A 144179-nucleotide genomic window follows, 5' to 3' on the forward strand; every position below is an offset into this window, starting at 1 on the left:
GTTAACCACTTGGACTTCTCTCAATTTCACTGGATTCATTTTTTCCTTCTGTTTGATAGGAGGAATGAATTCCAGCAAAAGATTATATTCCTGGCCCTAATGAGGATCAAAATGACCCTGTAGAATTATTATGTACTGACAGAGCTGTTCTATACTAGCACCCACAGTTCCTTGTATAATTTGGAGGTTAAGCTATAGATGTCATCGCCCAAGGCTATCTTGTATAAACAAGATGGCCATGACCACCAGTTGATTTGCTGTCGAACACAATTAGCATAGTAAGTATTTCTTGTTTAGGGTCCTTTTCCATAAAGGTCCCACTTTCCCCCTTTGTTAACTGCAAGCTCATTAGGAATTTTGCCAGCTTGCTAAGCGACATAATAAAGCTTTCCCTCTTGCTCTGGAGATGGTTTCAGTCTGTGAATTCATTCTGAATGACCTTCTATTTTTGTGACTTCATGTTTATTTATATTTTCAGCCTCATTTCTTGGTTTGGGATTTCACACTTCAAGTGTGTCCTCTTAGATGGTTGGGTGGGCTTTATTTGATTCTGTCTCCTCTGCAGTCTGGATACCTCTGCTCTAATTGATAAAGATAGGGGGACTGATATTAGACCCCATCTTTTGTCTTAATCCCTGGCTTCTGTCCCAGTCTTGTAGTGGTCCACAGTGGGTTTTGGCCCTGGCTGGAATCTGTCATTTTCTCCGTGAATGATTCCTAATTAGGAGATGGTTCTACCCAGCATTTTGGCCCTGATAGGCCCCATTGGCTTGCTGAAGATATCATTGGCCACTGGCCTCTAGTGATAGTCCCCTAACACTGAAGCCTAAGTTTCCTATTTTGTTCCCACTGCTCTCAGTTATTCCCCATCTTCTTGCATAGTAATCCATTGTGGATGGTTCTGTTCTCATTTCTATTCTTATAAGACAAAGTTAGGATCTGGATTTAGAATTCCATTAATAGACTTCATAATTTTTAGTACCCTTACTCAATTTATGTGCTTCTTTGACTTTTCATGCTGGAAATCAGTTCTTTAGTTTTCTGTTTGGCTTTAACCCAATATAGCTTGCTGCACTCAGTGATTTCTAGAGTAAAGTTATCCAAGCACAGTTTTATAGCAAGAACGTATAGCCATTTAAAATCCTGCTTATCCATTGCCTATAACTTATTTAGGCTTTGACCTGAACTAATGTGGTAACAGTAGGGAAAAAAGTCAAAGGAATGAATGTGAAAAGTATTGTGAAAGAGAATTGGCAGGAATCAGTGATTAATTGGATATAGAGAATGAAGAAGAGAGATGAGTTCAAGATGATTTCAATAAGGTGACTTAATCTGGTGATAAAAAGGGTCATACCATTAGGAAAAAACAAGGAAATCAGATGGAAGAGACAATTTGAAAGAAATGATTAGTTTTCTTTTAAATAAGCTGATTAGATAACCTCTTAGAGGACCTATAAGTCTCTTTAATAAGGCTATAGAGGGATATCTAGGAGGTAGGATTTCAAGGAAGGAGTTGGGAGTGTGAAATGATATAGGTTTTCAAATCATCTGCACAGAAGTCACTGCTGAAACCAAATGTGAAAGAAATCAATGAGGAAGGAAATTTGAAGGCATAAGGTACCATGAAAGTATGCAAAAAGGTATGATGAGAACCAAGATAATATTTCATCATAGTAGTCAGGGGAGGAGTGATTTATTTTTTTGATTTTTTTCCCTGAGGCAAGTGGAGTTAAGTGACTTGCCCAGGGTCACACAGCTAGGAAGTATTAAGTGTCTGAGATCAGATTTGAACTCCTAACTTCAGGGCTGATGCTCTGTCTATCCACTGTGCCACCTAGCTGCCCCCTTTTCATTTTTAAAAAAATTTAAAAATAGTATTTCATTTTTCCAAAGACATGTAAAGACAGTTTTTAATATTCTTTTTTAAATAAAGTTTTGATTTACAAATTCTTCCTTCCTCCCTATGCTTCCCACTCCCTAAGAAAAGTAAGCAATTTAATATAGGTCATATATTAGCAATTATGTAAAACCAATTTCTATATTAGTCATTGTAAAAGAAGAAACAGTTTGCACAAGGAAAAAACACACACACACATAAAGTGAAAATAGTACACTTCAATTTGTATTCAGATTCAGTTCTTTCTCTAGATGTGAATAGCAGTTCCCATCATGAGTCTTTTAGAACTGTCTTGAATCATATTACTGAGAAAAGCTAAGTCTATCACAGTTGATGGTTTGTACAATACTGCTATTACTATATACAGTGTTTTCCTGGTTCTGCTCATTTTACTTTGCATCAATTCATGTAAGTTTTACAGGTTTTTCTGAAATCTGCCTGGTTATTATTTCTTATAATACGATATTCCATTACATTTATATACCACAGCTTGTTCAGCTATCCCCTACTTGATGAGCATCCCCTCAATTTACAATTCTTTGCCACCATAAAAGGGCTATTATAGATATATTTTTTGTGCACAAAGGTCCTTTTCCTTTTTTATTATCTCTTTGGGATGCAGACATAGTAATGATATTGCTGGATCAAAGGGTGTGCATAATTTTATCATTCTATGAGTATATCAGAGAAGTTTTTTTTTTCCCAAGAAACCTTCATGAGTGTCAAATGAAAGAGAAAAGGGAAGAATAAGTTCTTACATTATACCTACTAAGTATTAGGAATGATGCTAAGCACTTTGCAAATATTATCTCATTTGGTCCTCACCACAAGACCATCATATGGGTCATTTTTTCTTTTAAAAAAATAGCTTTTTATTTTTCAAAACACAAAGTTTTTAATATTCATCCTTGTAAAATCTTAAATTCTAAATTTTTCTCCCTTTCTCCCCCTTTTCTTTCTCCCCTAGAGAAAAAAATAATACAATATAGGTTAAAAGTGCAATTTTTCTAAACATATTTCCTATCCTATTGCACAAGAAAAATTAATTCAAAAGGGAAAAAATCAGAAAGAAAGAAAACAATAACAACAAAAAAGGTGAAAATACTGTTATAATCCACATTCCCCTTAGTCCACTCTCTGTATGGCTCTCTCCATTACAAGACTATTGGAATTGCTCTAAATCTATAGATTCCCCATCTTATACTTGAGGAAACTGAGGCAAATATAAGTTATAAGTTAATATAAATATACGTTAAATGAGTTGTCCACGGGTCATATAACTAGTAAATGTCTGAAATTAGATTTGATCTCAGATCTTCTTGACTCTAAACCCAGCATTCTCTGCATTGAGCAAAGAGATCAAGGAGAATAAGGCAATTGTGAAATAACTCTGTGAAAGTACTTTATCAACTTCAGAATTCCATATAAATATTAGTTATTAGAAACTAGTAATAGTGCTAAAGTTCCGTGGGTATTGTTATTAGTATCTTGGTTTTTCCTAGAGAACTCTGGAATTCCAAAAGTCCTCAAAGAGGGGCAGCTAGTTGGCACAGTAGATGGAGTCAGGAGGACCTGAGTTCAAATCTAATCTCAGACACTTAAGCAAGTCACTTAATCCCAATTGCCTCTCAAAAATAAATAAATGAAAACAAAGTTCTCAAAGGCCTTCTAGACTAGGGCCATTTGCCCAAGAGAATTCTGATATGCCCACCAAAGGGATCAAAATTTTACATCAGGTTAGAACTGCAAATAAAGTGAAAACAAAATTTTGGAGGAGGGAGGTTGAGGGTGGATAAAAGAATACTTGGCAAAAACAAACTAATTAATGAATAAATAAAATAGATAAATAAAAGAAGAACCAATGAATCCTTGGCAGTTAAGCTGACTCTTAAAGTATGGCTATGGTTTCAGCAAGTGAAAGTGAGGGAAGAGTACAAATTCCAGAAACCTCATTAGTAAAAAAGATTTGGAGGTGGAAAAACATTCACAGGCTTCAATGTGGGTGGGGAATTGTTAATGATTTAATGATCTCTCTTCTAATGGCATTGGAAAGTCTCAGCCAATTTCTTTTTATCTCCACCCTCTGTTCCCTCACTCCTCCTTTTTCATTCTGAAAATATAAGATGCCAAATAACAATGATGGACATCACTCAGGCTTTCAGTAAAGGCTGATATAGGCCTGAAACAGACATTTTAGGTATGCAAGAAAATTCTTGTGTCCTTGATCTTAATCTAGCCTTTCTCATCTCAATTCACTTCTGCTTTGGAGCAAATAGCTCAGACTCAATGGTAGACCCACATAGAAAGCAGGCACCAGAAAAAATCCAGACAGGACAACACAATCAGATCCTATTTCATCAGCTCGTGCCAAATATTATTTAAATGTGATTTTTTCAGACAGACACAAATTGCTTATCTGATAAACCCAGATGATCTAACAGAAGAGTATTTATCAAGCTGGAGAAAGACATGAAAAAAGGACTTTCACAAAAGCCTATTCATAGCAAACCTGCATTCTCCTCCTGTGAGACCTATGAAGCTACTCCAACTACTCCAACTTCTTTTTCATAAATGGCTCAGAAATCCTTGGATTCTTTAAAATAAAAAATAAAATTATTATCAAGCATTAGATACATATATAGCACAAAATCATGTTATAAAAGCAATCCAATTCATTTTCCACACATTTGCCAAATTGATATTTCTAAAGCATATGCTTGACACTTCATTTCCTTGTACAAGAAACTTCAGTAAATTCCTACTACCTTTTAGATAAAATGCAAATTATATAATATTTAAAGCCCTTCAACAATCTGGCTCCAGGATTATTTCATATCACTTCATGTCAAGAATTCTATATTCCAGCCCAACTTGTCTAGTTATTATTCCATAAACAAGACGTCCCAGATTCCATGTTTTTGTTTGGACAGTTTTCTCATGCCGAGAAAAAATGCTTCACTCCCATCTCTTTGAACCCTTAGTTTTCTACAAAGCTCAGCTCTGGTGCACCTCCTTTTTTGATTAATTCACTTTCCTTAATTTTTTTTTGGTTTGTACATATCCTGCATTTGCTTATTATGTTTACATGTTATATCTCACTTCTACTCTCCAGCCCCATTGCAAGTTCCTTGAAGACATATTTCTGACACATAACCGATATTTAATAAATGCTTGTTTGATTAGAAAATAATCTGAGGAAACCATCCTTGATAGGACAAAGAAGCTATCTCTTTAAATAGATTTTCAAATGTACACAGCCTTTTTTTTTTTTTTTTTGCATTTGTTGGCAAACTGTCAAGCAGATGTTCTCCAAAGACATTATACATAAAAGAAATTACTTAAAGAAAAGTCATACTCTAAATCAGTGGTTCTCAAACTTTTATTTTCAGTATTTTTATCCTATTAAAAATTATTGAGGATCTTTCCAAAGCATTTTTGTTTATCTGGATTATACTTATAGACATTTACCATATTGGAAATAAAAACTATTTTTGAATTTGTAGACCCTCTAAAAGGGTTTCAGAGATCCCCAGGATTCTCTAGACCATACTTTGAGAACCACTGCTCTAAATAATAAAGTATATTCATATAAAGGCAAGTAGGTGGTATAGTTGATAGAGTGCTGGTTCTAAGTCAGGAAGACTATCTGCCTGAGTTCAAACCTTTGGGATCCTGGACAAGTTGATTAACCCTGTTTGCCTCAGTTTTCTCATCTGTAAAATGAGCTGGAGAAGGAAATGACAAACCACTCCAGTATCTTTGTCTAGAAAACCCCAAATGGGGTCATGAAGTGATGGACAGGACTGAACCAACAACTGAACAAAGAATGAGACAAGCATTGTGGTAAGTGCTGGATCAAGTTTAGGGAAATGCAGTGGTGGGAGAAAACTCAGAGGATCCCAGGCTCAGTTGGCAGTAAGCAGGCAACCCCCATGCTCTAAGAAGAGAATTATAGGACTTTTGAAAACCTACATTCCCTCACTGGTGTCTGGAGGAACACCATTCAGATTCTGTCTCTTTCAAATGGGGCCCCAGAGAGCTACAGCTCTGTAAGAATTAAAACAGGCTGTGCAGCTGTCTTGCTTCTTGGGTCATGATGACCCAGCAAACCTATATTTCTGGAGATCTCCATTAAGAGTGGGCTGAGCGGAGCCTTTGGCAGACACAAAGTTTGGTCAGAGTAAGTGACTTAGATTTTAGGAGCTGCAAATTCCCCTCCCTCCCCCTCCCCTGCCTCCCCGTGAGTGGGGGCTTTTGAAAGCAGTTGCTTATCAGTTAGGTGGCTACTGAACAATTGGCTCAGAGTCATACAATCACCTTTTGTCTAGAGTTGAGGATTATAAATTGATCCCACCTGGGATCTTCTAAAATGGGTAGGACATTAGAGGTTTTAATTGCTAGATGGAAACAATACATTCAAAATCAAGTGTAGGTTCCTCTGCTAATAGTATTTTTCTTAAACAGATGGGCAGCTGTGCTAGAGAGTGAGATCTCTAGCCCAGGACTTGGAAACCTTGCTCCCCTGTTAGTCCAAAGGGCCCATGTCTATAAGAATCTAGCTCCTGAGGAAGTCATTTTGCTTCCAGAGAGGAACATGCAGCTAGTCTTCAGTGGCTATAATCTGGGGAATAGAGAAATGAGGATTCTGGCAAATCCAGAATGCAGTTCAATGGCTGAGCTTTCGGACCCGTGTATAAAAAAAAAAGTATTGAGGAGGGATATAGTATTATTTTCTAAAACTTTTTCCAGGACACTTTGGTGCCTCTGAGGAAGAATATATTATGTCATGTACAGTGTGTCTTTAATTATAAGGAAACTTAAATTCAGAAAGTCAATCCCTAAGAGAGAGAGAGAGAGAGAGAGAGAGAGAGAGAGAGAGAGAGAGAGAGATGGCCAGAAGTTAGAGAAGGAAGTGGAGGTTTAAGTAAGAGAGAGCACCCCATTTACCCTTTGTTGATTGCTCCCATAGCCTTTCTGTTTTTGAAATTCTACCAGTGAGCTAGGGGAAGGGCGACTAGGAACAGGAAACCTCATTAGAAAAACTCCAGAGTTCCAAACAAGAAGAAAAGGTGGGTTTAAGAGGAGTACTTTTGGGGGCAAATGTGGTAGGAAGACTTCTATCTGACTCTGTGGCTTTAGTCTTTTGTCTCTCTAGAACTAAAGGAAGTGTCTTGTACAAAACTTGTGCATAGTTAGGTCTTTATTCCAGAGAATAGAGAATACTCACCTTAGAACAAATTGTGAAAACTGGCTGATTTGGCCTTGCCAGATGGTTCTAAAACCAGAATGATGGGTCTCAGAAGTAGATCCTAGTAGAGTAGATACATAAAAAATGTTGTCGAATCTAATCCAATGACTGATGCTGAGTGAACTGAGCAGAACCAAGAGAACACTGTACATACTAACAACAAAATTACGTGATGATCAACCTTGATGTCCAATAGACTTGGGATGGAAAATGTCATACAAATGCAGAGAGAGAATTATAGAGACTGAATATTTTCACTTTTTGTTTGTTTTCTTTCTCATGGCTTTTTCCCTTTTGCTCTGATTTTTCTCGAACAACATGACAAATATGGAAATATGTTTAAAAGGATTGAGCTACACACAAGTTACTTCATCTACATCAATTTCTCCATGAAGTCTGAGAGAGATCATTTTTCCATTCTCAGATTCCTCATTGCATTTAGGATTCTAGATTTCTTCTATCACTTAGGATTATACATTTAGAATTTGAAGAAATCTAACCCAGCCCTTTCATTTTACAGATGTAGACTTTAGGTAAGATGATATTTTATATGCATGTCACATATGTCAATTTTTTAAGTGGTGGGAATAAAAATAGAATGAAAGAAAAAAGTGGGTAAGTGACTTACTTAATTTCAATTGGTCCTCTGACTCTAGAGCCAGTGTTCCTTCCTTTTTATTTCATTGTTTCTTCCTTTGCATTTATCTCATGTTTTTCAAAATGATTTATTTTATATTTCTCTTTCTCTTTCTCTGTCTCTGTCTCTGTCACACACACACACACACACACACACACACACACACACAAAGTCTTTCCTAATCCCTCTTCATTCTAGTGCTCTCTATGTTAATTAACACAGTGCTTAATAAGAAACAAATGCTTAATAAATATTTGTTGATTAAAGTCACTTTATCTATCAGTGCTTTAGGCCACTCTACTACTACTATAAAATTCAGTGAAAATGCCAATCTACACAGGAAATTTGCTTCCCTGAGAGCTCCCTAAATCAAAGAAAGCACAAGTCTGATTTCCATCCCTATTCTATTCAGTCTTTATCACTTCTTCTAATTGGAAGCTGACTTAAGTCTCTTCCCACTCCATGCATTCTCCATATATTATTTCAAAGTGATTTGCTCGAAATACAGATTTGACCTTGTCACTTCTCTACTCAATAAAGTTTAATAACTTCCTACTACCTCTAAAATCAAAACAGATCCTAAATCTATTAGCTTTTTAAAGTCTTTTACAATCTAGCCCCAACCAAGCTTCTACAATAGAGCTTCTTCAACTTTTTTCATGACCTTTCTGACTCATGACCTTTTTTTTTTTTTTTTTGCCTGATAAATTTTTATGCAATGCTGGGTACATAAATCAAACATTTACAGAAAACAAATCATAATTTTGTGGCCCACAGTTTAAGAAAAGTTGTTCTACATTACTTTTCTTTTCCTTCATATTATGAGCTAGCCAAACCATCCTTCTTGCTATTACTAAAACATGATACTTCATCTTTTGTGCTTTTTCTCTGGCTATTCCCCATTACCCTCCCCTTTGCCTCTTAAGATCCCTTGTTTTCTTCAAAATCATATCCAAATGCTATTTTTAATATAAAGTCTTTTCTGATTCCCTCTAGCAGTTGGTAACACTGTTCCTCAACTTATCTTACATTTTTTATGTGTGTGTACATACATACATATGTGTTCCTATATGTAAGCTGGGAATACTGTTTATCAGAAAGAATTTAATAAAAGCTTGTGAATTGATACTGCTAAGCCATCTTTGATGTTTAATGTTTGTTCATCAAAAATTCAAATGAAATACTTCTTGAAATCAGTCAATAAATATTTGTTAAGTATTTATAATGTACCAGGTATTATGCTATGAGCTGAAGATACATGGAAAAGCAAAAGACAATCAGTCCTTGACCTTAAGGAACTCACAACTATATACAGGATAATTAGAAATAATCAACTTAGGAAAAGTATTAGAATTAAGAGAAAATGGGAAAGTCTTTTTATAGAAGATAGGATTTTAGATGGGAATTGAGAATAGCCAGGAAAGCCAGAAAGCAAAACCGAGGAAGAAAACCAGGCATAGGGGAACAGTTAATGAAAATATCAGGAGTTGAGAGATGGAGTGCTATGCTTTAGGAACAAAGAATATGCTCAGTTTAAACTTAAAGCATGTTCTTTAAACATGCTGAGTTTAAACTCAGGTTTCTAGACTAAGGGCATCAGGAAGATAGTGCCCAGGAGAGTAGTAGGGAATTAGGAAGGGAGGAGGGTTTGAGAGGAAAAATTATGAGTTCACTTTTGAACATGCTGAGTTTGAACTGTCTACATCAGTAGGTCTCAAACTTTTGTTCTCAGTATCTTCATATTATTAAAAATTAGTGAGGATTTATCCAAAGAGTTTATTATATTATCATTATATAATACATATGATGCAAGTATAGCATATCATATAAATATTATAAATGTTTTCAGATATTTACAATATTAGAAATAAAAACTAATTAGAACTTGTTTAATTTGTTAAAAGGCTTTCAGAAACGCCTAGGACCTGGACTCTGGACCATACTTTGAGAATCACTGATCTCCAGGACACCTAGTTCTAAATGCATAATAATCAGTTTGGAGATGTGAGACTGGGAGGCCAGCAGAGAGGTTACGGTTGGATAAGTAGTTGTGAGAATGAGCATAGAGATGATAATGGAGTCCACTGGAGCAAATAATATCACCAAGAGATTTAGCATGAAGGGAGAATAGAAAAAAAGCCCAGGACAGAGTCCTGTGGGATACTATAGTTAGTAAGCTAGAGATTTAGATAAGATCCAACAAAGGAGATTGAGAGAGAGTGGTCAGATAGATAGAAAAAGAACCAGGAAAGAATGGTTTCCTGAAAATTCAGAGAGGAGATGGTATCATGAGAAAGAGTGTGATTGATAGGCTCCAACAAGGACAAAAAGGGTGAGAATTGAAAAAAGATTATTGGGTTTGGCAATTAAGAGATTACTGATAACTTTGAAATGTGTAGCTTTTGCTTAATAAGGTTGGAAGCCCAACTGAATAGTGTGAGAGGAGAGAAAGGGGAAATACCCATGGTAGTCTCAAAAAGCTTAGCCATAGAAGGCAGGAAAGATAGGGACAGATTTAGCAGGGCTAGATGGGTCAAATGAGGGTCTTTTAAAGACAGGGGACACATGGGCAATAGAGAAGTAGCCAGTGGAGAGGGAAAGATTGAAGAATAAGATGGCTCAGTTTTAAAGTAAAACATGAGGCAAGATTTTTAATTGGTTGAGGTTAGGGGGAACAATGGGGACTTTGAGGGAGATGAAAAGTTTTGGAAGAGCTGCCTTAAGGGGAGTGGGATTGTGAGTTAACTAGGGAGATGCAAATGGGTTGCCTAACACCAGGGAGGACCCAAATGATGTTCTATAACTTAAATTTCTGTTGGACCCAGTCAGGATGGTTGCATGATTTTCTCCACCTATATTTAGAAGCATGAATGTAGGAACAAAGATAGTAATTGACGGTATAATCCAAGACTGAGATTTGGAAGGGTATAATCAGTGACATATTATGAGGGAGACAAACGACTCAAGAGAAGAGGATATCCTAGAATGGAATATGTATGTTCCTGGTTCACCAAGGAGTCAAGAAAAAGGAGGAGAGTATAGTTGGTTTAGGAATAATGGCCTGGCTGACAATTGAGGGGGCAAGGGATTTGAGGTGATGCAATAGTTGAAAAGCAGAGTTTTTGATTTAGTAAAACAGAGAGAAATGCTAATAGATTGTGATCAGATAAGGGAATTTCAGAGATCAAGAAGACGAAGCAGGTGGTACATTTGTGAATGATGGCAATTTCAAGGATCACATACCTTTGAGTGTGGCTGATATGGAGTGGAAGAGTTTTTATGAAAAGCTCATGGAAAAATGTAAGCCGAGTAAGTTAAGTAAATTGAGCAACTGGGAACCTCCTTCAGGAAGCTTTCCCCGTGTTTTCTTCTTTCCTTTCACCTTTTCTTCTTTTAGTCTTTTGATATTTTGCTTGCACCATCGGTATGATATCCTTATTTATTGATGTATTCTAGAGCAGTATATAGTTGTCATTTTTCTCTACTAGACTATATGCTCCAAAAGAGCAGGAAAACGTTTTTTATCTAAGGTTTACAAACTTATTATTGTCTAGTATGGGTTTTGTGTTTGTGTGTATGTGTATGTATAGTAATAGTAGTAGTAATAGTAATTTAATCAATCAATATTTGAGCTGAATTATAACTACAAATTGAATCAATTTTTAAAAATAAGTAAAAAACCCCAAGACAAAACAAAGGCACAGCGAGGTGTCATAATGAATAGCGTAATCCACTCTGAAATCAGGAGTGACTTGAGTTCAAAACCTGACTCAGACAGTTACTGGCTGTGTGAACTTGGGCAAGTTAGTCAATCCCCATTGCCTCAAAAAATAAAACACTTAAACACAAAAGGCTGCAATAATAAGACATCCACCAGGTGGTGCTAATTATCATGCAAGAGAAACAATCCCTAGCCTTATTTGGCTTTGTGTCTACTCATTAGCAACAGGATTAGGGATCTTTATTAATGCAGTTGGCACTTGTGTGTGTGGCCTTCCATGTGCTTACTCAGGAGTACTTTGAGGGTCTGAGCCCAAAGCTCTTGTAGTGGAAATAATGAGAGAAATTAAAGTAATAACACACAAAGCAATAAAGGTCGTTTCCAAAGGCTCTTCTCATTTCCTCAACCTTTTCCAAAACCTGAAGAGTATTAGGGAAAAAAAATTCATAAGAAAGGCTTACAGAGAACAAGGAAGCAATAAAAATTTGGAAGAAATGGGTTTTTAGAGAAAGTTCTGAATCTCTAACCTGTATAGTTTAGAGAAATAATTATGGAAGAGATTATTGAGAAGTTGCACAACTAAGAAATCAACGATATTATAATGATCTGAATTTAAACTGACAAGCAATTTTAGCTCCTTTCTTCTTTCAATAATTTCTTTGTATCCTGAGCACTTAGCACAGTGCCCAGCCCATTTGTTGTTATTCAGTCATGGTCTACTCTTCCTGACCATATTTGGGGTTATTGGGGTTTTGTTGGCAAAAATGCTGGAGTGGTTTGCCATTTCCTTCTCTAGCACACTTTAGAGATGAGGAAACTGAGGCAAACAAAACTGAGTTATTTGCCTGAGTCCACATAATTAGGCTGGATTTGAATTCAGGAAGATGAGTCTTCCTGACTAGATTGGGTACTCAATCCATATCAACACCTAGCTGTCTCTGACAGGCACATACACAGTAAGAAACAGTTAACAAATGCTCATAGATTGAATCTAAGAACAATACAGGTAAATGGTTGGAAAGAACTGGACTTGTCTGGATAGAAGAAAACTACTTTGAGAGAGTGGATAGAAGGATTTGGAAAAGAAATGGTTCAGTAGCATAGTCCTTTTTATTGTCAACTGTCAATTGAAAGATAAATTTAATAAAACAAAAACAGTCATCCATAACAAGAAGTAATGGTTCAAGCAAATTAAATTCACAGAGCACCTCTCCCTTTCCTGGTAGTGAGGAGGCCCCAGAGAGATAATTAAGTCAGGGTTTAAGCTATTTACAATCCTAGAAGAGGGAAGGATTAAGTTCTTTATGCTACAGTCATCAATATTAAAACTTCCAAGGTAAAGTGAATTTTTTTTAATAAGGATTTTCTGTAAGCTGGCTCAACATAACTAAGAATTTTGGCTTTGGACCATCTCTATGCATACATACACACATGAATCCAAACATGCACTTAAACATACTTACAAAAATAGACATTTTACACACATACACACACAAAGTGTCCAAAGTCTTAAGGTACAGTATTCAGTTTTAACTGCACTAAGACTTTTGGGACATGTATATGGAAGACAATGGAGTAGAATAGTTTAGGATGGAGAAAATTATTTGCTTTCTTTTCTTTTTCCATAATTTTGACAACAAACTCATTTTTTAAAAAGTCACATCAGGAACTCTCTATCCTTTGTGAAGATACCTAAAAGTTTCTTGAACCTCAGCATTTTCAGATCCAACATCTTCAATTGGAGGTCAACAGCTAAAAGTTTTAAGGAAAGATCTGTTGAGTACTTTTTGCTCTGGACATCTTATCATACTCAGACCAGGTTTCTCTCCCTTCCCCCATAAGGACACATCTTAGGGTCTAGTTGGTTTCTAAGGCAACCTTTCTTTTTCAGTCCAAAGTGGAGAGCTTTTTGCATAGTAGCTGGGACTGTGACAGAAAACAACTAACCCCAGAGACTGGAACTATCTGTTATTCTTCTGAATCAGAGCTGTTCCCCACCTTGGGTGGGAGGAGAAGGGAAGAGACAGGGACTGGCGTTTGCCTCCAAGAAACTTAAACAAAAGGAATTTAGAGGACTCATTCTGCTTTCTTTCCCAGCCCTTCCTCGACTTTTAAAAAAGCACATCAAAACTCTAGAGATTCCTTTGAAAAGTTTTATAGGGAACATGTAGGCCCTGAGATCATCTAGCTGTAGGACCAACTATCCACAGGGAAGCCTGAAAAGGAAAAAAGACCAAATGGGGTGGGGGCATTTCCCCAATTCTCTGCAAAGACTTATAAGCGTTCTTCTTCCTGTCTGAACATCCGATGGGTAGAGAGGAAGTCAGATTCAGGTTCATTTCTGCCCACGTCATGAGAATGTGATCAGACAGGTTTGTAAACCTTAAAGTAGTATATAAATGCTACATAATAGTAACAACAACAACACTTCTCTTTCCCTCTCTCACTTTTGAGAGTTTCCCCAGGGTTAATGATCCACATTGACCAGCGGAACTCGAACTTACTGGCTAGGAGAGGGGATTATCTTCCAGCCGGTGGTGGAGTTTCCTAAGGGATTCCCAGGCCCGGCCTAAGTTTAGTTTGGTTTTTCTCTTTAGGACCCAAACATGACAAAGTACTAGGCAGGAATTAGGGGCCGGCCTGTTTGAGTGGCCTTGATGACCACTCTTGCCCGGCTGAAACAGGACGGCCTCACTCCTGCTTTGCAAGCTTCCTGGCTGCCTAGCAAGGGGCCCCTCCTTCTGCTTTCCCCCAGTGCAGCCCGGCCCAAACTCTCTCCCCTCCGGTTAGTACCTCCTTCCTCTCTCCGCCCAGGCTAGAGAGGAAGGAAACTAATCGAGCTCAAGCTGTTGTTTTTTTTTTTTTTTTAACTTTAGGGAAGGCACGCTGCCTCCGAAGAGACTGCTATAGGCAGGCGGGAGGATGGACAGGGGCCAGTGAAGAGAAGGAAGGGGGGGAGCAAAGGAGTCCTAAAAAGCAGTTGCCAAGGTTCAAGCCCGAGCCCGCCCGGAGCGCCGGGCCCCTGAAGTTGCACCTGGGCTCCCCGAGCACCATCAAGCGAGGACGACGTAGCGAAGGCTGCAATTGTGCGGAGGAGACAATAAGAAAGCAAAAGCGGGACGGGCGAGGGGAAAAGAGGCCGAGCCGGGAGGCAGGGACAGCAGAGTTGTACCAGTTCTAACGGGACGAGAGGAGTGACCCGCGGGGCACGTACGCATACACACCCCGCCCATAACTTGAGAGCAGTGCCCAGCCAAGCATATCCACTGGCACACGCAACTTCCCCTTCTCTCTGAGCATTCGTACACTCTCTGGCAAGGTTCTCTTCATCTCACACCTAGATTAACTCAAATGTTGGTTGGTTTGTATGCCTCAAGTGTCTCCTTACTCCCAAGTCCTTAAGGTGATTTTCCTAAAGCGCCGGACCACGTGCGACCACGTCAACGTCCCCCTCCCCAACTCAAAACACTCCAGCGCCTCTCTATTACCCCGAGGATCAAATCTAAAATCTTCTGTAGATATTCAAGTTCTTCACAACCAGTATTCTCCCTCGAATCTCCCCTTCCCCCTTCTCCCAATACTCTTATCTCCTCTCTTCTGTTGGGTCCCAGATAAAAAATCCGGTATTCTACTGGAAGCCTTTCCGGATGCCCATTAATGCCCAGTGCCTTCCTCCTGTCGATTATAGCCAATTTATCCTGCATCTTTCTTGTTTGTGTGCGTGTCTCTTCGTTAGAATGTGAGTTCCTTGAAATCTGGGATCGTCCTTTGCTTTTGTCAGCAAACGTGTCAAGTACAGTACTAAACACTGGGGATACAGACTTGAAAAAGACAGTCCCTGCTCTGAAGAAACTCAAGTTTAATAGGGGAGACACCACGTAAACGACCCGGTACAAACTAGCTATATACAGGATAAAACTATAAACAATCAACTGGGCAAAAGCCGTCGCATCCCGATTATATTTAGCACCTAGTCAGGCAAATAGCAGGTGTTTAATAAATGTTTATTGACTCGCGGACTAAGCGCACGCAGCCAAGGCATCCACCCACGCCTCCAGGAGCACTTGGAGCTGCCGCGACAGAGCCCCGCTCAATTGTAGGTTTTACTTGGGAAGAGGTGGGGAAAGAAGGCCTCCCGAAACGTCCCCTCCCCTGCTCCGCCCCTCTATCTGGGCCCCGCCCTCCCCACAAGCTCTAGTTCCTCGCCGCCTCTTCTCTGCCCCCTCCTCCAGAGGAAGCGCCCGGCTCCGGAGTAGTCTCGCCCCTCCCCCGCGGCTCCCTCCTCCTCCCTCCTCTCGGGTACTCGCGGGGCCCCGGCGGCAGAGAGCGGGAACCTCCTCCCGAGCGAGCCTGGCGGCCGCGGCGCTCCCACCCCTCCTGGCCAACCCTCGCCGGCGGCTCCAAGCTGCCCACCCCGTTTTTAAGAAGGGGGGAGGGGAGGGGGTCGCGTCAGGATGAAGGAGCAGCTGCTCGGGAGCATGGCCATGCCGGGCAAGTCCCTGCAGAAGGCTTGCCGGTTGCTTGTGGTTTTCTGCGCCCTGCATCTTCTTGTCACGCTCTTCTACTACTTGTCGGGCCGGGATTTCGACGTCCTGCAGCTCTTCTCCAAGCACCAGCAGAGCCAGGAGGGGCGCAGCTCGGTGCCCATGACCATGACTGAGGTCGCCAGAGAGGCGCTGGCAACCTCAGCGGCGGCAGTTTTGGAGAAGCCGGCCGGAGACCAAGCGCCGCTGCCCGAGGAGGCCACGGAGACTACGGAGACTGGGCCGCCCAGCAAAGTCGAGTTGCTGCCCAGCTGCCCGGACCCCTCGCCGCTGCTGGGTAAGCGCCTCCTCCCCCCACCCTTCCTCCATCGTTCTCCTCAGGACTCGCAGCCTCTCTCTTCTTTCCTCACTGTTAAGACCAGCGGCGAGCCCAAAAAGCTGCAGCCCCAGCTAGAAGGGGCCGTCGGGGGAAAGTCCCGGCGAGGGGCGTGGAGACCGGCGTGGTGGGGAGAGAGGAGGGAGGCTGTTAGTCCGGAGCCCGGGTTCCGCCTGATCTGACCGGCGAGCTCGGCTCGGCGGGGCTGAGACTAGAAGCAAAGGAAGCTCTGCCCCGTTGTCTGGGGGCGGGCGGGGCATGTATATGGAGTGTGTGTGTATGTGCGCGTGATCGGGGCAATGTGCAGATCGCACTGCATTCCGGCTGCGAAGCTCGCCTCTAACCTTGTTTTCTGCCGATCCCTTTTCTTTTCCGTTGGTTCTCCGGTTTTTCTCGCGTGTGTGTGAGAGAAAGAGTGTGCGTGTGTGTGAAAGAGAGAGTGTGGGTGTGTGGGTACGTGTGAGAGAGAGAGACAGACAGAGACAGAGACAGAGAGAGAGACACAGAGAGACAGAGACAGACAGAGACAGAGAGACAGAGAGAGAGAATTTTCCCCACAGAACTCTAATCCTGGCTGCGAAACTCCATTCTATAGTCTGACTGCCCATCCCAGCCCTTTCCTTCCTCCGTTGTCGAGTTTCTCGTGTGTGTGTGTGTGTGTGTGTGTGTGTGTGTGTGTGTGTGTGACAGACAGACATTCAATGAATGTAATAGGGGTACAACTTAAAAACTGGCTGCAAGGCTTCCCTCCAAAGTCCTGTTATGTGCCATCCTTTTCCCTCTTGGTAGGAGTGTGACACAGTGAGAGACAGACAGTGTGCGTGTGTGTGCGGGCGCGTGTGTGCATGTGTGTATGTGTTGGAGGCGAGATTCAGACATAACTGAAATCCTAGCTGCAAGGCTTTCCTCTTAATTCTTGTTTCGACCATCCTCCGTTTTCAAGTTTCGTGTGTATACGTGTGATTATGTGTAGTGGAGGTTGACATTGTGTAGATAGACATCTCCTTCGACTCTGGCTACAAGGTTCCGCGATATAACCCTGTTTTCTTCTCATCAAGTTTCTTTTCCGTCGATTTCTTGAGTTCCTTCTGCTAAGTGTGACATCCCAAGGCTGCTGGTTCAGGGTTTTTTAATTTTTTTCAGTTGATTTTTGGTGTTTTTTTGTTTTTGTTATTGTTTTGCCTACTCTCGAAAATACCAGGGCCCTTCCCCAAGGATAGTAAATCAAGCTATGGGATTGTATTAGTAAAGCACTACCAGTGTAGTAGTAATAGGGACATCTCTCTCTGTCTCTCTCGGTCTCTCTCCCCTCTCCTTTCTGTTTCTTTCCGTCTTCCTCCTCTCTTCTCCCTCTCAGTCTCTGTCTTCTTCTCTCCCTCTCCCTCCCATCTCCTCCTCCTCCTCCTCCTCCTCCTCCTCTTCTTCTTCTTCTTCTTCTTTTTCTTCTTCTTCTTCTTCTTCTTCTTCCTCTTCCTCTTCCTCTTCCTCTTCCTCTTCCTCTTCCTCTTCCTCTCTCTCTCTCTCTCTCTCTCTCTCTCTCTCTCTCTCTCTCTCTCTCTCTCTCTCTTCTCTCATATCTCATATTTCTATTCTAGTGTGTCTTTCTCATCCCCTTCTCCTAGACCTTAAATCTTTTAAGGAGGAAGGGAAAATATCTCAGAGATCTTCAGCTGATTTTTTTTTTTTAAGGGAAATCCAGTAGTCTATGATAGATTGAAGTCTGGATCATCTGGACATTAATGTTTGTGCAGAAATTACTGATAAAGTAGTTGAAATTATTTTGACTTACCTAGACTTTTCATTGATCACCCCTAAGAAAAAGAGTGGTTCAGTAAAGGGGCTTAGCTTGGCTGTGTTTTCTTGCAGTTTTCAGTTTCTCTATCCAAATTTAAAAAAAAAAAAAAAAAGGTTTTTTTTTAATTTTATTTTTTATTTTTTTTAGTGTTTCAGGGGCATCTTATGAGCCACATTCCAAAAGATCTTCCGGAAACTTGTTACTTCATAATCAGGCTTCCAGAAAGCTGTTGCTCAACTTTTTTTTTTTTTTTTTCCTGTAATCACTGTGATACTTTTCTGTGTGTCTAGGGAAGGTCCTGGCCTGATTATTTTACATAGGCAAGTGGTGTATACAAAGTGCTCTAGCCTACTTTGCTTAACGTTCTTGCTTGTGAGTTTGGGCCAGTCACCCTATGGATCTCAATTTCTCTATCATTAGGTTTAGAAATAAAAATATCTCACTGGGATGTTGACAATCTATGGAGAATGTTTCCGTCTACCCTATGGAAATGTCTGCTGTTGTTATGGTAAAGAAAGGTTGTCTTCAGACTTAATTGAAAACTTTAGAACTTAATTATTAGATCTGTCTAAAGCAGATCAAAAAAGCTTAAAGCAGACAAACAAACAAATCCATACAATCAGATACTTCCTTACAATCAGGTACTTCTCTTGAGCCACTGAATTCCAGTTCTCAGGATTTTTGGCAAGTAAAAGAATCTTGAGAATTGAGCAACTTTTATAGGAGGATTGGATGGGGAGGAGAAAAACAGAAGGAAGCCAGGATTTTTGAATGAATAGTATATAACTTTTTTAAAATTCAATTTTGAGTGTTGTATAGAACTACATTGGAAATATTGCCAAAATAATTATTTGGGAACAAGGGAACAGATTGCTGTATAATTTTGATTGAAATTGGAACACTATTGTTAAAATGCTATTTCAGGTAGATTGGTATAGTTAAAAATTTTTTTTTCCTAATAATTTTTTTCTATTACTACATTTCTTGTGATCATTTTTTACTTATTTTATAACTCAAGAGAATTTGGAAACTTAATCACTCTCTGGAAAGATTGTATGCACTACAATGAGTTGTCTTTGTGTGACAGACAAGAACTTGCTCAAAATTTATGCAATTAAATTGTTTCATTTAGGCTCACTCTAAGCATTCTTGAATAAGGGGATGGAAGTATTATATTTCTTTGAGAAGTTTCTAAATTTTATTCATTTGAAGGATTTAATCAAGTTTCATGTGGTTTTAGATGTTTGCCTTTTTGTGTTGTAGGCTAATAAAAATTCTTGTCTTTGTACTAAATGTCATGGATTCATATAGTTGTGAAGTAAGGCAGATGTTGGTTGATACCTTGTGGGGTGGTTTTGAGGTTGGTGGGAGAAACCATCCGTGGGGTTTGTTGTGGCTTTTTTCACTTCTTATAATTCCTTTCCCTGACAAGATAGCCAGTACAATCTTTCTATCATGTCCTGTCTCCCAAAGCCTCAGTCTACTAGTTAATGTCACATTGCTACCCCATTATGTGAGAAACTTGGCCTTTTCTTATTTTTCCCTTTTAAAAAAATTACTGAATCTTTTAAAAATATATTATTGCCATTTTATTTTTAGAACCATCATTTCTCATTTCCCCTCCTCGTGTTCCCTGTCTCCAGTTAAACCCTTCCTTGGAACAAGTTATTTGAGCAAAGACAATTGACTCAGTAACTAAGTCTTACTGAGCATACCAAATTCTATATTACTCAAGATTTATTTAGAACCCTCCTATTCAGAGCATTATACTAGGCTGTAGGGATACAAAAATAGAAATATGGAAGGCTTTCTCTTTGGAGAGTTGACATTCTATCAGGGGAGATAATATTATGCAGGAATAATTGTACACAATTTATACAAGGTAAAAATTGGGTAGTTTGGAGAGCTAAGGAACTAGCAGCATGAGGGAAATTGAAAAAAGTTTCATAGATAAAAGAGGGGAGTATTTGAGCTGAATCTTGAAGGGAGTAAAGGCTTTTCTGAAAGGTAGAGGAAAAGCAATAGAATATTCTAGTTATAGGGGATCACGTGAAGACATGGAGAAGAGATGAGAGTCTGTGCAAGGAACAGCAAGAAGGTCACTTTGCCTATAATTTAAAAAATAGTAAATCTAGAAAAGTAGATTGGGACTGGATTATGAAGGGTCCTAAAAGCTAAAATATATTTTTCCCCTAGGGACAATTGGGCAGAACTGGACTTTTTTGAGTAGGATAGTGACACAGTTAAGATCTGTGATTTAGGAAAACAATTTTGACAGCTGATGGTAAAGACTTTGAGATGGAGAGATTAATTAGAAGACTATTAAAGTAGTGAGAGGATGTGAATAGGGTCAGTCAAACACTGGAGTTTTGTGTAGATAGCAATAAGATCAAGTCAATCAGCAAACATTTATTAAGCACCAACTATTTGACATTTCAAAGTCTTTTCTAATCTAGCCACCTCTTATTTTTTTTTCCTTTTTACTTTACAACAATACCCCCCTTCTCCCCTCACCCAGCTCTTTGATCCAGTAATTTGGAGCTCCTTGCTGTTTGTTTCCTTAACATTTCTATTTTCTGGGCATTTTCTCTGATTGATCCCCTGGCCTGGAATACACTACCTCTTCATAATCCTAATTCCCGGACTTCTTTCTGAGCTCAGTAAAATCTACCTTCTAAAAGAAGCCTTTTGCAATGTCTCTTAATTCTAGTGCCTTCCCTCTGCCTAAATATATCCTGTATATAGTTTATTTGTACATATTTATTTGCATGTTGTCTCCCCACTTCCCTTGTGAACTCTCCTCTAGGGCAGATATTGTCTTTTGCTTTTTTTTGTATCAGTCCCTGGCCCATGTTATTTTCATCATCGTCCAGTCATGACTTATTTGGAATTTTCTTAGTATAGTTACAAGAGTGGTTTGCCATTTCCTTTTTTACAGATGTGGAAACTGAGGCAAAAAGAGATAAGTGAATTGCCCCCAAGGTTACACAGCTACTATCTGAGATCAGATTTGAACTCAGGAAAATGAGTCCATCAGATTCCAGGCCTTCTTCAACACTTGGCTTCTCTAGCACAGAATAGATATTTAATAAATGATTATAAACCTCTGACAAAATTAGAAAGGTGCAATAAAGATAATGAGTTCTGTTTTGGATGTTTTGAGTTTGAATTGCTTATAGAACATCCTGGCCAGAGTTTAGGAGGAAGCTTGGGGCTGGATTTATATTTCTGGGAGTCATCTTTTTTTTTTTAATTAAACTTATTTATTTTATTTATTGAAGCTTTTTATTTTCAAAACATATATAAGGATAAGTTTTCACAATTTCCCTTGCAAAACCTTGTGTTTTAATTTCCCCCACTTTTCTCCACCCCTTCCCCTAGATGGTAAGTAATCCAACATATGTTAAACGTGGTAAAAATATATGCAAATCCAATATAGGCAGCCATATTTATAAAATTTTCTTGCTGCACAAGAAAAATCAGATCAAAAAAAGAAAAAATGAAAAAGAAAATAAAATTCAAGCAAACAACAACAAAAGAAATGAAAATGTTATGTTGTGATCTATCCTCAGTCCCCACAGTCCTCTCTCTGGGTGTAGATGACTCTCTTCATTATGAGATCATTAGAACTGGCCTGAATCTTTTCATTCTTAAAGAGAGCCACGTCTATCAGAATTGGTCATTGTATAATCTTGTTGTTGCTGTGTATAATGATCTCCTGATCCTGCTCATTTCACTTAGTATGAGTTCATGGAAGTCTCTCCAGGCATCTCTGAAATCATCCTGCTGATCATTTCTTATAGAATAATAATATCCCATAACATCCATATCCCATAATTTATTCAGCTATTCTCCAACTGGTGAGCATTCATTCAGTTTCCAGTTTCTTGCCACTACAAAAAGGACTGCCACAAACATTTTTGCACATGTGGGTCCCTTTCTCTCCTTTAAGATCTCTTTGGGATATAAGCCCAATAGAAACATTGTTGGGTCAAAGGGGATGCACAGTTTGATAACTTTTTGAGCATAGTTCCAAATTGCTCTGGGAGTCATCTTTGGAGAAATGTTTACAGCTATTGAGGTCTTAAAAACACTTGGCTTCCCTAGCACACAATAGACATTTAATAAATTATTATAAACCTCTGACTAAATTGGAAGGGTACAGTGAAAATAATGGGTTTTGTTTTTGACATTTTGAGTTTGAATTGCTTATAGGACACTCTGGCCAGAGCCTGGGAGGCAGTCTGGGACTGGATTTATATATCTGGGCATCATCCTTGGAGAGATGTTTACAGCCATGGGGTTGACAAAGTTTTGATGAGAGAGAACAGAGAAAAGAAAACCAGAAGAAATCCCTTGTAGAGGTCTACTCCAGCAAAAGAAACTGAGAAAACAGAAAAAAATCCGCTAAAACAGGTGCCTGGTGGAGAACTGAGAGAGAACAATAATGTTAAAATTTAGAAAGAAGAGAATGGTCTTTTTTGCTGCAAAGAGGTCAAGGATGAAGATTGAGGAAAAACCTTTGGATTTGTCAATTTAGTTTGGGTGAAAGTAGCTTCATTTGAGTGATTAGTCAGAAATCAGATGGCAAAAAGTTGAGAGGGAAATGATGGAGGGCTTTGAGTTTAGATGAAGGGATGTTAGAGTACCAGCAAATTAAGTTGAAACAGACAATTCTGATATGGCTTCATTTTGTTGTAGTAATTCAAGTCTGTGGGCTTCTACCAATGCTCGGTGGAATATTTCTGACCTTGATCAGATGCAAAAGATTAAACTGGTTTTACCACCTTTGATAATCCGTCAACTGAGTGCTAGATTTTCTACCGTGTGTGTGCCATCTTTAGATTGTTTTTAACTCTGGTTTTTAAGAATTGTTGCTAGCTACTTCAACAAAACAGGTAAAAACTTGTAGCTCTTAAAAGTATACTTCAGGAGACGGTGCTTACAAAAATGAATGTTGAAACCTATATTTCCGGGTATTTAGAAAAATAAAATGCTTTTTAAAAAAAGTATACTGTGAGATATATTAGGGCAGCTGCTGGCTTGCAGAAGATTGAAAGGATCGTTCAAGCTTACAATGAAACAAAATCATTTCTCTGAAGCACAGAGGAACGTTCTTATCAAAAAGGAAAAACAATTCTAAGAACTGACAAACTATTTCTGTGAAACAGCCTAATTAATTCTCAGGAAATAAGCAGAGACTATTCGAGGGACCTGGCAGCAGAAGGAATTATTGGCTCCTCTAATATGTTTCTTTAAGTTGGAGAAGTTGTTTTAAAAAAACAGCTATGATCATTGTTTTGAAGAAAAACAACAGACTTTATTATGGACAAGTCCTATTAAAATTGGAATACTGAAGATTGGGGAGAGAGGGGATAGTATTTTTTACAAAAGAAACTTTTATTCAAGATTATCCTAAAGGCATTGTGAGTTCATTTGACCCTTTAAAATTTAGGCATTGCCCAGGGTCACACAGCTAGAGTCTGAGATCAAATTTGAACTCAGGTCCTCCTGACTTCAGGATTGGGGCTCTATCCACTGCAACACCATTATACTTTTAAAGAAAATTATTCCTCCTACAAATGTTTGTGGGGATGATGAATTCTGGTAAATTTTATTGGTTAGTCATATCTGACCCTTTTTGACCTCTTTTGGGGTTTTGTTGGCAAAGATACTAGAGTGCCTTACCATGCCCTTCTGCAGTGGATCCATTTTGTCAAGCACTGTCAAAAGTTAAATGACTTGTCTAGAGTCACTAGGAAGTATCTGAGGCTGAATTGAATCTCAGCTGCAGTGTTCTATCCATGGAGCTACCAGCTGTTTCTTGATAAATAATATTGATATTTTGAGAAGCATAATCTGGTGTTACCAAAATCCTGAAATGGAGATGCAATACTATGACATATGCCACAAAAGATTAAGAAATTTAGATAAATCTGCTTTATTGGATTGGGAGGAAGCTGTTATTAAGGTTAAAATTTGAGAAATGACTAAAGGTATGCTTAATATTCCATGTAATAACTATGGGTTTCATGATGAAGAATGTGAATTTAAGTGTAAAATTGCATAACAGTTGTGATTGTAGCAAAAGGATATAATATTACATGATACATAGTGCATCGATAAATTCAGTTCTTTTCCTTTGTCATTCACATCACTGTCTTTAATGAAATTATAGCTGTCGATCTATATCCCTGGATTGAAATTGTGTGGATATCTGGCCCTCGCTCTCTTAAACACACAAAAAGCCCAAATTAATAGAACAAACTTGATGGTACTATTTAATCATTACCTCACTGCTGCTAAAATTATTTGTGGGTGGATTTATTTTAATTGTTTAGTCTGAACCTGTGGTTTTGTGGGGGTAGGGACTCTCCCATTGAGAACTCTCTTAACTAATGCATGTCATAGTCTTCAGTATTTCAGAGACTTTTATATTTAGTTGAAGCACTGAGATTCACTTAGGTCACGCTGATAGTAGTATGTCTTAAATAAAATTGGATCCCCAGGTCTTGCTGATTCAAAGACCATCACTCTATCTATTAGGACAGTTTATTTTTTCAATTTCTATGTACTTATATAATTAAAAAAACCAACTGATTAGTAGGAATAAGTGAGTTTCTCAAAACATGTTAAATAAAACAAGTATAGTGTGACAACTAAATTGCAAAACTAAATATTTAACACCAATTAAGTGAGAATCATCCACATTAATGTAACACTACTTTAAGTGGGATTGGTCTGCTATGGTAGATTTTGGGTGTGTGTGTGTGTGTGTGTGTGTGTGTGTGTGTGTGTGTGTGTATCCTTTCTAAGGGAAACTCAATGTATACAGCTAAGAAACTAGACATTCTTGAAAGTTATTTATTTTGAACAATATACCCTTCTTTGGGTGAAAAGGTGCCCTTGAACCAAGAGTCAGCAAACTAAGCCCTTCAGCCTGTTCTTTTTATTTTTTTTTCTTTCTATGCCAGCAAGATAAGAATGACTTATACATTTTTAAATAGTTATCACTGTTCTTAGTTGCTGACCAAAAAATGTGTGATATAATTTGCCTCAGGATACTAGTAACATAATTGTAATTCTGCTAAAGAATTGACTTCACTTTTTTTTGTTTTTGTTTTTTTAATCTGATGTGATACTATGTGGATTAAATAGCCAGGCTATAGGCATTCTTTATTTTTAAGTATCTGAACCCAGAGTATTCAAAAATGCATAAGATCTGGCAGGTCTGTGGGACAAAACCTTTTTTCAAAGGTCCCCTGTGCAAGACTTGGTTTCAGATGATGGAAAAGCATTCATTTCTTTGTGGAGTCTTGCACTCACTGGTGGCAGATGGAACACAAATTGCAAGAATCTTCTTTCAGACCTTATCCTCCCCTTCCTTATCATTCCATCACCAGTTTATAATCTGAACAATGAGTAGACACCGATCTTCTTTCAGGACTTTTTGTCCTTACTAATGGTAGGCACAAAGAGTCAGCCATATGATACAAATTTATGGAGGCCAACAAGCTCTATAGGCAGATGGTTTCAATACTGAAGATTTGTATATTTGAATGTTTCCTTTGCTCAAAGCTGTGTGGTTGATAGAAAGATGTATAAGCTAAAATCCCTGGAGCTCAAAGGAGTTTTTATGCATTTACAGAGCATTTAATTTTTTAAAAAGTAAGTTCTATTCATACTTTTTATTTAAATCCAAAAGTAATTTTGGACATGCTCCATCCTTCATTCCCTTCAAGTTTTCTATAAAGTGAGATGATTGGATTAGATCATCTTTAAAGTTCCTTTCTCCCACTCTAAATCTGTAATCCTGTGAGCCTCTCAGCATTGGAGGAAGGACAGCAAATGATGTCTGATATAACCCCTCTATTTTGTTTTATGGATGAAGTGGTCCAGAGAGTTTTAAATGATAAGGTAATTGCTAAGCTATATTCCTCATTTCATAGGTTGAAGAAACTCAGGTTAAGAGATTAAATGGTTTGCTCAAGGTCTTTGTTCTTATCCCATGCTGCTAATAGATGTCAGAAGCAACATTTGAGAGCCGGTCTTTCAAACTCCAAGGTGTGACCTTGTGTCCACCAAGCTGCATACCAGACTGCAAAGCCTCCATGCTTCCTTCATTGTTGTTATGTTGTATGTGTTTGAAATTAATCATTTCCACTTGAATTGTCTCAAGCAGATTCTGAAGGTTACCTGGCAAGATAAGGTACTAGAGATACATCCTCTCCAGAGCTGAACTGGCCAGAGCATTCAACCCTTATTTGTAGAACAGAGCCACAGTGGGCTAGCCACATAGTTTGAATGCCAAATGTACTCATACCTAAAAGACTAGTTTATGAAGAATTCACACATGATAACCTCTCCCATGGAGATCAGAAAAAGCAGTATAAAAGATACTCTGAAGGTATCTCTGAAGAACTTTAATAATGATTGAGACATAGGAAACATTGGCACAGGACTGTCTAGTGTGGTGTTCCCTGTGTCAAAAAAGATGTTGTATTCCATGAGCAGAGCAGAATTGTAGAAACATAAAGAACAGGTGAGTTAGGAAAATCCAGAGCTATTTCCGTTCTAAATAGTCTAATGGGCCACTTGTGCCTGACCTTGGTTGTATCTTTTGAACTTGTATTGGACTGATCAACCACAACCAAACACCCATATATACCCTAATTCTAACATCTAACATCCAAATGAACAACAGACCATAAACAATTAGATTACATATGAAATCAATATAATCAAGGCAGTCTATTCAAATCACTATAAGAGCAGTTGTTCCCTTTTCAAAGATAGCCAGTGATATCATCTTGATATATGTGTGAATTGAATTTAGAAAGTAGACAACGTTGACAGTTTCACACTTTTCCTGTGCCATTGAAGTCCAGACCAAACTCAAGTCTAGGAGACCTCAATGGATGATCTTGGCTTCTTGGATGTTTGACCAAGCTCTAAGCGCTGCTTATATTGTTCTTAAACACCTATTCCACCAGGAGAATTCCTTACAAGCTTGGGCGGACACCCCCCTAATTCACTGATGGGTTTGAGACTGTCGGTTACCCTCAACCTGGTTTAGCCCGTCTGCTGAGATAGTTTTACTGGGGTGTGGCCATCATACATGCCATAGTTTCTTGGAGACACAGGTAAGAATTGGGGGACAGGTAGACACCAAAAGTGTTTAAGGTTTTTGAGTTTTCTTCTTCCTGAAATCTTTGGTAATTTTAGTCTTCTCCCTTCCCTTCCTTATTTTCCCCTTTTGCTTACTTTCTGACTCCTATCTCTCTCTGCAAGGATTTAATTTAGGGCTTGATCTCAGCCTCCTCTCATTAGTCCACCCACTTAAGACTTTGAAGAGATCAGAATTGCTATTCTGGAAGCAATGCTCTTTCCCTCAAGCATAGGTGGGGTATCCCATAGCTGTCAAATACACAGTGACCTGTCCAGGTGCCTTGACTTGTTCCCTCTTCTTAGGCCCCACCCTAATAGTTCAGACAGAGCTATAGGTATGGGACCCTTCTGGGGCTCCTGAAGGACCGAGGTCTCCACAGCCCTGAAAAGAGGTGGGTCAGTCTTGATGCTAGTGGGAGGGTGGAAAGGGGGGGTCATGGGGGAGGGTGCTGAATGAGTTCAGAACCAGTGAGAGTTAGTTCAGGACCAGTGAGAGTTATTTCTTGGATTTTATTTGGTTTTGTTTTTTACTTTTTTTTGGGCGCCCTAGGCCATGGAAACAGCTGAAGTTGCTTTATCTTGAAGTGCATAATTTCTGATTTAGAGAGGTATAAGAGGTCATGAGGTTCAGAGAAATTACAGTCCTTAATCTTGTTGCTTACACTACCATGACAAGTTATTTCCTGTCTGTTGACAAAAGTATTAATTTTGTTGTGATGTCATTTGATACTTGCATGTTTTGTGATAATCTATAGGCTGTTAGCCTTTAATTTCTTAAATTTCTAATTTCAGACACTTAGTAGCTATGTGACCCTGGTCAAGTCATTTCACTTTGCTCAGTTTGCTAATTGTCACTAATGTGGACTGGGGAAGGAAATGGCAAATCACTCCAGTATCTTTGCTGAGAAAGTCATCAAAACTGAAGTGAACACACACACACACACACACACACACACACTCACACACACACACACACGCTCTAATTTCTTAGATTTGATTTAAGTTTCCCAGCCTTTTTTTTGCTAATTATTTAGTGTCTATCTTCATTGATCATTGAATATTGAGGCATAAGAAAACTTTGTGTCTTGGATTTTATAAGAAATTGTTATTAATTGCCGTTTGCTATCCTTTGAAATAAATGTTAGTACATAAGCTGAAATTGTATTTCTAGTGGTCTTTCTGCTTTTGTTAATTATGAGTACTGTTAGGCAAGGTGACCTGTGATATGCTGTTTTACATTGCCTTTGGGTACATGATGAAACCATCTCATTACTCACCTCTCTGGAGATAATCTATGAGCTGTCCTTTGTTTAACTACAATTTCCTTATGTCTTCTGATTTTATTTATAGCAGGAATGTTAATGTAGCTGTGGCTCAGTTCCTATAAGTAACATACTTACTCTTGGTTGGTAAAAGGGCTCACATTTAAAGTAGAAAAAAGTGAAATCTGTTTAAAGAGCCATGAACATCCACTGTCTCACTACCTTCTCTGCACAAAAAAAGGGGGGCTCTATAAGTTTGAAGTCTTTTTATTATGTTATTATTTTGATTTTTAATATTTAAAAATTTTTTGAATTTCAAATTCTTTCCTACTCATTAAGAAGGCAAGCAATCTGATATCAATTATACATGTGAGGTCATGCAAAACATCTCCATATTAGTCATGTTACCAAAAAAAAGCAAGAAACATAAAGTTAAAAAAGATATGCTTCATCTACACTCAAGGTCCATCAGTTCTTTCTTGGAGGTGGATAGCTTTTTTCAGTATGAATCCTTTGCAATTGTCTTAGATCGTTGTATTGATTAGAATGTCTTTTAACAATTGTTCATTGTTACAGTATTGCTCTTTGTATAGTGTTCTGGTTCTGCTCACTTCACTTTGCATCAGTTCATATAAGTTTTCCCAGGTTTTTCCTGAAAGCTTTTTCATCATTTCTTAAAGAACAATAATATTACATTACATTCATATAACACGACTTGTTCAACTGTTTCCTCAATCCCTCAATTGATGGGCATCCCCTCAATTTCCAATTTTTTGCCACTACAAGAAGAGCTGTTATAAATATTTTTGCATATATAGATCCTTTTCCCTTTTTTATTATCTCTTTGGGATTGCTGGGTCAAATGGTACATATAATTTTATGTTCCTTTGGGCATAGTTCCAAATCATTGTCCAGAAGGGCTGGACCAGTTCATAACTCTACCAATACTGCATCAGTGTCCCTATATTTCCACATCAGTGGAGGATTTTGTTTTGTTTTGTTTTCATGTTTGACAGATCACTGTGACCAACCTGCCCAGGCTAGATAACTCTCTCTGTACTTGAGCTTATTCTTTGACCTGCAGTTTCATTACATTGATAAGACCACTTCTAAAACCTTTCTAGCTTAGTGAAACAAGAAAAAGCTTGTGTCTCCTCAAGCATGTAGTCCTTTCAGACATCTGGATCATCTTGTTTACCATGATAAGACATCCATGAAGGATTAAATTAGGCTTATTACTGTTGCTCTCAAATGTGTGCATGCCTCTGGACCTAAAATTGTTTGGAACTGTCACAAGTCAGTTTGAAATTTTCCCCTGACAGATTTGGGGGTATAGAAGATCCACAGTCTCTGCTACTTGTGGAAATTTTCCTTGTTAATTTAGGTGAGAACTTGCCTTATTTTGGGAATTGAAAATTAAGTGGAAAAAGCAACAGATTGAGAAACTTGAGAAACATGGATGGACTTCTCAATAGGCATATGATGTTATGCTAGGCATCTAACCCTCATGATCTTTAGTTTTCTCATGTGTAAGATAAATTTGATAATCTCTGCCTTGCCATTACCTCAGAGAGTTTTTGTGGTAGTCATATGAAAAGGTATATAGTGGTTTATAAATGCTAAAAACATGCTTTGCAAATGCCATTAGACAGAGTTAAAGTGAAGCCTTTTTTCTCCTTGTAATTTTTATAATGTTCATTGGTTTATTGGTTTCTAAATATTTGCCCCATTAAAATATGAGGTCTTTGAAAACAAAGATTGCTCTGCATTTGGATTCTAGCTCTGCCACTAATTAACTATGTGACTTTGGGCAAGTCCTTCTCCTTTTCTGTGAAGTGAGGAGATTGGCCTAGATGGTCTCTTATGTCTATTTCTGCTTTAAATCTTTGATTCTCTGAACTTCATAAACCTGAGATTATCAGTCAATATGCTGAATTCTTATGTAGGGAAAGAGGGGAAAGGGAAAAAGCATGTATGGTGCCATCACTGTGTTAAAGCCCTTTACAAATATTATCTCATTTAATTCTCTCAACAAGCCTGTAAAGTGGGTACTGTTATATTTATTCCCCCTTTTACTGGTAAAGAAACTGAAATTAATTTAAATGACTTGCACTCCAGATCACCCAGTATCTGAGATTATATTTGAACTCGGGTCTTTCTTACTCCAGGCCTAGTGCTCTATCCATAGCATCATCTAGTCTTAGGTAGGTCCTGTTAAGTTTATTCTGCAGGGATAAAGAGAACATTCCTAGAATGCTCTTCCTCCTCATTTGTAAGTCCCATTTAAATCTTATAATCCACAAGAAGCCTTTTACAATCCCCCTTGATACTAGTTCCTTTAATTGTGAATGTTTTTGTTGTTCTGTCATGTCTAACTCTTTGATTTGGGGTTTTCTTGGCAAAGATGCTGAAGTAATTTGCCATTTCCTTTTCCAGCTCATTTTGCAGATGAGGAAACTGAGGTACACAGGGTCCAAGTGACTTGACTAGGGACATACAGCTAGTAGTCAGATCAGACTTGAACTCAGGAAGATGAGTCTTCTGACTCAATGCCTGGCCTCTATTCACTACAGCTCCTTAACTGTGATCACATATGTAGTTGTCACACATTGTCATCTCCTACATTACATTCTGTGGTACTTGAGGCCCTGAATTATTTTTGCCTTTCTTTGTATCCCTAGCACTTAACATAGCTTCTGGCACACGATAGGCACAAATGCCTGTTGACTTGCTTTGCCTGTCATAAGTAGGTGACCAGTTGATATTAAAGCATATAATAAAAATCTAAAGTACATATACAGAAGGATTGATCTAGTCTCAAAGCTATTCTGCCTTTATCCAAACTCAAAGTTGTCTAAGTAGGGTATTTATTTGTATTCAAATATATTTTGATTTATTCACAGACTGACTGGTCTTCTATCTGGGATTTTTGATGGCATTTTTTTTTTAGCTTGAAAAAAATTTAGGTAAAGAAATAACGTTTGGTAGTTTTGTTTGAACCCATCATTTTATTCATGTAAGTTATCTCATCTCCTTCACCATGTAGACATTTCTTCCAGTGATTCAGTTTTGAAATTGATATCCTTAGGAATTTGACTGTAGCTGAGGTGTCAAACTTACAGACCACAACATTCCTGAGTATAGCAGGAAGCAAATTAAAATGTAATTGGGAAACATTTAACAAAATAAATAAAAATCCAGTAAAACATGGAAGATGATAATACATTTTAAAATGCTTAATATGTGGACCACAGAATCCTTATGGATGATTTAGTAGTCCCTGCTTCTGTTGGAATTTTACACCACTGGGCTAAAATATTGAGATTAAATGGCATGCTTATGGTCATAATGCTAGCTGAGTGACAGGAGCTAAATCTGGCTCTTCCTAACTGTAGATGGAAATGGCTAATTTTTTTAAAATAACTTTTTATTGACAGAACCCATGCCAGGGTAATTTTTTACAACATTATCCCTTGCACTCACTTCTGTTCCGATTTTTCCCCTCCCTCCCTCCACCCCCTCCCCCAGATGGCAAGCAGTCCTATACATGCTAAATAGGTTATAGTATATCCTAGATACAATATATGTGTGCAGAACCGAACAGTTCTCTTGTTGCACAGGGAGAATTGGATTCAGAAGGTATAAATAACCCGGGAAAAAAAACAAAAATGCAAGCAGTTTATATTCATTTCCCAGTGATCTTTCTTTGGGTGTAGCTGCTTCTGTCAATCCTTAATCAATTGAAACTGAGTTAGATCTCTTTGTCGAAGAGATCCACTTCCATCAGAATACATCCTCATATAGTATCATTGTTGAGGTATATAATGATCTCCTGGTTCTGCTCAGGAAATGGCTAGTTTTTGACAGGTTGATGGAGGAGACAATCAGGGATAAGTGACTTGTCCAAGGTCTTACAACTAGTAAGTGTCTGAGGCTGGATTTGAACTCACTCCTCCTGATTGAAGGGCAAATGTTCTATCCATTGAGCTACCCACAATTGGCTCTCTATCCAGTATAGTTCATTGTCTCATGAGGAAATAGTACTTTCAATTTTTGTGATCCTTCTTCAAAAGATTATCATTTTGTTTAGTTGAATATCATTCTAGAACATGCTCAGTTTTATACTCTGATGTTCCACAGGTGCTTAATCGGTTTTCTTTTAATATGATGTCTTGCAGAATGTTGTTTTCTTTTATCATAAAATTGTGAGGTCATTGAAGAACTGATATACTACCTATTTGAAGAAGAGGGGAAGATACCAAAGATGTGGATTTTATTAATTCCTTTAAAAGGTGACATAGCTATATGCTCTCCTAAATCTACAAAATCTTTATGAGAGTTTTCTATCAATGAATTACAGGCATCCTTGGGGAAGATATTACTAGAAGATCAGCAGGCTTTTATAAGTAATATTCAGCAATAAATGAACCTTATCTTTACTATCTCACAAATTTATTAGAATGTATAGAAAATATCTTATTGTGCTTATTGGCGTTAGCAAAAAGCATGATTCAGTCCAAGGTGTCTCTCATCTATACATCCAAACTCATTTAGGATTCCTTGAAAAACTTTTAATATTTACAAATCTAATGGAAATCCACTATAGAGTTTAGATTAAGAAGGAATTTCCTGTGAATGGTGAAGTTCTTCTGTTATAGATGATATACTGATTGCATCAAAACCCAAGATGGTGTAGGGCCTCCTGGATGAGATCAGGAATGATTCAAAGGAGTTTGGCCTGACCACATAAGAAAAACCAAATGGATGAACTATGTCTGCTCATCTTTCAATATGCACTTATTAAGGACTCCTTGTCTAACTTGTCCAACAGTAAATATGTATCTAGAACAGACAGTGTATGTAGACAATGAATTGGACTTGTAGTAAAATAGACGCAAGAGAGTGAACTGAATTGTTTTTAGGAAATCAGATGCAAACTCTTTTACTGACCCCCCAAGTTTCCCATGAAAGCAGAGAGCTATCTTTATAATATCAACATCTTACTCATATGTCTGCATGGCAGTAAAATATGAAATATTGCTGTCTCCAAAGAATAAAGATAGAAGTATCATGGAGGATGAAGGAGAGCTGCATAGTTGGTCATAGGTAAAATTGGTGTCCAACAAGGAACTCTGAAGAAAAGCAGTAAAGGTTCTGTTTGACAGGAAGAGAAGATGGCCTGATCTGACAGATCCATCCTGACAAGTCAAAGTCAGTTGTCCAAAGTAAAATGATGTAGGACCCCTGACCATTGCATAGATTTCCCTGGTGAACTCTTTGGAGACAGCGATGGCTTATAGTCCATTTGCTTCTGAACTGCCAAGATCACAGATCCATTTGCATAATTGAGAATCTTGCACAGAGCTCTCTGTAAATGGACATTTCATCTCTTGTCTTTACCCTTAATGGACCCCTTCATTATTTAGGATTTCTTAGTGGCCTTAACTTCCCTTTCAAGTTCCACCTTTTACTAGAAGTCTTTTTAGATCTCTTCATCTCCCACCCCTTAGTTATTACTTTGTCATAGTTGTTCTCCCCAGAGTTTTCTTTCTTTCTTTTTTTATAATAGCTTTTCATTTTTCAAAATACATGCAAAGATAGTTATCAACATTCACCTTTACAAAACCTTCAGCCAGATCTGAATTCCTGACTCCAGCCTGTTGTGCCATCCACCATGTCACCTACCTGTCTCAGTTGTCCCTCTTTTCTTTTTGGATGATAGTGGTGGTGATGGTGGTACTATCGTATTTCAGATCCCTCCCCTCTTTCCTACCTGTAAGAAAAAAAAGAAAGAAAGAAAAATCTCCTAACAAATAATGCACAATCAAGCAAAACCCCTGTCAGAAAAAAGAAAAATCTCCTAACAAATATGCATAATAAAGCAAAAAACCTGTTAGAAAAAAAAGAAAGAAAAATCTCCTAACAAATATGTATAATCAAGTAAAACAAATTCCCCATCAATTAGCATCTTGAATTGTAGTGGTTGCCTTCAAATATTGCTGGTATTAGGGCTTATTGATCTTAACTGTTATAATGAAGAATGCAGTATCACCTGGACATATACATGTAGTTTTAAATAATCATCTTCAAAATTCTGAAGAAATTAATTTTACATTGAATTTTTAATCATCTCAAGGTAGACAAATTAAAATCAAGCTTATCCTACAAAATTTGTAGCCATGTATTGTTTCTCTAACTTGATTAACCTAAAATGGTGACTGATTTAAAAGAGAAGGGTGGTACTTAAAGAAGTTTCAAAATAGGCTCTTTGATAGTTTATGTGAAAAAGGTTCTGGTCTACTTAAATGCCAGAAGTTCAGGGTCTTCCAATGAATCATTTATTGCTTTGGATGAATGAATTAACCCCAGATCCCTGTGATTCAGGGCTGCTCTTGCATCATTTGATAAACTTTTACAAAGAATCTATATAAAGGAAGGGTGTGGATCCTTTCCTTATTATCTTTACCCACTGGCATCTAGCCAGAGGAGGGGTTCATCTGAGAAACGAAACTGACCTGGCTTCGGTTGTGCTCTCTGTGTGACTGAGTAAGTCACTTAACCTTTTCTCAGTTTTCTCATCTTTAGAATGATCTGGGCAAGGAAATGGCAAACCACTTCACTATCTTTGCCAAGAAAACCCCAAAATGAGTCATGAAGATTTGGACACGACTGAACAACAATACTATATGAAGTATTGGGGGCGGGGGGGGGGATTTGGGAAAATAATAGTTTCTAGCAGCCAGTTACTCACCTTTATAATCTTAGCCAAGTCATTTAAATTCCTCTTCCTCCTCCTCCTCATCTCCACACACACTTCTTTAAGAGATTGGAATTGTAAAGAAGGGTCCAATGTTTCTAGCTCCTAAATATCTTTTACTTTAGGCAGGAGAAAATTCCTTTCCAGTTTGGGGCTTCTAAAGAAAAACTCATAGATAGGATAACCAGATAAGATTTTTTATATGTCAGTGAACTTAACCCTATTTGCAAGCTTAGACCTGGAGAAAAATATCTGAGCTTACAAAAATTTCTATACACCTACAGAAATTTCAGTTTCTACCAACACATTTGTGATTTTTTTTTTCTCCCTCTCTCTTTCCTCTTCTGTCAACACAGATTGTAAGTTTCTTGAGAGCGAAGACTCTTTCAATCTCTTATAGTTCCCAGCACAATGCTTTGCATTATATTATGGAGTGTTCGGTGAATTTATAGCATGAATATTATTAACCCCAAGACTCAGAAGTTCTAGATACCAGATTGCTATACTGCCTAGTATTTTAGGCATTAATAATTTGATAGTAAAACATGATTTAAAAAGTAAAACATGAAACCACATGGATTCACTTCCCCATACCTTCTGAAAGTTTTCACCAATCAGTTTTAGAGATTTATTTTATGAAATAGGAAAATCCAGGGAGACTTATACAAATGTGATGACTATAGAAGCATAAACGGAAAGAACAGTCACCATAAAACAATTAAGAATGAATGTTGTAAAATTACAAAGAACCAACTTTACTCCAAAGAGGAAAAGATGAAAAGATTCCTACCCTCATTCTTTTGCAAAGATTAGAGTGGATAGCAGTTGTGTTTGTGGTCATGTAATATTGGAAATAATGTCAATTAAAAAAAATTTGATTGATTCATTTTACTTAGTTTTGTTTTTTGTTTTTAAATACTTTGATGTAGGGGATAGCTGAGAGGGAGGAGGAATACTGGAAGAATTTAAAAGATGAAAAAAGCCAAAATATATAAATAAAAGACATTAAAAGTAGGTTTAGAGCAGGGATCTTTATTGTTTGTATGTCATAGATGTCTTTATCACTGTAGTGAAGTCTGTGGATTCCTTCTAGGAATAACATTGTTAAATGCATAGAATAAAATACATAGGATTACAAAGGGAACCAATTATGTTGAATGGGACTATTAGTGTATGTGTGTGTGTATGTATATATATATATATATATATTCATATATAAGCATTTTAAAATTTTTATGGTCAAAACCCCCTACTTTAGAGCTTTAGAAGTAATTTAATCAGTTCTCTCCACCAAAAATACAATGGTCTTTTTGACAATAAGAAACCATGAGGTAATCGTAATTTATTTCCTTAAAACCCCTAAGTTTCCAGCAAAAATGGGGATCCATGAAACAGAAAATTTGAGAAATGTATAAAATTGATCATTGATCATTTTCATGGCATTCCCATTACCAATGACCTGTATTTCATTGTTCCGAATCTTTTTCTTTCTCTATCCTCCAATAAAGTCCATATCTTTCCTAGGTTATTATGGGTAATGTGAATTAAGGATTTGTAGTTTCCTCAGTAGAATACTCCTCACAAGAGAAACCCCACGTGTAAAAGTGTTTGTGGCAGCTCTTTTTGTACTAGCAAGAAACTGGAACCTGAGTGGATACCCATCAATTGGAGAATGGCTAAATAAGTTATGGTATATGAATGTTATGGAATATTATTGTTCTGTAAGAAACAACCAGCAGGATGATGTCAGAGAGGCCTGGAGAGACTTACATGAACTGATGCTGAGTGAAATGATCAGGACCAGGAGATCATTGTACACAGCAACAGCAAGATTATATGATGATCAATCTTGATGGATGTAACTCTCCAACAATGAGACGATTCAGACCAGTTCCAATGATCTTGTGATGAAAAGAGTCATCTACTCCCAGAGAGAGGACTGTGGGAACTGAGTATGGACCACAACATAGTATTTTCTCCTCTTTTGTTGTTCTTTGCTTGAATTTTATTTCTCATTTTTGATCTGATCTGATTTTCTTATGCAGCAAAATAATTGTATAAATGTGTATGCCTATATTCTATTTACATATTTTTTTTTTTACCATTTTACCCCCCCCCCCCAAAAGGCAGGAAGGTTCATCTACCTGGTTCAAATCTGTCTGAAACACTTTTACCATCTGTGTGGTCCTGGACAAGTAACTTAACCTTGTGTTGTGGGTTTTTTCCCCAGTTTTCTCATTTGTAAAATGAGCTGGAGAAGTTGATGGCAAACTATCAGTATCTTTGTCACAAAAACTCCAGATTGAGTCACAAGTGTGACTGAAAAAGTGACCGAACAACAGAAAGGCTATGACAGAATAGGCCATTTCATGGAAAAGGTAATATTTAGGTTGGATAGTTAGAATTGTACAGAGAAGAATAATAAGGATCAAGGCATGAAAATAGGAATAGCATGGGGTATTATGTAGACACTGAGGAATCTGGTTTAACTTGAGTCTTTTGAAGACTACTGAGAATTTTGTAAGACCTCATGATGAAATAAGCTATCCATTCCCAGGGAGAGAACTCATAAACTCTGAGGGCAGATGGAAACATACTTGTAAAAACTGTTTTTTATTCTTGCCTTTGGGGAAAAGGGGCAACATGGCTAATATGTTTTGTGTGATTTCACATGTATAATTGATAGCATATTGTTTGCCATTTCATGGGGGGGGCAGAGAGAGGGAGAGAATTTGGAACTCAATTTTTACAAAAAAATTAATACTGAAAATAGATATTGGGGGTTTGAGAGAGATTAGAAATTATTATAGCACACCTTTGACTATATGGAGACTAAAATTCTGGAAGGCTCTGATCTAGTAGGAGTTAGGAGGACATAGGGGGAGGGAGCCATAACTTTTTGCAGCTCTTAAGCACATCTAGTAACAATTGAAAGCAGGAAAGAGGAGTCAAAGATCTACTAGGTTGAAATTAATCATTTGTGTGGCTAAGGAGTTTTAGAAAAGAGAGTTAACAAGAGATAAGAGAAAAGTAGGGCAGAGGGAATAAAGAAGTGGAATAATAGGAGCAGCCAGGTGGTGAAATGGATGGAGCTCTGGGCTTGGAGTCAGAATGACCAGAAGTCAAATCTAATTTTGGACACTTTCTAGGTGAATGACCCTGGACAAGCAACTTAACTCTAGAATTCCAACATCTTTGCTAAGAAAACTCCTCAATCAGTCGGTCTTCAGGGTCACAAAGAGTTGGGCACAACTGATAAACAATAAATGGAATGATGGGGAACCAAAAGTGTACAAAGAGAAGGTGATAAAGTTCAAGAACTGCATTGGAAGGGAGATAGCTAGCATAGCTTTAGATACAGCCCCTTGTAAAGTTTCCTAACCCTGATGTCCTTGGAGGCTTTGCAGTACCAGTGTCTATTTTATGTGACTTGGGCTGGTTTTTCTTTAAGAGTGTTTGGTGAAACCTTTCTTGAGATAGTCCTTATCACATGAGACATAAAGGCCCAACTCATGACTCCTGCCCTAGAGGGAAAACCTTCCCCACTTTATGTAGAAGATTATATTTGGAAATAGCAGGCTTATCTAAAGAATTCCCACTCCCTTTTTTTTTTTTTTTTCTTTAGCTCAGAGCTGCCCTTTATGGTTCATTTTATTTTAATCTTTGCCTAAATTATAGGATTGGAGCTATTAGGGACAAATCTGAGTCCAGTCTGGCCCAGAATACAAGTGGAAGACAGCTGTCTCTGACAGAAATTCATAGTATTCATGCTTCTTCTGCCTTACTTGTAGAAGTTGATTAATGAGTGCATAATAAAAATAATAATTAAAAAAAAAACACTTTTAGGCCCTTAGTAGGTGCTAAGCATTATGCTTTAGTATGAAAAACAGAAGGAAAAAAACTACACTAAATTGGAAGAGACATCACATTTGAGGAAGTTCATCAAGGATGAGAAAGGTCAGGAAGTCCTCAGAGATTCAATGATCTGGCAAATGACTAGGTTAAGGTAGGTTAAGTGAGTAAAATCAAATGATAAAACCAGTGTGCAGTCAATTAATAAAGGCCAGAATAGTATAAGATCTAGAGGACATTAGGGGACAGGAAGAAATAGAATTGTTAACTCCTATCTCTAAGTCACAATAGCAATCAAGCAGCCCAGATGGGTTTTATTACATGATGCTCTTATTGCCAGATTCAAGTTTCAGTGATGTTTAGAATGACTGGAAAAAAAACTCATTTATTCAGCACTTTTGGGGTCCAGATCTCCAGCATCAGATTTTCTTTATGCATCTGCCACTATAGTTTGTATGCAACAAGGCACTTCCCTGCCTTTTCATGTTGCCATTTTTGTGCCTTCTCTTGGAATGGAACTTCTTATTTGTAATGGGCAGTTGGGTGGTACAATAGATAGAATACTAGGCCTGAGTTCAAATCCTGTCCCTGACATTCTTTAGTTTGTATGATTTTGGGCAAGTCATTTAATTACCTGTCTGTGCCTCAGTTTCCCTATCTGAAAATAGAGATAATAATAGCACCAACCTTCCAGGGTTGTTGTGAAGATTAATTAAATGTTTTGCAAAACTAATGGCTACTAGCTAGCTCTATTCATGAGAATGGATGGCACTGTATTAAGTGCAGGGGATAGAAGGTAAAGGCCTGAAAACCCTACACATAGAGAGAATATTTTTTTTATAATAGTCTCTAGACTGTAGAGCAGCCAATTTACAATTGTTAATTTAATTCCTGCTTCAAGATCTACAGGTGGAAAGTTGAGTGTAGAAGAAAAGAAAGAAATAACTGGGATAACCTGGATGAATAAATTGGAAGGGAGTTAGAGTGATGACTTCTGGCTATGATTCCTGGAGGTCTAATTTACAAGAACCAACAAAAACTAACATTTATATAATGCTTATTACTGTGTGCTGAACACTTTAGAAATATTATCTTATTTGATCCTTACAACAACCCTGGGAGGTAGGTATTATTATTACTATCTCCGTTTTTGCAGAAGAGAAAACTGAGGCAGAAGTAAAATGTCTTATCAGGGTCAACATGGCTAGAAAGTGTCTGAAGCCAGATGTATTAACTGGAGTTCAGGATAGAGACTAGGGCCAGAGAGATCCAGGGGTTCATCTTCAGAGCAAAATTTGAATTACAACAAGGACCATTTCTGTTGTGCAGAAAAAGTACTGTGACTTATCCATGGTAATGGATAAACCAATCTCTTTGACTTTAAGGCCAGTATTCTATTAATTATATAGTTCTATGGTTGATATTTATGGAGTTTTAAGAAATGTGTTAAGAACTAGATATATAACTTATACATAAGACCTTACTGTTTTCCTTGGATGTTATAACTTTAAATAGAAAATCAAAATTTAAATTTAAGACTAGGAATAAAAACAAAAAAAGAAAAAATTTGAGTGAGAATGAGGGGAAATGGGTTATATAAGGTATGGAGAAGAATGCATTTCTAAAAATTCATTCCAGAAATGCATCTAAGAAATATATACAAACATCGATCAGGAGATTCCTTCATACTCTTTAGATCCTTTCATTCCTTATGGCTACTCAGACTCCAGGCATACTTTGTCAATATTGCAGGTTCCATTCCAGAGTACTGCAATAAAGCCGTATAGCAATAAAGCAAGTCACATCAATTTTTTGATTTCCTAATGCATATAAAATTATGTTTACACTATACTATTAAGTATGCCTTTGTATTATATCTAGAAAAACAATGTACATACTTTAATTTTAAAATATTTTATTGCTAAAAAAAATGCTGTCATCTAAGTCTTCAATGATCCATAATTTTTTTATTGGTGGAGGGTCTTGCCTAAATGTTGATGGCTGCTGACTGATCAGGGTGGTAGTTTCTGAAGTTTGGTGTGGTTGGAGTAATTTCTTAAAATTAAATCCAAGTTTGCAACATTGATTGACTCTTCTTTTGAACACTTAAGAGTCCATTGTGGGGTTATAAATTGAATTAATTTCAATATTTTTCTCAGGGCAGATGGAGGCCTAAGGAGTCAAAACAAACATAACATTTATTGATTGTTCAGTTTTATATTTGTGCAGTTTGTGGTTCCCCAAAACAGATGTGATAGTAATACCACTGATTACAGATCACCATAAAAGGTATAATAATCGTGAAAAAGTTTGGAATATTTTGAGCATTACAAAAATGTGACACAGAGATATGATATTGGCACATGCTGTTGGGGAAATGGTGCCAATATTTGCTTAACACAAGCTTGCCACAAACTTTCAATATTTGCAAAGTGCAGTAGAGCAAAGCATCATAAAACGCAATACACTTGTGTTTCTAAAGTAGTACTTCTCAAACTTCTTGGTCTCAGGATGCCTTTACATTCTTTTAAAATTATTGAAAACCACCAGTTTGTGTTATGGATAGTTGCCATATTAAAAGTTAAAGCATTTTGATATTATTGTGAAAATAGTATTGATCCCATGGGGACTCCCCTAAATGGCCTTGGAGGCTTCAGAGGTCCTTAGACCAATACATAATTCTAGGACAGCTGCTTTAGATCAGAGTTGGAAGGAAACTTAGAAGTCATCAGATCTAAAAACATGAGGAAACTGAGGGCCAGTGTAGTTAAGTGACTTGACCAGAATCACATAGTTAATACATGTCTGCAGTGACATTTGAACCCAGATCTTCCAGATTCTAAATCCAATACCCTATCTTAGTGCAATCAGTATACTCTATCCCATAACTATAAAATAAATTCCACATATTAAGCTCCTTCCCCCCTATTCCATTATGGGCCCTTATTACAAAATAGGAGTTCCATTCCAAGTAGAGAAAGGAGGTGAAGAAAAAGATGGAAACCTGGAACGAGTGTTTTGTGATGTACAAGCTGAAGTTGCAGCTATTATTGAGAAGTTTTGGTGACTGGGATATGATGATTTTTCCTGAATGGAATCCTGTTGCCCATTCTCTTCTCCCTCACCCCCAATGTGATTTATACTTTGACTGGTCATCTGTAACACATAATTTCTTTTGTCTGTATTCGCTGCCCGTCCTCTCAGAACCCAGCCATTATCAGCCCCTGAGCATGGCTTTGCTTCAAGAATTTCAGAATGGTTGTCGCAGGCCGAGCAGTGTAGCCTTCAGTGTTGGATGGGCTGCAGATGGGATTCTGTCAAAGAAATCTTTGCCCCGTTGAACTCTGGACTTTTCAGAAGCATCAGCAGAGAACATAGCCTTCTGCTTGTCTTTGTAACATTGGCAAGAGCACTACAGACTGATAAGTAGGAGAAACAGATGTATGTGAAAACAGATTAGATAATGAAGTCTCTGGATCAGTCCTTGTCTAAAAATTGAGGTAGGAGGGCACAAGAAACACACACACATACTGTTTTATAGCATGGGACTGATAGTCAGAAGACCTGGCTCTCCTACGGGAATAGTTGGATCATTTAGGCCAATAACTTCCACTTCCTGGTACTCTGTAGCCTAATCTTTAAAATAAGGGCCCTGGGACTGAATAATCTCTTAATGCCTTGGATGAAATATGCTATATGAAAAATACAATATGCTCTTTGCAGCTGAACAAAGTTAGCACAGCTAGCAATGGGAGCTTACGGAGCCAAATCATGGGCTCAGATCTTTCTATCAAATGTTTGATGGCTGCTGAAAGACTAACACCCATAACCTCAGTCTGAATCTCCCAAATTGGCTGGCATTTATTTAGAATTTTAAAGTTTGCTAAGCCCTTCATGTAGGTTGTCTCATTTCTTCCTCCCCACCCCCCCGAAGTAATCGGGGTAAGTGACTTGCCCAGGGTCACACAGCTAGGAAGTGTTAAGTATCTGAGGTCAGATTTGAACTCAGGTCCTCCTGACTTCAGAACTAGTGCTCTATCCACTGCCCCACCTAGCCGCCCTCTCATTTCATTCTTGCAACAACCTTTTGAAGTATATTTTATTATTATCCCCATTTTAGAGATGAGAAAGCAGAGACTGTACAGACTTCCTCCCCTGACTCCCTTGTGTTATTGTGAATTCTTTCCTGGACTCTTCATTTAAAGAGAGCCCAAGCCAGTGGAGCTTTACTCTCTGGACTTTGTTGCCAATCCCCAGTGCAAGGTACCCTTCTCCCACCTCCACCCCATTCAGCCCTTCTTGATATTTTGTCTCTCCCATTAGAATGTGAAGTCCTTGAGAGCAGGGACTGGCCTCTCCCTTATTAAAAAAGGTTTGCATATGTATCCCCAACATTTAGATACTGCCTGCACATAATAAGAACTTAACAAATACTTGGTAACTTGACTCAGTGGGGATGAACTCAGATCTTTCTGACTCTCAAGCCCAATATGCAATCCACTGTGCCACCCATTTATCTGTTTAGTAAATTTTAAGAGTTGGAAGAATCTGCTGCCCATTGGTGTTGAGCCATTCCTTTTGGGGAACTCTGTAATTATTAGGAATTTTTTCCCCTAGATTGATCTTGAATCTATTTTTCTCCAACATCTAATTCACTTTGTTTTTAGTTCTCTGTCTTTTAGGGCTAAGAAGTAGTTTAAACCAAAGCTTTTTAATCAAATTCTGGGTTACAACCCCCATATGGGGTTATGTAACTAAATGTGAGGTGGCCATGAAATTATGATTTGTTATCAGTAACTTATATAAGTATCACATGTTTATATACTTGGGATCACGTAAAAAATTTCTTGAGTTAAAAGGGGTTACGAGTAGAAAAAAGGACAAAAGTAGATAGGACAGATTGGTAACCCTAGTAAATGTTCTCTTTTCCAGAATAATACTCCTTACAGCATCCCAACTTTCCTCTTATTGATGCTCTCCAAATTATCATTGTTCTTTCTAAAATGTAATAGCCAAAATGGAATATACTATTCTCTACGGGGTCTGATTTAAGCTGGCATACATTGCTGCCTTTCCCCTGTACATTGTACTTCTCTTAATACAACCTAATCTTGTCTCTTGACAATATCTTGAAATGATGTATTCATTTTCCTGGCCACCATATACTTGAGTTCCTCATTGACTTCCTCTTCCTGCCGAGGTGGTCTATGCTGTACTATATATTTCACTGAAAATATTGCTTTTTTGTGTGCCTTCATTGTCCTTTACCCAGTCACTCCCCATCAAGTTCTCATCTTTAAATTGTGTACTTTGTTTACTTGGGTATACATTTTTAATTTACATTATTTTTTACATTTAATTTACATTACTAATTTTAATTTTTAATTGATATTATTATTCCTGATCCCATACGGAATTGGGGATTAAAATTGTACAACCTACAGTAAAAGAGACTGAAGGAGAGTTCTGAGCCAATGGCACTTAATTAAAGAGTCTGTGGTTCCCTCTAATGAAGTGGACTTCTGATCCTCCTCACCATCTGAGATACTCCCTTGGTTTTATAGGATCTTTAAATATGCAAAAGAGGCATGGTGAAATACAACATCTCATTGATGTTAGACTTGCTCTTGAGGGTCAAAAATGACATGATTATCAGAGAGGGACAGCTGGGGAGAGGGAAGGGTCATAGGGTGAGTGAAACATGGGGAATCTCCACTGGCTAAGTGGTCAAAAGATGGTCACTTGCTCATGTTGGACAAGAGGGGGGTTCAGAATTAAATGGAGGATTTTCCAGAACATCTGGGTTTGGACGTGAAATTTGAACAAAAAATGGGTTTCAGCATTTTTTGTGGTTGTGCAAATAAACCTCATAACTTGGTAATGAAGTAATAAACATTACATTAAAGTTGGAGGCTCATTATACATTTATACATATCTATACATATATGATTTCTGTAATAGAAATAGAGTAAGGGTTCAAATGAATTTATTTCTTAACCTGACACATTGGATTTGCTGTCCACTATTACCCTTGGATCTTTTTCCCTTTCTTTTCCTTTTTTCTTCCCCTTCACAATGTCCCTATCAGCTCTTACATTTGAGAAGGTGTTGTTTTTTAAAACCAAGCATAAGGTTTTATTTATCTGTCATATTTTACATTTTTAGATTCAGTCCAATTTTTAACCTGTCAGGATCTTTTTGGATCTAGACTGAAATTCATTATCGTTAGCTGTCTCTTTTCCAGATTCATTTCATCTCTGTCACCCAAGCTCAAAATGTGAGTCATCCCTGAATCCTCTTCTCATATCCACACATTTCTCAATTTTAATTCTTTCATGTTGTTTTTTTTGGGGGGGTGTCTGTGTGTAATTCATTCAAATATTATTTATTGGATCTTAAAATTTTTTAAACTTTTGCTATTTTATTTTTTCTCAATTACATATCAAAAACAATTTTTACCATTTTGGGGGGGGGGAGTGGGGGGTAAGGCACTTGAGGTTAAGTGACTAGCCCAGGGTCACATAGTTAGTGTCATGTATCGAAGCCAGATACTGACTCCAGAGCTGGTACTTTATTCACTGTTCCACTTAGCTGTCCTAGAATACATTTTTTTTTTTACAAGATTTTGAGTTCCGAATTTTTCTCCCCCCTAGTTGTCTTGGTTTTGTCTTGACTTTCTCAGGTTAATAATAAGCAGATAATGTAAAAACCCCATGATTGGTCTCTCTGATCAATCCTCTGTCCCAAATCCACACAACTTCCAGAATTATTTTCCTTAGCCCAACCTTGTGCTCTAACCTTCAGTAGCTCCCCATTACCTATAAGAACTGAGTCTTAGCATCTTAACCTGGATTTAAGACTGTCCACAGGCTGGTTTCTGTTTACTTCTCCAACTTTTTCTCTCATTACTCCAAGAATCTATCTTCTTCCAAATCTCAGGTCTGTTCATTGCTATTTAAACATACCATTCACATTCTCAACTCTCCCTTTTCATAGACTATTCTATCTTGAATATTCTTGCTCTTTTTTTATAGCTTATCCTGTGCTGCTTTCAAGGCTTTATTCAAAAGGTACATGTATGGAGCCTTGCCTGGGTGAGCACTCCCTTTTCTGAACTCCTGTTTCATTACTCCCCTCCCTTTTCTTTCTCCCCCTCTTTGAAGCTGGGGGCAGCTAGATGGCCCACTGGATAAACTTGGTGTCAGAAAGACCTGAGTTCAAATTTAGCCTCAGACATTTTCTAGCTATGTGATTCTGGGCAAGTCATTTAACTCTGTTTGCCCCAGTTTCCTCACCTGTAAAAAAAGATCTGGAAAAGGAAAAGGAAACTTTTTCTTCAGTTTGTTTACGAAGAAAATCCCAAGTAGGCTCATGAATGTTTGGATACAATTGAAAAGACTGAACAACATCTGTGAAGCTCACTTGGCACTTAGCATTTTGTCTCCTCATCTAGAAGTGTGAACAGAAAGAAAAAGTCAGGCTAGTTGGCTTTGGGAAGTAAGTTACAGTACAAGACTATAAGCATCTGCCCAAAGTACTGCCCCATCTAATTAATGCCAGTTTTATTCCCATGCTGCTACATAGTTTTGAGTTTGGGGTCACTATAGTCAAGTTGCTCTAATTTAGATATTCAGTGAAGTCATGACATCTATATGAATCATCAGTCCTATTCAATGTCTGGCCACTTAGCTCCTCACAAAAGCGTTAAGGTTTTTGTTTTTTTTTTTTTTTTTTGGGGGGGGGGGACAGGGATTGGAGTTGTAACTTGCCCAGAGTCACACAACAGTATATAAAGCTGGATTTTAACTCTTGTTGTACTGATTCCAGGGCCACTGCTCTGTCCACTGCAAGGAGGTCAACAAAGGTGCTCTTGATATCTTGTCAGTTAAATTGCCATTTTAATCTCATTCTCAGGATAGTCTAGGGATCTGACCCCTATTATTAAAATTTAGAAAGGAGAGGCAAGATGGTATAACTAGGGAACAAGACTTGGGGTGTAGTTGAGGGGCAGCTAGGTGGTACAATGGATAGAGCTCTGGTTCTAGGTCCATAGGACCTGATGTCTTCAGACACATCCTAGCGATGTGAATCTGAGCAAGTCAGTTTACCTTGGTTCCTCATCTGTAAAATGGGCTGAAGAAGGAACTGGTAAGCTACTCCAGTATCTCTTCCAAGAAAACTCTAAATGGGATTGTGAGGAGTCAGACATACTGGAGTAAGTGGAAAACTTGGAGTAAGGAAGATTTGAATTCAAATGCCATGTCATATAATTACCAAATATGTGACCTAGGCAAATCACTTAACTAACTCTGTGTCTTAATTTCTCCAGAGGGAATCAAATTCACTGGTCTCTAATTACCCTTCTGGTCCTAAAATCTCACTTAGATTATAATCAGGCAGGGGACTCATTTAAAGCATATTTGGAGCAAATCAGTCCCTCATACTTGGCAGAGTGTGGACAATGTAAGCCTACCCTGAAATTACAAAGCTGACAGGAGAATATCACATCCTGTCGCCTAATGATTCACTTAAGGCAAAAAAAGTACAGTCCATTCAAGTGTGAAATCCATGTGAAAATAACTTTAAATCTCAAAAAGAATTTAATTCTAGGAATTTTTCTGTCTTTGTAGTTGGATAGTTGTTGAGACTTCATAAAAAGGCATTTTCATGGCAATTTTTTTTTAACAAGCATTTGTTAAACACCTATATTGCTGCAAGGGATTATTCTTGGGGCTAGGAGTTCAAAGATAAAAACCTCATTCTCTGTCCTCAAAGACATCAGAAAGAAACTCTATAGAAAACCTCAGGGCTAAGATTTGAAGAAAGGCTACCATTTTGGTTGGCAGAATTGAGGAGGGTCCATATTCCTGGGCAGAGGGAAAAACAAAATAGGACAGTTTGGATAGAATGTAGAGTCTATGAGAGAAAGCGGAATTGTGGAAAATAAATTTAGAAAGGTAGGTTGGAGACGCACACAAGGAAGGGCTGTATTTTGTCCTCGAGGCAGCCCTTGAAGTCTTCTGAGTCAGGCTTTTGCCTGAAGATTATTTTGGCAGCCCATCAGAGAGGGGATAGATTGGAGAAACATATTGTAGTAATTCCAATGAGAAGAGGTTAAGGGATCGAAATAAAGTGTTGTTTTAGGGAGGACAGAAAGGGAAAGAGAGAGAGAGAGAGAGAGAGAGAGAGAGAGAGAGAGAGAGAGTCCTAGGGAGGACAGAGAAAGACAGTAACAGAGAGACAGAGTGGGGTTAGGAGATAGGGGATGGGTCTCTTATGGAGAGAGAATTAGCAGAGATCTGCAGTTGATTAAATAGGAAAGATAAGGAAGAGTGAAGAAGATGACTCTTAGATTGGGAACCTGGCTGAAAGGATGGCAGTTGGGAATATTAAAGAGGTAGGGTTAAGGGTCAGATGAAAAACACCACGTGGTAGTCTGGAAAAGAGAAGAGATACTAAAGGATACTCAAATTAATGAATTTGAGAGAAAAGGGTGTCAACTAAGCTTAAGCAAGTAAAATAAAAATAAATTTGAGCAGTTTTATAAGGCAAGTGTAAAGTCAAATAACACACTTGTGTGTAGTGTTTCAATCTGTTTCAATTTCTGATTCATAGAATTATAAGTTTAGAATTAGAAGTCAGAGAACAAAAAAACTTATGAGGAAGCAAAGAAACCTAGGTAGCAGTGAAAATAACGTATTTATTATAGAAGTTTTCTTGAAATGGAAATTTATTGTTTTATATTATATCCTTTATGTTCTATTGTGTACATGGATTTTATATTTTCTTCTTGTTTTGTATTGAAGTTTAAAATGAATAAAAAATTTACCAAAAGAATTAGAAGTAAAAATCATGTATTTAACCCTCACTCCCTTCATTTTTTTTAATCTTCCCTCATTTTTATGATTGAGGAAATTAAGGACTAGAAAGAGTAGATAAATCTACTCTTTTTAGTCGATAGATAATAGTACTTATTTGATTTGTCAGTCATAATTTCTAGAGAAGAGTAGATCTACTCTTTCTAATCGATAGATAATAGTACTTATTTGATTTGTCAGTCATAATTTCCAATGATTCACATTGAAAAATAACAGACCTGTTTTGATTTTTGTGGTGGTTGTTCTGGTGCCACGAGTGAGCAAAGATTTGAGGATGATATAAATCTTGTTCAGAATAAAAATCATTTAAAATAAGCCGAGTTTCCCCAGTTTAGGGGAAGGGAAGAGTGAGGACAAAAGAATAAGTATTTATTAAATACCTAAGTGTTAGACATTGTGCTAAGGACTTCTCAGTTGACCCTTACAACAACTCTGGGAGATAGTTGCTATTATTATTGTATCTATTTTACAGTTGGGGAGATTGAGGCAGACTGAAGTTAAGTGAATTGCTTCATGTCACACAGTTAATAAATTTCTGAGGCTGAATCTGAACTCAAGGCCCAGTCTTGTTCTCCACTACGATACCTATGAGGAGTGGAGGAAAGAGGAGAGCATTAGAGTTAGCATAAAGGTCAGCCTGTTCAAGAAAGAGTCAGTTTGGGGGGCACAGGAGAACAAGAAATTGGTAATTTGGTAATTTGGGGTGGGTGGCAGAAGAGTGAATAAAATCGTGGAAAGACAATAGGTATGGTAAGAGTGCTGGGTGAGTATTAATGAGGAAGCTGCCATAAAAGCAGGGTGAGAAAGAATGACAGCAGCATCACTTATAGTGGCCCCTGCATCTTTGCTGCAAGTGGGAGGAGACTGCTATTAGTTTCCATTGGAATTTCATTTTTAAAGGGTTTTTTTTTTTTAATTTTGAGTTTAACAAACACCAAATAACACTAGCATTTCCATATGTTATGGAACTGAAAAAGAGGATTGTATATGATTTTTGTTATGTATAGCTTGCTTTTCTTTTTAAATGCACAATAAAATCACTCTTAAAGCTCTTCTCTTTCTCTCTGATTCTTTCTGGCTTTCTTTTCTCTTCTAGCTATTTAAAAAATATGCTTTAGTAAATCCTCTTTTTTCCCCTCTGGATTTCACTGAAGCTTTGACTTCATTATAGCATTGTCAGAAAGAAAAGATGATTTTGTTACCTGTAATTTGAAGAAGTCTTAATCATTAACATGGAGAAGTTCTTTTTTTAAGGGTAAGATATTTTTCCAATAGGCATTTTATCACAGTTTTTCCATGTACCCCATAATTGTGGGTTGGTGGAATTGGCAATCATTTTGGATAGAGATTTTAACAAAGGTGATAAAAGAGGTTGGGACTAAAATTTGGTAGGATTTCTATTTTTAAGTTCACATTAATTTTTTTTTTATCTTTTATTTTTTGTTTTTATTTCACTCATTTCCGGATTTGCCCTATCTTGTAACAAAAAAAAGTTAAGCTGACTCCATAGCTGGATTTGACTGTTAATGCTTTTAGGCAGTTAGAAAATATATTTTTTGACATGGGTAGGCAAATAGCTGGTCCATATGCCAGTTGGATTCCTGAAAATGGGGCTATGTTTAGCCTTCTCTTTAGAACTGAAGATCTAAAAGACTTAGTAGTTTCAGGTATTGCTGGGTATGCTTCAAAATGAAAAGTCCCCAAGAGTTTTTCTCTTCCTGTTTTCTTCACTAGAGAAAAACCTTAAAGCACAACCCCCACCCTTCTTTCCTTTGAGTGACAAATTTGAAATATTTACTCTGAATAACTTTCTTCTATTGTGTCCTTTGAAAATTCCTTCATTTATACTTTTCCTCTTACAGTCTTTCCATATTTTGTCACTCACAAGAACCTGGCATTTCCTACAGATGGCTCTGGGGTGCCTGGTCCTCCTTTACAGCACTTTCCTGCTTTCCAGGAGATGGGGATACTCCTTGCTTCTCAGACTCTCCCTTGGCAGCAATCACAGTCTCCAATTTTAAAGGTTTATTACTCTGTTCCTGTCCAATTCAGATCTTCGTGGCAGTTATCCACCAGTCCTTAGGGCATTTTTTTCCCTTCAGTTTCTGGCTTACTTTCTCCTCTTCTACCAGACTTCAATATATTTATTGAGGTCCCTTGAGATACTTCACAAAGCACTTTTGGGATCTTCCCGGGTTAAGGACCATGCGGATTCACTCAACTGCCTTGTAAAGAAGATTTTATTATTATTATGAACTTGAAAATCATCAACCAACATGACTGTTTCCACATACACACACAAAAAAAATAGGAAAAAGAGAATTGCACATGAGACCATGAATCTCTGTAATAGCTAACATTTCTATAATGCCTTCTGTGTTCTAGTCAATGTGCTAAGTGATTAGCCTGTGAGGAGATATATGTTGTTCTTATTTTCATTTTATAGAGTAGGAAAACTAAGGCAGAAGTGAAGTGATTTGTTCTTTGACTTCTGTAATCTTCTTACTTCAGCTACATATAAGAATGGTCATATCCTACATCTTGATTTTACTTACAAGTATTTACTCCGAAAGTCAGAAACTAGAAATGTCTGAGAACTGGGAACGGTGCCCCTATTTCTTTATCTGAAAAAGGGGACCACCTGAATTTTCTTACAAAACATGACAAGTATGGAAATATGTTTAAAAGAACTGCACCTGATTTAACTTATATCAAGATTGCTTGCTGTGTTGGGGAGGGGGAAGGTAAAAGATGGAGGGAGAGAAATTTGGACCCAATCTTTTAAAAAAAATTAATAGTTTTTAATTTTCAAAATACATGTTTTTAGAACACAAAGTTTTGCAAAAATTAATGTTGAAAACTATTATTTATATAATTAACTGTATTTTTATGAAATCTTCAAAATTAAAAAGAAAAAAGGAACCACAATTCTTGTGGGTTATAGAGATCAAATATGTAAATTGATTTGTAAACCTTTATTAAAAAATTGTTCTTTGTTAGTTGGAGGGATTAACAAATGTAAGCAGAAGAAAGGCACTATGACAGGTCACTCAAAATTCTTTTTTCCCCTTCTACTTAATAGTATTTTATTTTTTCCAATTACATGTAAAGATAATTTTCAATATTCATTCATTTTTGTAAGATTTTGAGTTTCAAGTTTTTTCTCCTTTTTCCCCCTTCCCAAGAAAGCAAGCAATCTAATATGTGTTATATATGTACAGTCATTTTAAGAATAATTTCCATATTAGTCATGTTGTGAAAGAAAAATCAGAACAGAAGGAGGAAACCACGAGAAAGAAAAAAAAAAAAGTGAAAATAGTATGCTTTAATCTGCATTCAATCTCCACAATTCTTTCTTGGATGTGGATAGCATTTGCCATCCCAAATATACTAGAATTGTCTTGGATCACTGAGAAGAGCAAAGTCCTATCATAGTTGATCATCACACAATCTCGCTCTAAATTTTAACACATTAGAATCCTAGAATATTAGCATCTTAAATTATGGAGAGTCTGTCTCTCCATGGATCTCTCCTATTGATCCCTTCCCAGAAGTTTTTAAAGGCATAAAATAAAATGCACAGGATTATAAAAGGAACAAATTATATATAAGTATAATTGCCAACATATACATACATAAAAAGAAAACTCAACAGTTTTATGCCCCAGATTAAGAATCTTTCCACTAGAATAACATTATTTTTATAGAGAAGGTTTCTAAGACTCTGGACTTGGACATCAGGGAAAAAAAAAAAAAAGATTAAGGGACTCTGATAAAAGTATTAAAATTTAGTATTCTATTAAAAATTTTCTTTATCTTATCATCCAGGGAACACTCATAAGATAAGTAGATAATTTTTTTTTCTTGTTTTAGTTTGAGCCCAGTGTAAATATTTACTCATTTAGAGAAACTTTCTGGCTGTCAGGCTTGAGAGGATTTAGATTAGATCCTCTTTAAACTTCTTCATAAGAAAAGTTTAATGCTTTTGGAATTAGCATTAAAGTTAGGCCACTGACTCTCAGGAATCAATGTGGCTAGGGTCTTGTGGTTTAATTCTTACAGTATATCAGAGGAGGAGAGTCCCATGACTCTGGGTCCTGTGTTCTTTTGAGGAGCTTCTATCTCTTCAAAGAAAGCATTCCTTCTGCAGGAGAGTAATAGAGTTCAGATGAGCTGTCCAGGAAGTCTCTTTAAACAGAGAATGCCTCTTTGGGGGACTTTAGTGCATCTGTCTTGATGGAGACTATTCAGATTAGTATGGAGAACTCTAGAGTTGTTTTAATTTTTAACCCTAGATCCTGGTGCTACTTTGTATTCATTTGGGGCCCTGCCATGGACAAAAGACCTTGAGAGTTAGCAGATTCATTTACACGACTGCCTTGTAGAGGTGATTCCCCTGTCCCGCTTCATTATTATTATGAACTTGAAAACATTAACCAACATGACCATTTTCATTCACACACACACAGAATTGCACATAAGACCATGAAACTCTATCACAAACATTATATAGTGCTTCCTGTGTGCCAGGTACAGTGCTAAATGAGCTTCACAACAACCCTGTGAGGAGGTAGGTCCTGTTATGCTCCCCATTTTACAAAGAAGGACTTGAGGTAGGAGTGAAGTGACTTGCCTAGGATCAAAGACTAATAAGTGTCTGAGGCTAAATTTGAACTCAGGCCTCTCCCTGACTCCAGAGATAGTTCTCATTCCACTGTACCACTAATTGCCTTGCATTTATTCATTTATTTATTTACTTTTTTTTTATCTTTTTATTAATTTTTGCTGAGACAATTGGGATTAAGTGATTTGCCCAGGGTCACACAGCTAGGAAGTGCCTGAGACCAGATTTGAACTCAGGTTCTGCTGACTTCAATTGCCTTGAATTTAAAAAAAATATATAGCCCCTTTTCTGAAATCAGTCTCCCAACTCACTCACTTTCTCAGGTTATGTTCCCAGAGGACAATGATTATGTCCTCAGGAGGTTACTAGGATATTTGTCACCCTCGGGGGACTGAGATTTCTGGCATTCTTGTTCTCAAACTTCCAAACATTGTCATTTCTTCTATCATAGCAGCCAGCTTCATTTACTTATTTGTTTGTCTTTTTATTCTTTGACTCCTTTTTTGGGTACATTTTTTAACAATAGTTTTTTATTTTTCAAAATGCATGCAAGGATAGTTTTCAGCTTGCAAAACCTTGTGTTCCATATTTTTCTCCCTTCCCATTTTCTCCCTCCCCTAGACAGCAAGTAATCTAATATAAGCTAAATAGGTGCAATTCTTCTAAACATATTTCCACATTTTTTAGTACATTTATTTTTTTAATCTTAATTTCATTTATATTTCAGTTCAAATTCTCTTCTTTCCCTACCCATTGAGAAGCCTAGAAATAAGAGAGTGAGAATAATATGAAAGAACCTTGGAAAGTAGGATGGAACTATGTTATAAAGAACTTTCACACAGAGCAATTTATATTTGAGTCTCAAAATAGGTAGTCACTGGATTTTAGAGGGGGCAGAGATAAGAAAGAGGTAGCCCAGGGTGATTGAATGCCAGATGGGGAGTCAGGAAGACTCATCTTAATGAGTTCATATTAGGCAAGTCACTTAATCCAGTTTGCCTCTGTTTCCTCATCTGTAAAATGAGAAGGAAATGACAAACTTCTCTGGTATTTTTGCAAAAAACAAAAATAACACCAAAAAGAGATGTGAAGAGTCAAATGTGATTAAACAATGACAAAAGTCATGATTACACCTAGATTTTAGGAGAATTACTTATGTGAATATTTGGAGGAGAGATTGGAGTGAGCAAGTCTTATCCATTTGTGACAGGGAAACTTAATTAGAAGCAATAAGAGTGGCAGGTGTGTAAATGGAAAGGAAATGATGTATAAACCAGGGATCTCATAGAGAAGGAAGTGACAAGATTTGATGATTAATTGATTGAATTTGTAGAGTAAGGGTAAGTGAAGAGTTAGAGATTCTAAGCCAAGTTGTAAACATGGATTAATTCTAGGATTGTGCTTCATTTTGTGGTAATGGGGAAGTAGGAAAAGAGGGGTGGATTTGGGGTGAAAGACAATGAGTTCTGTTTTGAACAGTGTTCAACTTCGAGGTACCTTTCGTGCAAACAGTTGGAAATGTTTAAGCTTGTACATGACTGGACCCCAGGAAAAAAAGAGACTCAGGTAGGATATATAGATCTGATTTATCTGCATAGAAATGGTAATTGAATCCTTGTGCTACTGCTGAGATCATCAGGTGGGAGTATGGTGAGGAAAGAGACAATTCCCCAAATAGAGGTCCTTGAACTACCTCTTGAAAAGGAGCAGTCAGCTAGATGTGAGGGAAAAGCTGGAAATTGAGAAGTGAGAGCATAGTCAGCAGTGCCAAATGCCACACTGAGAAAGAGAAATTAAGGAGGATGAGAGTAGACAAGAGACCAATAGATATAGTAATTAAAGATTGTTGATGATTTTCCAGAATGGTTCCAATTAGAACTTTTATAAAGTTGTAAAGTTTGTTTGAATCACTTTGAAATACTTATCCCTTCCACATGGGGGGGAGGATGTTAGGGTACAGTATTCCCAGGATCTGAAAAATCTTTGCAAATTTTTTTGGCTCTACCTCCATGACAGAGAAGCCTGAATTTTTCCTTTTTTCCTTTTATGGGGTATTTACAATATCTTATTGTAAAATTTGGCTTAAGTAGTTGGTCATATTTTAGCTTTAAAAAAGAAATAATAAATATGGTATTAAAATAAAGCAAGTTGATATTATATATTATGCCCATATTTTATGCATTTTTGCATTTGTAAACCTCTCCTATGTCATCTGCTAATATTCGTGTATTATCTGTGGCTTCTGCAAAACTCCCCCCAAATTCCTATTTAATTTCTTATGCTGACCCGAGCTATATTGAAACCATGATGGGGAATGTGGAAGGGGAAAACTGTAATATAAGATATCCCAAAAGTCTTTTGACAGTTAAAACATTAATGGCTTATGGCTAAGACACTTACTAGCTAAGTGACTGACCCTTAATAAGTCACTTAATTTCCAATTGCTTGACAAAATGGCTATACTAGATTCACTAAAGAAGGAAAGGACAAAGCCACTCCAATATCTTTATTAAGAAAACCCAAGTGGGGTCAAACAAAACTGGACAGGACTGAAACAACTTAACAGTAACAATAATATACCAAATGCTATGGTTCTGTGAACCAAACTAGAAATACTACCATTGCTTGCACAACAACTTAATTGAGCCTTGGAGTTTAAGAATAAATACTAATCCTTTTGACCGCATTTCCCAGAATTAAACATTAGCTATTAAGGCCAAAGACCATAGGTTGACTCAGTAGTTCCTCAATAACCTCTTATCTTGAATGCCCTCAGTATGCATTTTTCATTACTTCCTTCATTTCCTTACTTCACTGATGATTGGTTGAGAACCATGAAGACAGATGGAACTTGGGATTTTAGAAAGGAATTAAAAAGTAGAAGGTAAAAGAAAGATTGGCAGTAAAGAGGGACAAATGTAGAAATAAGTCAACAAATGGGGATGTAGAAAAGAAAAAATAGGCAATAGCAAAAGATAACTTCAGTTTTTAATATAAGGTCCAGTTTAGTTGGTAACTTTTATTTTTAAATGCTATAGAAAAATTACCTGTTACACTGACAGAGGACAATACATTTCCTGTTCCAAAGTAGTTACAGTTTTATTTTGTATTATGTATCATAATACATAATATATATTTTCACTGGTAAGATAGAGAAAGGGTAAACCAAAAGTCTACGTCTTTAGGAAAGAATTTTGAAATATGACTTTACTTTCTGGTCTCCTTCTCCATGAACACCTTTCCTTTGGCATTGGGCCAGAGGGCATTTGTGATCAAGAGCCACATCATCATTTCATAACATCTGTCAGTTTCCAGTTACTGTATTTGAATATCTGAAATGATTGTGAAAGTTTGGAACAAAACATTTGATGTCAGGAATGCAAAGAGTGAAGGAATAATCTTTTTAACTTTTCTTTCCTTATTATCTTATTTTTACCCACATTACATGTAAAAACAATTTTAACACTCTTTTTTCAAATTTTGAACTCCAGATTCTCTCCCTCTCTTCTTTTCCTCTTATTGAGAAGTTATACAATTTGATGTGGGTTATACATGTGAAATCATGCAAAATGCATATCATTCAAAAAAAAGGAAAATAAAGGAAAAATATTTTCAATCTGCATTTAGGCTCTGTCAATGCTTTCTCTAGAGATAGACAGTACCAGTCATCATTAGTACTTCACAATTGTCTTAGATCATTGTATGGCTGAGAATAGCTTAAATTATTCACAATAGATCATCATACAGTATTGCTATTACTGTGTACAATGTTCTCCTAGTTCTGCTTATTTCACTTTTCATTAGTTCATGTAAGTCTTTCCTGGTTTTTCTGAGAGCATCCGGTTCATTATTTCTTATAGTGGTAATCTTTTTTCTTAAAAAGTACTTATCCAAATTTCACATACTTTTTCCTCTTCTACTAGGCATATGGAAATGCTTGTTTTATTTGATGTTTAAATTCAGAATGAAAACATCACACACAAACAGAAACTGAAGGTTTTTGCTTTGAAAATATTTTTGGAGCTATAGACTGATCAGACTAGATACAAAGAATGTCAGAGAATCTCTCCTTTGTGGGCTTGAAGGAATTGGGATACTTGAGTATTAGTCATGGCACTGTCACTAAACTTGCTGCTGCTTCTTAAAAGAATCATTTAATGTCTCTGAATCTTGAGTTTCTTCATGTGTATAAAGAGGGTTAAACACAGTAACTCTACTGTCTTATTTCTGAGTTTCCATTTTCGTCCTTTGTGATCCTGATCTCTGTCTCCAAATACTCACAAACTTATTTATTTTGTTCACATTTCAAAGTCTGAATATCCAAAAAATGAAGCTATTCTTTTTCTTATACCAACTCCCATTCTCAAATTTCCCCATTTCTTTCCATTGATGGTATTTTATGGCTTACAAAGCACTTTCCTCACAACAATCCCATGGGGGTAAATGGTGTGAGTTAGTCTCATTACTATTGTATAGCTGAGGATACTGGGGACTTGGAGATTAACTGGTTTTTCCCACAATTATATAGCTAGTAAAAAGTGGAGCTGGGACTTGAATCCAGGTGTCCCAAGCTGAGAAACTTTCCAGTGGAGTCTTACCTCTTCTCCATCCCTTATATTTTGTCTGTATTTCATCCTGTCTGCTTTGCCACTATATCCTAAGGAGCATGAGAACTTTCCATTCCATAGTCTTTCCCCATTAGACCATAAATTCCTTGAGATGGGGGCCCATCTTATATTTCTAGCTTAGTACTTATTATCTTTTTGTTCATTCATTAACAGAAATAGCTGTAATATGCAATATTATAAAGGTGTTTTGGAGAATTACACAATAAAATAACCACTATGAAATTTCAAGGGGAGAAGAATGTTATTATTCTGAAGTTAAACTAAAGGCTAAATTAGGGTGAGCAGAGTGGAAGATAATTTGCCTAGGCAAATTATTTCATTATTTCAGATTATATTATAATTTTACCTGATTTCTCTTTTCATTTTCAGTGACCTATTGTGCATTTTCCTACTAAAAAAATCTTGCTCAAAGATCACTTTTATTTTCTCCTACTGTTTTGTCCAAATTCCTTATTTGGGCATTAAAATTTTTTTAAATAATATTTTGTTTTCCCTTTGAAATTACATATTAAAATTTTTTTGAGTTTAAAATTCCATCCTTTGGCATATGATTTCGTTTTTTAAAAATCATTTGTTCAGCTATTCTGATGGGTATCCCTGCGATTTTCTTTTATTGCCACCAATAAAAAATTGTTAGAACTATTTTTGTTCATAAAAATCCTTTTTAAAAAATCTCTTTGGGACATAGACTAGTATTGGTTTTGCTGGGTCAAAGAGTATGCATTGGGCATAGTTCCAAACTGCTCTCCAGAATGGTTGGATCTGTTCACAATTCCACCAACAATGTATCAGTGTCCCAGTTTTCCCACATCCCCTTCAACATTTATTATTTTAATTTTCTATTGTATTAGCCAATCTGATAGATATGAGATGTTATTTTTAAGTTGTTTTAATTTACATTTCTCTAATCATTAGTAATGTAGAACATTTTTCATATTATTATAGATAATTTGGATTACTTCATCTGAAAACTTCTGTTCATATTCTTTGACCATTTATCAGTTGGGGAATGACTTATACTTACATATTTGGCTCAGTTCTGTTTTGGTATTCAAGGCCTTCTATACCCCAGTTCACATGTGTGCACAGCTCACATAGACATAGTGTCAATCTATTTGTCACTTTGTCTCTTATTCTATAATATGTACTATTTGATGAAACCAGTAGAATATAAGGTACTCAAGGACAGAGATTGTTTTTATTTTTATCTTTGTAGAGTGGGCCGTTAAGAAGGAAGAGGGGAGAAGGATGGAAGGAAAGAAATAAACATTTATTAAGTGCTTGCTGTTTTCTTGGCATTGGGCTAAGTGCTCAGAAATAATAAATGTTTTTTGAATTAAGCTTAAATTGAACTAAACTTTTTCCTTTTTTCCTGTCTTCCACATTCACCATGTTCCTTTTTTTCCCGTTTTCATAATGGTTACTTTTCTCTCTCTCTCTTCCTGACATGTCAGATACCACTTTTTCCAGGAATCCTTTTCTGTTATCCTCTAGATGATGTGATTTCCTGTCTTCTGACCCGCCCATGGCATTTATTGCCTGATATGCTTGACACCTGATTATATTTAATTGAACATTTGCCAAACAGCTTACTTGTTCAAAGTTTCAAGTTTCGTTTACTGTTCTTTCTCTCATGGTTCATGAATAAGTTTTGTTTCTCAAAAGAGAAAGGACCATTCCAAAGCTCTTTGTCTCTTATCCCTGGATCCAAGTAATCTATTTTCAGGTGTCTGATAAGTACCTTGGCGTGTCTTTGTTGGCTTGAACAAAGTGGAAGGAGAGAGGATTGCCATCTCTGTGTTGATGTTGATAATTTAAAGTATATTCCATGTAACCTGGGGAAAAGAATAACACATTTTTACTTGAGCAGTGCTAATGAATACCTGTGCCATTCTTCAACCTGCTAATATATCCTGTCTTTTTTATACTTTTTCAGTCGGCCCATTAAATGTGGAATTTGTGCGCCCTGTGAATCTGGAATCCATAGAGAAAGACAATCCTAAATTGAGGAAAGGAGGTCGATTCACCCCAGAGGACTGCACAGCACTTCAAAAAGTGGCCATTATTATCCCTTTCAGGAACCGGGATGAACATCTACGTTATTGGCTCTATTATCTCCACCCATTTCTACAGCGTCAGCAGCTAGATTATGGGATATATGTGATAAATCAGGTAAGAGATAAAAGACATTGTGACATCCTTGGTTTCTGATTCAGAAGGATATTGTGTTATAACATCTATACAGAATCTATTTGACAATGAGCTTTGATACTAATTTTAGTGTTGTTGAAAAAAAGAATGAATGAAGAGGAGGAAATACATAAATTGGCAGCAGAAATGCAAAACCACATTTCACTGAGATGTTTTTCTATTCAGAAATGGTTTTTACTTCTTTAAACATTTTTGCTTAGCTCATTCATTTTATTTTTCAGGTTCATAGAGTTTGAAGTAGAAAGTACCTTAGAGATAGTTTAATTAGAGATTTAAGTGAGATCCAAAAGGGGAAAAGTCAGGCGCCCAGGTTTAGACCCAGTCTTATGATTTCAGAGTCAGACTTTATTACTTTGAATTCAGACTTTAGTACTAGAGTTAAGAGATCACAAAGTGTATTTCTTGTATTTTAAGCTGTTGTGGAGTTTATATTTAATGTCAGAAGCACACTTAAATATTTTGAGGGAATTTGTTTGTCAAAATTTATATCTGTTAAGTAGAGAAAATAAAATTTGATGTTGAGTATCTCTTTTCTGTGGGTGACATTAAGCTTTATTCCTGCTTGTGATACTGATGTTTAAGAGAGAACACAATTTTTGCTTTTTATCTTCCCATAGTTGATTTGACTTGAAGAAAAATATTGATTGTGGAGACATTTATTTATAAACAATCCTTGTTTCTTGTCACTTGGTAGGGGAATGTAATTTTTTTTTTTTAGTGTTTGATTTTTTTCTATATATAATGACTAGTTAATGAAGATGTAACTCAGTGCAGTCCTATATCTGATCTCTGCCTGTATAGCATTTTCATTGGAATTTCTTTGAAATGACAGATGTGGGACAGCTAGATGATGCACAGTGGAGAGAGCCCTGGCTCTGGAGTCAGAAGGACCTAAGTTCAAATCCAGCCTCAGACACTTAACACTTCCTAGTGTGTGACTCTGGGCAAGTCACTTAATCCCAATTGCCTCGCCAAAAAAAAAAAAAAAAAAAAAAAGAAAGAAAAAGAAAAAGAAATGACAGATGTTCATTTTAAGGTGAATTTATCACCATTTTGTTTTGAATTTAGAGCATCTTAGAACTTAATACTGTAAAAGCTTTAATCAAAACCAGCAAATGTCACCAAAGTTATCAAGGAATAAACAAATACAGACTGCTAAGTGACTTCTTAAATCACTCTTAATTCAGTATTAATTGAGCCCTAACATTCTAGTTGAGTCAAGGATTGTTTTATAGAAGAGTTAGTAATTAACTTGTGCCTGGAAGGGTGAGGATTTCAACAAGCCAGAGATATGGGGAGGAAATCTGGGCAAGCATTAACAGTGGTGTGAAAGTAGGAAAGCATAGATTATTCTAGGATGGTAAATTGATTTGTCTACAATCTAGTTGGAGTGTAGACTAACCGGGGGGGGGGGGGGGGATGTGATGGAAGATCAAAACTGAAAGATAATATTGGAGTCTAACTGTGGAGGGGATTGAATGCTAACCAAGGAGATGTTGGACTGTATTTGGTAAACAATGGCAAGCCAAGGTTTGAGCAGATGAATGATGCAATGTGGTGCATTATTAGTAAGGTTAATCTGAGAAACTACCAGAGGAGTCTGGTTAAGAGGCTGCTACTGTAACCTGGATGATAAATAATGAACACCTACCTGAATTCTTAATAGTAGAGGTAAGAATAATAACAGCTACTATTTTATACACTAATGCTTTAAGGTTTACAGACTGCTTCAAATATGCTTTTTCATTTGGGCTTCACAACAGTTATAGATATTATGTCATTCTCTCCCCGCCTTATTAAATGTTTTAAATTTAAAGATCAGAAAGGTAAAATATGCATTGTTGTGTTTGGAAGAATACTGGGAAAGGGGTGGAAGGAGAAATAGATTTATTCCATGAGATTCTGGGTTGATTCTTTCCCAATCCCATGATTAGAATTTTTTTAAAATGCTATGATTTCATTAGTGAAAGAAATTCCTAATTGAGGAACCTCTTTCTTCTAATGCACATTGGTAACGTGTCTAGAATGCTAGATGCCGTGGATATCCAAAAGGTAAATGAGTTTTTCCTTCTAACACTGGGCCCTTTAGAGGCTGGATTTGAACTCCGGGCTTCCTGACTTTTGAGGCCATCCCCCTTTCATGATTCCACATCTTAAATTTTTATTTTAGGAAATTTCATATAAGAAATCCAGGTTTATGATACAGAACTATTCATTCATTAAAAGCTTTAGGAATTTCCTTATACCGTTGGACTTTTCTGAGAAATTTTCATCTAGTTTTCAATTTTTTTTATTTTGCCTTTTCACCAGTGGTTAATTGTTTAGATGGGGAAGTAACTTTTTTCCTTTGGAAATAAGGGGCAGCTTTCTTGAAGCCAAGATAAAGGCCACCTGATAAGTTTGGGGTGCATTTGTGAGCTGTTGGTTGGCATTTCCCCGTTTCCCTCACTTGTCTTTGTTGCTGCTTGACATTTCTTTTAGAAAGGTGTTTCTACTACAGATACCACATTTGATGATATATGTTCAGAACATACTATGAATTATGTTGTGAGCAATGCTTATTTACCAACAGTGTTTCAAAGTAAATTCTGATCTTCCCTTGGGTTAGATGAGCCTTCCCGTTTTACAACCAGGGCAAATATTAATGCATATTGCCTAATATTGCTTTCTGTACTATTTGTTGTTGTTTCTAAGGAGCCTACAGGTTTTTCCTTGCATAAGCAGAAGAGATGACCAATTGTTTCCCAATTCTCTCCCTCTGATCCCCTGACACAGACACCATTGTGAGAAAAGAATTGATAGGAAGAAGAGAATGGACTCCCCCCCCTCAGATTTCTCTTCCTTCCAAGAGAAGGCCAATTTTCTCTTCTTTAGTACCCTGGAGGGACAGGCAGTTGACCTACATATAGATGAAAGATCAAATGAATGTGACATAAACATACTTTTGTAGCAGCCACCAAGGTCATATGTCCTAAGCAATCTTAATATTTGCTCTGATCTCTTAGTGGAAACATGTCCCTTAACATACAGACCCAAAGAAATTCTTCCCTAGATATTTTATTCTTCTGAGAAAAGCTGTGGTCTTAGTTAACCTAACCTAACTAAAATAGTCTTTTTTTTCTTCCTCCCCTCTTAATGCCAACCTAGTTAGGGATTATTTGAAATGTGTTTCTATTTTGACAGAGGTTCTATAGGAAAGCACCTTATTTCTTTGCCGTCTTGACAATTTTTTCTTGTCTCTCTCTCCTTGCATCTGCCCTTCCTCTTTGTGTTTTCCCCCATGCCATTTAGCAGGGGAATGTTGCTTTTACTTGTTAATCCTGTCTGTAGCAAAGCAAACCTGAAGAAAGAGTTACTGTGTGTGAACTGGTTGTTATTCTCCACCTACGTTCTCTCCTGTACTCTCCTCCATCTCCTAGAAAGAAGTGTGACTGGCCCTTGCTGCTGCTGCTGCTGCTCCTGCCCTGGTAATGTCCACAAACATTTTTCTTTAAAGAGCAAGAACATTCATTTAAGTCATGCCATTAAATCCTCATCTTTTACTAAGATTTAGAAAACATAGATTAAATTTAGCACATGCTGAATTATGTCCAAGAAAGCATTATAAAGTTACTCTGATGATTGATTAGAAAAGAAATGCAATAGAATTAGAACATTCCTGATACTCTGAGTGGAAATCTTTATTTACAAGGCAATTTTTTTCCCTCTCTTGAATTTTACATTTTTACAAAATTGACTGCAATTCATATTATGTTTGCATGTTAACATCAGGTCACTTGGTTTCCTTGGGCCTCAGTTTCCTCCTTTTTAAAATCGTGAGCTAGATGGCCCATGAAGTCCTTTCTAACTATAAATCTGTAATCTTAAGAACATGGCTTAGTGACCCCTAATTTTAGTAATAAGCAAAAGCATTTTTAATAAACCAAAACTGATCTTGAAGCTTTAAAAATAAAATTGTCTGTGTGGTCTCTTTTTTTATCTCATTCATTATACTTTTATCAGTACCCCAACCCTATCTCATCCTCTCTCATCATCTATTTCCTTATCCAACCATTTGCTTAATTGTGTTTGTTCCTGATATATAGTAGATACTGAATAAATGATTATGGATAGATTTCCTCCTCCTCCCAAGTGGGGAAAACTACAAATTTATATTTATACTGCAAATATATTAGCTATAGGCAGGTTTTTTAATAGGAATTGTATGAAGAACACATATTTTTACTCTGTGAGGGATTGCTATAAGATATTGTTTAATGATTGCACCTAGAGAACTTGGTGATTTATTTTAGAACCAATTTTTTTTTTACCCATTGACATAAAAGAGTAAGGCCCTAGAACTTGGTTTTCCACAGGATTAAAGCTGCTTACTAAACAGGTTAGCTAGGAGAGACATTTTTGTTTATTCCTTTCCTTCTTGTGTAACAACTAGCCAGTTATATGCAAAATTCAATAAATTCTATTTCCTCACTTCCACATTACTTTCTCCAAGGTATATGGTCACTAAGAGTCAGAACTGACACAGATTTGAACACAGGAAAATATTGGGGTTAAAAAAAGCACTACATTTTGATGGCAGGAAGAAATTTAAAATGTAAACTCCCAGAGGACAAGAGCTGTCAGTACCAAGTATATCTCTGGGCACTTAATGGGTGCTTAATAAATGCTTTTTGATTGATTAATTGGTTGGTTGAGAGCCCAAGTCCCTTTTCAACACATTAGTAAGACAACCTTTATGGTGAATATGAGATAATATTAAAAATGTATAGTAGGAGGAAAGACATAAATAGCTAGCTTTTACTGGGCAAGTTCTAAGAATATCCGTCTGATATCCCCTAAATTAATTCCAACCTTCTTTGCTAGAAAGACCAACTCTCTCTGTACTATATAAAACCTTTAACACAGTATCCAGGAGGATTACCCTGCCCTACTTGTTTTGTCCTTGTTACACAATTTTGTAGGAGAAAAGGCAAAAAAAAAAAAAAAAAAAAGAAAAGAAAACATTTATGAGAAATTTGAGATGAAGTTGGGGATTAGGATTCAGAGAGCTAATCAAGTCAAGTTTTTAACTCTGCATTTCTATTTGAAGACTCCTTTGTTTTAATTATATGTAAATGTGCGGGGACTTAAAATGTTTGAGATTTCATAGATAAAATTAGAAGTACTATAGTGGCATATGAAAAGCTATACTAAAATACATCAATTTTCAATAGAATATTAAAATAATAAAAATAAAATAAATATAATGAAATAGACATAGTAGTGAAATAATTGTATTTATAAAGCTCTTTATGATATTACAAAATGCTTTACATATCTCATTTGATATTCACTACAAATTTGTGAGGTAACTGCTTAATATCTCCATTTTATATTGAGGAAACTGAGGCAGGTAGTGGTTAAATGATTTGCTTAGGAGTAACATAACTAGCTAGAAGGTGAACTCTGGTCTTCCTAACTGTAAGTCAAACTCTTTTCACTGCTATCTTGACTTACTACTAATATTTTCAGTCAGTCTCTTAAATTTATGGTAATTTGTGCATCTCACACTAATGTTTACCTGGATCTTTGGAAGAATCTGATCCAGTTAATTTTTATCTGCCTCTCTTGAGAAGATAATTTTTTTTAATTGTATGTGTTTTATATACACATATATTTAACACATATATGGGCAGGATTTTTTAAGTAAGGACTGGTAAATGTATAATAGTTGTGGGGTTTTTTCCCCACTATTCCCTCAAGATTTTTCAAATACTTATTTCCTCATTTTTTAGAGATACTAACCAATATACATGGATATTTCTCAATCTTTTTTTTTAATCTGAGGACGCATTAAAAATTTTTTCTTTGGAGCCATGAAATGCTTTTTAGCATTCCTCCACCTTAGCAGAAATTAATGGACTATAAAACCATCTTCATCTGTGTCTTGTATAGATCATGAAGTCCTCCACAATTTCCTTCCAATCTCACTATGGACAATTGTCCACTTTTATTAGTTGACAGTCCTATTTAAAATTTAGATTTGGTGGGAATTTCTATAGTTTAACTGTGCTTTTTGTTATTCTAACTTTTGTTCATCATATGTATATGCTATTGCTTACATAAGTGATAAAAGTGATGGATTTTTTTCTTGTCTCTTGTCCTTAAAACAAAATAAAAACCATTAACATTTTACTAGAAATTTTTTTATCATTGCCTTAATTTTTCAGGACTTATTGATGATAAAGTCAATATTTTTTGTCATATGAATGAACCTTTTGTACCATAGATTAGCCCAATCTTAATTTTTTTACCTGAGTGTGGTATTTATTTCTTTTGCATATTTCTCTATACTGTAAAGCTACCAGATTTTTCATATCATGTTAGATGTTGACTTAAAAGCTGACATGGTTGGGGATCCATATTATATTTCATCTTTTGAGAGATTTCTCCTATTTTTCTCTCTTCAGAATTTGAATCATGTCTTATCTGGGCAGATTGGTGTTTTCACTTCTCTTCTATAAAGTATATAGAAGCATTTGTCTCTTGCTTGCCATTCAGATTTTGGAAAAAGGTTCATTCCCTCAACTATCCCAGTGGCAGATCTGTGTCTATTGCTGCATATTACTAAGTTCAGACTGGCTTATTGGTGAATTCTTTACTATTGTTTTTCAGTAGTATCTGACTCTTCATTCCCCTATTTGGGGCTTTTTTAGCAAAGATATTGGAATGATTTGCTATTTCCTTCTCTAGCTCTTTTTTACAGATGAGGAAACTGAGGTAACTGGGGTAAAGTGATTTGCCCAGGGTCACATACCTACTAAGTGTCTGAGATCAGATTTGAATTCAGGAAGATGTATCTTCCTCACTCTGGACCTGGTATTCTATCCCTTCTCCCACTCAGTGGGAGTGGAGGGAGGGCGTATAAGAAGACTTGAAAAAGTGGGAAAGAACCAGCTTATGAAAGGCTTAAAAAGATAAGTAAGATTTTTAAAAATTTAATTTTAATCTGGAGGTATAGATAGCCCACTGGAGTTTATTGACTCATTCTGATAGATGAGTCAGTAAACATTTATTAAGTATTTCTAGGTGCCAGAGACTGTGCTAAATATTGTGAGGATTAACTTGAGGCAAGGACACTGACAAAATACTGCAATAGTCCAGGTGTGAAATGATGAAGGCTTGGACCACAACGTCCAAGGCCTATCTCTAGCATTATTTCCTCCTTAGTTCTTTGTTCCCTGCCCTTATATTCTTCACCTATACACAGAATGCTACCCCGATAGCAATTAGATCATGGCATTTTTCCCACATCCTAGATACAGTATTCAGATCAAATATTCCAGTTGCTTGGCTGATACCAGAATGAATTTTAGAAGGATTATTTATAAAAAAAGAATGAAATTACAGCATGTATATATGTATGCACACATGTATGTATATATAGTACAGACAGACTCACAGGGCTACCCTGAGTTATCTGTTTAATGTCTAATTTGACAGCTTCAGTTTTGCTAATTATAAGTTTCATTCTCCAAACGAGAATTGGGTTTGGCCCTTTTTTTGGCCATGGTGGGTATTTATTCAGTGACTGTAGCCCCCATGTGTTCTCTTCCATCATTCCTATCCTGAAATAGTGTTGTTCATCCCTAGGACTGTTTACCAATCCTGGCTTCCAGTGGCTCCTTGGCTTTTGTACCACTGATACGGCTGCCACCCTTTGTTCCTAACTATTTGGGAAGCCAGTTAGGTGCTGGCATTTTCCCCATACCCAGCCATATGATGGCTATATGAATTCCTTTGATAGCAGCAGCATCCTATGATCCCAGAGTTGAAAGAGAGCTCGGAAACTAGCTAGCCCAAACCATATCTGAAAAAGAAACTTCTCTATAGTTCACCTGCTTGACAAATCCAGCTTTGGCTTGGAAAGCTTCCAGTGAGAGGGGAAACCTGATGCCTTCTGAGTTAGCTGATGGCAGTTCAGGAGAGCTTTGTTTGTTAGGAAATTTATTTTTCCATGGAGTGTCTTTGCAGGTTCTATTCATTGATTTTTACTTCTGCCCTCAGGGTGCCAAACTGAAGTAAATCTAATCCCCTTTTCATGTGACAAATCTTCAAATACTTTTTTAAAAAAGACTATTCCAGTTCTGCAGTCTTCTCATATCCAGGCTAAAGAAGCCTGGTTCCTTTTAATGAGCTGCATGTTGAATGATCTCAAAGCCTTTCACCATCTTGATTGCTTTTTCTCCCGACAACTCCCAGTTTAACAAGATTGTTAAAATGTAAACTCCTTAAACAGGACATAGTAATGTCTTTGTGTGATGTGGTGTGGTGTGTACCATGCATCAGATGGGTTAGAGAGGACTATCCCCTCCTAGGCTTGGATTCTGTCTTGATGTATTGTTATTTTCAGTCCTCTCTGATTTTCCTCGACCCTTTTTGGAGTTTTCTTGACAAAGATACTAGAGAGGTTTGTCATTTCCTTCTCCTGCTCATTTTACAGATGAGAAAACTGAGGCAGACAAGGTTGGATTGTGGAAGAAGAATCTTCCTAACTCCAAGCCCAGCGCTCTGTCCATTAAGCTGCCCCATTTGGATACCATTTCACTCTTATTAACCCCACACTTCAAGGGCTACATACAAATCTCACACCTTGTGGAACATAGCTTATCCTACCATTTATTTATAAAACTCTGTATTTCCATATAATCACTGTGTCTCTCTCAATCTCTCACTTTAATTAGTCTGCACAAGCCCATGTGGGGATGTGATGGAGAAACTTTTGCTAAAACTTGGAACCACTTAGCTGAGGCTCTGCTCAAAAGGTAGGATCTAAATTACCACTGTGCTGATCCTAAGAGACAAGGGAGCTGGGATGGGCTGTAACAGAGCCCAGTCCTCCAAGCACAGTTCTTGTAGGAATCAGGAATGCCCACCAACCACCTGTGACTTCCCTAGTTCCTTTGGAGTGAAAACCCAACCATGCTCCAATCCCACTGTGGAGGAAGTCAGGGATGGGGATTGGAGGACCAGGGACACGCCGATAAAGAATGATAGAGCAGATTGGGGCTCACTTTTTGCTGGATTCCCAGTGTTCGTGGTGGCAATCCAGCTTTTCTAAGACCATGGGCAACAGGATGTGAATCCTGGCTTTGTGTACATCATCAGCCTCCTTAAACAGCCCCTGTGAAAGCAGAGAACACCCTCTCCATCTCATCGAGGAAATTGGTTGTGTGGGATCAGAAACAGCCCCCTAACTCCCTCTTTCCTAATTGCCTTTTTCTTACTTTAACCATGATGAATTCCACAAGATCATTCTAACTAATTATGCTGACTCTGAAATTGTTCTTGGTCAAATCTAGTTCTATTTTAGGTTTGAAACAAAATGCAATACTCAATAAGACTATGTAACATACAGCCAAAGGAAATTTACTCAACCATAGTATAGAAAGCTTATATATGCAAGGGTCAATGTTGAAAAATTATCCATGAATGTGTTTTGAAAATAAAAAGCTTTAATAAAATAAAAATTAAATTAAAAAGTTGAATAAGATTCCTCAGAAAATATTTAAGCAAAAACTGGATGACCACTTATTGGGTATGCTGTAGGGAATTTTATTGTTGGATACAGCTTTTGCTAGTCACTGAAGCTCCTTTCAACTCATCAAGTTCTGTCTGTGATTTTTCCATCACTTAGTACAATTCTCTGCACACTGTAGGCATGTAAGAAAGATTTGAGTTGAATTAAACAGTTTAATTTAATAAAAGTAATTGTTTAATGCCAAAAAATAAGAAAGCATATATAGCAAAGATTGTCTTGATTCAGTTGGGCACAGTTCCTTTTACTTTCCAAATTTGTTAAACATGGCATATGTGGCAAGAAAAATGTGTTAAGGACAGAAGGAAGTTTGTAAGACCTGAGGATCACTTTCTAGTTGAACTTTTATAAAAAGTGACTATGAACCCTTAATTCTTGGGGCCCCTTAAGTCTCAAGGACAGTGTCATTACCCTTTCAGGGGAAAACTAACATGTCAGGGAATTAATAGTTCCTATAAGAGAACTGTGTAAAAAAAAAAAAAACTAACAATAAATCAAGCCCTAGTTTATAATGTTTCCAATTGTATGACTAACTCACACTGTAAATTTGATAATTGTTGACTTTTGGTGGTTCAAACTGGCAACAATACAATCTGGCTATATCTATAGCATTTTGCTGATTTTACCAGACTGTCAGAAAGAGGAAATAAATCTGACGGGAGTTGTTCTAGATGAAGTCATGCTGATATTTTGTAATCTTTACTTCCTTTTCTAGACAGCTGGCTTTTAATAATTCCTGGAATTCTATCAAGATTCTATATTAAGCTCATTGAATTGTTGTTTGCAGATTTTATTATATTACCTTTTTGAAAATCAGGACATTTGCCTTTCAGTTCAGCATACTTTTTCTCATTTGACTAAAAACTCTTTTTTTGTATCCTAAAAGTTTGATGTATTGCCTCATTGTTGACATTTTCTTTGTTGAAATTATCTGTTGATTTCTTTGATCTACCAGTTCTTTAGGATTAAATTATTTGGTCTTTATTTAAATTTGGGTCTTTTCTTTAAAAGGTTCTTTTTTTTGGTTATGATTTTTATTGCATTATGGTCAGTAAAGGATGTATTTAATACAGAGGAATCATTCAGGGCTAGGAAAACAAGTACTACAAGACCATATTAAATTATAATTGAGAAATGTTTAACAAAATAACATGTTAGTATTATATGTATTATAATACATGGAATATTACATAACATATATGTAATAAATAAAATCACAAAGTAAATAAAATACAGTACCACATAGAAAATTTTTATTTGAAGTTTTCTAAGTCAATGTACAGCCTTTAAGGATTTGTTTCAATCTGAATTTGAGAGCGCTGATTTAATATTTCATGTTTTCTTTATTTAATATGTGTGTTTTAAGCCCTGATTCATTCTATTTCTATAAAGGTGCTATGCATAGCTAAGATATGTATTTTTCTTTCTCTTCCCATTCAATAATTGTAGGAGATCTTTCTCATACCTAATCTTGATAAAATTCTATTAAAGAAATGAAGTTCTTTCTTGTTTAAGCTTCTTAAATTTGTCTAGTTTGAAAGGACTATTTACTTTTTTCCCATTGTACATGGTTTATTTTTTCCTTCAAATATTTAGGTATCATTCTATAGGGTGCATATACTGATATTATTTTACTGCCTATGATGCTTCCAAGAATAATATAATTTCCCTACTAATTTCTTTTTACTGTGTACATTTTTATTATTGGTGTTTTTGAGATCATGATTGCTATTTCTGCTCTTTTCAATTCACCTTAGAAAATATAAATTCTATTCTAGCCCATCATTTCAACTTTATAAATCTTTATATGTGAAGTATAATTCTAAATAAAATGTTATGAGTTCTGCTTTCCATTTTATACTTTTTTGGGGGCGAGTTTTATGGGCGAGTTCATCCCATTCACATTCATGATTATGGTTGTTAATTCTGCTTTGTCCAATCACTCTCTTCCCTTCAAAGAATGTGGTGAAAGATGAGTATATGATTAACAGTAATTATCTGTAATTGAAATGATCTGCTTCCATTCCTCTTGTATAGATCCTAACTGATCTTTAGGCTTTCCTTAAAAAAAAAATCATTATCCTCTTTCACATGCATACTCTTAAGCTGAAATTTGTTTTGCTTGCGGGCACTTTTCTTCCTGAATATTTCCTCTCTTTTAATGCCTCACCTTCCTTGTAATCCATCTATTCTCTTGTTGAGCTTGATTACTTCTATACCAAATTGTGTGTGTGTGTGTGTGTGTGTGTGTGTGTGTGTGTGTGTGAGAGAGAGAGAGAGAGAGAGAGAGAGACAGAGAGAGACAGAGAGACAGAGAGAGACAGAGACAGAGAGGCAGACACTTCCCTTTGATAGTTTAGATGAAAGTGAGGTACATGTGCTATCTTGCCTCTTCTCCCCCTCCATATTTAGGTTTGTTTGGTTGGTTTTTTGGATACCTGATCACAAAAGATAGATGGTTCCGTCCTTTTCTTACTCTTTATAACTTTGTGTATTCATTGTTCCCTCTCTTTTCTTTTAAAGGTTCTTTTTTTGTTGTTTATTGCATATGACCATCAAAATAGAATTATTTGGTCCCTTCCCATTATGAAAATCGTATTTACTTTTCTCAGTTTTCTCCTGTCCTACCTTTGTATTTCAAAGCTTTCCCAGCTCCTCTCAAAGATCACCTAATAGAGCACTGGGTCTTGTGCATCTTTCTCATAGGATTGTTGTGAGATATTTGTAAAGCATTTAGCACAGTACCTGGATATAGTAGGCACTTAATAAATGCTCTCCTTTTCAAAAGCCCTGGTTAGAATACTAAGAACTTTCATTTGTCTCTAGCTTGGGGATTTCTGACACTAGGTTCAATGAGATGGGAGTGTTGCTGCTGCTGCTGCTGCTTCTGCTGCTTCTTATACCCTGGAACATATTTTTTCTACCATTTCTAGTCTATGCTAGCAGCCTTCTTGCTATCTTTTATGTCAAATCCTGCAAGCTTCTGTTTGTCTTTTTGTGCAGTCCTAGGATAGTTTGAAATTGCTTGCTGTACTTTCTCTTTGGATTTCTTGATTATTATTTAGCTTTTGGGACTTTTGTAGAGCTTTGCTGTAGCACTTAAGAGCTACAACCAGTCATAAAGTTATATTAAATCAGAGATTCCCTCTATGCCAGTCCCTTCCTGATTAAGTTTAATGCCCCTGAGATTCCTGATTTCTTTTAAATACTGAGTAGGAGGATAGTGTTTAAATTTTTGTTTTTATTTTTTAATATTTAATATATTAATTTCAGTGTAATTGGTTTCCTTGGTGATATTCATTTAAAGACATTATTCTCAGTGGAAGTCCATAGAATTAATTCACCTGACCTATGAGATCAATGACTAAAAAAGAAAGAGATAAGAAAGATTAAGAACCCTTAGTATCATGGGAAATGCTAACATCAGGAACACCTGGGTTCAAATCCCATCTCTTATACTTATTAGCTCTGTGTCCATAGGCAAGTCACCTATTCAGCTTTCTTAACTTTCCTACCTTCTAGGGTTGTGGTGAAGCTTCAAGCGCTTATAAGATAATTTAGGTTAAAATGTTTCACAAAACATTAAGTACTCTATAAGTGTTTTATTATTATTATAACCACCACTACCACCAACACTTCCTGTAACACCTTGTGATAATATTTGCTTATGTTTTTTTTTTAAGCACTTAGAACAGTGTCTCAAATATAGTAGGTGCTATATAAATGTTTATTCTCTTTCCCCTGAGTTTTTCCTTATATGGAACCTAATTCTATTCCACTGAAACTTCTAACCGTAATTCCTTATTTAGTCTTGCAGGGCCAAACAGCCATAAGTTATAATTTCTTTTTCATTGAAAACATTTTAGTTAGTTGTGCTAGAAACAAAGGTTCTTGCTGGGAAGTCACTGATCTAGAAGAAAAGCAGTGTGAGAACCATGTTTCTGGGACACACAGCTACTATTATCATGTGCTTTATAAGCAAACAGCCTGGCATCCTCGTCCAAAACCAATAGACAATTTGTCATAGAGTCCAAGGGGGCTTCTCCAGAGCCTCCTTTAGTCCTCAGCACAGGCAACTTATGAAATAATTTCATTATAAGACTAATTTTTTTAAAAGGCCATGAATGTCAATATTGTGACTGGCTAGCTGTCCTCATGCACTCTACTGCTAGGTGTTAACACCTACCCTGACAATTACAGTAATCAGGTTAGATTAAAGCTAAACTGCTTACCATAACGGGTATCTGACAAAGCTATAGGTGAGGACCTTTCTTTTTTAAAAAATTTTCCATTGATGTCTCTTGCTTTTACATCACCTTCATTTCTAAATGTGTCTCTTGTCACCTTCAATATCTAGCAAATCATTCTTTGTATTAAAGAATTTTTAAAAGAAGTGGAGGAGGGGGAAATTCAGTTCAGTGAAATCTACCCAAATACACAAACTAAAGACCATAATGTTTTAAAACACTGTATATAGACATGGGATATGAAAAGTCATGGCTTCGTAAACAACAACAAAAAAAATGTGTGTATTTGCTTATTTATATGAGTTAGTTTCACACAAGAAGTCCTGCTGGGAACTGAATTCTGAATGCTTTCTAATATTGAACAAAGGAATCTTTTGTTCCAGAGTTTAACTGTGTTGGCTTTTTAAAAAAGGGATTTTTTAGAAAAATCTTTTTACTTGTACATTTGATATTGAACAAATGACTAGTAATGTTTTATTTATTTAATTTGCTTCCCAGAATGGTTGTGCTAATTTGCAGCTCTACCGGTAATGCATTAGTGTGCCTATTTAACTAGGAATGATATCTTATGTTTGGATAATACTTTACAACTTATAAAACACTTGTAAACCTATTCTCCAATGGGATTGCATCATCATTGCATCATAGGATTCAGATCTGGGAAGTTCTTTAGATATCAACCTTTCATTCTATTGAGAACAAAACTAAGTCCCAGGAAAATGAAGTGACTTTTAAAAAAATTATTATTATTGAAATCTTATGTTTTTATGTCACCTGTGTTTTCCCCATCTTTCCTCTCATGTATCCCCTATAATATAGAATTTTTTGAAAGAAAAAGAAATTAACAAACAAGATCAATATCATGAAAAAATTCTGATACTATATACAGTGTTCCATATTTGTGGACAACCCCCATCCCCATTTTGTCTTTGAAATCAAATTCATTCTTGTAATTTCATAACATTCATTTTACGTTGTGTTATACTGGTTGTCCTTTGTATTTAATTGTAGTCTTAATATAGTGTTTTCCTGACTGATTATTCCACTTTGTATTAATTCATGTAAGTCTTTCCATGTTTTTCTATATTCACTATGTTCTGTTTTGGTTTTATATAGTACTATTCCATGATAGTCATATCCCATGCTGTATTTAGCTTTTTCCCAGTAATTACTTGATTTCTCATTTTTTACTACCACAAAAAAGTTGTATAAATATTTGGGGGCATATAGTATCTTTTATTCTGTCCGAAACCTCCTTTGAGCATATTCGCAGCCATGGGATCTCTTTCAAAGACAGGTTATTTGTTTGCATAATTCTAAACGCTTTCCAGAATGGTTGTACAGTTTGCAACTTTACCAGTAATGTATTAGTGTGCCTAACTTTCTATAGCCCCTTCAGCATTGACTAGTTCCATCTTTTTATCATTTTTGCCAATTTGCTGAGTGTATGGTATAACCTCAAATTGTTTTAATTTACATTGCTCTTATTATGATTTAGAGCATTTTTTGAAATGGTTAATTGTTTGAAATTCTTATTTTGAGAACTGTCCATATCATTTGGCCACTTGTGATTTATATTGTTTAATGTTAGAAAACAATAACTCACATTTATAAATTTACAAACCTGGATTATTTTACTTGACATTCATTAAGATGAATGTTTCTATTATCCAGTGTTACAGATTGAAAAAGGAAGAGTTTACTGAATTAAAGTTAGGTGATTCATTCATGGTCATATGACACCCTCCCCCCCCCAAAAAAAAAGTATCCAAATCAGGATTCAAATTTGGGTTTTCCTAAATTTAAGTCCAGAACTATGCTCTACCAACGTAGGGAATAACTTGGTCCCACGAAGCCAAGAAAGAAATTACTTAAATTGCAAATATATCCAGGGTAGGAATCTTACTTTTCAAAAAATTATAAAGAAGTTATTATACTTAAGGAACTTTCCATATTTATCTGTTATTTTTATAATATCAGCTAATATATAGAAATTCCAGGAAAGAGGTTATTTGCTGATCTACCACTTCATTTGAGTTTAGCATAAAGTATTTTAGTCAAGCCTAGGAAAAGTTTGTCTGGAAAAAAACCCAGTGGTTTTGTGCTGTCTCGGAATGAAAATCCATCCATCACAAGTCCTTCTTTAGCAAATACCAAGGGAATCCAAAATCTTAGGCAACCTTTTAAATGTCATTGATGTACATTATCATTTTGTGAGATAGGCAGAGTAGCTTTCTGGGGTTTTCTCTAGTATTTTAAAAGGGTTTGGATGACATGACATAGCAATTACTTATTTTGACAATTTACTTTCATGTTCAGATATATATATACATACATACACACACACATATATAATCTGACCAAACAAAAACTTTAAATGGAGAAAGTAAGTTAACAAATAGGAAGTGACTGTTATATATAATTGAATTATAACTGATCTATTCCAGTATTAGCTTCTTTTGAAAAGTTAATAGTAACCTTTTTTTCAGCAGATATTCAGGGACATCCTCTTTCTTCTCCATTTAAACTAGATTTTTCTAACGTTGAAATGAATGTGTTTTGTTCTTAGTAGTTTTCTAGAGTAGATTGGTACCATTTGCTGAAGGTGTAGATGGAAAGTAACATTACATTCTTATTTTGCTTTTTTATATTTCAAATTTAGTCTTTAAGAGTTCTATCCTTGGTCATTGTAAAATCGAAGCCAAAAAAAAAGCGCTCGGGACAGTTCTTGTTAGTTCAGAGTTGTGATTGATATTAGGTCAGAATCATGATCATTTGATCAATATAATAAAGAATATTTTATAGCATTTTGCTGAAATTGTTTGCAATATGTAGAATAGTCAACTCTGAAGGATTGAACAGTGGAGGTACCCTCTCTTATGAGTTATCCTGTCATTTTTGTAGTAAAGATACTCAGGTGAGTATATTTATTAGCCAGGAGGAATGGATTAGAGAACCAATAAGATAGGTCCATGCACATGCTGGTGGCTTTTCCTGGCAGTTTTTAATTGTCTTAATGATTGCTTGTTTATTTTTAAACTAGGATGGTGATGAAACATTCAATCGTGCTAAGCTTCTGAATATAGGCTTTCAAGAAGCCTTGAAAGAATATGACTATGACTGCTTTGTATTTAGTGATGTAGATCTGATACCTATGGATGATAGGAACACCTATAAGTGTTTTGAACAGCCCCGGCACCTCTCTGTGTCAATGGATAAATTTGGATTTAGGTAAAGTATCTTTCAGCTAAAAAAGGCTGAATTTTATTCATTCATTCATTTCTCATCTTATAGCATGTTTAAGAATACCTTTATGCTTATTATAATGATCGAGAATAGAGATTATGGGTATGGAGCATTACCTCTTTTGTCAGACAAAATTGGTACTATTATTGATTGGACAAAGTCCTGAAGTAGAGATTAATATTTCTTTATTAAAATGTGTATCTTTAAAAGTGAGGCATTTCAGTGCTATTTTTAAAACCCTAGTACTTCCTTAAATCTAGTAAACTACTTTAGGGAAATCAAATAAGAAAGAAAATTTAAGTCCTATATTAAATGCAATACTGTTAAGTTTCTCTCTGATCAATTATTATTAAAGGAGAATGAAATCCAGATATGTCATTTGCCTTGAAATGCTTTGTGGCATTTCTAGTAATAATTTTATTTCTTCATTTTAAAATGGGCTCCAGGTTAACTAATCTGTTTTTATTCCTCTCCTTCTCCAATATAAGCACATAGCAATTTAGCGGAAATCCATTTTTAAGGTCTTTTGCAAATAACTTCTGCAAATAACTGTGCTTGTCTTTTTTTTTTTAAACAGTAATATGACTGTCAATAATATTCCTTGAGACTTTTTAAAAAATCACTCAATTCCACAACTAGAAGTAAAATAGCCTTATTAAATGATATTTTTTGAATTATAAAGTAGTTAGAAAAAAATGCCAAATTTAAAGGCCCAGCTTTAATGCTTAGTATCATAGGTTCACAGTTTGAGAGCTGGGAGGAGCCCAAGAATGCTGCCCAGTATAATTCCCAAATTTTACAGATAGAGAGCAGAGATACTAAGCTTTATGTCTATGATCATAGACATGACACTTCACCTCTGAACCCCAGTTTCCTTGTGTAAAATGGTAATGATATTTGGCAAGGCTTAATGATCATGAAGGAAACATTCAAATAGTTGGAAAACTTTTTAAATGACTTCCTATATGTGCAAGTATTAAAAGTACTTTACAAAATTCATTTAGTGAAATTCTGTTTTAAGTATATGATGGTTTTTTCTCTTTAGCTTTTATAGTTTTCTTTAAATCTCTCTCCCTCCTTCCCTCCCTTTTCCTCTCACTGAGAAGTTATCTTTTTACCCAAATAGGGCTTTGTGTCCTATAGGATGGAATAGCCACAAACCTTGAAGATCTCCTGAAAGGGTGTTCTAAAAGCCTACTCCTAGTTTTGAGAGGATAAGTTCTTAGGTCTAAGGACATCTCAGTCACATGGGTGTATATTCTTAAAAATCTAAGATAAAAGCACCTAATGCAACCTTCCTCAGCCACTTATTTTTTGTAGTCAAAAAGGCGAATTAGCCAATCCAACAAAGGTATGCATTTTTAAAAATTATTTTTTAAATGTAGAAGACTGGCTTTCAAAAAAAAAAAAAAAAAAAGATGACTCAAATCTAACCTTTAATAGTTGTGTGACCTTGCAGTTAGTTATTTAACCCTCAGTGCTCTCCAACTCTTTCCCTTAAATTGCAAGAGAAAAATTTTATTGGTAGAAGTTAAAGATGTTTCACCCTGGGATTCCTTGCACCAATGAGATTACAAATTGCATCTCTTTTTCTCACCCCCATTGTATTTTAATTTCTCTCTTTCTTTTTTATTTTCCCCCCCCAAGGCAATTAGGATTAAGTGATTTGCCCAGAGTCACCCAGCCAGGAAGTGTTAAGTGTCTGAGATTTGATTTGAGCTCAAGTCCTCCTGATTTGAGGGGTGGACTATTTATCCTTCTAGCTTCCCCTATTTTCTATGAGGTTTCTTTTGGGGGAAGAATGTTAGCCCTGAATCTCCCTCCTTTCTCCTTATCCTCATTTAAGAGACTTTGAGAAGTAATTCTCCACCAATTGGAGTAGAATATCTTAGACAATAACCCCACACTTCTAGATACACAAGGAAAACAGAAATCTAGAGAGACAGATCCCTGAACGGAGGTGTGGGGGAAAAGGGCACAGTGGATTTATGTCCCCCCTCAATCATTTGATATAACCTTTCATAAGTTTCTTCAAAAATTTAACTTTTTCTAAAAGTAAGAGAATTCCAATTTGACATCCTTACATGTTATGAGTTCTGATATCTCAAATAATATATTTAAAGATTCTGAAAAAATGAATTAAGATATGTTGAATTAGATTATTTACAAAATCTATAGGGAAATGAATTTTAATATATGTGCATCACTGATCACCTCTCCTTTCAGAGATGTAGTTAGCTGTACTAATAATCTATTTATTTCTTTTCCCTCTTCTAGCTTACCTTATAACCAGTATTTTGGAGGTGTCTCTGCTTTAAGTAAAGAACAATTCCTCAAAATAAATGGATTCCCTAATAACTATTGGGGTTGGGGAGGTGAAGATGATGATATTTATAACAGGTAAATGTTTATTCAAATTATACGTGTAAATAGCCATGAAAAAAATTTTGTCACCCTTAGAAAGTCTATTTCTTCACTTGGTCATTTCCAAATTTTAGATCTCCAGTGCTGGGTCACTCTAAAAGAGCTTTAAAAAATTATAATTATTCTATTAGTTATTATGACTTTAAATAAAAACAATCAAATAACCATATAAAAATAAGGGGCAAGCAGAAACAAAAAAAATTAACAAATGATAAATGAGCAAATAAAATGCTTTTTATACTTCATCTCTTTCTCAAGTCTTCAGAAATGCAACCATCTTTAACCCCATTTTCCTATTTTCTAATTTGCCTTAACAAAAAATTATAGTCGTGTATATACAGTGCTGATTTCACTCTTCATCACCTTCATTTTTTCATGTTTCCCCATGTGTCTCACATTTATCATTTTTATGACTTAAGATTCCATTCCATTAATAGACCATAGATCATTCAGTCATTCTCGGTTTTTTAGATATACAGTTTTTCCAATTTTTAAATTATGGAAAATAAGCAACTTTGAATATTTTTGTTCAAGTAGGTCCTTTCTCCCTTTAATCTTATTTTCAAATAAAGACCTGGCAATGAAATTCTCAAATCAAAAGGCATATTTAAGTTATGTGATTTTATTGGGTATTCTCAATACTGCTTCCCAAAAATATTTTCTTCCGTCTATGGTCCCACTAACAATGTAGTGGAATTTCTATTTCCCCACTTTGAATTCCACTGGTTTTGGACATTTTTGTTGTTCTGTTCTAGTTAAGGTGATATCCTGAAGATTTTGAGATTATTTGGGGGATGTGTGTTTTTTTTTAAGGAACTGAAAATTTGTAATTTAACCTATACAGTTTAATTAAACTCATCAATTATGTGCTAATGGAAATGGTCATAGTCCATAAAATCCAAATCTTTTTTGATTGCAATTTCCAAAATGTGAAGTAGTGGTATTTTAAGTGGGTTTTAAAAACATCACTTACCTTCTAATCATATGGAAAAAAAAGTTCTAAATCACTATTGGTTAGAGAAATGCAAATTTTAATCTTTTAAAGTAATTTTTATATAAAGCTTTTTTATTTTCAAAATATATGCAAAGATAGTTTTCAACATATATCCTTGCAAAACCTTGTATTCCGAATTTTTTTCCCTCCTTCTTCTCCCCTCCACCCATGGCAAGTAATCCAATAATATGTTAAATATGTATAATTCTTCTATACATATTTCCACAATTATCATGCTGCTTAAGAAAAATAAGTTTAAACAAAAACAAAATGTAAGCAACCAAAAAAAAGTGAAAATACTGTATTGTGTTCCACACTGAGAAATGCAAATTAAGACAACTCTTAAGATACCACTTCACACCTCTCAGATTGGCTAAAATTATAGGAAAATATAGAAAAAGATCCCTCTGTTGGAGGGGATGTGGAAAAACTGGAATATTAATGCATTGTTGGAGGAGTTGTGAACTGATCTGATTATTCTGAAGAACAATTTGGAACTATACCCAAAGGGCTATGGAAATATGCATATCCTTTGATCCATCAGCGTCTCACCTGTTTCCTAAAGAGGTCATAAAAAAGGGAAAAAGATTCAACTATGCAAAAATGTTTATAGCAGCCCTACCCATCTTTCAAGCCACACTTAAATTCCTTTCATGAATTAATCCTTTGTTGATCCACTTTAAAGTAATCTTTTCCTCTTGTAAATTCTCTTAGCACTTTATAATTCTCTTAGTTATAGTAGGTCAGAGGACCTACCTGGTAGGTTTTTGTTTGCCTTTCTTATCTCTCCTGTTAGGCTGTAAGCCCCTTGAGGGCAGAGTGGTACTTTATTATTCTTTCTCTTCTAGCACTTAGTATAGTGCTCTATGTGTATATCCCTTGAATAAATCATTGAATTCCAAGAAACCTTAAGTAAGTGCTAAATGTGTTGTAGCTTTGTAGGGAGAGTTCCTAAAGGAATAGGAAGAAAATGAATTATAGAATTTATGTATAATTTAATTTGTGTCATTCTCAATCACAGAGTCACAGTGCTTCACAAATTAAAAGGAAAACTATTATTTTTTAAATAAAAACAATTTCAACTGGAGGCACATGCTTCTTGGCATGAGGAGAAAAGAGTTTTCATTGCTCACGCTAAGTTTGATCACCTTCTCATTTGATAAATTAATGTAACTACAAAATATTGAATTGCAATATGTATTTAAGTAGTTTAGAGTTACTTATTTAATACTGTCCTAGTAAACGAATACTTAGCAAATCATTGAACTATGCTAACTAATATTTAAGAAATACTGTAAATTATGTTTATTTTAATTGTATATTATGAGAATGTAGATTTAAAAAGAATGAGAATGACTGTCTTTTTTTTTTTTTTTTAACTAAATACTTACAGATTAGTTTATAAAGGCATGTCTATATCCCGGCCAAATGCTGTCATTGGAAAATGTCGCATGATCCGCCATTCAAGAGACCAAAAGAATGAGCCCAATCCACAAAGGTGTGTTCTTAGTTTTCAATTCTTTTCTCTTAGTGGTTTAAAGAAATAACATTAGGTGTTCAAGAGCTGGTTATTTGAGAAGAGATGGGAAGGAGTACTAAAATACCAGCCTAAGTTCACACCTGTAGACACCCTGACAATTTGCATAAGCTTGAATTAATAAGAGGTCTTTCCAAGCACAGGAAAACTTGGGAAGGGAAAGGGGGAGATACAGTTTGATGTTTCTTCTTGAATTTTGACACCATTGTTTGTTTTTCTGTTTACAGATTTGACAGAATTGCACATACAAGGCAGACCATGAACTCTGATGGTTTGAACTCACTTAAGTACCAACTTTTGGAAATTCAGAAATACTCTCTCTATACCAAAATCACAGTGGATATTGGATCACCAAGTTAGCATCTCAGTGAGATCCATAAAAGACCTGAAAAAACAATCAAGGACCTAAGTTGACTCTTTTTGTAAACTTGCTGGAATTTTTTCCATTTTTGCCTTTTGTTGTGCTACAATCAAAATGAACAGGAATGCCTCATGTAATTATTCAGAAACTTTTCCAAATCACTAGGACGAGTGGGCCTTCTTGCCCCCAACTTGACTCAGCACACAACTTTTCTAGCTGTAAGTTTTAGAGACTGTATATAAGCATTGTTTGGTTATTTATATTCTTATTGGAGACTATCTTGATTATGGTTCTTAACAGCTTACCAATAAGTTAACAGTTGTGAACAGCTAAAAATCACTGCGTTCTAGCTTCAGTGATTGGTGGTTAATTCCCAGGATCAATCTGCCAAATTTCCATGTAATATATAAGAATTTTGCTTTAAATTTGTTGTAATATTTAATTTTATGAAGGACTGGAAAATGCTGCTAAAATTGGTTTACAAGTTTACATTTTGGGAAATTATTTGCCAGGTCCCAACCAGCTAGTAAGGGCTATGACCCTTTAAGAACCAAAGGAGGTATTAGAAAAAGTTCCTGAGGGGCTGCCGAGAAGCCCTCCCCTTTTGCAAGGTTCCTACCTTAGTCTTTAATTGCTATGTCATTCGACATCCTGATCTGTCTCTTCCCTCTATCCTCCTCATTCCCATTCCTTTCCTATTTTCCTTCTCTTAACTGCCATGATTTTAAGTCTCTGGCTCCCAAGTTGTGCCTTGATTAAATCTGCATGGCTGGCCTTGTCAGATTGTTCTCTTGTACCTTCTCCCACTATGGGTAGATTCCTTAGTATTTGACTTTTTCCTCCTTGTGCCACAAGTAAGCCTAGTTGACTCGACAGCACTCCCAAGTAGGTTTTCATTATCATCTCTTGGCACAGGGGAAACCTGTCTGTCCCACAGCTCTGTCATGATTTTATCATAGTTATAACTGGTCATCATTTGATGGTATGGAGGATCTCTTAGCTTCTCTTTACTCATTATAGGCCTGAAAATGTTAGGGAGAATTCTAGCCACTTATTGTGATTTGAAGATAAATTTGCCCTTCAGTCCTAGGTTGTATTTTTGCCAAAGAGTCTTGAGGTTTTCTGATTCTAGGTTCAGGTGTCCACCCAGTCTATCTCTCTCCCCTTCCCAGCCTACTAGCTTTCCTATACCAATATTCTCCCTGAAAGACTGGACAAGACAGAGAAACTTTCCAGTTTTTTAAAGCTTTACTATAAGCTATTCATGTATCTCTTAACACATCTAAATGGGATTCTCCTCAACTGCTTCCTTCATCTACCAACAGTGGATGAGTGGATGCTTCTTCTCTGCCTGCAGTTATACTGTGGTCTTCCTGCCCTTCTCTGAATCTATTCAATTTCTTAATCAATGAGGGTGGTCTACAGTTGACCAATGTAGAGATTTATCCACAGGAGGAGGTGGCTGGCAATTCATCAGTCCAGTATCTTCTGAAAGCATAGATTTCATTAAGGGAGTTTTGCCAGGCTTTTTGTTGTTAGGCTAGCATCTAAATTGAAATTAAATTAATTGCTCCGGCTGACCAGTGACCCAGAAAATCTGGTTGAACTCACTCAGCATGCTAGGGTAGAGGTAGCCCCTATCCATCGAACCTCATTGATCAGTGTTTCTAAAAAGAAGAGCAATTTAACTCTTGCCTAAATTTTCTTCAACTTACTATTTATACCAGACCCTCCTCTACTTTCCTACTTTGCTGTCTCCTTCCTTATCATAGAAAGTCTACATACAGTAGAGTTCATTCCCAAAAAATAGATTTCTGCTTCTTTTGTGAGTCAGTGTCCATTGTGTTATGAATGGCTCTCTCCAAGTGTAAGAGGAACACACTGTTAAGTAGAATCCAATGGAACCTCCTCTCAAGTCCCATCCTTTCCCTACTGAATACCCCTTTAAATTCAAGTACCTGACAAAGAGATTCTTAACTAAACCCTTCTAAACTCTAATCCAGCAAGAGTGGATTCTCTGTTTCCCCCAAATCCATTTTCTTGCTAATAGTCTTTAATATCTAGGAATTTCTATTTAGAGTATTCTCAGGAAACACCAATTCTTCATCTTAGGGACTCAAGTACTCAATGTCACCTGGAGGCCATCCTGGGCTAGGAATTCACCTAATTGTCTAGGACACTTATTGAGCTTTATGGTTGTATTCATGGGAGAAACTGTCAAACTTCCTAGAAAACCTTTAAATGCTATTGTGGTATGAGATAAATGTCCTTTCTTCTAGTTCCATACTTGGTTTTCTAGGTCAAACATACCTGAGTTCTTCAAAACTAAGACTGTGGAAGATTTTCAAATCAATTATCTCTAAGGGAAGAAAAAGACCTGAAAACTACCTTACAAATGAATTTGATTTGGCCATTTATGGACTTTAATTTCAAAAATATGGTATTGATGGGAAAGGACTTGCTACAGAATCTTGCATAAAGTTCATGTCGGCTTCTTCAAAATTATTTACATGATCAGACAGGATTTCTAGAAATCATAAGATGGCCCACATCAACACAGAATCCTAGAGTTTGAGAGTTGGAAGGGACCCCAGGGCCTACCTAACTAAACCCAAACATGAGAGTGCTGACCCTGGAGTCAGGAGGACTCCATATGTCCAAATATGACCTCAGACATTTAACTGTATGGGAGACATGGGCAGGTCACTTATCCCTGATTCCTCCTCCCCGAAACTTTTTTTTAAAGCTTCATACATGAAAGGAATCCCCACTGTACTGAACAAGTAAGTAAGTTATCCATTCTCACCTTGAAGGCTTACCAGGAGGGGAAAACCTACCCTCCCTCAAGGCATCATCCCTCTTCTACTTTTAGACTTCTCTTATTGTTAGGAAGTTTTTCTGTATATCAGGCCTAAATTAGCCTTTATAATTTCTACCCATTGCTGTTAATTCAATTTTCTGGGACCAGGCAACATATCTAATCCACAAGATATGACTTTGTGAATAGACATATATCTCCACAGGATAATCCTTTATATACTTGAAGTTACCTATTATGTCATCCCTAAGTCTTCTCCAGGTAAACACGCCCAGTTCTTTCAACTCATCTTCATATGACCTGCTCTCAAGATTCTTCACTTAAATGCAAGATTCCAGATGAGATCCAGTGAGGGAAGAGTACAGTGGAACCATCTACCTTCCTATTCCTCGAAGTTAATGTCCCTCTTAAAGCAGCCCATGGAATACATGGAGTTTTGTTGTTGTTGTTGTTGTTGTTTGAATGCTGATCATTAAGCTTGGAATTCAGTGAGACTCTACATTTTTTTCAGAACAATTGTTGTCTGTACCCATGCCTTTCTCAACTTGTACTTTGGAAATTGTCTTTTAAAAGTCCACATACAAAACTTTACATTTATCCCTATTCAGTTTCATCTTTTTCAATTTGCCAAAGATTAAACTAAGAAATTCAACAGTGTCCTATAGCTCTATTTGCTTTCAAGCTTCCTTTTCTTTCCCCACCTAGTTCAAAGGCCAGAGTATCCCTAGGTTCTATGATGAATCATTTTTCTTCTTCTTTTTTTAAATTAATCTTCAAGGCTATGTTGCCATCACTGTAGTACTGGGACACCCTTTCAGAAATAGCCTGATTTCTTACCTGCTCCAGTTTTTGCCCAGTTAGAATTTTCCTTAGAGATATTTCTTGGGTAAATGGTCTCTTTACACATCTCATCTGACCACAAACCTTAGTTCATTTCATCTTTCAATATTTTGTTCATAGTCTTGCAGGCAAAAAATATATAGTTTTCTTTTGCTCACTGTTATGAAGAACTGGTGAATAGAGAATAGGACTTTATAATAATACTTGGACAATTAATTATACCTCTTATCATCAAGACAGGTGGTGGGGATGTCTTCTCCAGGATTTTTAACTACATAATGACTATGGATGTCCTCCTCACTCAGAACACTTCATTCTACTCTAAGTATGACTTTTGTCCCTCTTCTACAATTCCTCTTTCTACCTTTTCTCCTACAATGTATAATTACCTGGGGGAACTAGATGCTATTCATATTATCAGACTGCCATTTAGTAGACACAAGTAGACTATAAATAGCATGTAAATTATGGAGAGCTCTAGTAAGTAGAGGACTAGACATAGTTCAGTACCCACAATCTGTATTCAGTGTATCCTTACCCAAAACACTGAACCATTCTCCATAATCTGGATTATGACTTTTTTTTTGTCCCCATCCTGTCCTTTTACCATTCTTTTTTCATGGGGTTTAAATTGACCTATCCTACCACTTTCCATTACTATTTCATCCTACATCTCTATGCCTTTGCATTTTAGGGGAAAGCAAAATTTGTGATATGGACCATCCTTGAATCATGATCAATATGGTAGCTACCCTACATACTTAAATAGAGAGAACTTGGAACCTACTACATACCGGGGATAGTCAACAACCCAAGGCAGACAGTTTTAACAGGGCTCCCCTGCCAAGCTCAGGTCTTAGGGGTCTGAGTATAAGCAAGGCCTGAGATCCTTCGAAAACCAAAGAAATACAATCTGCCAGATTCACTAAAAGGTGCTCAATTCTGCTGATTCTTCTGTCTGCAGTTTGCCTCTAATCAGTGGTCTTGGTCTTTACTTGTCCATTTCCTTTCTTTAGCTCTGATCTCTGGCTTGTTCCTTATTCCTATTCTCTATTTTATTCCCCTCTGGCTTTGTTTTGGCCTATTTATGTTGCTTATTCCATTTGTAAGTGCTACCTTGCTTATGAATAAAACCCATTCTTCTCTGCCCCATAAGCTTTATTATTTCCTGCTCCCTCACCAGCTCCTTTTCCATTCTCCTTTACTTGACCTTTGTACTTCCTCTGTTTCTCTGATGCTTCTTCCACTGTTGCTAAGGGCAGTGATCTTATTCCCTGCCCTTGTGGAAGAAGCTTCTGCTATATCTGATTGTGCCAGAAAAACCTACGAACTTCCCATATATTCAGCTCTGGTTAGCTGTATCTGAACCAGAGTTGTGCCCCCAGGGGATGCTATGAGTCTTCTTTGCATTACAGATGATATATTTTGTTTCTCATAAAACAAATACCAAAATTTTATGGAGAATGAGTGCAATTTAAATACCCTGTTCAATTTGCTTTTTAAGTAGTATTTGTTCAAAAATTTAACTCAACTCCAGCAATTATTGTAGTATTAGATATATTTTGTCTCCCCCAAATTTTAGTTCTGAGGGATTTTCCTCAGAGCAAATGTTGCTTGCTAGATTGTTCAGTGCTCAGTCTCTAAATTGCCTTATTCCTTTAAGGACCGATAAATATATTTTATTAGCAGTTTGTATTGTTTAAAATGAACAAATCGGGTTGTAATTGTGGGATAAAGTGATCTGTTTTGATTCAGGTTTTACAGAGATATTTAGTATTCTTTAGGTAATGGAAGTCATACTCTTCTGATAGTGTGGGATAAACTTGAATTTCCTATATACACTTTAATTGTAATGTTTTAAATGTCAGTAGTTGGGGCAAAAATATGTGTATGCTGTATTCAGTATTAATAACTTTTTATTTTACTGAGAGAAAAGATAACTTTACAAACCTTTCAAATGAGGCTGTGGAATCTCATTTGTTATACCCACATGTTGGAGAGTCTTTTGCCTTCCCTTTGTAAGGATAGGTCACTAGTACCAAAGGGAGTTCCTGTTAAACTTCTGAGACAAAGACTTATTTCCCTTTTCAGAATAGGACCAGAGAAACATCCAAAAATGACCTCACCAAAAAAAAATTAATGAGTTCACAATTAAAAGAGACAATTTTTTCCCCTTTGGGAAATCGCTTCTTAATTATGAAGTGAAAGTCTAGCTGGGCAGACCTGTCCTGAGGATAATGTGGAACCCAAGAAGAATTAGTCTCCACAAATCTGCCCTTTCTTTCCCAGAACTGGGATTGCTCTGTTCCATGATAGACACTAATGGGAATGCTGTTTCCAGTGTACATATCCCCAGACTTCTTTACAGGCCGTTAGGACTCAACATTTGTCTTGTTTTAGGAATAAGTGGAGGGCACTGCAATCCCCAAGTAGCAACTGAGGCAGTGTCTCTGTGTCAGTCCCTATCAGTTAATCCATTTTTTTCCTTGTTTCCTAGCCAACTCCTTTTTCCTTTTCCTCTTTTCCTTGCCATTCAGTTTTTCCTTCCTGCCCTATTTCCTAAGATTGCTGATGGCATCTTTCTTCCATTTAACAGTTTCTCTTCTTAGAAAATAACCTAGACTTAACTCAGGTGCCTAAAATTTTCTCTGCCCCTCAAGTTTTTCTAAAGTGGTTTTCATAATAGTGTAAATAATCCCTAAGAATCGGTGATCCACCATTGGAAGAACACTGGTTTGGGAATTCCAGCGATGCTGGCTCTCCAAGCTATGTGACTCAGGCAAGTCATTAAAGCCTTACTTTTACTTTTCTCTTTGTAAAACAGAGATAAATGATACCTACCTTACCTACCTCACAGGGTTGTTGTGAGGGTTAAGTGAGATAATTGTATGTTAATCACTTTGTAAGCCTTATTAGCACTATGCTGTTACCTAAAACCTGTTCCTTGGGATCTTAGCACATCAGAACAGGGGGTGAAATGAGAAATTTTCCACCCAGAAATCCCTGAATATTCAGCTTGAGCTAAGACTGGTTAAACAGACTAGGTTCAAAAGTATAATAGTTGCCCAAAGCCTAATTCTAGAGCTGAGGCCTGGATGTCAAGAGATCCAGGTTCCAGACCCAGCTCTGTTATTTACTCACTTTGTGACCTTAGAACACTAGCCTTAAATGGACCATAATTTGTTCCTCTAAAATGAAGGATGTGGTCTTTAAGGTCTCCATCTCTTACATTCCAGCCTTCCAACTTGCCCATCTGCTGTGGTGGCTGAGGAGAGGAATAACATTAGAAATCTTGATGTGCCTGAAAAACTGAAGACTGTTTGTTTTCTTTTCTTAATAAGTGTAACAACTGCCTGGCCCTCAAATATCGGTGGATACCCCATTCCCAGTCTTTTAAATCATAGCTGTGGTGAGAACACTTCTTAAGTTCTCAACATTTTGTTTTTTACTTTTTTTCTCAGAAAACTTTTATTATTATTATTAACTCTTTTCTACTCTGGCAACAGCTATGCAATGCAAATAAATTGTTTTTAATCCTAATGACTGGTTTCTCAGAGCCAGAGAACTGCTTTAGGAAGTAGGAACTTATCTTTGAGAAAGAGGGGTGATCCAGATCTTTAAGAATTCATAGTCTCTCTTTTCCAGGTCACATCATGACCAGGGTTATTTACAAAGTGCCTTAAAAAAAAGGGAACAAAAGTCCAGAAAAGCAACTTCTCTGGTGCCTATTTTAATTTAAATACCAAATCCTAAAACCTCATTCACAGATTATTTCTTATTCCTTTGTGTCACTTTCAAACACTTGAGGGTGTAGATCATTCTCTTCACAAGGGAAAACAAACGCCTTTCCAGTCCTTACCCATTTCTTGGCCTTCTAGGGATTCTTTAGGAGACTTCTTCGCTGTTGCTGAATGTTCATGGGATGCATCTGTCAGACTGTGAAATTCCTATTGGACTTTACCAGTTCATGAAATGCAGTCATTGTTATTTCTCTCTGGGATCTTTCAGGGTCTAGTTTTCTATAAGCATTTTTTTTTAATCCAGAAGTGAATTGTGACTGTGAAATTATCATTTGTATTTCCATTATTTCACCCGTTTCATTGCTGGTCTTTAGGAAACTAGTGAAAAATATACACAACATAATTTCAGCATGAAAGAAAGTACAAGTGCCTGGTTTTTCTTGAGCTTGTACTCAGAGTTAGGTATGTTATGCTGTTATTGTGAACCGGAAGCATTACGGTTACTTGTTACGGGGTCATTTGGTTTGTTTTCAAATCCTAATTCTGCTTTGCACTTTTTTTTTTGTTAACTTTTGTGTGTGTGCACGTGTATATGTGTGTATATATACTATTGTAAGAGCTGGGAGAATGGGTCTTCCAGTCTTGATATTCATAGCAGATGAGAACTGTATTTTTTTGCCTTTAAATTCATTAAAGACTTGAATAAATGAACTTATCTTTATAAATTTTTGTGTGTGTGGTCTTATTTTTTGTCTAACGTGAGTTTGATATCTTTTTGGTACCACTTTAATAATAGCTAATATTTGCGTAGCACTTAGGTGCTAGACCCTGTATTGAGTGCTATAAGAAGAATAACAAATAATAAGAGTTAACATTTATATAATAATTACAATGTGGCAGGCACTTTACAATTATCATTTTGCTTTATCTTCATATGGACCCTGGAAGGTAGGTGCTATTATAATCCCTATTTACAGATAAGGAAACTGAGGTAAATAGGTTAAGTGACTTGCCTAGTTAAGTATCTGAGGCTGAATTTGAAATTAGATCTTCATGGTTTCAGGCCTAGCCCTCTATCCACTATATCACTTAGCTACCAGGGAACAATTAGTCATATACAAATAATCCAGACAGTTCTGCTCTGTCACATCCCCCTAGACTTGCAACCAGAACTAATTGAGACCTAAAGCTTGGTATGCATAATAAAAAGGAAACACAGCCAGTCTTTGCCATATTTGTAAAGCCTAGGAAATGACCTAAGTAATGATGTGAAAATAATACTAGCGTATAGATTGATGGATATGGCATTTTAAGGCTTACAAAATACTTTACAAGCACCTCATATGATTCTCACAGTAACTTTGGGAAGTAGGTGCAAAAATAGGTGTAACCCCCAATTCTAGGGAAGGCTGAGGCTGGGGAATTGATGGAGCTTGGACGTTCTGAGCTGTAGTAGGGCTAAAGCTGATTGAGTGTCTGCATTTAGTCCAGCACCAATATACTTCCTTCTTCCCCAAAGCAGCTAGTTGGCACAGTAGCCAGCCTTTGAGTCAGTGAACCTAGATTCATATCCAATCTCAGACACCAGATGTCTCATCCTGGGCAAGTCATTTAGTACCATTTGCCTTAGATTCCTCATCAATAAAATGAGCTGGAGAAGGAATTAGCAATCCACTCGAGTATCTTAGCCAAGAAAATGCCAAATATGATCACAGAGATTTGGACACGATTGGAATGACTCCACAATGATAGCATCCTATTCTCAGGAATAAGGAGCTATGGGGTTGTCCTAAGAAGGGGCAAACCAGCCCAGGTTAGAAATAGGCTTCCTAACTGATTCCTAACTGCTGTACTTTCAGCCTAGGCAAGACAGGGAGACCCAGCTTCCAAAAATAAAATAAAAGATAACTCAAGCTTCCAATTAGGAAGGGAGGGGGAGAAAGACTCTTAAATTACAAGACCTCAAAGCCATGTCATCTTACTCAATAAAGTTTGCAGAGTAAACCTTTTAGAAAGGGTAATGTGCATTTTCAGAATAACTCAACCTCTATTTTTAGGTATGGTGCTGCAGTCATAGAATCTCCTAATTAAGACTTAAGCTATTGCTTTGATCACTTGAAATAACATTCTATACTATTTTCCAGCTTTCATTGAAAAAGTTCTCCCTTCCACACTGGATGATTTCACCAAACTAGCCTTCTCCCTGATCTATTTGTCCCTGATCTATTGTTGAATCATTTTTCAGTTATATCTGTGTACATGACTCCAATTGGAGTTTTCTAGACAAAGATATTTCGTGATTTACCATTTCCTTTTCTAGCCCATTTTACAGATGAGGAAACGGAGACAAACAGGGTTAATGGAAATGCCCAAGGTCACACAGCTAGTAAATGTCTGAAGTCTGTTTTAAACTCTGGAAAATGGGTCTTCTCAACTCCAGGACCAACATTCTATCCTTGCATTACCTAGCTGCCCATGCTTAGATCCCTATATATTTCTCACATATAACACTGCTTCCTTATTCCTGGCAGTGTTTCATGCCTAAAGGGACAAATCTTTCTTTAAGGCGGTTTTAGTACAATTCTTAAACTTTTTCTACTTGTGACTTTTTTTTTGCCCAAGAAATTTTTATGCAACCCAAGGTATTAGGTATATTAAAAAGATATGCAAATCAAACATTTACTGATAATAAGTCATAATTTCATGACCCCCCCCATTTCAGTTACATAACCCCATATGAGATCATGAGCCATAGTGTAAGAAGCTTTGCTCTATATGAAGCTTTTCTTGATATGCACTCTGCCTGCAACTCCTAGTGCCCTCCCTATCCTGCATCTAACTACTTTGTATATATTTATATTTATACATTTCATATTTATGCTTTATGTTTATATGTATATGTATTTGCAAGTAAAGATTGTATTCTTTATATTTGCCAAGATAAATCCAGGAACTTTATGAACACAATTACAAAACGCTTTTCACACAGATAAAGTCAGATCTAACCAACTGGAAAAATATTAATTGCTCATGGGTAGACTAAACTAATAAAAATGACAATTCTGCCTAAATTAGTCTACTTATTTAGTGTCATACCAATCAAACTGCCAAAAAAGTTACTTTATAGAGCTAGAAAAAATAACAAAATTCATCTGGAAAAAGAAAAGGTCAAAAATATCAAGGAAATTAAGGAAAAAAGTGCAAAGGATGGTGGCCTAGCAGTACCAGACCTAAAACTCAATTATAAAATGGCAGTTATAATACCCAGAGCCTAGCATATAGTAGATGCTTCAAAAATACTAGTTGACTAATTGAATCAAGTTTATCACACTTCCCACACACCCACTCTGGTTAGGGAAAATAATTTTAATAATAAATGACTAAACTTTTAAAAACATTAATAAACAAGATAGGTCTTTTATGTAGAAAGCATTTTTAAAGGAATGGAATTAACAACCAGAAACAGTTGGATATTTTTCTCATTTCCTAATCTTATATATCAATTTTACTGAGAAACTTCCTTTATATATTTAATTCCTATTTTGAACTTATACCTTCCAGAGCTTGTTAACTCCTAATTATTCAAGTTAGCTTCTGGACTTGTGATGGATCTAGCTTTGAACCCTGTAAGGTCAGCTAAGGGGAGGTGCAGGCTGCCTCAGAGAGGAGATAGAGGACCCAGCCCCCTTCTTCCTGTGACCACCGAGAGAAAAGAGATTCCCTTCCCCTTGACCCATTCCTTGCCAACACAGATAATCAGAGTTTAGGGCATGTTCTTATGTCTGCCAGAACAGCGTGGAGGGAAAAAACCACATACCATAGGGCTGAAATGGAAAAGAAATTTAATAGTTTGGCCTGTAATCCTCCAGCTCAGTGTTCTGCAAGTCCAATGGGGAATGATGCAAGCCACGATTATGAAACCTAATGAGAGCTCATATCAAGGCAGTATCTTTTTTTATAATTAATTTTCCTAAAAACTACACCCTTTAAACCACCCAGGATTGTATTTAAAACAAGTGTTTGTCATTTAAATATTAACAGTAATGGTAGCATTTATCTTGATACTTTAAGCTCACCGTGGTCTCCTATAACGCTTAACATTATTTTATTTTTTTTTCCACTGCTTTGTAATGAATTGAATAGAATACCATGCCTGGAGTCAGAAAAACCTGGATTTAAATACAGCCTTGGACACTCGCTGTGTGATGCTGAATAAATCACTTAATCCTAACCCTAACCCTATGAAAATAACAAGGTACATGTTAAGATAGATAAAGAACAGATGAAAGATATTCTCAGAGGGAAAAACTTTAGCACATGGGGGCCTCTAGGAAAAGCCTCGTGTAGAAATTGGGATTTGAGCTAAGTCTTAACTAAAGAAACTTAGGGGCAGAGGTGAGGAAGAAAAAGTATTCTAGGTTTTGCAGTCATCCGTACAAAGACACTGAATTCAAAAATGGAGTATTGTGTACAAGGAATAACAAGTAGGCCAGAATATTTCAATTATAGCATGTATAAGTCTAAAAAAGTAGGGAAGGGCCAGATTATGAAGAGCTTTAAATGACAAAGGATTTCATTTTGACTCCTGGAGGTAATAAGGATTCATCAATAAGGATTGATTTTATTAAGAAGAAAGGAAATATGATCAAACCTGTGTTTTTGTTTTATTTTGTTTTTCTTAATTTTTTTCTCACATGTAAACACAACTTTTGACTCTTTAAAATTTTTTTGAATTTTGAATTCTCTCCTTCTCTCTCTGCCTCCCTCCTTTTCCCCCTTCCTTGAGAAAAAAAAATAATTTTAAAAAATGTTTAAACATGTAATCAAGGAAAAAAATAAATGTTACTAAAAAAAAGAAAAGAAAGCAGACCAAAAAATCCTCAAGAATAATAGTTTTTAAAAATATGTTTCAATCTGTATTCAGACTCCATCAGTTCTTTTTACTGGAGATGGATAGCTTTTTTTTTTTTTTTTTTTAATCATAACTTCTTCAAAATTGTCTCGGATCATTGTATTACGGAAAATAGCCTGTCATTCACAGCTGACCATTATACAGTACTGCTGTTACTTTGTACATTGTTCATCTGGTTCTGCTCATATAAGAATTATATCTTAATATAAGAATTCCCAATTTTTTTGGAAAGTCCCAATAAAGCCTTGGAAGATGCTCCATGCCACATAGCATGGATGAAGAATTAACAACAACAACAACAAAAAAAAAAAAAAAACCTAAGGAACAATCAAATAGAAAAAGGGAAATTGGGAGAGAGCAGTATCATGAAAACCCAGAGAGAATAGGGGAAGGTGGTCAACAGTGTTAAATGCTGCAGAGATGAAGAAAAGACCATTTGAGTTTAGAAGAGAGCTTTCTCAGGGAATTTAGCTGAGAAAGGCAAATGTATAGAATAATAATTGCAGGGATGGTTGGATTAAATGAGGGTTTTTTAGGAAGGAGGAATTATATGAATATATTTATAAGCAACGAGAAAGGAATCAATAGATAGAGATTAGAGACAAAAGAGGGAATAGAAGGGCATCTGCTAGAAAATAAGGAGATCCCAGAAAAGGGAGAGGGGAATTGAGATAGCATCAATAACTTTGAACAATATGCCTATTTTTTCATCTCCATAAAGTCTTTTTATTTGTTTTGTTTTAGGTACAAATTGCTTTTCTTTTTATGGAAATCAAATATTTTATTTTTTTATGAAAGCTTTTTATTTTTCAAAATATATGCAAAGATAGTTTTCCTCTTTGACCCTTACAAGCCTTGTGTTCCAAATTTTTCTCCCTCCCTTTCCTACTTCTCCCTTCCGTAGACAACAAGTAATCCAATATGTTAAATGTGCAATTTCCATTAAGACTTTATGAAAATATGAAAAGAGAACTGCCAGACTTTCATAGAAAGAACTTTCCCCTGCAAACCATTTCTTTAAAGTTAAATGAATGAATGATAGAATGAATATAATATTCTGCTTATTTTTTCAATTTTAAAACCCATTTGACTTTAGTAAGGCAAAATGTAGCACCTAAAAGCCACAATTTCCAAAACTATACATCACCCTATCAATGAATTCCCAAAGCCATTTAAAAAATTTTTTTGATCTAACTGTTAACTAAACTTTTGGCCTAAAGAAGCTTGAATCAAAGAAGTCTGGGAAACTGCCTTAAAGTTTCTTTTTCAACAAAGTGCATCCCATGTACAAATTAAGACCATGTAAGATTTCTTGATAGATGCAACTGCAGAGAATCTTATCCTCCAATTTGTAACATGCAGCTAAGCATAAAACATGGAAACATATGTTTGCCAAAGGTTTTCATCAATCTCACAAAAAATATTCTACACAGAGTCCAAATGGAAAAGGAATTCCCTATAGATGTTGTCCTTCAGATGGTTCAGTTGGCTGATGACACTGTATTTATTCCATCAAATCCCCAAATAATACAGAATTTCCTCAGTGAGATCCACAGCCATTCAATTATTTAGACATCTGCTGGATCTCTCTCCCCGCCAAAAAAACAGTCCAGCTAATCATTTTTTGACTCGCCTTAATCATAATTTCATCCTTCAAAAAGCAAGGGAAACAACAAGGGGAAATTTCTCATCTGAATGTGACTAGCAATAAAAAGCAATTACTAGGCTGTAAACAATGGGAGCCTTGGGAAAAAGAAATCACTTCTTAGAATTTGTGATAATTGAGAGCAAAGTGGGAAAGGGTGTTTTGTATCCATCTTGGGTTTGGGGAAAGTAGATTTCAAAGAGATCAGAAAAAGATGGGATCCCGAGGCTGAAAAATTGTGAAGGACATATAAACCCGGGACAGCTGGGAAACTATCAAGAATAATAGTCTGACATTATAGTAAAAGCAAAAAACTTTGAATGAACTAGGAACTCTTCAGTCAAGATTCCAGAGGACTAATTTTACAATATGCTACTTACTTCATGATAGAGAGGTGAAGTACTCAGAGTGCAGAATGAGACAATTTTTTTAAAAAATATAGCTAATGTGAAAGTTGGTTTTGATTTACTATACATTATATAAATTATTCTCCTAGTTCTACCCACTTCATGCTAATTATGAAGAAAAAAAAGTTGTGAAAGATTTTAGAATTCTTATCAGTGCAATGATGTCATGAATCCAAAGGGCTAAAGATGTAACATGCCATCCAAAATGCAGAATGAAATAAACAATGCTGGACATGACAAACGTGGGAATTTCTTTAGCTGGATTTTACATATTTATTATGAAACTTTTAATTAGAGTTTGTTATTGTTAATAAGGACAGGAAGAGGGAAATCAGATCGAGAGAAAATAAATGTTTATATTATTAATTAATTTAAGCAAAACAAAAAATAATGTCAGAAAGGATGAAACTCAGAATGAAATCTAAAGATAGAATCACTAGGGTAAATGGGACAATAGCAATATATAACAAAGAGATGTTGTGGCTATTCAATTCAAATTTTGTATCTTGTTTTCTGACAAAAGAGAATGATCTTTTGACTGGGAAGGGTAGAAAGAAAGAAAATGACTAATGTATGTGACCTCAGAGAAGTCCCAGTTGGGTCTCAATGTTCTTATCTATAAAATGAGGACATAGAATTAAATGGTCTCTAAAATCTCTTTCCTATTCTAGTTTTATGAACCTATTTTATTTGAAAAATTGTGGAGATTTCTGGAATGAGAAAAATTTTTGACTGAGTGAATTACTGAAAAGTCATTGAGCTTTTATTCATATACCTCAGGAAATACTTTAAAATGGCACCAGAATTAAATCTAATGAGAAAACTACAATAAATGTCTTTATTGATGCTGTCCTATAATAGAAAATCAGCCAGAAGCCGGAAAGGAGGCTGTCAGAAAAATCATCATGAAGGGAAGCAAAAAAGATGGAAATCTACTATTGGGGACCAGGAACCCTCCAGAAAAACTTAGAGTCTGTAACACTGTGTGCCTAGGACTGGGGGGGTCCTTAGGGCTCAAACAAGAAGGTTCATTATGATTAGAGAGCTGAGGCAGTGGGACTTTAGACAAGAGTCAGGAGCTCATGGCTATGAATTATAGTGTGTTGGTTTATATCTGGACTAGGAGCTTAATAGTTGTAAAGTATATTGGATGAGCGGGTTATTGAGAATGGGCCAGGAGTCGACAATGCTCAAATCCTGGAAGATCTTAAAGTCTATGGCATGACATGAACTGAAACAGAGATCTGTGAAGAACCAGCATTCTGAATCCTGATTACAAAGGGTTTATCACATATAAAATATAATAGGACTTTAAGGGCAAATACATTAAAGGAAGTGGAAGCTAACAGCAGGAATCCAGGTAATTGAAACCCAGATAAAATGAGCAAAAATCATGACTCAAGAGTAAAAAATAGACACAGAGGCCAGAACTTATACAAAGTTCCAATTTCATGAACTATGGATAGAGATAAAAGTAATTAGAAGAAAGCACTAAGGTAGATAAATAAATCCAGAAAAGTCCAGGAGTCCAACTCAGAAGAAGAAAATTGCAAATATAACTTCAGAGGGACAAAAATGATTTTGTAACAAAGATTACAGAAGTTCCTGAATGAAATGAAGCAAATGATAGAAAATTTGACTATATATGAAATAAGAGCTATGGAAGATTTAGAGAAAATATATAATTTAGGGGGAAAATGACAAAATTGACCCAAAAAAGACTCCCTAAAAATTAGAATGGGCAAAACAGAACTCATGTCCCTGTAAGACAGAAATATTTCAACAAAAACAAAAGATCGAAAAAATATAAGAAAATATAAAATAGCTATTATCAAAAACAACTTAGAAAATAGATCAAAGAAATATAATTTAAGACTCATTAGACTATCTTAAAATCATTGGGAGTGAGGGAGATCCAGAACTTTTAGGTCAAATAAAAATACAGCCATCAAAAAACAGCCAGAAAGAAGGATTATAAGTATTAAGGAATTCAGAATCACACAAGATTTACTAGTTACCACCCAAAGAAGAGAGGATCTCGGAGTATGACATTCTAAAAGGCAAACGAATATGAAACCAAGAATAATTTACTGTGTTTAATCCTACAGAAGGTGAAAACTGACTTTTAAAGGAACTGATACTGTTCAGTATTTCTGATTAAAAAAAGACCAACGCTTAATAGACACATTGAAATATAATCACAGAAGTGAAGAGAAATTGATAAAAATAAATATATTTGAGCTACTAATGAAGTAGTTATGTTCTAATAGAAGGAAAAAGTTAAAATATTCATTCAAGACTTTTAAGGATCATAGAAAGAATTGAGACAGAACCCAGGGGATGGAGCTGTTCTGTTTTTATGGGAGTCATAGAGGAAAGAAAAGAAATTCATTACAAAATAAAGGAGGAAAAAAGAGATTTCTCATAATCAGTTGTATAGGAATTATATACAAACACGACAGAAGTCAGGACAATGCATATCACAAGAATTTCACTCTTATTTAAACTGGACAAAAAAGGGTTTATCACATACCTACACAGATTAGGAATTTTGCAAAGAAATACATTAAACTTAATATGGAGAGAAAAGGAAAGAATTAGAGAGGGAATAGAAATAAAACATGCTTTAACTTCAGAATGTGAACCATGGAGTAGTGATTAAAAGAGAGGAAAAAGGAATAAGAAGTAGTGATTGGTATTTGGGAGAGGGGAAGAGAAGATGGGCAATTGAATAGAAATAGATTACTCCAATTCTGTCACTATGTTCTATTTAGAGTGGGTGGTGAAAGACAAAGAGAAAAATAAAATATGAGAATAATTTGGAGGTAGATAAATAATTAGCAATCATAACCATGAATTTTAATGCCATGACCTCATAAAATATAAGATCATAGCACATTAGAAAGTAGAGCCTGACAATACGTTATTTATAAGAAGCACACTTGAAACATGAAGTTTTACACAGACTTAAAATAAGAGATTGAAGGAGAACTTCTTCTGTCTCTCGTGAACTCATCAAAGCAGGTGTAGCAATCAGAAGGCAAGAGTAAAAAATAGATATCATTGACAAATAAATGGTAAAACTACATTATACCTAAAGGCATCACAGATAATGAAATTATGTCAATACTTAATATATATGCACTGAATGGCAAAGCATCTACACACTTTAAAAAGAGTTAATAGAATTAGAAAGAGAAATAGACCACAGAATTATAATAATTAGGCATCTCATTGTACCCATTCAGTCCACTACAAATTTAGCAAAAAAGACAAACAATTTAAAAATTAAGAACTTGTGGAGAATTTTAAAGAAGTTAGATATATAAATCTTTGACAATGATTGAATAAATGAATGGAAAGAAGTATATGTGTTGAAGGGTCTGGTCAATAAAAGTCTAGTCTTTAAAACATGTCCACATGGAGGCTTAAGTTTGCTTCTAGAAATTCATACTGGAGAAATTCAAAAGGAGTCATACCTTTTAACACCCTTTTTCTGAGTATTCATAGATATTCTCCGACTATTTCTTGTCAGTTTATTGGGGATGACAGAAGGTCTTTCAGTTATTTGCCAAACCAAAATTGAGTGTATACTAAAAGCTTAAATAGGTGAAATCTTTCTTCCCTACTTGCATGTGAAGCAAGAAACTATGGGGATCTGGATTGGAGAGTTTTGTGCCTTTTCTCTCTATCTGGCTACCATTTGCCAATGAATACATGATGCTTCAGTCTTCTCTTACTTTTCTGTTTCATTATTTCCTGATCTTAGATGGATGAGTTCAGAGACAGAACAAACTAGGTTATATCTTTGTGAGCTTTGACATATTCAAAAAGTCATTATTAGTTCCTAGAGCTGGTAGAAGCAGTAACCAAAACTAAGAAGGGCAGGTCCTGAGGAGTGACTTGTTTCTCCCAGACTAGCTGTGAATTGAACTTGATAGATGAAACACCATGTCTGGAAAAGGAGAGCTTTTCACTCATAGGTTTTCACACATCTGAAAGTAAACTTGACTTTAAGGGGAAAGTTTCTTAAAGGCCATTTTGAGCCCACTATCCCTAAGTACTTAAAGAGAAGAAAGACTATGTTCCCAATTTGGAGACTGTTGTCCTTTAGTTTTTGTTATACCTTCTCAATAAATATCTTTTTGAAAGCTAATCAATGAGAATTAGTTAAATGATAATTGAGTTAGATATTAGTGATTGATTGTGGGAAAACATACTGGTTGAGGACTCATAAGAGATCCTATTAGAAACTGCCAACTAGAACCCTGAAGAGAGAAATAGCCAGCCTTACTCTGCGGACTTGACTCGCCAGTGCTAATGGGGTTAGGAGAAGAAACCCCAGAGGTTGGGGCACACAGATAAATATTTCAGACATTCGTGAGACTGAGCAGGATGATCTCAGAAAAACCTGAAACGTCCTCCATGAGCTCATACAAAGTGAAATGTACTGTGAACAAAATAAGAGCAATGTTGTGGGATGATCAAATATAAATGACTTTGCTATTCTCAGCAATACAGTAATTTAGAACTACTCTGAAGGTTTTATGATGAAAAATGCTATTCAAGACCAGAGAAAGAGCTGGTTGCTTTGGAATACAGATTGAAGCATACTTTTTTAAACTATATATTTCTTGAGGGTTTTTTAGGGGGATGGGGAGATCTTTGTTTTCTTTCACAATGTGACTTCTGTGGAATCGTTTTACATAACTTCACATGTGCTTTCTCAATAGGGATGGGAGGAGGGAGGCAGGAAGGGAGAGAATCTGGAACTTAAAGTTTTAAAAACTAATGTTAAAATTGTTTTACATGTAACTGAGAAAAATAAAATATTAAATTTTAAAAATAAGTTCATGGCACTTTTATAAAAACTAAATATGTTCTAGGACATAAAAACTTCATAAACAAATTCAGAAAAGCAGAAATATTCAGAGGAAGTTGACACCCCAGGACTAGAGGTGGACACTCTTTAAAAAAAAATGCAAAGCAGACAAAGGGGAAAAAACCCAATATGAAAGTTACTATAGGAGGCAGAGTCAAAATGGCTTTAAGTTTTAAATAAATAAATACATTTTAAAATATTCAACAAATCCTTTATTGACCACAAGATAATAAAAACCCAAATTTAAATTAAATCTAAATAATTTAAACTTAAAGAATTGGTAGGTCAAAGAACAAATCAAAGAAACTATAAACAATTTCATCAAAGAACATGAAAACAGTAAGACAACATGCTAAAACTTTTGGAATGCAGCCATAGCAGTTCTTAGAGGAAAAATGATATCTCTAAACACTTAAGTCAAGAAAAGAAAAAGCCAGATAAATGAATTAAGCATCCAACTTAAAAAAAACAGTAAAACAATAAATCCAACTAAATATATATATTATATATGTATACATATACATACATATATATCAATAAAAGTCCAACTAAATACCAAAAGAACAAAATTGAAAGCAAAAAAAAAAAGCCCAAACCACTAAATTGATTTTTAAAAAACTAGTAAAATGGATAAACCATTAGTTTTATTAAAAGGAGAGGGGAAAAAAACCACTTTATTTATATCAAAAAAGAGAACTCATAACAAATGAAGGAATTTACTAGAAACTGTTCTGTGCTCTTATATTTTAGCAAAATTAAAACAGTGTGAAATGAGCAGAGCCAAAATTATAATTTATAAAATAACTAAGACAATGCAAAGAAAAACAAATTGGAAAGACTTAAGAACTCTAATCAATTGTAATGACCAACCATGACTCCAGAGAAATGATAATAGAGTATGCTATCCACCCCCTGACAAAGAGCTGGGAGACAACAAGATAGACATTTAAGACTTAGACAATGTGTGAGTTTATTTTGCTTGACTATGTTTCTAACAAAGTTTTTTGGGTTTTTTGGTGTGACAGGAGGAGTGAGCATGGAGAAAAGGTAGAATAATAAAAAGAATTAAAAAAAAAAAAAAGAAAAGAGACTCAGTATTTTTTAAAGTAGAAAACAAAATAAGCAAGATATTGTCTTTTTTATTAGAGCTTTTTTTTTCAAAATATATGCATGGGTAATTTTTCAACATTAACCCTTGCAAAACCTTGTGTCGCAAGCAAGATATTTTCAAAATATGTTGAGCTTGCATAAAAAAAGAAATTAAACCTGTACATAATGGAGATGCAGAGCTTTGTGTATAATTCTTTTGGTACTTTTTATATAAAATACTCATGTTTGTCCATTTCTGACAAGCTCAAAATAACTGTATGTGTGCAGTGTATGTATATTATATTATGCATAAACATGCACACACACACATATATATAGATAGATAGATAGATAGATATAGATATCTAGGATGCAGCTACATGGCACAGTAGAGAGAGTGCCCAAATTTAGAGTCAGAATTCAGACACTTATTGACTGTATGTCTCTGGGCAAGTCACTTAGTCCTGTTTGCCTCATTTTCTAATCTATAAAATAAGCTAGAGAAGACAATGGCAAAGCATTCCAATATTTTTACCAAAAAAATCCTAAAATGGGGTCATGGATAGTTGGACACAACTGAAACTATAAACAGCTAGTTCTTTCTCTTTTTCTCTCTCCCTCCCCAATTTTTCCTCCCCTTTTCCCTTTGTCTCACTTTCCCTCTCATCCTTCCTCTTCTCTCTCCCTCATTCTCTCTCTGTCTGTCTTTGTGCAATATACATATATGTATACATATATAAATATGATAATTATTATAATATAATAATATATATAAGCTGAAATATGATAGCAATATTACAAGATTGAAGAAAGACAAATATCCTGTTGTTTCAGTGGTTTGCCTGGCAAAGATGAGGATTTTAGTAGGATGAAACCTTTAAAACAGAAGGTTAGGCTAAATTATAAGAAGTGTAGTTTCTTAAACTAATAAGGGAATAGGTCCATTCTACATTGTCCTGGTCAAACCATATCTACAAGGCTATATTTTGTTCCAGTGCCAAGTTATAGGGAAAAAACAATAAGCTAGAAAATATATGGGAGGAATTCCTTATTTTTTACAAGAAGGACAATAGGAGGAAGAGAGAATAAAAAGTGGAAGAGGATATGATTGTAGAAAATACAAAATTATCAATCATCCCATTAACATGAGAGAGAGAGAGAGAGAATCTCACTCAAAAAATGGGGGTGGGAGCAGAATGGATTAGCAAATAGAATCCAAGAATGTATTATTTACAAGGTACATTCTCAAAATATAAGGACTTGTACAGAATTAAAATGAAGTTCCAAAACAGAATTTGTGATGCTTCAGTCAAGGGTAGCTGCCATAATCTCAGACAAGACAATAGCAAAAGTGGATATATTTAAAAGAGATGAGTAATAAAACTATATTATGCTTTCAGGCATCCATATAATAAAATAATATATATGCACTAAATAGGAAATAAGCACTTAAACAAAAAGTTAATTGAATTATAGGGAGAAATAGCAAAACAATAATAGTTGGGCACCAGCATGTGCCCCTTTCAGACCTGAACAAATATAAGAAAAGATAAGAAAAATATCAAGAACTTGAATAGGATTTTATAAAGTTAGCTGTGACAGGCCATGATCCATTACAGTATAACACTGACTACCCAACCCCTCATTTCTTGAAGACTAATTTTGTTACATTTTAGCCCTTCCTACACCACATTCTACAATAAGTTCCTCTACACTAGAGGAAAAATCAGTGTTGTTACCAAAGTACCAAACCAAACTGATTTAGTTTTTCATCTAAAAGATGAGAGGGTGATTTCCATTCAATAACAGATCCCTAAACCCTGTGGAAAGAGACTCACAATGTTAGGGAATTCTCAAGGAATCACCTTTCCCTGAGAAGAGAGGCTTGATTTGTTTTTCCTTCTTTTCTTTATTGTTTTTGTGTTGGAGAAAACAAGACATTTTATAAAATGACATTTGTTATATTTTATCACTCCACTAAAGTTATGGCATTTGTGGTAATAGAAATTCCATTATCTGAAAAGAAAAAAAAATAGAGCTACCTTATCACTATAATGTGATTGACAAGGTTTTTTGAGGGTGAAGGTTAAAAAATATATGTACCTTGAAAATAAAAAGCTATTAGTAAAATAAAATGTCAAAAGGGGAAGGGCTGAAGGGAAAAAGAGATTTGGAACTCAAAATTTTTTTCAATGGTATTTTTACATATAATTGGGAAATATTTATGAGATTTATGGGAAATAAAAATTACATATTTTAAAAGATAATGTGATTGAGAAAGAAACAAGAAATAGTACTAGGGAAGCTAAAAGTACAAATATAAGAATGGAAGATTGTCAGTTGGGTATACAGTTAAAGAAATTCCTCATTCAGGCATCAGATGTAATTAAAATTTGTGGATAATGCAGCTGAGTACTTCCTAGAATAAAAAGTCTGAGAACACGTGAGGAAAAAACACATCTTAATTCTAGGTAGTGAGTAGGAACCATTATAGATAAACCATTGTGTAATTGGCACACAAGTTGCAATTTCTGGTAAAGAGAAATAAAGCCAAAATAAATTATTTAGTTGACCAAAGAAAAGGAAGTTTTGGCCATAGGCATTTATTCATTTGAGAAAACAATGGATAGCAATAGAAAAGGAAGTTATAGTAGAGATTAAATAAACCATAGTTTGGGGCTGCCAGGTGGCACAGTGGATAGGAAACCTGCTTTGTAATCAAGAGGGACTTGAGTTCAAATCCAACCTCAGACACCCACACTAGCTGTGTGACCTAGGGCAATTTACTTAAATCAAATCCCCCCAAAACAAACAAAAAAGATAAGCCATCTCTAATGGACTTTACAATTCTGTGATTCCAGAGTAAAGCTACCCATACCCAACACACTCCTAGATCTAAATCTTAGGATTATTTTTCATCTTATCTCTATGGGGACTATCAGTCCCATAGAAATCTTGGCCCTCTGCTTGAAATCCCAGAAAAATACATGCTATGGATCAAAAAAAAATATGTATTATTAAAACAAAAACCCTAAACAGGCAAAGAAAAAAAAAGTTAATGAGAGGGGAGAAATGGATATATTTTTGAAAGTAGAAAAATGATCACTTGATAATTTATACATTCAGGGGAAAAAAATAAAAAATAAAGATCCTATATATAGCAACATTTATAGAAAAACTGGAACTGGAAATAAAGTGAATGTCCATTGATTTGGAGGGAAATGACTGAAGAAATGATAGTATATGAAAGTTTTTGGATTCAGGCCTGTGTAAAGGTATAAAGTGTAAAGGTCCCCTTCCATGCAAGTTAAACTAGTTTTTCTTTAAAAGATATGGAGAATTTTCTCAAGAATAAATTGACTTAAGGAATCAGACTATTGACTTCACTTCCTTATCACCTAAGTACAAAGCAGTCTTAAGGTCACTCTAATACTTGGCTGGTAAATAAAAGTAGATAATTCAAGCAAAGGACCTTTTCTCAGCTAAATCAACTCCAAATATTCTCAGTGGCCATCTTTGTTGGATATCTTTTTCTTGCTATGGCTAAATAAAATCTCTTTTTGTTACCTTTTGAATAACCTACATGTACTTCAGTTTGTTCCATTACAGAACCATAACTATAAGGGCATTGTCTTGAGTCAGTCCCAGCCCAGAAGAATAAAAAACTTCTACCAAAACAGGCTTAAGAGATTCCTAAGGCGGCACTGAGAAGTTAAATTACCAGTTTATGTCAGATTTAGGACTTAAATTCAGATCTTCTAAACTCCAAGGCTAGATCTCTACCCACCATTTCCTTCTGCTTCTCAGGAACATTATTGTGCTGTAAAAAAAAAAAAATATTAGCTATGAGAACTTCAGAGAAATGTGGAAAGACTTGTATGTATTTGATGTGTCTGATGTAAGCAAATGATGTGCTACCAGATGATGTGCTTTAGAATACAAATTGTTGGGGTTTGGTCATGTGAAGAATTCACAATAGCCATTCTCTCTCCTTGGCAAAAGGTAGGTATATTTAAAAGAAGATACAGACAAAATGAAGAGGGATATTAGACACCAGGAATTATAAATATGAAATAGAGTGGGAGAGCATTTAGTGAGTAAGAAAGGGGTTTTAATAATTAATGATAGAAAAGACAAGCTCCCTAGTAGAGAAAGGGAATATACCATGAGATTGGGGTATGCCCTTAGCTGGCTAAATCCTAAAAGGAATTTAGCACTTTTAAAGAGTTACTTAGCTAATTGAAAAATGCATAGATGCCCAATAATTGGGGAATGGCTGAATAAGTTATGGTGTATGAAGATAATGGGATATTATTGCTCTATAAAAATGATAAATAAGCTGATTATAGAAAGGCCTGGAAAGATTTACATGAACTGATGCTGAAGGAAATAAGCAAAGCCAGGAATATATTGTACATAATAACTGCAAGAATGTGTGATGATCAACTATGAAAGACTTAGTTCTTCTCAGTGGTTCAATGCAGTCCCAATAGACTTTGGACAGAAAATGCCATCTGCATCCAGAAAAAGAACTAAGGAGACTGAATGTAAATCAACACATGTTATGTTCTCTTCTTTTTTCTGTTTTTTTCTCTCCTGTGGTTTTTCCTTTTTGCTCTGATTTTTTCTCCCAACATGATTCATAAAGCAATGTGTATTAAAGATAAAAAAAAATTTAAAAGAAAAAAGAACACACCCAAAAAAGAGTTAGTTAGCTATAAGAAAAAGAGAGACCGTCAATAATGAAATGATTCAGGCCAGTTCCAATGATCTTGTGATAAAGAAAGCCATCTGCACTCAGAGAGAGGACTGTGGGGACTGAGTGTAGATCACAACATAGTATTTTCACTCTTTTTGTTGTTGTTTGCTTGCATTTTGTTTTCTTTCTCATTTTTTTTCTTTCTCATTTTTTTTCCTTTTTGATCTGATTTTTCTTGTGTAGCATATTTGTGGAAATATGCATAGAAGAATTGCATATATTTTAATATATATTTAACATTCACTTGCTGTCTAGGGGAGGAATGGGAGGAACAGAGGGAAAAAATTAGAACACGAGGTTTTGTAAGAGTGAATATTGAAAATTATCCATTTACTTATTTTCAAAATAAAAAGCTTTAATTTTAAAAAAAAGAGAGAGAGAAAGACATCATAAGGCATGGTGAGAGGATTGAGAGGAGAGACACCTCATGGTGTCATGGTGTCTGCCTCATGGCAGAATGTTGTAGTGGACTGACTCAAGGGGTTCAGCAAAGACCATAAGCAGATTTATAGAGAAAATTTAACCTCAGGACATGAATGGAGTTCTGACAGGACAGAGCTGAGCTGCCCACAAGCTCTGCAGAGGTGAGTCTCCAGGGTTTGACATGACTGGATTTCAGACTGGATGACCTCCACAGAGGGGGGACCATGAAGCTACACTGGTCTCTATCAGAACATTGTACGGATCTGCTCCAGAGAACAATTCCATCAAAGCTCTATTTTCTCTCTGCCAACCACACCCAACTACTGAGAATCAATTCATCAATTAATCCAGGAACATTTATTAAGCACCTACTATGTTCCAGGCTGGGAACACAAAACAAAAAAATGAAATAATCACTACTTTCAAGGAAGATTTGGTCCAATTCACTGAATCATGGATTCAGACTTCAAAAGGACTTCAGAGGTGACTTCCTGGCTTTTCTACAAACAAGACTCTTCATCTCTCCTTATGGACATATTCTCTAGCTATCCCCAGATTCTGGAATGCTTTTTATCATCACCTTGGCTCACTGACTTCCTGGACTCCTCCTAATTCTAGTTCTTTTCCTCTGTTAATTATTTCCTATTTATCCTGTAGATACCTTGTTTTATGTATATTTGTTTGCTCGTTGTCTTCCTCATTCATTTGTAAATTCCTTGAGGGCAAGAATTATTACCTCTTTTGATATCCCTTATGCTTAGCCCAGGCCCTGGCACATAGTAGATTGTCAAGAAATTTTGACTAATATTATTTGAAGATTGTCAAAAATTCTCTTTTGCCTCTTGTATTTTCAGTGCGTAGCACCAGTATCTGGTAGGGGCTTAAAAAATATTTATTGATTGATGTATCAAACTTGCTTCCCTGAGGTCAGCAATACTCACAAGGGCATTCTGAATCAGGTTAGAATGTAAATGGGAAGTATTTAACAAAATAAATTGAAGTTGAAAAATAAAATTGAAGTATTTAACAAAATTAATTAAAATGCAATGAAGCACAGATAATGTTAATATATGTTTTTCTAAGTTAATATGCACCACAGGAATCCATTTCTATTTGAGTTTGACTCCCGATCTAATCCAACTCCCTTCCTTTACAGATGAAGAAACTGAAGTCCAGGGAAATTGACCGACTTGCATATGATCAAAAAGAAAGTATTAGAAGCAGAATTTGAACCCGTCTGTTTTTAGAGTCTCTGCCCTTTCTATTATGCCCTACTCCATGCTAGTGATGAGGTCCCAGGTTACTAGGGGAGTTGGCATAAAGAGGCTAAAGTACTGATAAAATTACTCCCTGAGACAAGTAAGGATGGGGATCAATTCAACTTTATAGTTCCACCCTCTGTGGAGATCCTAAGTAGCCCCACTTTGTTGTATCCTGTCAAAGATCCAAATTATATCAAATCCCTGAGGTTAAATTTCCCCTATAAATCTGTCCATAGCCCATGCCATCTTTGCTGAATCCCTTTCATATTTACTATTCCTGATGTCTATTACACTCTTATTTTGTCTGTAATCTCTTTTTCTAAATAAACCTTTTGTCAAAGAGAATGGTCATTGTGAATTCTTCACATGACTGAGCTCTAACATTTGGTGTCTACTTCAATCTCATCATTTGGTGCTGAGCCCCAAACATATCATTTCATGCTGAATTGCTACCCGAACACTGATGTGTTCAGTGATTTTAGGTTGAAGAAGACTGTAAAAGCCAAACAGAAGTTTAAAGCTGATCCTAAAGGCAATAGAGGGCCACTGGAGTTTATTTGGAAGGGGAGTGAACTGGTCAAACCTGCTCTTTTGCAAGATTGTTTTCCTTCATTCTTGAAAAGGATCAGGGAGGTTGATGTTGTGACATGCAAGTGAATTGGATTTAAGTGATGGAGGGCTGAGCAAGCTCACCTGCCTCACTTTTTCCTCCAGAGCCATCTGAATCCAGTGGCAAGATTTAGGACAAGATTTAAATCTAGGGATTTGGCCCTAGATGAAGTAGGAGACCTTTACCAGCTGTATAGAGGATGAATTGAAGTAAGAAAAATAGATAGATATAAATCTTATTCTATATCCTTCTAAACAACAGGCATGGGAAGTATCAAGTACCCAATCTTGGCCCTGCTCTCCTCAAGATGTAGGTCACAATCTCACAGATTTTTTTTAACTTTAAATATTTCTTCTTATTGAATTTTCTCTTACTAAATTTGGCCTGATAGTATTTTCACCTTTTTGTTGTTGTTGTTGTTCTTTGCTTGTTTTTTTTTCTTTCTCATGTTTTTTCCCTTTTGATCTGATTTTTCTTGCATAGCATGATGAATGTAGAAATATATTTAAAAGAATTGTACATATTTAACCTATATCAGATTGGTTGCTGTCTTGGGAAGGGGAGAGGAAAGGGAGAAAAAATTGGAGCACAAGGTTTTGCAATGTTGAATGTTGAAAACTATCTTTGCATGTATTTGGAAAAATAAAATATTATTAGTGAAAATAAATAAATTTAGCCTGTTGGGACTTTTTTCTCCTAAGTATTCTGGAAAAATCTCTTCCAAAATATTTTAGGATTTTGCTAGAAATTAAAAGGTCATGATTTTGTTTTGATGACATTAGCTATCTCACTCAGCTTCAGATCACTCACATATTTGATAAACATGTTATTTCTGCCTTCGACCAAGTAATTGATAAACATTTTGAACAGACAAGGTGAGGTTAAGGACACTATAGAGCTCTATTAGAGACCAGCTTCCAAGTTTATCTCTGTTATCTTCATTTATCTCTTTTGTTGTTGTGTCTGATTAATTTTTCTTGGCAAAATTACTGGAATTATTTGTCATTTCCTTCGCCAGCTCATTTTACAGATGAGGAAACTGAGGCAAAAAGAGTAAAGTGGCTTACTCAAGTTCAGAGGTAGTCAGTGTCTGAGGCCAATTTTGAATTTAGCAAGATGAGTCTTCCTATCTCCATGCCTTTAATCACTTTATCCACTGCTCCACCTAGCTGCCCAAGCATCTCCCTCTGCTTCAACCTTGAATTCTGCCCTTGAATCACCTGGCTTAGACTTATCTGGCTTTTGACTCATCTTGCCCAGAACCAGGTCTCCATAACACTTCCAAGACATTTCCATACCATGCCTCCCTTTCCTGGTCCCCTTTATTCCAAGTCTTTCCTCATTAGAGTGTAAGTTACTGAAGGACAGAAACTGTCTTGCTTGTTTATATTTGTAGTTCCAACGTACATAGAAAGCATACAGAAAGTGCTTAACAAATGCTCTATCACATTCCCCTAATTTTCCAGTCTATCTTATACAAAAAGAGAAATCAGGTAAATTTGTCATGACCTGTTCTTTTTTTATTGAAATCTTTTTTTAAATTATCTTAATTAACAATAATAATAATAATAAAATAAAACAAAAAGGGGAAAAAAGAAATTCAGCAAAATTAACCAATATATTAGCTGAGATAACAGATATCTATATATAGATATATATACACACATACATTTATAAATATATATATACACACATACATTTATAAATATATATATATATATATATGTATATATATATATATATATATATATATATTTCCTAAATGTCTACTGCCCTACCTCTGAAGAAAAGAGAGGTACATTTTCTCAACTCATCTCCTGTACCAAACCTGATGGAAGCATATTAGTTTTTTGTGATGACTTTCCTTTCTAAGCATTCTGAGAAAATCCCTTTAATAATTTGTTCTAGGAGTTTGCTAAAAATTAAATCAGTTTTGCCATAATTAATCCAAACTCATTAGTTTATAGTTGGAAGGATCCAATTCTTTCCCTTTTTGAAAAGAAATGATATCAATGCAACTGAATTAAGAAATGAAATTGTGTGAAATAATAGAATTAATTCTCTCTAATTTTTTAAACACTCTCTGATAAAGAATTGACTTAGAAATAAAAGGTAAGGAAGATAAGCAAGTACTTCTCTGAAAGAGAAATATAAACAGGAAATCTGACTAGGCCAAGATTTATTTCATGGTTTTATAAATAATCTATAAGAGGACCTGCAAAATGAAATTCCAATTACTAGTCCAGTGCTTTTATAGGCTGAAAGGGCAAATGTGTTCTGTGGTCCAAAATACCCATTTACAAATGAATTCTTGGAATGGCTTATCAGATTTCTATCAAATTCTGCCTACAGCTAGTTCCTTATTTATGAGAAAAATGGATACTTCCTATTTGCCCTTAGATCAAGCTAAAAATTAAAACTTTTGAGTTGTAAAGAAGTAGATTCTTTTCAATCCACTGTAGAGTTACAGATTCTGTGATTCAGCCCTGTGCATCTAAAATCCTCTCCCAATAAGAGAATGGACATAGATGACCTTCCTCTTATCTGAAGTGGATAAAGAAGAGTTATATTATACACACACTCATTTTAGTGTAGAAACACATGAGATGCAACAAGGATGACATGGAGTTGTGAGAAGATAACAACATAGTCTTCATGATATTGAAAAGGGAAGACTAAAAAGGTGAGGAGAGAAAAGAAAATAACCAGATTCTAAACAGGTGCTTTAGACTCCTTAGATGATTGGGAAATGGCTGACCAAACTACATATATGCAATAACATTCTATCAAGAAAATTTTTACAGATAATAAAACTATAAAGAATGAAATTTTAAGACTTAAGAAATCTGATCTATGCAGTGACCAGCCATGATTCTAGTAGACTTATGATGAAACATGTTATTCGCCTCATGATAGAGAAATGATGAACTCAAGTTGCAAAGGTACATTTTTTTGGACATGGTTACTATGTAGATTAGTTTTTTATTAATTGCTAATTGTGTGTTTGTGCTATGTAACGTTTCATTGTCCATTTAAGGTTCATGTGATGCTCAGTTTCTCACTGGGCTATAACTCAGAGGCAGTTAGATGGCTTAGTGAATAGAGCACTGGTCTGGAGTCAGGAATACCTTCAATCTTCAAATCTGATTTCAGACACATACTAGCTGTGTGAATTTAGGCAATTCATTTAACCCTGTCTGCTTCAGTTTCCTCATCTGTAAAATAATTTGGAGAAAGAAATGCAAATCACTCCAGTATCTCTGCTAAGAAAATCCCAAATAGAGTCATGAAGAGTCAGACCCAACTGAAAAATGACTGAACTGTAACAACAAACCCTGGGCAAGTCCCTTTAATCTCTGTATGCTTTAGTTTCATTATCTGTAATCTAGAGATAATAAATAGTACTTACCTTCCAAGATTGTTGTGAAGATAAAAGAAAATACTTACAAAATACTTTGTAAACTTAAAGTATTATTTAAAATGATGATAATGATAGTGGCAGGAAGGATTTTTGGGAGGTTATATAGGTAAGATGTATTGCCCTTCTAGGTTTTATGTATCTGTCTACATAGAATGTATGGAGAGACAATGTGAGGGGAAACATGAATTGATAGATACTTTTGGAATTTTTTAGTTATCCTTTTCTCAGAGAGACTGTGATTTCTGCCTTGAGAATAAAGAGCCTTGAAGTTGGCTGGCTTGTTCTCTGAGGAGAAAAAATGGTATTAGACTAGAATTAAATCTAATCTGTAACCTCACCATCCACCCCCACAAACACCTACACACAGACACAAACAGACACATATACATACACTAATCTAGGGACAATTTTTTAGGTTCAAGCTGCTTTTTAGTTCTCTTTCTCTCTCTCCGTCTCTGTCTCTGTCTCTGTCTCTCTCTTTCTCTCTCTGTCTCTGTGTGTGTCTTTTTTTATTAAAGCTTTTTATTTTCAAAACATATGCAAGGATAATTTTTCAACATTGACCCTTGCAAAACCTCTTTTTTTCCCCGCACCCCTCCCCTAGATGGAAAGTAATCCAATATATGTTAAACCTGTTAAAATATACGTTAAATCCAACATAGGTATACATATTTATACAATTATCTTATTGCACAAGAAAAATCAAATCAAAAAGCAAAAAAATAGTCCACTATCTCTTAAAGAGGAAAGATATCCCTCCACTTGGCCCTTTCCCACAAATATGATTTACCTAGAAAGCCATCACTAATAATGAATGAGTAAAACACATCATCCAAGCACATAGAAATTAGAAGAGTCCCTCAGATTAGAATATACTGGAAAATAAAGAAAAGTGAATGGGCTCTGTAGATGAGAACAAGATATCTCATTCACCCAAAAGAAAGTCCCAAGTCTCCAAGCTTTTGAGGAGGTAAGGCAAGAATTAGAGACATGTTGAGATACCATATTTTTCTATGTTTTTGCTATTTCCAAAGTCTATTTTTCCCCTCCTTCCTGAAGTTGGTCCTGAATAGAGTCTGGAAGCACATATGTTCTCTCCCTTAAAAAAATGAAGACTGCCTCCTTTCCAAAAGTTTTCATGCCAACTTCATCTCTTATACAGACAGGCAATGTTGAATCATCATTCTTTCCACCAATTTAGAGAGATTCATTCAAAATCCTGAAGTGGCTGAAAGCCCAGGACACACACACACACACACACACATACACACACACACACACGTGTGTGTGTGTGTGTGAGAGAGAGAGACAGAGAGACAGAGAGAATAAGAGAGAGACAGAGAGACAGAGACAGAGAGAGAGAGAGAGAGAGAGAGACAGAGAGAGAGAGAGCAGAGGAAGAGAGAGACAGAGACAGACAGACAGAGAGAGAGAGAGAGACAGACAGACAGAGAGAGAGAGAGAGAGAGAGAGAGAGAGAGAAGGAGGTGAGACAGAGAGAGAGAGAGAGAGAGAGAGAGAGAGAGAGAGAGAGAGAGAGAGAGAGAGAAGGAGGCGAGACAGAGAGAGAGAGAGGGAGGAGAGACAGAGAGAGAAAGAGAAAGAATATAAGAGAGGAAGAGAATAAGAGAGAGAGAGCCAATGAGAGAGAGACCAAGAGAGACAGAGACAGAGACAGAGAGACATAGAGAGGGAAAGACAAAGGGGGGGGGGGAGAATAAGAGAGAAAGCAGGAGGAAACAGTAGAAAGGGGGGGAGGAAGCAGGGGGGAGGGAAGATCTGGCTGTATCTAGCACGGTGCCTAGAACATGTTGTGTGGGGATGGGCACTATTGAATGTTTGTTGATTGATTGGATCTAAGGTGATATTGAATAAGTATAAATGTAAAGTTACATTTCTTCAATATATCAATATTCAATGGCTTTGTAATCTCACCTATGTAGTTATTCAATTAGCGCAAACCACAACCAATCCACATCTTTTCAAAAGAAAGGGTAGAGGAAATGTGGGAGCTTGAGGAGAGCAGGTTTAAAACAACTTTTATGGGGAGAGGACCAGAGAATCCATTAGGAAGGAGTAAAAGGTTGCCCTGCTATAATTAGATAATATAAATTGATGGCAGATCCAATTAGCTTAATTGTGTTGCTTCCTCCTGGTCTATTCACCAGTATATGAATAAGAATGGAGAAGGTGGATGGTTGAAGCACCCAGAATTGACCTTTGGCAAGAGAGAATAAGACACTGGGGCAAGGATTGCAAAAGTCGAGGACAATGTGGAGTCAAACAGGTTTTCTCCACGTTTGAGCCTGGGAAGGGAGACAAATGAAGCAAGCTCAAGGGTTTTGATCTGAGAAAGAACTGAGAGATGGAATGACTGGAGATCATGATTTCATTAGGGTAAAGAGGAGGATCAAGACAGAAGCATTGTTGGGGAGATTGGAAAGAGAAACTTCAGAGAGTTTTTAGAAAGAGAGATGTTGTTTGTTTCCTAATATGGAAGTGTTCTATTTATATGTAATGGTGAAATCCACAGTTGTTTTAAGGAAAGTCCCTTCAATACTGTGTAAATGTCAATAGCCAAGGTTAGCATTAGACATGATTCTTGCATTTAGTGAGGGTAGACTATGTGGCCTGCAAGGTACCTTCCAACTCTAGGATCCTAATACTCTTAAGTCAATAAACATTTATTTATTTTCAACAAACATTTATTAATACGTGCTGGGATACAAAAAAGGCAATAGACTTGAGCTCACAGTCTGATGGAAGAGATAAAACAGAAACAACAATATACAAATAAGATAATTACAAAATAAATTGGAGACAATCCACATTGAGAAGGCAGTAGCATTGAGGGAGTTCACCAAAGGCTTTTTGAAGTAGATAGGATTTTAGCTGAGATTTGAAGGAATCCAGGGAAACTTGCTTCATTTTTTGCAATTGCTTAATGTTGTAGACTCTTTCTTCCTCTCCTCTCCCTGTCCATGTTTCTGTATGCTCTCTCTTTCTTTCTTCCTGGCTAGAATCTGAGAGGTCTGGCGTGAGGGAAGCTTAGTAATAATTTATGAAGATCTCTTTTAACAATATCATAATGGGAAGATGAGTGAGCATTCAACTTTTAAAATAAAATATCATATAAGAAGGCTGATTTCAGGAAAGCCTGGAAAAACTTATATGAACTGATGCTGACTAAAGTGAGCAGAACAAGGACAACACTGTACACAGTAACAGCAAGATTATGTGATGATTATTTTTTAAAATTTTTTTAAATAACTTTTTATTGACAGAACCCATGCCAGGGTAATTTTTTACAACATTATCCCTTGTACTGAGATGATTATTTGTGATGGACGTGGCTCTTTTTAACAATGAGTGAGGGGAGACCTAAGTGACTCAGTGAAGTCATGGGGACCTGAATTCAAATTTGTTCTCAGACCCTTTTTAACAAGGCATTCCAATAAACTTGTGATAGATACAATACCATCCATATCCATAGAGAGAACTATGAAAACTGAATGTAGATCAAAACATAGTATTTTCACCTTTTTGTTGTTGTTTTTTGCTTGCTTGTTTTTTTTTTCTTGTGGTATTTTTTTTTCTCTCATGGATTTTTCTTCCCATCATGGTGAATATGCAAATATATTTAGAAGAATTGCACGTATTTAACCTATATCAGATTGCTTACTGTCTTGGGGAGGGTGAAAAGAAAAGTGAAGGAAAAAACTTTGAAACACAAGGCTTTACAAGGTGAATGTTGAAAATTATCTTTGCATGTATTTGGAAAAATAAAATACTATTTAAAAAAGATAAAGCATCATAGGTTTAGAGCAGAGAGACACCTTAGAAGCACTGTCTAATTCAACCTCCTAATTTTACAAATAAGGAAACTGAGGGTCAGAGAAATTAAATTATTTAACCCAGGATTTGGAAGGTAATAAATGTCAAAGGTAAGATTTGAACTGGGTCTCCCTAACTCTAAGTCCAGTGCTCTGTTACATCATGCCTAGTAGACAAGGGAAATCAATATGAAAATATGAAATAAGGAACATTTTTCTTCTGTCTTGTAGAAAAGGCAAATAAACTATTTATTGTGAGTTTGGCTAAAAACGTCTTGTCCTCAGAAGAGTAGTCTCTGAGACCAAGGAAATAGAGTTATGAGGCTGTATAAATAGAGGCAGACTTTTAGGCTTCATTATATTCTCACTTTATGCTGGTACTCAGTGCATGCTGAAAGAAATTTTTCTGGAAGATTTTAGAACTTGTGCTTTGAGGAATTCTCCAACAATTTTGATACTAACAGAAGTAAGTAATTAAATTTAATAATTTGGGAAAAGGATGAATGCCAGTAATGGTTTGTAAATAAGTTTCTATCTCTATCTGATTCAGAATAGAATCATTGAATCTTAGAAATGAAAGGAGTCTTAGCGATTTCACATAATCTAATCTCCCATCTAATACCAGCACTCCTTCAATAACTACACTGAAGAATCCTTAACCAGTTTTAGCTTTAACACTGTCAGGAACAGTATACCCATAACATGGCCTGTTCTAATTTTTGAAGAGCTATAACTATTATAAGGCAAATTGGACAGTATAGAAGCAAGACCTTGCTTGAAAGTCAAGCAGAAGAGTTGGACTTGCTTCAAAAGGTTATTAAGGGTCTTCACATGTAGTTTCTTAATGGGGGTCTGGGGTGGGGATAAGAGAATCTAGAATTCAAAAGTTTAAAAGAATGTAAAAATGTTTTAAATTTAACTGGGGAAATATTAAATTAATAAAACCAAAAAATAAAAAAGATTAGTGGGAGGAGTAGAGTGAGGGGAGACCTAAGTGACTCAGTGAAGTCATGAGGACCTGAATTCAAATTTGGTCTCAGACTCTTACTAGCTGCATCATCTTGGGCAAGTCACTTAAACTCAATTGCCTAAAAAAAAATTGGTTATGAAGGAGAGGGGAAATGATTATAGGAAACCATGACAAGTTCCTTTTTTCATCATTTATCTATTGGTTTGTTGTTTACAAAGCATTATACAAATATAACTTAAGCCTTAAAATAACTTTCTTTTTAAAGCTTTTTGTTTTCAAAACATATGCATAGTTTTCAACTCTTATTTTATTATAGCTTTTTATTTACAAGTTATATGCATAGGTAATTTTTCAGCATTGACAATTGTCAAACCTTTTGTTCCAACTTTTCCCCTTCTTCCCCCCACCCCTTCCCCCAGATGGCATGTTGACCAATACATGTTAAATATGTTAAAGTATAAGTTAAACACAATATATGTATCCATTCAACATTCACTCTTGCAAAACCTTATGTTCCAAAATTTTTCTCTCCCTGTTTCCCCCATTTGCCCTAGATGGCAAGTAATCCAAAATATGTTAAACATGTACAATTCTTCTATACATACTTCCACAATTATCATAATACACAAGAAAAATCAGATCAAAAAGGGGGAAAAAATGAGAAAGAAAACAGAATGCAAGCAAACAACAACAAAAATGTGAATACTATGTTATGATCCACACTCAGTTCCCACAGTCCTCTCTCTGGCTGTAGATGGCTCTCTTCATCACATAATCATTGGAACTGGTTGTTGAAGAGAGCCCCGTCTATCAGAATTGATCATCATATAATCTTGGTTTTGCCATGTACAATGATCTGCTAGTTCTGCTCATTTCACTTAGTTCATGTAAGTCTCTCCAGTCCAAAGAAGCATTTTTATTCTGTCATTTCTTTATGAAATATGAAGAAGTCTTTTCCTCAATGGAGTTAGACTAGGAGAGTTGTGAGATTGGCTGATGGTCAGCCACATCCCAGGAGTCTTTACCAGGCTAGTTTGCTGGAGACTGTTGAGGTAAGAGAGGCGAATGGCCTCTGGAAGACCAGAAGAGAGCCATCGATGCCTTTTGCTTTTACAACTCCATCAGAAGTTAGAGGTGGAGGCTGGGATTTCCCTCTCTCCACCCCACTCACCATCACTGGCCATGGTACGAGCAGCAGTTACTTGCACAGTGTGATTCCTGGAAACATGGAAAGGAGAGAGCTATGGGGCTTGAGAAAGAATTAGCCCAGAGAGTTGAGTGCTGAGCCAGAGAGAGAAGCAGACTCCGCCCAAGTAAGTGGCCTGCCTAGTAGAAGAATGGGGAAGGAACTTGAGGATGCCACAAGAAGAGGAAAGATAGCTGAGTCTTCCAACGTCAGAGGTGTGAGTTGACTTGGCCATATGTGTGTGGCTAACTATTAATGTCCTCTACATATGTGTCTACTCTACCTATTCTGTATTTGTGGGAAAGTATGCCCCACATTTTGGGATAAAATGTTGTGTGGTTATTGTTTCTATGATAACAAGTTAGTAAATAAAATACTTTGTTTGGAAATAATTGCAAATATTTTGTGTTGTTCACTCATTTCAGTCATGCCCAATTCTAAATGATCCCTTTTTTTTTTTTTGATTTTTGTTTTGGCAAAAATACTGAAGTGATTTGCCATTTCCTTCTCCAGCTCATACAGTTGAAAAAACTGAAGCAAACAGGATTAAGTGACTTGCTAAAACATTGCTAGTGTGTCTGAGGCCAGATTTGAATTCAGGTCTTTCTGACTACAGGCCTGGTGCTTTACCCACTATCCCACCTACCTGCCCTAATTGACTAGTGACTGACTATGAAAGGTAAACACAAAAACTAGGGCTTGCAGGCAATAATATTTGGAGTACACACAGTATCTTAGAACCTGGAGAATAATAATGGTTAACATTTATATAGCACTTTAAAGTTTGTAAAGTACTTTACAAATATTATCTCATTTGATTCTCACAACACTTAATTATCTCCATTTAACAATTAGGGAAACTGAGGCTTAATAAATGGTTTGCTCCAAGTCACACAGCTAAAAAGCATGAGATGGATTTGAACTCATCTTCCTGATTCCAGGTCCAGTGCCACCTAGCTGCTACTTAAAATTAATTCAGAAGGGATATGACACTTGAGGTTTAATTCAGTATATATATATAATATTTATAGATGAGAGAGAAAGATTTAGATGTTCTCTCTAGTCTGATTCTTCATCTGGGACTCCTCTTCTTGAACAGTCTAGTATCCACTGGACAAAAATTAACATTTATTTTATCCTTTTGTTTTCAGATTGTGTTCCATGTGTTAACTGTCCTTCCCGTCTTTGGGTCAGGAAACAGATGTCCAGTAGATAGAGTTCTAGGTCTAGAATCAGGAAGAGCTGAGTTGAAATCCAGGATCAGACACAAACTAAGTGTATGACCCTCGGCAAGTCATTTAATCTCTGTATACCTCAGTTTCCTCAGCTGTAAAATGGGGATAATGACACAGGATTGTTGTGAGGATCAAAGGGAATAATGCTTATAAAAGCACTAGTGTCTCGCATGTAATATATACTACATAAATATTAATTCCTCTTCCTCCATCTTCAAATATGGTGAGCATAGCAATTAAACCTTTAACTAAGTCATTGCTAAAAATGTTAAAAATCAAAGGGCCAAGTGCAGTATTTGGCTGGAACTCTAGAGAGGGGTTATTATTTGTCTGCTGCCACATTGATGCTGAACACTAACAGCTCCTCTATGAGGTTGACTATCCAACCAGGACCAAATCCAAAAACTTGTATTATTACATATTATTGTTTGATAATTTTATTAGTTTAATCTGTATCTCTATATCTTCTCCTCATGAAGTTTATCCGATATCTTTTCAAAAGGTTCCCTAAAATATACGCACATCATATCTACAATAATCCTCTAATCTTCTATTTTGGTAGTCCTATCAAAAAGGGAAATTAAGTTAGTTGGGCTATGACCTACTTTCGATGAAGCTATACTACCTGTGAATTACCTCTTTGCTCTCTGTGTATTTTCTAAACTTGAGCCAACTTTCCTCTGGATTCTGTATGTACTTAAGGGAAACTATGTCACAGATCTGTGTGGGGAATATGTTTTATACTAACTCTACCACAAAAGGAATGTGTCTTTTCAAAATTCTAATTAAATCCTAGTTATTGATATCAATTGATAATCATTGGGGATGGAGAGAGAACAACAGTGGGGGCTCACAAGTAATTGCATTAGAAAAAAAACACAGTCTTCATTCCAAAGGGAGGACAAATTGCTCCTTTCTGAGCAAGACAAATAGTAGCCCCTCTCTAGAGCTCCAGCATGACAGTATAAATAAGGATTGGAAGGCTAGCTCCAAAGCACATGCTAAAAGTTGGATGGTAGATTGGTTCCCTTTGCATCTACATTGGTCTCTTCAGATAATTCTCATTTTTCCTCTTCATTGGAATTATTTCCCACATGTTCAGAATTTTTGGATATCTCTCATCTTTGACTTCTCTTGTAGAATTTTATTCCATGAAATTATACATCTTTTTTTATTATATAAGACTTATATACCCCTATCTAAATATCTAACCCATGACTGCCTCATTTCATTCCTGGTCATCATGACATAAAATGTTGTAGACCTGGTGTTTCCTGATGTCTCTCTCCTAGAACAAGGTCCACTACATTTTCAGATGCATTGAAGGGTACACTGAGAGGTCTCCAATAGTACAAGTCATGTTATCCATCATGTTCCCTTCACTTCTGATCATTAACTTACTAAACCTCCCTCCAAGTTCATTTAACCATTTAACATTACTTAGCTTTTACAAAGGGATTTTTACTTCTAAGACAACACTAATAAAATTAAAAATATTTCCCTCCAAAACCTCAGGGGTACATTCTCTTTTTATCCCATCTCAGTCACTGAGGAAAAAATGCTCTTAGCACAGTTTCTATAGATCATTGACCCTACCGAGTTCATGACCAGATGTGTTGCAAACACTGAATTAGTTCTTATTTAACTGATTCCTGAAGGTCATTCTCAAAGGCCATTTCTTGCATTTCTTGATGCTGAGTAGATTGCAAAACCCAAATGCCATGAACCTGGCCTTTCATAATTTATCCCTTTATCTAGTTTAGATAATGGAGAAAGCAAAGGTCTGAGATGTATGGATCTCAGAAAGGCCCACAACTTCTCTCCATATAGCAGACTTTTCCTAACCACTTTGGTTAGTGTACTGGTTTCAGTTATAGAATGTCTATACATGCTTAAATCTCAAGACCCTTCCATTTCAAGGGATCATTACTTGACCTGAAGCAAATATCTTTGTCTCTCCTGTGTAGGAATCATGGATATTCAGTATATGTATTAATTAATAATGCAAATGGAGACAGGAAAAATATTGAAGATATCCACTGGTTATTGGAAGTGTAACTTTAATTTGCTTGCCAACTTAAGTTCCCTAAATCATTGCCAGTTTCCCCATGAGTTTAGTCTTTGTCAATTGGGGTTTTGATGACTGGTGGGAACTCAGCCGTACCCTATCAAGGAAATCCTTGCTGGAGAATGTAACCCACTTTTTCATCCGATAGAATCTAGGGGGCCTTTCCTGTTCTGAGAACTCTCCACTCCCATCCCATTACATCACTGATTTTTCCCTCAGGGTAAATAAGTGGGTCCAGGACACACTGAATCAATTGTTCTTAAGGAAAATCTGTTCAATTTTCTCCGAACATTGTGCAACCCAATACCTAAAATGTCTCAGTCAGTATTTGTACCCCTGCAAAGGAGAAGGTAGTCCAAGCCCAATGCAGGCTAATGAATCATTTCTGTTTTCTCGGAATATAAACTTCATCCAAGTTCCAAATAATAAACTTGACCTGTGTTTATGTTTAGATGTTTAAAAAAATAAAAGATACATTTGAACCTATAGAACACAGGGTAAATTGTTGCTTCCCTATGGTCTGACTCTTCCTCTTATTCCTCTAGTCTGATTTCATTCTTCATTGTCTTTACAACTGAGAAAAGTGTGACAATTCTACTCAGAATTCTCAGATTTATATGAGCTGATGCAAATTGAAATGGACAGAACCAGGAGAACATTGTACACATAGTAACAGCAATTGTAGGATGATCAATTGTGAATGACTTAGTTATTCTCAGCAGTGCAGTGATCCAAGACAATTCTGAATTATTAATAACAATAATAATAAAATGCTCTCCACCTCCAGAGAAAGAACTGACAGAGTTTGAATGCAGATCAAATTTTTCTTGGATTTGGAAGGTTTTTTGTTCTGTGTTTTCTTTCACAACATGGCTAATATGGAAACATGTTTTACATGACTTCACATATATTGTCTGTATTAAATTGCTTGCCTTCTGGGAAGGGAATTAGAAAAAGAGGAAGGGAAGGAAATAATTTTAAAATGTTAAATTGAAATTACAATTTAAATGATTAAAATATATTTACATGTAATTGGAAAAAACAAAATATAAACGTTTGAAAAAAAAAAGGATTCTGTTTTGATCTGCCTTAAACTGAAATTCCTTTCCCTGATCCTAAGTGCCTGATTGCTCACATGCATATTTGGAAACCTGTCTCTGTGGTATCCACATTCCACTCTTCTCTGTCCCTTCCACTGTGCTCTATAGAATTGCTTTTCTATCATTACCCATCTTTCTTTTTTTAAAATTAGATTTGTGCCTTCCTTCCAGAAATCATTTTACTAATGCATCTCTCTCCCAATATCTTTTTCCAGTGCCAAGTTGAGTAAGTGTTGTTTCCTTCCAAAAAGATGTAAACTCTGAATGTAAAGATTGTTTCTTTTTATAATTGTATACCCAGAACCTAGGACAGTGTCTAGGATATAGCAAGGTTTGGATAAATGTTTATTAAATTAAATTGAATTGAATCGAACTCTCCATTCCAGCTAAATGAGATGTAGTACTGTGTCTCCTGGCCAGACAAGAAGTAAGGACGTGGACTAAAGATACTACAAATCTTTAAGGCAACTAAACTGAGATTTTTTTACTCAAAGTTCACAAACGCCATAATGTTTGAACATGACATTGGAAAGGGTTATTAGAAGGGGCAGCTAGAAGGCAGGTGGATAGAACCTTAAAACCAGAATGATCTGAGTTCAAATCCAACCTCATATACTTAACACTTCCTAGCTGTGTGACCCTGGGCAAATCACCTAACCCTAGTTGCCTTACCCCCCCCCAAAAAAAAGGATGCTAGAAAGGGGAGGTAGTAACATGAGGAGTTCTTACAAAGTGTGATAGAAGTAGAGAGCTATGTTGGGAGTATGAAGGAGGATACCCTAGCATCCTTACCTTCCACCCTGTGTGTGCCTCTGACATGACGCTACTGTGGAACAGAGAGACTGGAAGCTGAATTTCAATTAGCCCCCCTTCTCTGCTAAGAAAAATTGATGAGGATTCTGGGTGAAATGAGAGTTCCGGGGTACCTTGGATGGAAGTATTGATTCCTCCCTCCTTTCTTATTAAAGGGAAGGTTAAGCTGAAAACCTTTATCCCTGTTAAACTATTGGGAAATCTCTTCCAGGTCCCCTTCCTGCCCAATACAAAGAGGAAAAGTTACTGGAGAGAAGCCTATTCTCCATTCCCATGCTGCCAGCCAAAAGCAACTGGTGCTCACAGTCTGTTATTTTAATGGTCCCTCTCTTCATTACAATTCCATTCCAACTGCTTGATATTTTTAAAAAGCAAAAAATGAACACCACCAAATCTGGATTTGTGTGGTTAGTGAGGGTGGTTTAAGGCCAGACTTGCATAGAAGTTTTGCCCATTTAAAGAGATGGGAGACATTCTCCTTTTTTACCATGAGTTAAGGAGGCCTTTAATCCCCACAAGTTCTTCATAAGATTACCCCCTAGACTGCAAGCGAAACAGTTGTCTCCTAGACCAGCTAAAGAAGCCATGAAGTGGAAGGGAGAAAAAGTCTCCCTTAGATGAGGACTGGGAAATTCTGTCATTTAAGCTACTGAGACTTTTGCTACTTCTGGGTTGTTCTGATGCTGTTTCAGCCTAACGTTTTAGCTGCATTTTATTTCAGCTGAGAATTCTCCTAGTACCTATCTACACCTGTCCTGGCTCTTCCAATCTTCTCCCTCTATACTATTTCACTTGGTTATCTCATCAGTTCCCACGGTTTCAAGTATCATCTCTATGCTGATAATTCTCAGACCTATTTGTCCAGCCCTAACTTCTCTCTTAACCACTAGTCTCACCTCTCCAATTACCTTTTAAATATCTCAAACTGGAAGTCCCATAGACATCTTAAATAGAATATGTCCAAAATAAAACTCATTTTCTTTCTACCCCAAACTTTTACTGTTACTTCTCCTTAAAAGTCCCTTTTTGCTGAGTGAAATGAGCAGGACCAGGAGATCATTACATACTTCAACAACAATACTATATGATGATCAATTCTGATGGACCTGGCCATCTTTAGCAATGAGATGAACTAAATCAGTTCTAATAGTAATGAAGTGAACCAGCTACACCCAGTGAAAGAACTCAGGGAGATGACTATGAACCATTTACATAGAATTCCCAATTCCCATATTTTTGCCCACCTGCATTTTTGATTTCCTTCACAGGCTAATTGTACGATATTTTAGAGTTCGATTCTTTTTATACAGCAAAATAATGGTTTGGACATGTATACTTATTTTGTATTTAATTTATACTTTAGCATATTTAACATGTATTGGTCATCTGCCATCTAGGGGAGGGGGTGGGGGAAGGAGAGGAAAAATTGGAACAAAAGTTTTGGCCATTGTCAATGCTGTAAAATTACCCATGCATATAATTTGTAAATAAAAAACTATTAAAAATTAAAATAAAAATAATAATAATAATAAAAGAAGTCCCTTTTTTGGTGTGGAAGTGACCACAAAGGCTGTTTAGTCCCTTTGAGTGCAAGGTTGGGTGAGTCAAGCTAGAAAGTCTTTAATTATGTTCCTGGCAATAGAGACTACATGCTTGTTATCCAGAGACCAGTCTAGCTAATTGCAGAGAAGCCAATCAATAGAGAGGGCTAGGTGATGCCATGTGTGCAGAGTGCCTGGAGTTGGGAAGACCACCTTCATGAGTTCAGCTGGTTCAGGTGCTTCCTACCTATGTGACATCACTTTGCCTCAGTTTCCTCATCTGTAACATGAGCTGTAGAAAGAAATGGCAAACTACCACCAGTATCTTTGCCAAGAAAGAGCAAATGGGGTCATGAAAAATCAAACAATAGTTGGACTGAACAACAACAATCAACAGAGGACTGCTGATTTTTATTTTTGGCCATAACAACTGTGATAGGACAGCATTTCCCTAATTCAGCTTCCTTTTCTGGTGCTACCTCCCCTTCCAAACAATATGGGATGTCCTAGGACAGGGTGGGAAACCCCTTTTTTTGGCCAAAGGTCATCTGGATATTTATAACATCTTTCTTGGACTACACAAATTTATCAGCTTAAAGAGCTCAAACAGTGGGAGGTTATTGTCGCTTGCAGTTGCCTTGTCAGGGCCAGACCTGGTAGAGGACCCTATATGACCAGACATTTCCCCAGCTCTGACCCTGGACAAAGCTGCCCCTGGAACTTAATTGGTCTTGGTTGCCCTCAAACCAGACCCATTTCTATATGGATACAAGGGGAGGCCATATCCTTTTGCATATCCATGCTGGTTTAGGATAAAGTAAATATCTTTATGTTACATGTTCAGTCACTTGAGTGCCTCATCTCATTCTAACATTAGACCTGAACTAAGAAGATTGCTACCATTAGAGTCACATCTCCAACAACTTAAAAAACTGTCTTCTATGGTACACAAGGATTTTGATCTGTATTTATGGAGGGAGCTCTCACAGGTGATGAAATCATGCAATTTTCAAAGTATTTGAAATATTCATAAGAATTATTTTCTTTGATTCTTACAACAACTCTGTGAGATAGGGAATGCAGAGGTAAAGATTTCTGCTTTTAAAATGAGGAAGCAAACTCAGAAAAGAAAAGTAATTTTTCCTTCTACATCGTGGAGGTAAGGGGCATGGTGCCCCTTCCTCCCTCCCCCATCTCCCCATGATCTGGAAAATCTAAGTCAAATTTTTTTGTCTCTTTCTCGGTACCAGAGAAGAAGTCTGAATTATTATGGTATTACCAAGCTAAAATATGTTGATATTATACAAAACTGTACATATTTTGTGCATTTGAGTTTCTAAACTGTCTGTATCATCTGTTGGCCTTGGAATGTCATCTGCAACTTCTGCAAAACTCCTAAAAAATTCCCATTTAATTTCTTGTGCTAACCTACAACATATCAGAACCCCCATGGAGAAAGTTTGCAATGTGGAAAGTATAATTGTAACTCCAAAAATTGTACAACTATTAGAAGGAAGAGCCAGGATTCAAACCCAGATTTCCAAACATGTCATACCCCATCTTCCAACTCCTAATCCAAGGCTCTTTCCATTACATCAGGCAAAGGCGGAGGAATTGTTGGAGTTCTGTACATCTTCTTTCCAAATATTCTTTTTTTTCCAGAAGAGGTGGGCCTGAGTCATCAAGGCAATATCCCTGGCCCAGCTGTCTTCCCAAGGAGCAGCTTGAAGCTCTGAGAGACAGCTGGCCAATCTGGGCTCGCACTATGGCTGGATGCCTTGCTTCCCCTCTGTCTGAAAGCATTTAAGGGAGCTGTTCATTCCAAGCCCATCTGCAAGCAATAAGGTCCCTTTGTGAAGAAATGTAACCACAGAATCTGGAGATGGAAAGGGCCCTTGAGTTAGGAACTGGCCTGATTTTCATGGCCATGTATCATTTTTAAATCATCGAGTCTTTTGTATTATAGAGACCCATCTTCTCCCCATAGGTGTTACACACAATCATAGCATGGGATAGTGAAACTTTTTCATTTATTCACCATCTCATTCCACAGAAGAGGAAGACTGAGGTTCCCTGAAAAAACTGTATTCTTTCAAAGTTAATCAATAAACATAGGCAACAGGAGGATGGAGCAATGATTCCCTGACTCCCGGTCCCTCACTGCATAGCAGATCCAGGCTGGCTCCCTTTCCCTGAATTGGGGATGGCATGTTCCAGTTTGCACCTCCCTGGCTCTAATCTGCATGAGCATCCAGGTACTGCCCATAGGTTCACAGCCCAAGCATGCTGGACCAGAAGAATAGAATCACAAAACCTTGAAGATCCATCCACTTAACTCCAATCCCATTATTTTACAGATAAGACTTGGTGACTTACTCCATAGCTACATAGAGCTGGCTCCTGAGCTCTCTCCAACAGACTCAGAAGGAGGTTGTGGTCAAAATGATGTGCTGATTGATCCGATGAAATCATGCTTTGTCTTGCCTCTCCCTCAGCGTGCAGCCAGGCTGACTTGCCTGCTCTCCTAGTTGCAATTAGTATCGGTGAACAGAGTATGAGTACATCTTGAGTCATAGACTTTCAATGTATCAGGTTGTTAACTATACTTTGTTACAAGAGTGTTTTCTGTGACAAATGACAAATAATAATGACAATGTTATAATTATTATAGGCAGCTAGGTGGTATGGTGGGTAGAGTGCTAGATATGGACAAAAAGCTGAGTTTGAATCTTGCTGGCTAAGTGCTTCCCAGGGAAATTTTTCACTGTTTCTTTATCTCTAAAATGTAAAATCTGTTTAAAAAATTAATAATAATAATGACAGAGAGAGAGAGAGAGAGAAAGTGGTCAACACCATCGATAGAGCTGGGACCAGGAGAGATCGCATCCTGCTATTTCAGTAACCAATAAGATATGATTTATACAAGTATTAAGGGCTGCTGAATTATTACCAGGATTTTGGTCCAATCTAATAGGTTCCACTCCTCATTAACAGTAGCAGTCTTCTCTTTCTAAAATGAAGTCATCTCAAGGGGCAGCTAGATAGTACAATGAAGAGAGCACCAGTCCCAGATCTTCAAATCCAGCCTCAAACATTAGCTGTGTGACCCTGAGTAAGTCACTTAACCCTGTTTGTTTCAGTTTCCTCATTTATAAAATGAATTGGAGAAGGAAATGGCCAAACACTCCAGTATCTCTGTCAAGAAAACCCCAAAATGGGAGTGCTTTGCAGTTCAAAAATGCTAGGTATTATAATTATTATTATGTAAATGTAACAGGGGTGAATTGATCTACAAGGACCATTCCACAGAGTAGAAAGAAATATTTCCTTTCTGGTTTCAGTTAACCACAGGAAAACTTGGAAATTTTATTTGGGTCCTTGAATGACTCAAAGACTTGAAATGGAAGAAAATCCAAGTCCCCAAATTGAGGGCTGATTTGGAAGTGCTAATGACGAAGAAGAGCTTTTAGAAAATGTGAGACCAGTCATTCTGGAGAACAATGTGGAACTATGCCCAAAGGCTATAAAACTGTACCTACTCTTTGAACTAGCTATTCTGTCTGTATCCCAAGGAAATCATAAAGGAGAGAAAAGGACTCACATGTGCAAAAATGTTTGTAGTGGCTCTTTTTGTGGTAACAAAGAAATAGAAAATGAATAGATGCCCATCATTTGGGGAGTGGATAAATAAATTATGGTATATGAATATTGTTCTACTAAAAATGATGAATAAGCTGATTTTAGAAAGGCCTGAAAAGTGCTACTGAGTGAAACAATAGAATCAGAAATATAGTGTACACAGTAATAGCAAAATTGTACAGTAATCAGTTATGAAAGACTTGGTTCTTCTCAGTGGTTTAGTGATCCAAAACAATTCCAATAAACTTTGGATAGAAAACTCCATCTGCATCCAGACTATGGAGAATGAATATAAATCAACATATGCTATGTTCACTTTTTTTCTTTCTCTTCTATTTTTTATTCTCTTGTAGTTTTTCCCTTTTGTTCTGATTTTTCTTTCCCAACATGATTCATGAAGAAATGTGTTTTTAAAAATTAATGTACATGTATAATCAGAAAAAAAAAGAAAACGATATAAAAAAAAAGTTTTTAAAAAAGAGAGAGAGAGAAAATGTGATCAAACTTCACAACTGGATTATGTTCAATGCAGATTTTCCAAGAGACAAGATGTGACTCTAGTGAGGGGGTTGGGATGGAATGCCTTTTCATCTTTTCTCTTTGTTATTTCCTGATCTTAGTCAAACAAGTATTCCATGGTGGGTGTAACAAGGACTGGCACTGATATGGTGACATGATGCTGGTGTCTCTTGAGCAACCATGTCCGACTGCAGGGGAAATGGCTGTCTTAGAGAGAATGGCCATCAACTTGAACACTGTCCAGAGCCTGGAGCTTTACCAGTAGATGGCAAGGAAACCAGGGTAGAAAATGTAAAATGGCTAATTAGCAGCCTTTCAAACTTTATTATCTTCTGATGAGTCTTAGCCTCTCAGAAGTTTCTAACAGTAGCTATAAAATAAAAAAGCAAAGCCCTCTCTCACTTAAATCCAATTCACTTGCATGTAATGTCATGGTCTTCTTCAAGAATGAAAGACAAATAACAACAAGCTGCTGAATCCTGTTCTTTCAAAAGGCAACAATGTAATGCATCGTTTCTACAAAGTGCCCCTTTATACAAATTCTTGATAACTCCAAAGAGCTATTTATGTGAGTTAGATCTGTTCATTTTTACCACATTGTTTGCTCAGTTGTATCCAGTGCTTCATGGACACCAATGCTGTCCATGGGGTTTTCTTGGCAATGATACTAGAGTGGTTTATCACTTCCTTCTTCAGTGGATTAAGATAAACAGAGATTAAGTGACTTGACCAGGGTCATACAGCTAGTAAGTATCTGAGTCCAGATTTAAATTCAGATCTTTCAGACTCCAGACCCAGCACTATGTCCACTGAGCCACCTAGCTGTCTCCAAGGTAAAAAGAGGTTAAGAGACTTGCTCAGGATCACTCAGGATTCACTGAAGCTGAATTTGAACTCTATCCACTCAGCTGCCCTGATATTTACTGTACTAGAAACTAAAATTGAGATATTTTAAAATATGTATTAATTCATTTAAAAATCCATTATATGTTAACATAAATATTTATAAATATATAATTTATGTAATAAATCTATAAATAAATGCAATTTTAAAAATAATTACATATTCCAAAATAAAAAAATTATGAAAAGTGGCATTGTTCTACATATTTTGCAAATCTCTTTAATGGCTTGCATAATGGAACACAGCTGGAGTCTCGTTTCTATGCCTCTGTATTTAATCTGTTGAAATGTTGTTTTAGTTCAAGCATATGAAGAAAATCTGGCTTCACACAGATATGGACTTTGAAAAATAAGGAGTATTTTCATAGACATATAATGTCTTTGTATTATTATGAAAATAGTTTTGATCTCTCAGACCCCATGAAAGAGTATTAGGGACCCAAAGGGGTTTGTGGACCACACTTTGAGAATATTTGGTAAAATAGATTTGGTACTGAACCTGGGGTCAGAGAGGCTCAAAAATTCTGCCTTATTACTACTTATTGTTATGTAACCCTAATTAAGCTTCAACAATCAGGACAACAATAACAATTGGCATATAGGATTGTTGTGAAGATCAGATAGGTAAGGACATAAAAATATCAGGTTTTATGATTTGCTTGTATTTAATTAATACATCAAAGGCAGCTAGATCGTGCAATTCAAATCCAGCCTCAGATTACTTACTAGTTGTGTGACAAGTCGCTTAATCCTGTTTACTTCAGTTTCCTCAGGCTAGAGAAGGAAATGGCACACCATTCCAGTATCTTTTTATGTAAATTAAATTAATATTTTTGTTACATTTTAAGTTTCTATCTCCCTCCCTACCTCTCTGCCCACCCCACACTAAAGAAGGCCACAGTTTCCCACACACATACACACAGATTTTTATTTGTCCTTTGCTCTTGAAAAGGACCATGACAACAGGGAAGTGATGTTATCACATGTACATGAATTGGATTGAAATAAGGGAAGGCTGTCCAAGGTCACTTGTCTCATTTTCCCCTTCAGAACCATCTGGGTCCAGCGTGTGTGTGTGTGTGTGTGTGTGTGTGTGTGTGTGTGTGTAACCACACTTTAGCATTTTTGCCAGAAAAACCCCAAATGAGGTCATGAAGAGTCAAATAAGAGTTAAATGACTGAACAACAACAAATCACTACATCAATATTAGCACAGACTAGATTCAGAGACCAATTTTCTGATTTTCAATGGCTTTTTTTTAATATTGTAGAACCTGCTTCTCATCCCAACAAAAAAGGGGTCAAAAGCTCTGGAACTGCCAACTCTGGAACTGTTGCAACTGTCAAACTTAGCAATTTTTTGTTCTGTTGCAAAAGGACAATAATGTTTTTCAGTGAAAATACATTTTAAGTTGGGTTATAAAAATGCAATTTTAAAAGGGGAAAAGGCAGAGATAGAACAGACTACTTTTCTGCAATCACTCTGATGCAGCTATCTGTCAGATTCGGAAAGGAAATCCATACCAGACCCAGCCCACCCACACTTCCAGAAAATATACTTTTGGCCACCTCAAGTGTGCTTGGAAGACCAGCTAGCTTGGATTCCTTGAGATGATGTGGTCAGAAACATACTAGCCATTGGAGATCTGGTTCCTAGCTGGGTTATGATTGAGACCATAGCACTTGAGGCTACTGTTGGTGACTCTTCTTTCTCTCTTTCTTCTTCTCCCTTTTGTTTCTTCCTTTTTGCTTCCTCTTCTGCTTCTTCAGTTTTTCTTCTAGCTTCTTATCTCTCCTTTATTTTTTCTTCACCTAAACTTGAGACAATACATCTCAATTTTCTCATTCTATGGGGCTGCCAAGATAGCAGGAGTATTCCAGAACAAAATACTGGATAGTTGTGTATTCCTCAGTCACAAACCTTGTTTGGTAGGGAGTTAGGGTACATAGACTAATAGGCCTTTGAAAAGTTTATTTAGCTATAATAATGAATATAGAGATTAAAAATGAAACAGAAACAGTTTTATATATTAAAATGTTTATGTTTGAAGTTTCTTAAGTTTAAAATAAAAATTTAAAGACTAAAAATACATGAGAAAAGGAATAGAGAAGGAAGAATGAAAAAGGAAGAAAAAAAGATGAAATAGAAAAAAGAAAAAGAGAAATAGTTATAGCATTTATATAATGCTTTAAAATTTGTAAAATACTTTACAAATATTATCTTCTTTGATCCTAATAAGCCTAGGAGGAAGATAGGAACTTTATTATCCCCATTTTATATATCAGGAAATTGAAGCAGACAGAAGTTAAATGACTTGCCCACACAACTTGTAAATGACTGAAGCATATTTAACTTAGGTCTTCCTGATTCCAATTCTATCTCTTTATCTGCTGTACCAAAAAACAAAGAAAGATGTTACTCATTTCTATAAATTCTCATATAGACCCTGGTTTGAGAATGGGGAGGCTGGGACCAGGAGAAATTGCATCCTGCAAATTCAGTTACCCAGTGGGATATGATTTCTAAGCATAGCTGTACAAGCAGCAAGAGCTGATGAATTATTAGCAGGATTTTGGTCCAATCTACTATGACTTACCCCTCGTTAATAGTAGCAATCTTCTCTCTAAAGTGAGCCACTTCAAGGGGCATCTAGCTGGTTTAATGGAGTCAGGAGGAGCTAAATTCAAGTGTGGCCTTCTTGGTAGCTATGTGAGCCTGGGCAAGTCATTTAGTCATTTAGTCCCAATTGCTTTTCCTAAATAAACAAAAATAAAATGAGTCACCTAGCTAGGAATTTAATAATGAAGAGAACAGGCAAGAGTTGATATGGGCTATAGTTCAAGTCCATCGGTTTTCCATAGCATATATAGGTTATCCTATGACTCACTGCTGCCTGAGGCCCATGATGACCCTGAGCTTTGTTCAATCCTGGCTAGGTCAGTCAGGACAGAGTGCTGATAAATGATTAATAACTGGCTCCCTTTCCCCACTTTCTACTCCCTCCCACATGCCCTGTGCTCTCTCTCTCCCCCCCCCCTCTTTCTCTCTCTCTCTCTCTCTCTTTCTCTCTCTCTCTCTCTCTCTCTCTCTCTCTCACTTTCTGGGGAAAATGGACCCTTTTTACATTTTTAAGTTTATTTCCATTACTATTTTCTCTCTTTACTTTCTTAAGTATAAACTATAAATCAAGCTTTGATTTCTAACATTTGCTTCAACCTGTAAATACTCACACTGATAATTTAACAGTGACCCTCTTCTATATCTACACTATTCTCCCACATCTACAGAAACTTCTAACTCCTAGAATAGAATACTAGTATCATCTTTCATAATATGGCCAATGAAGACTATTGTATCAATTCTCTGGATTGAGGAGAAGTTCAGAAAAAAAAGAGGTAAAATCCAAATTAATAATATGTGAAATCATAAACCAAAGGTTGAGTCAGGGCAAATTTTTCTCAAATACCAAGATTCAATGGGCTAACAAGGAACTGAAAGAAGCTGAGGCTGAAGGAGAAATTTCAAGCCACACAGCATTGGCAGAAACTATGAATGCTGGTGAAATAACTTTATGTAACAATCTACTACAGCTTTGTCTAACATAATGTACTACTTTCTTAAAGATCTGGCCTTTTGTAGTGATGGTCTATGTTTCCCATCTGCAACCTTTTCTGTGTCCCTTTGATAGGGGGGATAAATAATCCTTATCCTTTAGAAGTTTACAATCTAATAAAAGGAATGGCCGTAAGATGGTGAAGTGGATATAGCCAGGAATGCTCATTTTGATAATTTCAAATCTGGTCTCAGTTATTTATTATTTGTGTGATTTTAGGCAAGTCACATAACTCTGCCTCAGTTTCCTGATCTATAAAATGAACTGGAGAAGGAAATGGCAAATCATTCCAAAATTAATCATGAAGAGTTCAACACAAGTGAACCATAACAACATTTGACTATATATGGCCACAGAACTGGAAAGAGGGTTACGTGGAGTTAGCACTTGGCAGTTTGGCAGCTGGTAAGATGGTTGGGAAGTGAAGTGAAATGCTGAAGCTTTCAAATGAATTTGTATTTCATAACTTGTGACAGAATCTATGTATATTTGAAATTTTTTAAAAGTATGTTCAGGACATTATTCCACCTCTAAATAGTATCAATTTCAAAAATTGGAAAACATTTAATCTGGCTTAATCCTCTCATTTTGCTAAAGAGGAAGCTGAGGTCCAAGATGGACTTGGCAAATAGCATGCAACTTAGTCACTGGCAGAGCTTGGACTGAGGCCTTCTGGCTCCTAATCCAAATTTCTTTTCACTGTAGCATCTACTTGTCCATTCTACCACTTCTCATTTTTCTCTCTGCCTACTTTTTTCTATTAATTGTTTGCAACATTCTCAGAATCTCAATAACCTCCTTTCCCCTGGAAGTCTCTTTTCTGTCATCTGTAACTCTATCCTTACCCCTATAGTTTTTTTTATGTGCTTTACTTTTCCTCTCTATAATCTCTTATACTCTTTTTTTCTGGCCAATAATCCTAAACTCCAACAATTAACTGAGTAGCAAGGTTTGGTTCAGGATTATAGCAAAATAAAATACTCATAGACCACTGCTATAGATCATCTAACAATAAAGAAAGGAAATTTACTTTTCCATAGCTTAGAAAGGATATTTAGTGAGATATAGAAGTGATTCAGTTAGGTGCAGTTTGGATTGACCATGTGTTGCTATGATGATGATACTCACATATCACTCCTGTGAGAGGTGGTTCTTGACTGACTTTTATATTTAGATAATCAGGAAGTCCCATCAGTGTGTTAAGCCTTAGTTTCCTGAGCCACATCTTTCTCAAGGATGAATTCAAGGTCTTTTATTGAAAAGTCAGACTACCTTACATGGAAAAATGTTGCTCCTGATGTTCCACCCTTGGTGGCAAGGGCCTAAAGGTCTTCTGGAATAGTGGTATCAGATTCAAATAAAAAAGGATCCCTTTGAATCACAGATTGACTTAGAAATTGTTTTTATCTATGTTATACTGTATTTTTGTCAAATATTTCCTAATCACCTTTAATCTGATTCTACTTCATGCATGAATTCTATGGATTACAGGCCTTATGTGTTCTTCTACTGCTTAAATAGTCATAGAGCTATTACTGAACAATGCTAAACTCAAAGATATGAGAAGCTTACATACATAACAATATAAGAGACAAAGTAAAATCAAAACAGAAATATAGTAAAAAGGCAACATTCAATGTAATAGCTCCCTAAAAGACTATAACAGAATATAGAATGTCAGAAATTCCATTTGATTGAATAATTGACTAATTGTCTGACAGGCATATTTTCTGATATTACTGTTTGTGGACCATAGAAGAGCACCTTCAGATGTATCTGTTTCAGAAAATGCAAGATTTCTCTCCAAATAACTGAATTCTCAAAGGTAGTTAAGTAGGAGGGATGAGGAGAGGGAATGTTGAAAATTAGAAGATCTGTGGAAGATGAGATCCATGATTTTCATAGTCCTTGACTATCTCCAAAACCCTTTGTAGAATGAAGTCATGGTTTTTGCTTCTTTATTTTAAGTATGACTCTAAGCATATTAGGTATTTTTTAAAATAACCAAATAATGTCAGCAACAGCTTTTCAAATACTTCAAACTTTGTTTCCTAGAGGACCTACAAAAAACAAATTGAAATACTATTTCAGTGAGCAGAACTAGGAGATCATTATACACTTCAACAACAATACTATATGATGATCACATCTGATGGAAGTGGCCCTCTTCACCAATGAAATAATCCAAATCAGTTCCAATTGTTTTTTTTTAAATTTAGTTGCTATATACTTTTTTACATTTTTTATTATAGCTTTTTATATACAAAACATATGCATGGGTAATTTTTCTCAGTTCCAATTGTTAAAGAACTATGAGAAGTGAGTGTGGACCACAACATAGCATTTCCACTCTATCTGTTATTGTCTGTTTGCATTTTTATTTTCCTTCTCAGGTTATTTCTACATTCTTTCTAAATTCGATTTTTTTTGTTCAACAAGATAACTGTATAAATATGTATACAAATATTGTATTTAACATATACTTTAACATATTTAACATGTATGGGACTACCTGCCATCTAAGGGAGGGGAAGGGAGGAAGGAGGGGAAAAGTTGAAACAGAAGATTTTGCAAGGGTCAATGATGAAAAACTACCCATGCATATGTTTTGTAAATAAAAGCTATAAAATTAAAAAATAAAATAAAATAACAAATAAATAAATAAATAAGAAATACTATTTCATTGATGGAAGGAATCCTCTCTGAGGAACCACTTCTGCCCAAGCAGAGGTATTACTATTCTAGAATTTTCTGTTTAGTGTCTTTAAAAAGTGCCTGGGTCCTGAGAAATTAAGTGATTTCCTTGGGATTATGCAGTCAGTATGTTTCAGAGGTAGGGATCAAACACAGGTCTTGATTCTAAGGCTAGTTCTTTATTCTATAATGTCTCTAGCTACTCTCTGATCTGGCACTGATATGAATATACTTTGACAATTTAACAGATTTATAATGTCTGCAATATGCACATTCTCTCTAATGGTGAAGATTGCAGTGTTTCCATGTCTTATCATGAACTGTCCATAGAAGGTCTTTCCAATATTCTGAAATATTAAAATATTGGAATAGTGCTTCTTTTAGACTTCTTGATATTCCCAAAGTACCAGTAGAATATATGAGATATCCATTATGTTATGTTACCTGTCTCCTTTTCCATTTGAGCATCTCTTTGTAACTTGGTAGGGGGTGAAGAAAATAAGTATGACTCTAAGCATATTAGGTATTTTTAAAAATAACCAAATAATGTCAGCAACAGCTTTTCAAATACTTCAAACTTTGTTTCCTAGTCTGCTATCTTGTTGTTTATATGACAGGAATCCTCTACACATTTCAGATATTTTTCATACCAATTTTACTATACAGTTTTTTTCATTCATAATATGTTATAACCTGTCTACATCAACCTTGTGTTTCTTCTCTGCCTATTGGGCAATTTTAATCCTTTCACGGTATCCCATGACTTGTAGCTTTATAACTTCTAGCTTCCCTGGAGGAAAAGCGGTATCAGAAAAATTTATTTATTTTTTAAAATTTCAATAGTATTTTATTTTTCTAATTATATGTAAAGATAATTTTCAACATTCATTTTTGTAAGATTTTGAGTTCCACATTTTTTCTCTCCCTCCTTCCTTTACCTCTCTCCTCCCCAAGACAGCAAGCAATCTGATATAGATTAATACATATCTAGTCATTTTGAATATATTTCCACATTAGTCATGTTGAGAAAGAAAATCAGAACAAAAGGGAAAAACAATGCAAAAAAAGTAAGCAAACAAACAAAGGATGAAAATAATATGCTTTGATCTACATTTAGTCTCCACAATTTTGTCTCTGGACAAATCTTTTGGAATTGTCTTGGATCACTGTGCACTGAGCAGAGCTAAGTCTATTCTAGTTCATCTTGCTGTTACTGTGTACAATATTCTCTTGGTTCTGCTCATTTCACTCAGTCTCAGTTCATGTAAGTCTTTCCAGGCCTTTCTGAAATGAGCCTGCTTGTCATTTCTTATAAAACAACAATATTCTATTACATTTATATACCATAACTTATTCATCTATTCTCCAACTAATGGGCATTCACTCAATTTTTAATTCCTTGCCACTACAAAAAGGGCTGCTACAAACATTTTTGTACATATGGGTCCTTTTCCATCCTTGATATAGACCCAGTAGAAACACTGATGGATCAAAGAGTATGCACCAGGTTATAGCCCTTTGGGCATAGTTCCAATTTACTCTACGAAATGGTTGGATCAGTTCACAACTCCACCAACAATGCATTTGTGTTTGTTTTTCCACATTCCCTCCAACATTTATCAATATCTTTTCCTATCATCTTAGCCAATCTGAGAGGTATGAGGCACTTCACAATTATTTTAATTTTCATTTCTCTAATCAATAGGATTTTAGAACACTTTTCATATGACTTTAATTGATTTTAAAATGACTTTAATTTCTTCACCTGAAAATTACCTGTTCATACCCTTTGACTACTTGTCAACTGGGGAATGATTTGTATTCTTATAAATTTGACTCAATTCCCTATATATTTTAGGAATAGGTCTTTGATAACTGAGATTATTTATGATTTGTTACATGGGTTATTTGTATTACTGACATTTGGTAGGAAGAGGGTCAATCCACAATTACATAGCTTTGAGCATCCTTTCTGAGTTAAGAAATAGCAAAATACAAGTAATTTAATCTAAACATTATGTCTTCCAGTCCAAAAATATTTAGGGCAACAGATAGATATGATTCTAACCTTGTACCTGTCCTCTGAGGAGAAGTGTGTCTTGACAGGAATCAATGTCTCTCTTAAAGAAGGGTGAGTGGAAGGCACTCTAGAAATATCCATTCATGCTGCCCTGCAAGGTACATCCAGACAGATCCACGAGGACATACAAAACCTACATAGGCACTCCCCCCTCCTCCCCTGAGAGTAGTCTGGATAATAGATATTTTTTGTTTACTTGGTTTTTCTTGTATCAATAATTAAACTAAACTGATGAATGATTATAAGATCATTTAAGAGGCTTTGCAACATTTTTGGGCTTCACATAATCCATACAATGTCTTCTGCAAACTGTAGCATCCAGACCTTACTAAATATAGGGAATCTTACTTCAATTTGTTTTCTATGCTGGACATCCTTCACAACAGTGGCAGACACCTTTGGTGAATATACATCTCCCTGCTTGATGCCTCTCTTAATGTTTATGAACTGTGTATTGTCACATAAAATTATTTATGTTATTGCATCTTTCAAGGAATCTCATATAATTTTAACATATGCATACGAGATATTGTTGGAAGAAAGTCTTTTAAGGCAGTATTTTGTCTGTTGAAGTGTCAATAAACAAAACTCACAATATCTTATGTTTTCTAATCTTTTCATTTAATTGTATAAACATGTTTTTTTAATAAAATATTATTTGTAAAAGTTTTCCCCTTTCCATCTCATATCTTCTCCAAGAATTCATGTGGTTTGTCTCAATTTATTCTAATAAAGATGTTAATAAAGAATACTACTCATGTAAGCCTATGATTATTAACATTTTCCAGCTGCTTTTTATTTATATAGTATATATTTTATCATTATAGTAATGTCTGTTATTTTCTTCCCAAATGTTTACTTTTTTCCTCTCTTTTGAAAATCTTAGCATAACTCAATAAATACTTATCCAAACACATCCCATGTGCCAAGCATTGAGGATACAAAGTCAAAATCAAAGTAAGCCCTGCCTTCAAGGAAATTGTTGCTCCTTCTTCATTCTCAAAGAGAACCAAAATGATATCATAATATTGGGGCCAATGAGTGGTGTGTTCTAGTGTGGCTGATCAGACCAAAATGAGCTCAAAAAGTTCTATCACACAGGTCTGGCACAAAGGAACTTACTTGCTAAAGAAAAAATAACATATAAGTAAATGCAAAATACAAATTTAATACAAAGTAATTTTTTTCTTAGAAGAGGAGAAGCTCTGATTCCTAGAAAAAACTCATGTAGAAGATGGGACCTGAATTGAGCTTTGAAGAAAGATAGAAATTCAAACAGGAAAAAGTGAGAGGGGAGTAAATTTTAGGCACAAGATAAAAGAAAAGTCTTGCAAAGGCAAAGATTTGAGAAAGGAAATATAATATATGAGAAATATCAAGGAGGCCATTATGACTGGATTGTAGAATGCATGAAGAGAAATAATATAGAATAAGCCTAGAAAGGTATCCTGGAATCTGATAGTGAAGGACTTCCAGTGGCAGAGTAATATATATTTTATTTTAGAAGTAAGAGGGAGATGTTTGAGCAAGGGAGTGGAATCGTCAGTCCTATGCTTTAGTGGCAGACATCTCTTTGGCAACTGTGTGGAGGATGGATTCAGTCTTGACAGACTGAAACAAATTAGGAGGCTTTCGCAATCAAACAAGCAAGAGATGAAGAGGGCCTCAGAATCTCGTGCATAGACCTTCTTCCTCTGTTTATCTTCAATTCAATACAACTATTCTTTCCATTGTTGTTTCTCTCAGCTTCCTCCCATAGCACACTGAGTACTGCGCTATTAAAGTTCAAATGTTGGCTCTGCCATCATTGATGAAAAAAAATCAAATTTTCTAAAAAACCTATTTTCATTTTCTGTTAGTTCATGGTCTTACTTTTATCCTTCAGTGTCCTTAGGATGATCTGTATTAAAAGAGTCTCTCACCAAGTATTCTTGTTTTCTTGACCTGTTTCTTGATGTTTTAGGAGAGAATATTGCTAATAATCTTCCAAAAGCTTCCTATGTAAGATTTAACAAACGAGTTTCTATTTTAAATCATTGTTGATTTTGGCAGTCATGTCTGTTTGCTTGGCAAAGAGATCAAGTGTTTGTGATTAAAGCCAACATTTTGAGCCCCTTTGGTCTCTTCACTATAGAAACTGATTTACTAAGCACTTATTATGTGTACGGTACTATGATAGGAGCTGGGGACAAAACAGGGGTAAGACCTGTCCCTTGACCTCAAGGAGATTACAGCCTAATACAATCAAAACCAAAACCTGGCTATATTTGCATTACCTACCTCCCTGGGATGTTGTAAGAAAAGTACAGGTATCACATCCACATTGGAAGGGGGGCTTAGGGGCACAGCATCGCTGAGATCTGGAAAATCCATGTTATATTTTTTGACTTTCCCTTTATAATGAAGAAGTCTGGATTGAAACATAAAGTATGTTGATATTATACAATACTATGCATGTATTTTATGTGTTTTTGAGTTTCTAAACTTTTCCTGTGTCATCTATTGGCTTTCATGTGTTGTCTATGATTTTCATAAAGCAGCCAAAAATTCCCATTTAATTTCTTCTGCCAATTCGTGATATATCAAAACTACAATGGAGAAAGTTATGATGTGGAAAGGATAACTATACTTGCAAACCTTAATGTGCTAGATAAATTAATAGACATTAAGCTCAAAATCTATTATGTAATTAATAAGATGTTCATGAAAATTTAGGAGAGAGGTCATTTCCACGTGGGGAGATTAAGAAAGATTTCATAAAGGAAATGTGTGTGGTTTTTTCAAAAGTACATGTAGGGAGAAGGAGAAGTGAAATAGGCAGAGGAAATAGTAGAAGAAAAGAAAGAAAAAAGTTAATAATTCACATTTGATGTATAAAGAATAGTCCAGTTTGGCTGAAATATATAGAATATGGAAAAGGCAGGAATATGGTAGAGTTTGGAACTTGGAGTTGGGAAGAATTATATTTAAATTCCATCTTAGACACTTACTAGCTGTGTGATATTAGACAAGTCATTTAATCTCTTTCAAACTTGATTTCCTCATCTTTAAAATGGGGCTAATAAGAGCACCTATCACATAGGGGTGTTGTGAGAATCAAATAAGATAATAGATGTAAAGAATTTTGCAAATCTTAAAATACTATCTAAATGTTAACGATGATGATGATGATATTGATTTGATGATTTGATGATGATAATGCAAGAAGTCTAGAAAAAGCAGGTTGAAGACTTCTGTGTTTAAAGGGAATAATGCTTTCAAAAAATCAAGTCTATTTGTGATTGCTTCTGTTTGCTAATCTCTTATTTCCATTGTTCCATCGTTTCCTGATCCCTTGTCTTTTTCTCTATATGCTGCTCAACTTGACAAGTTGATATCTGAGGTTTTTATCCAATTCTGAGACTCTGAAATTCTTTAATTCTGCAACAGTTCAGCACCCATACCCTGTCCCATAGCCTTTTCCCAAGGATGGGTGAGAAATGACCCCAGCAACTTCCCCTGGAAATCAGCCAACACATACTTGGACAAGGGCATTTTATAGAATGAAATCTGGTCCTGGTTTGGTTTGACTTTGAGGTTAGAAGGCAGAGGCAATAAATAATCCTGACAGTTGGGCTTTGAATTTATTTCTGTTGTGAGTCAACAGTAAAAACAGCCTAGTTCTTGGAACAGAAAAGGGCTATTGTGTTTAATTAAGTTTCCTTGGAGCAGAATTTGACACAGCAAGAACACAACTGGAAAATGAAAAAAAGAAGAAAAAGCCTAAGGTCAGGACCCCTAAATTGCAAACAGAAAGTCATACCAAAATCTGCATCTTGCCACCAGCCAGCTTTTCTCCAAGCCAGCTCTGTTGGCACTAAGAGATATGAATTCAAATCTTAATTTAAGAGGATAATCTCTTGCTAGTTATGAGAGCTAGGACAAATTACTTCACCTTTTGGAGATTTGGATTTCCCCCTCTATTAAATGGGAATAACAAAAACTACCCCAGAATTGTTGTGAAGATCACATCAGATAATGTACCTACAATTCTTTGATTAAAAACAAAAACAAAAACAAAAATGTTCTGTAATTGTGAGTGAGTCTCCTGCTTTCCTGGCTGTTGTCTCACCCTCAGCATATTTTACCTCTGACCAAGACTTTGTGGCTGTGTAAAAGGATAAGCACATCACTGGATTGTCCCCAAGGAGGTTTTGCATCAGAAAATTTGGCCACAATAACTGTTTTCCATCTGCTCTCATGCCAGTTTTTT

General features: G+C 36.0%; 1 protein-coding gene across 1 annotated transcript; it reads left to right on the forward strand.

Annotated features, from left to right (window-relative positions):
• The first annotated feature begins 12604 nt into the window (after nt 1-12604).
• B4GALT1 (beta-1,4-galactosyltransferase 1) lies at nt 12605-91047 on the forward strand. Its single transcript, XM_051997395.1, has 6 exons — nt 12605-16324; nt 60264-60499; nt 77406-77593; nt 79886-80008; nt 82420-82524; nt 82791-91047. The coding sequence occupies exons 1-6, from the start codon at nt 15958-15960 to the stop codon at nt 82921-82923; spliced, it is 1152 nt and encodes a 383-aa protein (XP_051853355.1). The 5' UTR covers nt 12605-15957; the 3' UTR covers nt 82924-91047.
• Nucleotides 91048-144179: the final 53132 nt, after the last annotated feature.

This window comes from Antechinus flavipes, chromosome 1, assembly GCF_016432865.1.
Source record: "Antechinus flavipes isolate AdamAnt ecotype Samford, QLD, Australia chromosome 1, AdamAnt_v2, whole genome shotgun sequence".
Classification (NCBI taxonomy): Eukaryota; Metazoa; Chordata; class Mammalia; order Dasyuromorphia; family Dasyuridae; genus Antechinus; species Antechinus flavipes.

Coding starts and splice junctions, on each gene's coding strand:
- B4GALT1 (XM_051997395.1), top strand. CDS start 15,958: ATGAAGGAGCAGCTGCTCGGGAGCATGGCCATGCCGGGCAAGTCCCTG. Junction 77,594..79,885: donor ATGGATAAATTTGGATTTAG/GTAAAGTATCTT, acceptor TCCCTCTTCTAG/CTTACCTTATAACCAGTATT. Junction 80,009..82,419: donor GATGATGATATTTATAACAG/GTAAATGTTTAT, acceptor AAATACTTACAG/ATTAGTTTATAAAGGCATGT.